The sequence below is a fragment of the Hevea brasiliensis genome, chromosome 9, assembly GCF_030052815.1.
Source record: "Hevea brasiliensis isolate MT/VB/25A 57/8 chromosome 9, ASM3005281v1, whole genome shotgun sequence".
NCBI lineage: Eukaryota > Viridiplantae > Streptophyta > Magnoliopsida > Malpighiales > Euphorbiaceae > Hevea > Hevea brasiliensis.
Genome location: NC_079501.1, coordinates 25414552 through 25556572, shown reverse-complemented (window position 1 = coordinate 25556572; position 142021 = coordinate 25414552). Strand labels below are relative to the sequence as shown.

Here is a 142021-nt window from a genome sequence, read left to right as displayed (position 1 = left end):
TGATATCGCTTTTTTCTTTTCTGGGTTAGCTAGACTTGAATCTTGGTACCACCTCACAATATCCTTGATGATTTCAGAGACATTGTGTCACACCTTGCACCAGTTTTTCAATGTACTGCAAGCCAGATATCTAATTATGAATCTGAAAAAAATGGCATGTCAAAAGTGTGGTTGTCATCATCTTCCACATGAAGTTTTCTTGTCATCGACTTTCTATGACATGACAAAGGCACTAGGCTAAAGGATGAAAAAGGAAACAATTGGCTAGCTAGGGAAAGCAGATTCTGGAGTAGAGGTTAATTTACTAATGTTTTATAGCCAATTAAACATATATCGGTAGTATTAAGCGATTGCATTTAGCAGTTGTTTAATTTAAGTAAATTAAACTTACTAAGAGAATGTTTGCCACAAGATTAAAAGAGTAACAGTTCTTTTAATAACTTTAATCTTATGTTAATATTATTTAAATATTTAAAAAGATTGAATTAATAGTTATACATTTTTAAGAGTTAAGTGTTAATCTAATAATTATCATCTTTAAAAATTAAAATTTATAATAACATTTAATCCTTAATTTTTCAACCTTCTACCAAATACATTATAAATTAAAAGCCTAAAAGCCATAAATACATTATTGATTAAAAAAATTACTTAAATACTTTATTTAAAAAAAACATTTACAGAAAAAAAAATCAATTCAAATCTCAATAATCATGTTATTTTTATAACAACATATGTTTCTTTTAAAATATATTTTTTTTTAAGTTTAAAAAGAATTGATTACTTTCATCTATTAAGTTTTCAAATATAAAAATTTAACAAAAAAATGAATCAAATTAAATTATTATTATAAAATTTTAATTTGCAAATAAAAAATAAATTAAAAGTAATTAGAAAACCCAGATAAAAACTTGTATCATCCTAAAAATTTTTAAAACTTTCAATATTGTTCTATTTTAACAGCTAAAACACTCAATTACATTTTTTTTTGCCATTTTAACAAATTAAATTATTTTTAACACGTTTTAACTAAATAAGTAGTTTCATTGAACAATTAATTATTTATTTTTAAATTAATTTATAAGTTAAAAAATACATTTTATGTAGCAAAACCAAATACCCTCTTAAATGTTACATCCCAAGAGATTGGTTCTCTTCATCATGATGAATCAAAATCAGCTTCACTGCTTTAAAGGTTCTGCAGCATTTATAAATTGACAAAAGTCTTCACAAATTGAAAAGCTACTAAGCCTTGCTGCTTCAATCATGCCGAGGTAATCTCCCATCACAGTGCATTCCTCCTAACAGGTCACCTTGGAACTGACAGACCAATCTCTGAAAAAAAAAAATTAGAATCAGAAAAAAGACAAGCGAAACGCACTAACAATACATGGATAACAGTATTCCAGTACAAATTAACAACAGGACTACTTTGTTCTTCAATCCTCTCAAGTGTGTAATCCTGAGAATACTTCTAACAATATAAGACTCACTGGACTATATTTTCCCCAATATCCACAAACTTGGCTCTAAAAAATTGTATCAACATCTAAAAGATATAATTGATGACATTTAACAAGTCACGCAACAAATGTAATCCAAGTAGTTTTCTGCATAGTTAAAAGTCATAACGGTACAGTTGATGACAGGACCCACCTCCACAAACAGCACACATGTTACGTACCATCAACTCCATCTGGGAAAAGGAGCAGTTAAGTTACGAAACTATTCTCAATTGCTAATAAAAAAAATTAATTATGTAAAGTTCATATTTGCAATTTAAGAAAAGAAATTACATGATTAGTGCCTAAATCATTGTCTTATTCTCACTCTATCTCCCTTCTTCTCTTTATGTTGTTTACGTACAAGTGTTACAATGAGAACTGAGCAAGGTTAGAATATAGAAGTGTCAGGACTTGTAGCATAACTGGCGCCGTACGCTAGCCTTCTATGTAATTTTGTGAATATTGAATAAAGATAAACAGGCATACACTAGACCTATGAAAGGTGATAATATAGGATGAAGGAATATAACTTGTCATCTTGGGGAGTAATAAAGCAAATGAATTACAATAATCCACTCTTTGGAGCATTTGTGAGCCACAAATCATGGCAGCATATGCTGTGAAGGGAAGCAATTGAATTCACAAGAAAACACATTTAAATTTCACGAAAACCATTGGGTTCACACCTATGACACAAACATTGATTCACATGCATGGCATTCATTCATTTTTACCTGCCAAAGCACTTATTCTACAGTAATTCTATGATTAAATAATTTTACTCAAGAAATTTATAACAGCTGATACCAGCAAAATAACAAACTGCTTCTTAAACAACTCAACATGATTAATTAACAATAATTTAGGAACACATTATGCTTCCATTTCCATGACAGCAAAAGAAATTCTCTTGGATTAACTTCTAAGGTTTCCTTGGAACCAATTAAGATCAGCAGAGTAACATAAAAGCACATAAATTAATGGCACATATTAAAAAAAAGTTTTGATTCTAATACAACTGGGCATTTTTAAGATTACTAAGAAAGTACTCATAGTTTCATACTTGATAAAGACGCAGTGGGCCATAATTGACAGGTCCCCAGTTTATTTCTTTTGAAATTATGTGCCTGCAGGAACCAAATATTCCAGTCAGATTGTGTTAAACCTAATTAAAGCACTCTCCTCCCACTTAAGTTCCCCAATTTGTTTTAACCACAAAACATGAGTTCACTCAACAAAGAGTGAACCAAATAAGATCTATCAAAGATAAAACTCAATAGAGAATCTGAAGTCCACTGCTGATTTCTGACACTAGGATTAACAAGTTGAACCGCAACCTTTATGCTCGCGTTACCTTTAAAGGCCAAGGAACCAAGCACATTGCCAATGAAACATCTAAACTTTCTGTCTAAAGACTTCAACTCCAAAATCACTTTCAAAACTATCCTCTCTTTCTCTATAGCTACCCTCATGATTACATCAATCATAACCTTAATAATTCCACTCTCTAAATCAAACTGCTATACAAGCAAAATATTCAAAAAACCCAACAAAAAGAGCAGAATTCAATCGAACAGAAACAGCCAAAATGAACAAATTTAAATAAAAAGGAGCAAATTCAATCACCAATAATCAAATATACAGGAATCAGAGGCACAGTTTAGGAGAAGGAAAAAAAAAAAAAAAAAAAGCTACTCACACTCCTAAACAGAGTAGTGATAAAGTATTAGAGGCCGGGAGAGGTGCAGCAGAGTGTACCCTGTGAAAGCGCTCGGCAACTCCTCGATGAAGTGCTCAAGCATGACATCATCCTCGCCGTCGCCACCGCGCTGTGCAGCGGCAGGAGCGACTGCACGCATCCCAGCTCAGAAGGAGCCCTTGCAAATAAAACTCAAATCAAATACACAAACATACTACCAAGTATGTATACGATACGAATAAGAATACGTATGTGCATGAGCGTACCTGAAAGAGAAAGCGAAGCGTCGGGGAAGGGAAGAGGAAGGGAAATGAGGAGAAGGTGACCGGGAAAGGGGAGATCTGGTGATGGGAGATTTTGAAGAGTTGGATCTGATGGCGGATTTGATTGACGCAAGGGATGATCTGGAGATTAATCTGTTACAAGACGAGGCCATGCTGATGGTGGGAGATGAAGAGAGAAAGGGAGGAGATCTGGAAGCGAGGGTTTAGGGATTTAGCTACGCAGGGGAAAATCGAGGCAAATTAAACGGAAGATGATTTGGTAGGGTTGGGCTTTCATGGGCTCGGATTGGGTTGGGTTTGGATTGGATCACTCGAAAAGCTCTGGCGTAATTCAGAATTGGTAGTGATGAATATATATTTGTCATTTTTTTTTTTATAAATTCTTTACATTTTAATAATTTTATAAAAACTTGAAAATAAATTCTTATTTTTAAAAATATAAGTTATTTTGTTTTATAGAAAGGGAAGCTTGTATCAATTAAAGGCACAAAGAAAAATAATATTAGCTCTTTTATCAATTTCTATAGCTTGCTAAAATCTTCCCTTTCTCTTGAAAGTCTAATAAATCTTGTCATTCGAGAAATCGATGGCTTGAAACCTATCTCAAGCGGGTAATTCTTTAATTTTATTAACCAATATTATAATATGAAGGAAAGGGAAATGTGTTGAGTAGTGGCAAGTGTTGGAGATAGAGTGGCAAAAGAAGAAGATAGTGGGTTTCATTGTGGGGTCTGTGTTTTGTGATCCATCAAAGAGAGGGAGAGCAAAGTTACTGTGCAAAGAAGGAAGGAGGTGGTGGATTTGAAGCTATGGCAAAGGTTTTAGTCGAGGTGAGCTGCAAAATGACGAGTGGGAGATGGTCGAGTTGAGCCAACAGAGATAATAAATAGGACCGCAGCAATGGGATTTGAGGGGAGGTAGAGGGTGCTGTTATGTGAGGTTGAGGATGGTGGCGGAGATGGCGTTTTGAGGGGGCACCGGGGTAACATTGGCATGGAGGAGATGGCGAATCGAAGAACCTTTGATTTGGGTCAACAGCTAGGTAATAGAGACTAAAAAATAATAAATTTTAATTATTAATTATTTTTACTAATTTTTTAACACTATTAATTCACACAGTTAAAATAAGATTTATTTAACTGAAATTAAAATATAATTTAAAGAAAAAAAAACAGAGGCCTAAGTGAACTTATGGTATAACTAAAATGACTTATTTGAACCTTTACCTAATATTAATAATGTACTAATAATACGTTTATATTAAATTACCAAAAAAATAATATGTTTATATTATAAGGGAATGGGACATTAAATTCACATGGTACATTAATTAATTAGTTGGCGGTTGAAGCTAAAATATATTTACCGTTGACATACACATCTCTTTGATTGGCCATCACTTAATTGACAAGTGGATCTTTGACGTTCAATTTTCTTATAGTATTAATCATTATGGTCAATCCCAATCTTAATTAAGATAATTAAGCCGTGCATGTTATTTCTAGAATAATTATTTAATAAGAAGGTGTTTGATTTATTTTATAAAAATTAATTTATAATTATTTAATTTAAATTTATAAATATTTAAAAATTTAAATATATTTAATTAAAATATTTATAAATAATTAATAAATAGTTGATATATTTAATAAAAAATAATTTAAAAATATATTTTTTATTAAAATGATTTAAAAAATATTAAATAATATTTAAAATTAAAATAAAAGCAATATTAAATAATAATATTTAAAATTAAATAATATTTAATGCCTTTTGATTTCCCTCTCAAAGCAATCTCTTTTCAACTCTCAAGAATCACACCTAACAATCGACTCTCATAAATTGAAATTGATTTGAAGCAATTGCTTGTCAATGTTTTTTTGTACGAGACGTAATAATCCACGTATGGGTCCATCCGTGATCCATGTTTTGTTTCTAATTACCCATCCCTTTTAACGTTGATACGTTACGTCTTGCTACTTTTTTAATTTTAATTAATTAAGGGATCAACTTCAACAAGATTTTGCTGTGAAGATGTTACTTTCAGAATTTGATTATATATCCTTAACGGCGTTATAGCAGACTAATTAGGGTTTCATTATATAATAAATGTGTACTTTCAAACAGAAAATTACATATCTTAGTTTTGATTATCCATTTTAATATTAATAATTAAATATTATCTCATTTAAAAAGAGTTGGCAATGACGTGTCTTAAAATTACAATTTATATATTTCTTTTATGTGCACTTTTTCAATAAATGTTTTTTTTTTTTTGTAAATATTATACTTTTTAGTAAGTAAATACTATAGTTATTTCAACATTATTTATAATTCTTAATAATTATTTATTATTCATAAAAAATTAAAAATAATTTCATCATATCAAAATTTAAATAATTATTTAATTATTAATAAATTTTAAAATAAAAATAAAGTAATAACTTTTATCAAATAATAAAAAAATTCAAAATATATTTAAATTTATTCAAAATTAATTTGAGCTTATGTTTATTTTTTTTTATCAAATATAAAGCACACACACATTGGTAATGAATATAGACTATCATTAAAATCATGATAATTTTAATAAAATCATTGTTCTTATATAATCTATACTCATACGTACACTCTATAATCGATACGAGATTTCAAAGTACCAATTCAAATGATCAATCCATTAATTGATAGGCATGTATTGATTTTTTTCACCAATGTGTTAATGAAATGCTCAACATTGCTTAAAAAAAGTTAAAATTGGAAACTAATTGCGGGGCCAACTTCGGTTATATTTTAACATTTCAATAAATTTTTTAAATAAAGAGCCTAATAAATTAATTTAATTTTTTATATAATCACTGATGAATGTAATTAAAGTATAGATGCATGCGAAGGACTTAATTGGTACACCAAATATGGAGGGACAGCAAGGGGAGAAAATGAAGGACCCACTCAGTCCTTCGTAGTTTCTACACAATGTTGATGGGTGCCACGGCCAACGCCCAACGCCCAGATACCACAACAAATTTCCAACTGAGCTGAAGAATGGTTTTCTTTTGCATAATCTCGATGTGGTGGGTTCCACATTTCTTATTCATTTCCGTCTCTCAATATGCAAATTAGGAAATTTCGCATTTAATTCTTATTAATTTAATTGACCAGCTCATCTAATTAATTAAAATAATTTTTTAAAATATAAAAAATAAAATTTAAATAATTATTAAAAATAATATATATGTACTGAATAATTTCAATGTGTATTCATAAGCCATAAATAAAAGGCAGTTAATCAAAATCACAAAATAATAATTAAAAAAAAAAGAAGAAATAGAACTTTTCACTTTCACATAGGCACCACCGTCTTGTCTTGTGCGTCTCTTTCTTCCTTTGATACTCTCTTCTTCAACAGTGATCCCACAAAACCCCCCGATTTTAGGGTTTTCAAATTTCAGCATTCTCATTATTACTCCTTTGTCCTTCTCTTCTCTCTATTTCTCACACGCACTTTTGGTTTCAGTCTCTGAATTGAGATAGTTAGAGAGGGAGAGAGAGAGAGCTCGCTGCATTTTCTGTTTTCTCGGCCATGGAGTATTGTGGTGTGGTGGTGGCATTTTGACTAAATAAGGGATGATACGAGGGGCAGGGTTGGGAATCAATGGGAGTGGCCAAGGCGTGGAGGTTTAGCGTTATTTCGGCGAACCTGGCGCTTTTACAGCAACAAAACGGTAACCACAGCCCCAGCAGAGGCGACGGCAAGCATCACCACCACCATCACAGTCATAATGACTGCTGGAGGAGGTTGAGATCCTGTGCGACGCAGCAGCGCAGGAAGATCCCGTGGTCGCTAGTTTGCGGGTTAATGCTGTTCATTTTGGGATTGATTTCGCTTTTCACTGGACACGTGGCCTCTGATCTTGAGTGGTACTCTCAGAGATTAGTCACGCACAGCTTGGGCCGACTGGTAGACTTCAGAAACTTCTTCTCATTATTGTTCCAAAATCCTTTTTTGTTGGTTTGAAATTGTAAGTTAAGATTGAAACTCTTACTTGAAATGTGATGACAAATTTTCATATAAATTTAATATTAGCAGGATGGAAATCGGCGTGAACCGATTGATATATGGAAATCCAAGTACTCAAAGCTCTTCTATGGATGCACTGAAAGAGGACGTAATTTTGCTCGTAAGTTAATTCATAAATAAGGCCTCTTTCTTTTATTGGCTATGGATTATGCGATGGGTGCTTGCTGTTTTCCAGTTTTTTTTTTTCCTGCTTAGTCGTTCTGTTTTGCTGACAACAAAGACGTAACTAGAAGAGGAAATTTTACTTGTGTTTTTATGCCAATAAGTAACTTCTAGACTGGTATAATGATGGGGCAGGTTGTGGAATAAGGAGACTAGAGGCAACCACAAAGAATAGATTGATATATGATCTTGCTTTCACTTTTTCTCTGGGACTAAAAAGTCTTGTTACTCTTGTATATGACTGAGCATGGAATCTGTTCTTTTCATTAAACAACTTCATTTCGACTTCTGTAGTCGACATTTCTCCTGATTGTACAATTAGCCACATTCGTTAATAATGTAAATTGTAAAAATCATCTTCCTAAGCACACAAATTGCAGAAGCATTATTCATTCAGTGTTTATTGTTTTTTTTTATCCTGTATTAGTTCTTCTCTAGAGGATTGAGTGTATCGTTTCTTTTCAAGTCTTATTGCAGTTGTTGCATGCCCTATTCACAACGGTTGACAGGATTTGCTCATGTTTTATTTATGTGATTATTAATTTCTTTTGTTGCAATAATTTATGGCCTGATGCTTGAAGATTTTACTGTTCTCAAGTTTAGCTCCAGTTTTTCTTGAGAATAATGGTGATAGCAATTTTGAGCTTGCGATGAAATAATTGTTCAAAGCAGAACTATGGGACATGGGTATTGGTAAACACTGATGGTGCTGATTTGATTTAGTTAAAGTGTTAAACCTATGTGATAACCATGGCTGCTGCTTCACTTTTAGGTGTTGTGGGACATTTTCCAGTTCTTGAATCAACTGAGTTCATCAGATCTTTTTTTTTCTTTAATTTTTTTAAAAAGATATTGTCCCCTGTCCTCTAGAGGCTGTAGTTAGCGGTAGAAACAAAAATGCATGTTTATATCCAACTGGGTTTTGTTTTCCTTGTTCTCATTTTTATTTATTTATTTGTTTCTTACTTTGAGCAAGATACTGAGTTTATATTCATGGATTGAACTTTCTAACTCTTGTAATTTTTACATCCAGCTGCCAAACGCGAGCGGTCATCAAATGGCTATTTGCTTATCGCAGCAAGTGGAGGGCTGAACCAACAAAGAACAGGAGTAAGTGAAACTCATATTATCCCATTGTAGTTTTTTCGGAAATTTTGTGGAAGAACTTGTGTTTGAATCAGTTTTGTTAAATGCAGTTATTTATATGTCATCTGTACTCTTGTTATGTTTGTTTGGACCAAGAAGCATCGCTAGAGTTAGTTTGATTGAAGAAGGTTTCTGTGAGATTTTGACTTCTGGTCTTCTTATTATTTGTACTGAGATAATGTATCCTTCCTGAAAAACAATCACTTTCTGCTCTCAGATTACTGATGCTGTAGTTGTTGCACGGATTCTTAATGCTACATTAGTTGTACCGGAGTTGGATCATCATTCCTATTGGAAGGATGATAGGTTAGTTGAGATTATACTAATCAATTGGCAGTAACATTTAATTTGGAATATCTTCTTTTCTTTTTCACATTTGCCTTATTTATGGTCAACTTGTTAGTTCTTCTTAAATTTTACATTCCCTGGCATGCAGTGACTTTGTCAACATTTTCGATATTGATTGGTTCATTTCCTACCTTGCAAAAGATGTGACCATTGTCAAAAGAGTTCCTGATAAAGTCATGCGATCAATGGAAAAACCACCATATACCATGCGTGTTCCAAGAAAATCACCCCCTGAATATTATCTAGATCAAGTTCTGCCTATACTATTGAGGAGACGTGTAAGACGATTTACATTAACTGTGACTTTTTTCTTTCATTTCTGACAACTTTCTGTTTGCTGTCATTCTTAATGTCCGTGCTTGGTTTTCCTTTAAGTTCTAGAAGGCCAAGTCCTTTTCTTGATTTTGTTCCTAGTTTACAGTCAGTCTATTAACTATGAATTCACAGGTTGTGCAATTGACCAAGTTCGATTATAGGCTTGCAAATAACCTTGATGATGAAAAGCTACAAAAGTTGCGTTGCCGAGTTAATTATCATGCTTTAAGATTTGCAAAACCCATACAAGATATTGGTCAAAGACTTGTTATGAAAATGAGAAAGATGGCAAAACAATTTATTGCAATTCACTTGAGGTATGTCTCTTTTTTTTTTTAATTATAATATTTATATAATGTTTTAAAAGTGTAATTTAATTGCCAAAAGATGTATGTGGTTGATTACAATTTTAGGTTTGTGTTAAATTCAAGTGAGGTTGTCAAGCAAAATTAAATTAGAAATTATTTTGATTTATTTTTTCATCTTAAAATTAGGAAATTTAGATTTCTATTATTAGGAAATTTAACTAGGAAATAGTAATGTAATTATTTAGGAATTTTATTGTTTAGAATTTCCTTTTTAGTGTTGGTTTTATGTTCCTAATTAGTGTTGGTTTAGTATTTTCTTATTTTGGGATTTCTAATCCTAGTACCACTAGTAGGACTAGTTATTATACCATTAAAATACCTATGTCATCTAGGTATTTTAGTGGAGCTTATTATTGATGCTAACAATTGAGAAATAATAGAATTTGAGTTTATTTCTTTTCCCCTTTGATTGTTCTTTGTGGTTCTACATCAGACGGTGTTGATTTATTTATGGGCAGTAGTGGGGGCTTAGGGAACAGGAGGGAAACACGAGAAAGGGAAAAAGAAAATCTTGTAGTGAGGAAGGAAAATAATTCCACGAAGAGAAGCCAAAAAAACTTATGATTATATTCTCTAGCTAGTTTTGCTCGGACATAGGCAATGCAGATCTAAAGCTAAGATACCAAATTGATGTAAAAACACAAAGAACACTCAAAGGGGAAAAGAAATGAACTCTCAAATCTATTAGTTCTCAATTGTTATTATCAATAATGATAAGCTATACTAAAATGCCTAGATGACATAGGTATTTATAATATGATAACTAGTCCTATAGTAAGAAAATACTAAATCAACACTAATAAGGAATATAAATCGACGCTAAGAAATTCTAAACAATAGAATTCCTAAATAATTAAGATGCTATTTCCTAATTAAATTTCCTAAATAATATAGACTTAAAGTTCTTAATTTTAAGATGAAAAATTATATAAAAATAATTTCTGTAGTTAGTTTTCCTTGAGTGCATTACATTCAATGTCTGCATTCTGTGGAAGGACTTTTTTTATCACCTCGGTTATGTAATGTTTTTTCTGTTTTAACTGAATGTAAATGGATTCATGCTTTCTTTGAATGTGAATTACAGGGTAGCAAAACATTTTAAGAATCTCTATTCCTTGTGTTGAATACTGATCTCTTATAATATGAAATTACTGAAGCTAGTAATGAGATTATGGGCTATGAGCTACCTTTCTTCTCTCTTATGCATGAAATATCTAAGGGATGCATACTACACATTTGCTATAGTACTCTGTTTTCTTCATTAAGTGTGCTTTAATGTGTTTGTTGTCTGGATATTATCTCTATATATTTGTAATTGATTACAAACATGCGTTTCATATACAGACATACACAAAAGTACAGTTATGAATGTTTGTTTGAATTTTCACTTGCATGTTTTGATTTCCACATTTGTATCCTAACTCTTTTGAATCACAGGTTTGAACCTGATATGCTTGCATTTTCTGGATGTTACTATGGTGGGGGAGAAAAGGAGAAATTTGAGCTAGGTGAAATAAGAAAGAGATGGGCAACATTACCAGTGAGATTGCTGTCCTTTATGACTTTGACTTTTGATTTAAATTGAAGGAGAAATTCTCAGTTCCCTGGATTTTGACTAGTACGAGAATTATATGAGAATTAAGAACTCTTGAAAAATTATGTGGTCTGTATTTGCTTTGAATGTCACATGTCACAATTCTCTTCCAGTTGCAAGGAGAAATGCTTGTTGAGATGGATTCTAATGAATTTATTCTGCCTGTAATTTGACATGAAATTTGTGCTTGTTCTTGATGTTTTAGGATTTAAGTGCAGAGGAAGAGCGAGCAAGAGGGAAATGCCCACTTACCCCTCATGAAGTGGGATTGATGCTGCGTGCTCTTGGATTTGCTAATGACACATATATCTATGTTGCATCTGGAGAAATATATGGTGGAGAAGACACTCTGCGGCCACTTAGAGAGCTGTTTCCAAACTTCTACACAAAGGAGATGCTTGCTAATGAAGAGCTGAAACCTTTTCTTCCATTTTCTTCCCGCCTGGCAGCCATTGACTACATAGTCTGTGATGAAAGTGATGTTTTTGTCACCAATAATAATGGAAACATGGCCAAGATTCTTGCAGGTCGAAGGTGAGAAATTTGGGCCATTGTGTTCTCAACTTCACTTATATTTGCTTAGGTTTAGTACTAATGGGTCGTTGTTTTCAATTTAATAATGAATATGGACTTTATACATGAACATTTGGCCTGTCAATAATGGAACTAGAGTCATAATATCATTAGTGTAAAACAAATATTGTTAGATTAATGTGTTGCTTTTGTATCAAAGGAGGTATGCAGGGCATAAGAGGACTATCAGACCAAATGCAAAGAGGCTGAGTGCATTGTTAATGGAGAGGGATAAGATGGACTGGGATACATTTGCTAAAAAAGTGAAATCATGCCAGAGAGGATTCATGGGGGAGCCGGATGAGATGAGACCTGGACGAGGTGAGTTCCATGAATATCCATCTCCTTGCATCTGTGAGAAGCCATTCAGTAATGAAGAAAGCAAGAATGATGAAGCTCACCTGTTGGAGCAAGTTACTATTAACTCCAAGGCAAAAGCACCAACTAAAGTACATGGAGTAGCATCAAAGTGAGAAAAGCCTTGGAAAGTCCAAGAAGAGAAGCATGGGAGAAGAACCAATATAATCTAGAGAGAGATATTGAGGGCGATGAAAGCTTTCCTGATAACAGAACTAAGACCAGGATATATGGTGCGCAGAATTTATTCTTATATGGATCAAATTTTCTGAGATAATTATGGCTCAGCCTTTTCATCTCTTCCGCTTGCAAACCTTCAGATGTGAAGTTTTACTCGTGGGCATCATAACTGAAGCCTGCTCAAATGTGGTGAATGAGTTGTCTTCAGTTTCTCTGGCTGGATCAATGTAGAGAAGGGATATTTGAGGAGTTGCAATTGTTCATAAAATAGTTTTTGCTAGGTACACGTTTTAGGTATGCAATTTGGATTTGTTCATTTTCTCTTGCCACGCTGTGGCTTCAGTTCTGTTATGGTGGTAGTCGTGTTAATGGGTCGCCAAAAATGAACATATTTAAAGTAATTTTCTTAGGCCACTCGCTCGTACCAAATGATCATATTCATGCGACATTCCGTAGTTCCATTTTATAAAACCATCGCTTCACGCGCATGACAGGATTTACGCGTACCATCGCTATCATCTATCATCCATTATGCTTTACATGAGATTCTACCAACACCAGAGGACTATTACCGTCAATCCTCTACAGAATTTATATTTCTGTTTACAATGGCAGTTGCATTCATCATAAAATCGACTTGTTCTCTTGGAAAACTATGAATAAATATATTATATCTTATTTAAACATATTATAGAAAATTCACTTTACAATTCCAATCATTTCATCCAATTCTATAGACAAAAATACAAAATTGTAAAAAGAACTTTGATCATAACTGAAAATTTTATGAATTTTAATTACTGTTTAACAATCTCTTTAGATCAATTTTAGCAATGGCTAAACAGGAAAAGAAAAACTAGTAAACACTAAATGACATTTTCATTGGCCTTTCGCATGTGAAGAAAGCAATTCCCTGTTCATTTCTCACAAATAAATTTATTAGGTGTCAGAACCAGTGACAATCGAAAAGAGATTATTGATTACGAAAAATGATCACCTAAGATGAAAATTTAAAAAGTCCACTTCCAATGGATGATGATCTGCAAAAGCTTCCTGCAATTTCAACCCAAACTAGAAGGAGAATTTCCATATACAACCTATTAAGGCAAAAGCCTAGAAGATTAAATCATAATTGTGAATACACTAAAATTGATATGAACATCTACCAACTATATCTCATAATTAAACCCAAGGAAGCAAGAATTTCCATTCCTAGCTATCTCCTCTATTAAAATATACACAAACTACTTGAGTGTGTTCCAGTGACCTCCGAACTTCTTTCAATATGATCCAACATTTCCAGGATGTTTCAACCATTGTTATTCCCTGCTACAATCAACCAGTCAGTTTTACGCATGCACAGAACATTAACAAGCGAACAAAAGAGGGAGGGAGGGAAGCGGTTTGTCACTTTGAGAACTGAAATCTAACCTCTAGAAACATTCCTGCTTTTATGGCTTTTGTCATGTGACACGGATGGAATTTTTGAGACCATCAATGAGCTTTGCAACCCTTCTAATAGCTGTGAACAATAAGCACACAAAGCATGTCAGGACGCTATCTGAAAGCATGCAGATGCCAATGCTGCAAGCCAGTCCATTATCCAATATAAAAATCAAGACAGGTACTCATAAAGCCTCCACTAAATTGCCCATAAGAGAAACAACAAAAAATAAAAACAAACCACAAAACTAATGAATGGTAAAAACCCAATCCTTATTCTTTTTATTTTTTTGTGTTCACTCATTTCCATCATCCTTCCAATACGTCAATAATAACCAAGAGGTATGAGTTATAGAAATAGATGCATTAAGAATATTAAAGGGAAATATGTTAAAGGAAGCAGTATTAAGTTACTCTAGCAGATGTCAATCTACAAAGGGTTAAGATGGGAAAACATACTCACCACACCAAAAAGACTAGATGCAACAAAATCTTTGCAAATGATATCACATCACAAAAGCCAAAAATTTTCTAAATTTAAACACTTACTCTTGATGTTGGCTGAATTCTGCGATTAGATCTACGTGGCTCAACAGGATCAGAGGTTAATTTTGTAGAATTACCATTCAAAGCCTTGTCCTCCTCAATTTTACTCAACTTTCCACCAGCAGGGGCAAGTTTTCCCTTACTTACCCGTTCAGGTTTAGCATTTGAAGTGTGCATTTTCTTAGAAGAAACAGTATCTGATGTAGGAGCGAGTGCAGAAAATAAGATTGGGCCCTCTGTTGGTCCATCAGAACTAGAAAATGATTGAAAGCCCATTAGGTTCTGCTTTTCCAAAGTGTTTACACCATGGTTTACCGAATCCTTGGCCTTCATAGTATTATCTGCAACAGCACCATCATCAGGAGCAGAAACTGCAGTGCTTGATAGGTTGTCCTTCTGAGGAATTGTTCTAACAGAAACGTTCTGTGGTTTTGCAGACTTAAGAACCCTGGGCTTGGGAATGGCTGCTCGCCTTTCATTTGATTCAGTCTTAGAACTTTTCCATCCCCGGGATCCTGCTCCTTGAGGCATCAAATATTTTGTTAACTTGACTGAATCATTTGGTTCATTGATTTGACTACTCCGATCTGCAACATAATGCTTACTAACTTCCATAAATTTCCTTTTCTTTCCAGGCTTGGGTACACCAAATATTACTCTAGATCCTTCCTTCTGCAACCCAGTCCTTGTCATTCTCAGTGAATCAGACCTATTCTCATATCTCGTGCTCTTGCCGATATTGAATAGTTTTTCATCAGCTGATAAATCAAATAATTTTGGATCATCAGATTTATCAGATTCCACTGCATCAATACTTTTTGAAGTCTTATCCTTCTCCTTGGCCTCCACAACAGGGCTATGCACCCTTGGTCGCTTCATTTGTGGGGTATCACCCTGAAACACATTTGCAAGTTAGTGCAACCAAACATGAAAAAGTTAAAACGAGGAAAATATCAAATGGTTAGTAAATGTAAATAATCACCCCTTGAGAAGATTGCTTATTCTCTCCTGAATTGGACCATTCAATCCATTCCTCATCTTTCCATATGAGAGAGGGCCGAAGTTCCCATGGTTTAAGTATTGTCGTTTCTCCTTGAGCTGCAAGCAAAGTGGCAGAAAGATTTATCTATGAACAAAAAGCATTATCAACTAAAACAGGAAAATTTGGGTGGTCATTGAACGAGACCATCAATCATACATACCTGGAAAATTGACAGTTACCACAGGCTCATCTTTCTTGCTCTTTTCGGTTACTACTCCCTCCCACCAGCTGAAAGAATAAACAAACAAAATGATCACAGTTATTAAAGGCACAAAGAGGTCTTGAAGCCTACATGAGAGGTGCAATGGTGAGCCTAAGTGAGGTGTGGTGCAAAAGAAAGAAAAAAGACTACTCATATTAATAACATAAAACAACCAGAATTCCAGCACTAATCTTTTTGAAATCCAAATTAACAAAAAATAAAAAATGTTAAGTCGTGTTAAACCATAACCCTAAGTTCCTCCTAGAAAGCAATAATCCATAAGACTAGTAATGTAGTTACTGTAGAACCAAAAGAAACCAAAAGAATAAGAGAAATTCTTATAAGGGGATGAGAAACATACTTTCAACTTTATTAATTCTCAAATTAATTGCCAATCATAGAAAAGGTCTCCCAAATTACCTAGAGGACATAGGTATTTATAGTAGTATTTGTGATCCTGCTAGTATCAGGATTTAGAATTCCAAATAAAAAAAATACAAAGGAAACTCTAATTATGAATCCAAACCAACTTAACTTCCTAAATAATAATAAAATATTACTCCCTAAAATAATAAAAAAATCCAAAATAATATAACTTCCCAACTAATAAAAACCTAAAGTTTCTTACAATGAAAAATAAAAACCAAAATAATTCCTAAATTGGATATTCTTGGACAGCATCAGTAGTCTTCCTCATCATGATAGAAAAAGATGTATACTTTCCCCTAATCGCAGATTGCTTATAGTCAATTAACAAGTTATCATCAATTCACGCAAGCTAGATAAAGAAAAGCAGATTCTTCTATAAAATTAAGCAACAAAAGCATCCAAGAAGGGGGGAAGGAAAAGAAATAAAACAAACAAGAGCATTCATAAAAGAGATAGGATCCAAAATGAACTAGAACATCTGCCTGTCTAGCACTTGGGGGATTGAAAAATTAGCTTTATTATTTTCACGCATTCAATGTGCAAGAACAGAAATTGAAATGTGAAGATAATGGTCCCAAAGGACACTTCCATAATTCCATCGATTTCTTAGAAAGAACTTAGGTCTTAGGCAATGGCTTTGTGCATAATTAAGCAAAGTAAAGCACAAGAACTTCAAGAATCCCTTCCTCCCTCCTATCTTTCTCCCCCAAAACAAGCCAATTAACTATCATACTAAACTTAGGAACCTTAGTAGCAGTAACTCTTTATCACAAACCATACATCAATGGCATATACATGTATACCTATCTTGTATCCATGCATCAACTCTATCACCAATAGACCAATCATAGTCCCCCATTGCAGCTCTCCTTCTCTTCCTTGTGCCTTCAAATGGCATGGCAGTATGAGGACGGGCAACGCGCATTTTGGGTGCCTCATCTCCTTCACCTTCAAGTGGAACCCACTCCTTTAGCTTTTCTGAGCCTGATGAATAAAATCAAACTGATAAAATAAATGGATTATAGATTTCAATTCATGCATATATTATAAGCAACAAATTCCAATACTACTATATTCCTTCCACTTTTTTAAAACCTCCTCACAAAAGAAGAATTATTAGGGGAAAAGTAGTCACAACTGAAATGGTGCCAAAATTAATATAACAAGAAATCTACCATCTCTCCAAAGCACAGGAGCTATACATATCTGAGCTACAAGCAGAATGGCCTAAGCCATTTTGGTTTGGTTTGCCTTGAATTTATATGCCGTTTAGTTTTCTTATATTCTGCCGATGTGGGGCTTGTTCCTACAAGCCATATTCCAACATGAAGATTTGACAATAATGCAACAATCAAACAAGTTAGATTTGTTGTTTACAGGTATACATAATCAGGATGAAAATCAACTTCTTACTAAGGGTGATGACCACATGACATTACCCTAAGAGTCCTGCATGCAAAGCAGAGTTCATCTAGATTCAGTACAAGTGTTCTCCAAGGTTTTTGCATTCACAGATGTTAACATTGCATTCATTCATTAATTATGCACCTCTGCCAGTTTTCAGTGAAGAAAATACTTTACCTTCACCTGATGTAAGCTCGGTGTAACTCACATAAGCCTTCCCGTCCTTTAAACTCAAAACTTTTGCTGGGAACCAAGCTGCCTTAAATCCACTTCCATCTTTAAAAACCTTTCAATAATAGTAACAACAAAAACAAAGGCTTAAAATGTTAATTAATGGACAGCCAAAAAAGCAACAAGGAAGAAGAGAGAAACTATATAGGATATTCAACAGGAACACAGTTTTCAAATCCACATCAGAGCAGAGTACAATTTACTGCATTCGTAAATAAAAAATGCTATTGCAGAGTTAGAAATTTCAAACCTCGACAATGGAATTCTCCTTGATGCTATTCTCTTTTAGAGTTTCCACCTTTCCATACTCGTTCTGAACAATGGAACATCTGGCTCCATTCTCAGATTCAGGGACCACCCCAATAGTTTTGGCCAAATCAGAAGCCTTGCGGCCCTTTTGCCCTTTGGCAACCTTTGCAGTGGACGCACAAGAGCCAGAGACACCATCTAAAAATCTCCCATGTTCCTCGCTAGATATGTCTCTAGAAGCAGGTGACTTCCCAAGGTCAGTTATCTGATTTTCTTTCTCATCTGATGCAATCTCCTTTAACTGCCCGGTAGAAGTATCTGAACCTCCACCACTGTCCACATTCACATTTTCTCTACCAATGTCATTTGATTTTGAAACCGGCTCAGAAGTTACTTGTCCTACTTTCCAATAACCCCCTGGACCAGCAGCTACAAGCTCACTCAACGGCAAAGGATCACCCATAGCCACTATTTTCCCAGCTTGAGACACAGCTTCAGCCGCCAACTCTGCAGCTTTTACTATGGCATCCATATTTTCAGCTCGTTTTGATGCAGCCAAAGCAGTTTCAACCCTCCTTCTAGCAGCCTCCCTTGCAGCAACGAGAACTGAATTGGAACTGTTTGTTCCATCTCCACCCTTCAAAATGGATGCAGGTGTAGCCTTACCCAAATTTTTCATGCCATCAGAAAGAGAGAGAACATTCATTTGACTAGGGTTCTGGTGACCACCACAAACCACTGCTTCTTCAGCCATTAGTTTAGCTTGCAATGCAGCATTCGATGCAACCTTGGCAGCTGCAGCTGCCGCCTTTGCAACAGCAGCGGCAGCTGCTATTGCAACGGCTGCAGAAGCTAGCTTGGTTTCATCATCTGGTAACAACCCAGAATTTCTCTGCTTAGCTAACTGGTCCCATATTTCCTCGCTCTGACTAGCAGCAGAAGCAGCAAGAGCAGCAGCATCCTCTGCCTGCAGCCTAGCCTCCTTTATCTTACCAAGGGTATCCTCTGATAAAATTGACCTTGGTTCCATATTCTGGCTCCCTTTTGTAAGATCCGAAGAAGTAGGAGTTGCAGATTTAATGAATTTCTCTGTGGGGGCTTTAGAAATAAAGCCAACAGGAGTTGTGATGGCAATGGAAGTAGACAAAGGATTAGCAACAACAGAAGTAATAATTGGTTCCACATGAGGTGGAGGTGGCAAAATATTCATCCCAGGATTCTCAGAAGCTGAAGTCTTTTTTCTTTTTCTAGGTTTTGGATCAGCAGAAGTTAGATTGCCCGATGATGTTACCATTTTCGTATCAAGCACAGAAGTTGTCCCAGTAAAAACACAAGCAGAGGCTCCACTCTGAACCATGGGACTTGTCAGCTTTGCACCAGATAAATGGGGCACAGATGATTCTTTTACAGGTGTCAATTGAACAGTTTCAGTGATAGGCGATTGCACAGAAAAACGACCACTTACGTCAAGAGTAGAAGTCTGTGGAGATGCAACCCAAGGGCCACCAAAGGGAGCCTGAGATAGCCAAGAAGGGCTATGTCCAACAAAATTCCTGATAACCGGAGCTTGATGAGGATGCAAAGGAGAAAGTGCTCGTTGATAATCCATAACTGGACTCCTTGTCATGCCACTTGTTTGCATGGTGTCACTAGGAGTAGGCATGCTCCAAAGTGGTGAAGAGAGGGGTACAATTGGATTCACGATTGTAGGAGTACCCTTGCTGCTGCCACGAACAACAGGTGGAGAGACTGCTTTACTTTGAAGTGCATTTTGTTTAATTGATTGCTCGGGAGCACTAGCACCTGTAAATCTCAATTTTGAAACACATGCACTCAACCAAGTTCAAATCAAAGCTAATAAGATTTCAACCAGATAGATACCTGAACGGGATTGCAAAGGTGTCTCAGGGGTAATGAGAGGCGACTTTTGACCGTGAAGCCTTTCTATACACAAGCGCCAGGTATTCTCCCAAATGCTCCTACCACCATCTACAGGCCCACAATAGCGGACAATTTCAACATCACTGTCAAGTGCCATCACAGAGAGAGAGAGAGAGAGAGAGAGAGAGAGAGAGAGAGAGAGGAGGGAGGAAGAAGGATGACTTACCGGGTCCTCCAAATGCAGATATCATATATGCTTCATCAGGTGGCGTTCCTTGACTGCAGCAACAATTTCAAACACAATTAGAAGTAGGATCATAATCATCAAACCAGAAATCTTTTTGGAGAATAAACAATAAGACCTTAACAAACACCAGCTAAGCCTTGTCTTTTTTTTTTTCTTTATATTTTTTCTGGGTTGGGTGGAGCTGGAGGTGCAAGTGTATCACCAAAAGACATCCAAAAGCACCTTAATCACATTCATAAAGTCAATTTGGCCAACTCCACCCTTATCTACACTATAATGTGTCATTAGCAAAAAACATCAAAGAATAGAACCCACATCAAAGCTCCATAAACAAATATCTGAGCCCGCAATTGCACTTGCTGTAAATCTGTGAAAGGTTGCTGAAACACTGCAGCTAGAGAAACTGAAGAATTCAAATCTGGCAGACCAGAAGTCGATGGTGCAAGAACAAATGGTTTTACATTACAGGAGTCCAAATGTCCATAGCGTTGCATCTCATTGGATTGCACAAGTTGAGAAACACCAGATGTGCTCAGGGAAACATTGGTTATTTTGTCTCCTCTATCTGATCTCATAGATGAAGCTACTTTAACAGGATTTCCCTTCTTAGCAGTTTCTTTTGCTGTCGACTTACCTGAAGCTCGTCTAGTTTTACGCTCAGAACTACCTTTTGAAGCACCACGTGCAATAGCTACATCAGAAACCTTTGAACTTCCCCGAGAAAGATCTTGAGCAATCTTGGGATCCAATTGGCCTAAGCCAGATGTTGAAGTAGATCCATCCACAATCTTTAGAAAAGACAGGAAGGAAAACAAATTAATAAAGGGTCATATTGAGTATTAAAAGAGTTATGTCACAGTATACATGTATATATACCTACATATTACAGTAAAAAAAACAGGACATAAATCAGGAAAACAAAAAGTAATCTAAGTACAAAAATTATAGGAACAGTACTAAAATGTGATAGAATTTACCGGGGATGCTTTGCCAGCTTCTATATTTGAAAAGGGCTGCCAGTTCTTGGCATCTTTTTGAGGCAAATCTGCCATTGGACTGACCTCAAACGTGAAACTACTCTCATCTTTAGAGGCATCATTTTGATTTGGATCCTTAGAAGCAGACTTTATTTTGATGGTGTCACCATCAGTTACCTCAGAAACTGAAACACTCTGATCTGACAATCTTCTGAGTTCCTCCTTGTTACTTTCACCACGAGAAAGTTCAGTAGTTCTAATGACAGTAGGGGAACCACCAGCTCGCTTGTCAAGGTTATCACTACTTTCGTGTTCTTCTGCACAAAGCATAGCTTAGGATTCAGAAAATGCAAAACAGAGGGAATCCTTCTGAATTTTATAGTAATCAAAACAGATACAAACTAAGATGGCAAATGGAAATAAAAGTAAATCTTAACCAATAAATAATATTAAATGATCTACCATTAGTGCTTTGAACAGTACTCTGCTGAAAACTCTTACCTCCAGATACCATAACACTGTGTTCCTCCTGACCTTTATGATTAGTATCCTGGAAAGACTCTTTTATGGCCGAGGGCACAGGCACAAGTATCTCATTGTTTACAGTTGGTTCTGTATGAATGAGAAAGCATGAAATGACAAAAATATATATCAAGTTCCAGTATGAGAAATGAAAAAACTATCTCGCAAAGAAAAAGAAAAGAATTAAGAATACACATCATTAAAAATTTCAAACATGAATTCATTAATCCAATATCTATATACAAAAATAGTTCAAGTGCACGTTGAAGTAGCAAACAAAGCCAATTTAATCCATTCCGAAACATCTGATCACCGGTTTTTCTATGAAACATGAAAGGCAATGATTGCAAAGTTTTTCTATATTTGAAATTTGAATGCTTAATTTTACAAAAGAATAGTTCAGCCATATGCATGCGTATGTACAAATCAAATTGCAAGTTGACGTACACAGTTGGCATTATTGGCACATATCCTTATGAACAAGCTACAGAGCAAGCTGGACAGCTAGAATTAGCATCCCAAGCTCCATGTGTTAAGTAATTTCATGTAATGCCAAGAATAATACAAAACAATAAATTACCAAATCCTCATGTACTAGTTCTACAAATTACAGATACTCACCTGAAATATTTTTAATTTTCTTGTCATCATTTTCTTTTACAAGTGCTACAATGCTGTCTCCCTTGTTTGCAGATGAATCACAAGGAGCTTGACACACTTCTTTATCCTTTGTGCAGTCCTGACCCATTTTTTTTGTTACTACTTCAAGAGGTTCAAGTCCGCCTTCTGTATTACAAGCATCCACTGCTGACACAGAATGATCAACTGGCTCACACATCATCTGCTCAGCAGCAGCAAAAGATTCTTTTTCAGATTCAGAAACAGGATCTACTCTAGTCGTCACTTGACAAGATGCCTTGTGATCACATAAACTTGTTTCCGTGGAAATCTTGGCAACAATTTCTTCCTCTCTATCTGAGCAAGTAAACACTACAGGTAAACCAGACACTTCAACATCCTTGTGATCAATTACTGCATCTGTACTAGTGCCATTCCCAGAGGTCACAGGAACCTCATCCACTGCATTACAGGACAAGTTAGCACTTTCAAAGGTGAAATCTGCTGCTGCAAGAGAGAGGAAAAAAAGAGTTTTACAATAACTTAATTCTGCAAATTTCAGGGCTACGAGAAAGCAAAGTAAGAATTTATCATTTACCTGATTCTCTTCCAGCAGTAGAATCTGATTGAGGTTCGGAAACTATCAACTCATTTCCTGCGCTACCTTCAACAAAAGAAGAGGTACCAACCCCTTTATCAATTATCGTATCTCTATTACTATCATCAGCAGGCAAAACAATGTTCTCTTTTTGTTCAATAACATGAATATCTTTATCACATTTGTCAACATCACATTGTCTGGGGACTTCATTTTTTTTACACATTTGCTTGGATTCAACAATTGTGGAGGATGAAACATGGCCCTCAGCATGTGTCTCATTGACAAACTCAGCTGAAGAATGGACCTCGGGCAAACAAGAACTTTCATCCAATTTATCTTCAGCACATTTATTCTCTTCTGTAGGTAACAGACATGCCCCAGACTTCTCAACTTCATGACTTTCAACTGCAGTATTTCCTTCAATCACCACCGGTGGTACTTCACGTGCATGTACTGCAGAATGAACATGTGTATCTAAGCCAGAATCCCCCTTGGGTATTATATTAGGTTCTTCTACACTGTCCATGTTATTTTCAATTGCACTTGCTTCTTCCATAGATTCCACTGAGGCCATACAAAGAGGATTGTTCAAATGAGGAGTGTCCCTTTCATCCATTTCTGCATTCAAAACCCGGCTTAACACAACCCCTTTCTCCTGGTGCTCACCTTTATCTGTTCCTGAAACATCAACATTTTCATCAGCAGTCTCATTTACATGATTTGGTGAACCTTCATTAATCAATTCATCATTGCTCGTAATGATGTTTTTGACAGTAGCAAATGCATTATTAATTTGTGTCGCTGAAGCAGAACCTTCTTGTGTCCTGTTATCTAAAGATTCATTAATAACAGTATCGCCTTCCCTTTGATTAATTTCATTACATTTATCATCAATGAACTGACTCCCCTCAGCAATGGGTAACCTGACGTCTACACTAATAGCAGTTAGGTCACCTAAACCTGGATCAACAGATGCAATGGCTTGATGAGCCTGTGAACTATCCCTAACTTGAGGCTGCTGCCCACCACCATCATCATTTAACACAGAAAAATTTTCAGGAAATTCACCTGGCTGTAATGTGGGCTGCAAATTAGTAACACCTACCACTCTAGCTGGTATATTAGTATCCTGTTTTGAGCTGGGCTCCATTTGCTTTATTATGCAACCCAGTTCATCACAGGCATCCGACTCCTTTGAACTAATTTGTGCAGGAATATGTTCTTCCTGGCCAACAGATTTTAATAACATTTCAACAGATTCTGAGGAAGTTGCCTCAGACCAGACATTGTTGCACCTAGAAATTGAGCAAGACTCTGCACCACCTGAATTGAACTGTATCCCACTGCTACCGCGGGAGAAATCTTCAATCCACTGGCTATCTTCGTTACTTTCAATGCCCAGAAAAACCTCAGTTTCAACCAAACTGTCAAACCTCAAATTTCCGTGAAGACTGTCATCAAAATCAAACTTTGGAAGAGCATATGGCCGTAGAACAGGAGGAAATTTATTGCTCCCTTCACCAGCTAAATGAAGATTCTGGCTGTGAAAATCATTGTCATCATAATCCATGGGTGTATGCCTACAACATAAAATGTTGAGAGAGAGAGAGAGAGAGAGAGAGAGAGAGAGAGAGAGAGAGAGAGAGAGAGAGATCGTCAAGATACAAACGGTACAAAGATCATTTACCCAAGTTACATAATATAAAATTTGCCAGAAAGGTCATCATATAAAAGCATATACACCATGAGCCAAGTAATTACTAACTAAACAAAACATCACAAATTGTCTGGAAAAAAGAATATAGAAGATAATTTGCTATCATTTTAGAAATATGATGGGAAAAGCAAGGATAGATGAGGAAGAAATAAAATCGTAAAATCTTATCAATCCACAATGGCTTTGTCAAGGAGGGAGAAAGTTGACTTGCATGATTAAACCATTTTTTAAGAAAAAAACTAGCAGATCACACTCAATGCATAGTCCGTATGACAATAGAATTTACACCATAAGCTCAATAAAAGATCCAAACATAATAAAAATAGAGATCACCTAGCCAATCTATGAAGATATTAGCGTCTAACTTTCCATGATATTCAGGGACATCAACCATGTCTCTCTCCATAATATCTCCAAAATCCAAGTGATCATACCTAGAAGGTTGTGATGAACACCTGTTATGTTGTCCATCTGGAACCCTAGCATGGAGTCCAACTGGCCTAGGATTACATCCTTTTTTACTGTAGAAGTTTGAATTTCTATTGGTCCTGTCTATGCTGAGTCCTAGGGATCTGCTGGCAAGCTCTAATATGACTAGCAGTAGGATAAACACATAGTGGAAACAAGTATCTATTTTACATGGCTGTGCTGTTCCAGTCAATACAATTTAATATAGAAAGTAAAAATTTTTAAAAATAATAAAAAAAAACTGAGAAAAAGGTATTAGAATTATATTCAAAATTAACTAAATCTCGATAGAAACGATTGATTACTAGATATTAAGAACAAACTGTGCAAAAGATACATATGCACTTGCACGCGCACAAGCATGCACATATGTCACATGAACATAGCTTAGATGGTGTAACCTCTTTTATGAATTTAAAGAAAAGTAAACTCCCCTCTACTTCTCTCTGTGAACTTACAAATCAATTCTGCTCAGCTAGCAATACAAACAATTCCACAAAAAACCTAGTTCAAGCTTCTTGAATATTTAATAACTTTAATAAGTAAAGAAGCCACTTCCTAGCTCTTATAACCAACTTTTTTTTTTTTTTGGGTGGGAGAGGGGGTCGACGCTTTAAACCCTTTTTCACTTGCACTTGTTATCAAAACAAGAATAAAAAGCCTAACCTTATTTGCTTTTATTAGAAAAAGTAAAGTAGGAAATGAACAGTACCAGAACAATTAAGTCTAGAGACGCTACCTCCCTCCATCCGGTGACGAAATCCAGGCCGGTTGATCCTCAACTGTTCCCCAATCGTAAGCTCATCTACTGTTCCACAAAAATCACGATGAAAAAGCTGATATTAGCCCTCCTAACTCCTAAATTTGCTCACTTTCAGCTAAAGGAAAAACCTAATCAAGTAACACAAAACAACCAAACACAAACAATTTCTGCTCACTAAAGACTGTATACTCAACGGAATCTTTAATTCTCCGGCGGATCAAGCTAGGGTTTCGGTTAATCGAAAGATGGAAAGGCCAAGCAAGGTAGGTACAAAGATAGAGAGAGAGAGTGATATTTTTTTTCTCTAGGGAAATGAAAACGGGCTCGTTCGATAAGAGAAGAGTGAACGAGTAAAAGGGATAGAATTTGAAAAAAGTGGGGTATTCCGAGTTAGACATGATCCAACGGATGTAAACTGATTGGAAAATGACACGTGGCCCGTTCGCATACGTCTGACAAAGCGTACGAAGCAATACAATGGTGGTGATGGATCTTGTAACAGCAGGATTGAAAGCCGTCCAATTAATAGGACAGGAGATGATTTGAACGGTGATAAAGGGTTCTGTGAGAGAGAGATGGTAACCGGAGAGTGGGTTGACCGTGAATTTTGGAAAATCCGAAGTGATATCTTGTGGGGGATACGTGGCAAGGGAAAGTTAGGTTGGGTTGGGTCAGCGGAGAAGGCTATGGCTCTTAATTAGGAGAAAAATAGTATACTGTGGATAAATTTTTTTAGCCGTTGGATTAGATGACTTTTGTCTGAGTCTTTTGGATAAAGCTGTGATCTACGATACCCAGATGAACAATATTCTTCACGTGGCTTTTCAGAAACATTGAAAGACGAATAAATGAGAAAGCAATTTTTTTTTATCCTGCCGTTTTACTGTAGGCATAGGTTTTTTTTAATTACAAAAAAATGAGAGTTCTTTGAACATAACAATTATTGTCTCTTTAATATTGAGATTTAAGATTATGATTAATATTATTGATTTAATTTAATTTTATGAAAAAAAAATTATTATTAAATTTGAATTGATATTTAATAAAATAAATTATTAGATAATTTATCACTCTGTCTCACTATATTTTTAAATAAATATAATATTTAATTATAATATTAATATAAAGTATCAAACTAAAGTGGACAAAGTCATTTCATTAAATTAATTACTATATTACTACGCTACTGTAAGCATAGGTTTATTTCTAAGAATTGCTAGTCTAATATACATGGTTAATAATTTTAGTTTTTATATATATTTTTTAATTTTAATATATAAAATAATATAAAATTTAAAATTTTATTAATTATTTTACATTTATTTTTATCATTTTATTTTTTTAATTTTTAATAAAAAAATTATAATAAAAATAATTAAAATCTATATATATAAATATATATAATTAATATATATTAATATATTATAACTTATCTTATAATAATATTTATTTATTATAGTATTAAGGGAGTAATTATTAAATAATTTATATTAATTTATATATAATAAAAAATATCAAATTGTAATACAATAAAAAAAAAAGTGACACATGTTAACTTTTTGATAATATTTGCATGTTGAAAACGTGTCTACTGGACTCATGCAATTTTATGTGTTCAATATATGATTTTTTTTTTCTTTTTACTTATACTGTGTTTTTTTAGATTAATTTATAATTTAATTTTTCTATTTTTTATAAAGTATAAATTAATTTATAAGATATTTTTATCATTTTATTAAAGTAATTTTTTTTTATCTTTTTTTTACAAAAGTATTTATTTTTTTTTATTTTGCTGATTTACTCTAGTCATAGGTTAGAATTACTATCTAAACTCAAAAAACCTGCCTACTGGGGACTCGTACAATTTTATATGATCAATTTATGATTTTTTCTTTTTCTATGTGCTTTTTGGTTTCACTACGTTTTTTTTTTAATTAATTTATAATTTAATCTCTGTAAAAATTATAATTTAATTTCTTTATTTTTTATAAAATATAAGTTTTTTTTTTAAATATAAGTTAGTTTATAAGATATGCTTATGTTAATAAAATAATATTTTATTAAAATTTACTATTAATGAGTTAAAAACTTTAAAAGTTTAATTTATTATACATTTTTTTAAAATATATATTATTTATCATATTTAATTTTGTAATAATTTAAATTTTATTAATTTCCATTGACTGCTTCAATTATGACTTAATAAAATAATTATTTTATTTAGGAAAAAATTTTATCATACCTCAGAAACAAATATGTAAATATCCTTTTTTTATATGAAAATAAAAAATTGGTTTTTGTCTAAAAAAATTGCCAATTATATTGTTTTCCTTTTGTTATTTTCTTTTACATAACAGTTGCTATACGTCGTCGTTTATCTTGATCTCACCTTTTATACCTATTGCCATTCAATATCTTATCTGTCGTATTGGCACTGGCAGGCATGATGAATCTTCATCCCCCACTTTATAGCTCTCTCTTCATAGTTTTCTTTCTAATTACAGACCTTTAGTCCAAATTAATTCCTTTCTATTTACAATTTTAAAACTTTGAATGAAGAGAAGCGAATAGGGATGCAAATTGACAACACTGCTACAATACTAAAAAGCTCTTAACAGAATTGAAATCAGAGCAATGGTCTCTCAGAAACTTAATAAGCAGGTCCTTAATAATATGTTCATTTAAAAACTTAACAAGTAGATCCTTATCAAAATGCTCAGTCAATTTGATATAAGGTGTATTCACTTGGAAACAATTTGCTGAGTCCCAGAAACAACTGCTAATATAAGGTTAGGACGCTGGGGCATTTCAGCAATAAAAGGTTCAGGATTTCTGCTACGAGATCTCAAATTTGAATCCTGCAAGAATTGGATTGGGGAGGGTACCAGGGAGGAAAAACTATCCCCCAGTTGTTTTAATTCTCTGAAGTATTAAAGAAAATTGAGTATGCTGTACACTAACAACTGAAACTGGGAAATATACAAATCTTCAAAGAAATTATTGCGTTAGATGTAGAGGGGATGCCACTTTTTTCAAGGACTCAACTGTAACTAGGACTTTGAACTCTGTAATGTGAACATTCCAATTTATATTACAGTGGTCGCATAGGAATATAAAAATTCATGGGCTACAAAGTGGTATCACAAATAGGCAAAGATCAGATGGACAATAAATGTAGATCAGAAGTACCCATAATTAATGTCCTTGATCCCCAAACCGAGCAATACTGAATGGCTTGTGATAGGGATACTGTCCCCTCCAAGTAAGGCATTTAGAAAGAAGCTCATATCCACCATGGCTTCTCAGTTAATTCGTTTGAGAACACATATTGAAACCTGGAGCTGTAAGGTAACCACTCTATGACATGTGATGCCTTTTTGCTTGATTTCCTATCAATGCATTTCTGAATTGAATCACGGAGTTTTTTATCTACATTTTTGTTAACCCACCTGAGAAGATCATCAGAGTTGATAGAGGCTTCCTTTGCAAATCTTTCATGCAACTTGGGTAGAAACACTTTCCTTGACTTCTTCACAACTATATTTGTTTGAAGAAACTCTCTTTTTGCAACCTCCAATTCCTCTTTAACATTTGATGCTGTATAGACTTTTAGCTACAAATATATAATTGGAAAGCTCTCACTAACTTTGCAAAATACATTGGTGTTAAAGATCAGGATGTGCCGAAAGCAAAACTAAGAGAAACTAAAAATTACATTATTGCAGTTAGAGTTGATAGGTCATGTTTGTAACTTAGAGACTTATGGTATTAAAAGTGAAAGAAGAAAAGAAAGACCTCTGATTTGTGACTTAAAAGTAGCATGTCAATGCCAATCCAAATTATCCATTGTAATCCTTGTGAAGTTCAGAGATTTATGCAAATGAACAGCAGTACTTAACTGGCTTAATTTAAGAAATGAATTTTATTGCTAATATGTGCAAAAGTTAATGATAGATTTAAAATGATTCAAATTGCATTTTATGTTAATGGTAGCAATAAATTACCACAGGATCAGAAAAAGCTCCGGTACAGAGGGCATTGCAGACTAGGGGTTGGGCATCTGAGAAACCAAACTTGGAACTAATTAGTTGCCTTTCTTTCCCAGATTTTTTCCGTAGGGTAGTGGAAAGGATCGTCTCAAGCCACTGCAATTTGTACAAAACCATAAAAAAGAATCATGTTTAGGAATATGGAATTTGATTTCTTGTAATCATGAGAAGATTATAGTAAAGATATTTCATTTCAAAACATTACTTAATAATGCCCTTACGCTTCTTTCAAATGACTAGAAAGAAATAGATGCTTCCAGGAAGAATCTGAATGCAATCTCCAAATACGCTTGTATTAACAATTTTCATTTGATTACAGGATTATAGCTGTATTTACATTGTATTCATACACCAAAAAAGCGATTGCAGAATTAATCGCATTGAATTGCTGACAATTCTCCTGACTGTTTTATGCTAATCCAAAAAAAGATGAGAATAGGATACTGTTCCAACTCGGGGTGTGCAGAAGCAAAAGAGTGACTGCTCTATAGCATTTGCTCTAATGATGTGGCCACCAATGTTATAAGCAGCCTGCACTACACAGAAAGGCCCATCAATTCTCATTCTCTGTAGAATGCATGTGAAGTGAAGGAATTTGGGTCCGGCTCACCCATGTGGGTCAGCCTAGATCCATGTCTTCTATAATGATTTATTTATTTAATAAGTAATTGAAATTAAAAATAAAAAAAAAAAAAAACAAAAGAGTGCCAATGGTTTGCAAAACTGCATGCAGTTGCATGCTAAGGATAAACATATATATATATATTGAAAGTTTTTGAGAAACTTAATAACTGTTGCATGCAAAAGAAATAAGGCACCGAACATTGAAGAGAATTGTTTTGGCAATTATAGTGGAAAATCCAAGAATAGAAACTCTCAAATCAACAAGCTTTGTGGAGCAATCATTTCAGCTATTACAAGGTATATTTAGATTGTGATAAATCTATATAATTCATTGTTTATATGTGATTATGTAGTGGACTAGTGAAACAACATGGATGATTAGAGTTGTTTACATGATTATGAGTTACAACCCATATTATTTATTTTTTCTTCATGAAGAGTTACCAAAAGAGTAAATAAGGAAATATGAATCCACTGGAACTACAGATTCAAACCCATGAAACTCTTCGTACTTTAAGTCCTGATGTCCTCAGTTATTTGGCCAAATTAGTCCTAGTTCCCCAGAGGATTTAGTTTAAAAGGATATGCAGTGATGATTTATTCCTATGGATACAATGGACAAGCAAATGTGAAATTCAAATTCCTTATCATGCCACAGGAAAATACGGACAATTTAAGTTGCCGGAGGAATTATACAGAGGGAAGGAGGGAAACAGATAAGCTATCTAATTGAAATAGCCATCTGTTTCAAATTTTCAAATCCTTCACCAAATTATATATTTCAATTAATATATAATTGGTATGAGTTATTTTCAAATTAAAGTAACTCAATAAATTATGGCTGGTATGAGTTACTTTAAAAAATTAAAAATTATGAAATTTGGTGATTATTGGTATTTTTTATTCAAAAATTATGAATCGGTCTTATTAAGAGAATATTTGGTTTAATTAATAATTTTAGTTTATAAGCATCTAAAAAAAATTTAAGTAATTACATATTTAGTTTAAATACTTATAAGTAATTAATAAGTAGTTAATGTATTTAGTAAAAAATAGTTTAGCAGCACATTTTTTTCATTAAAATGACTAAAAAGTATATTAAATGAGATTTATGGTGAAATTTTAAAAATTAAATAAGAATAATATAATAAAATATTTAGTCAAATTAATTTAAGTATTAAAATAAAAAGTTGAGTCCCTTAATTTTTTTTTTAGTGAGTTTACAAGCTCAACTTATAAATCTAAAAATTATTATAAACAAACAAGTCAAACATATTTTTATAGTTTATAAACTCAAATAAACACTTTCTAATGAGTCATCAAGTCTCGTGAGTCAACATTTCAATAACAGGGTTACTCAAATTTTTAAAATTATATCTCCTTATACAATCTAATTGTAAAATCAACTCGATTTTATGTCCTAATCATAGTCAAATTGCCAAATCAGTTTAAATTTAATAACAATGCAATTATTGATTTATATTTTATGAGTCTCAGCCTTTTTAAAAGATTTTCTATAATATTAAATGTTTAGAAGTTGAATACGTGCTAAAGATATTAATAGCTCTTTCATTTCAATAATTTTAGGTGTAAAATAATAATAATAAAATTGGTGAATACAAGGGAGAAGGGGAAGATTTACCTTGGCAGTGATTCATATTTGCTTTTATATATAGTTTTGTTCTTACTTCCAATATTGAAACACATCACACATGGGTAAGGTCATTCAGAAAAACATGAAACCTTAAATGATATGTGTATATTTAAAAGTTTTAATGTTTGATGAAGCTATTTATTGGAACTCACTTGAGTTTTGTTCTGGTTATAAAGGAAAAGAGAGTACTTTTGCCTGTAAAGATAAGTGCCCCATGACTGCATCCATCAACTTTTTCAAGTTACGTACCAAGACAATTATTTGGGTCTTCCCTAGACATGATTTTTATTTATTTATTTTTTTTAAGATATATAGTTCCATTAAAAAGGCTTTGAGAGGTTGAGATTACATCCATATAGCAAGGCCCATGGCCGAAGAACAGGAACCTACAACACACTAGACCCTAGCTCAAATCCAATCAGTGCAAGAGAGAACATGAGGGCTTCAAGCCCAAAGAAACAGAATGCCCATGGCCAGAGAATCGAGTAGGGACTCGACATCAAAAATTCGGCCGCAGCAGAAGGTAACACAGCTGCACTTACGGTCGCCCTGTCTTGAAAATCTTCTGTTGAGACAGTGGGTGTAGAATAGGCTTTGAGGCGTGATGAATCACTATCTTTAAGGTATTAATTGCCCCCACTAGATTGCTGCAAGGTTATGGCAATATACCTCCAGGATACAACAAAGCCTGAAATCTGCAGACAGCAACTCCTGAAGATTTCCCTTAAGAACTCTTTATACGAACCGAATTTAGAGAGATTAGAAGAAAAGAAGAAGAAGTAGAAGTATATATCTGGATTGAAAAAACTCATCCATATTTATAAAGAATGAAAAGTCATGGCACCTTTACTAGATAGACACATCTGTCTATCTCCAATAGATACAATTATTTGTGTAATAGACATGTCTGTTTATTAAAAGCTACCTATACAAATAGTTGTGACTATTTGTATAGAATAGACATGTCTGTTTATTAACAGACACCTATATAAACAGTTATGACCTTTTGTATAGAATAGACATGTCTGTTTATTAACAGACACCTATACAAACAGTTGCGACTGTTTATATAGAATTGATATGTCTGTCTATTAACAGACACATATATTTGTTAATAAACACATCTGTTCGTAATTTACTTACGAAAATTACAATATGATGATTACTTTATTTCACACATATACGTGCCAAGTGCCATAATAGAATAATATATATTGAATTATATATATATAATTCTATACATATTTCACTCTTGTCATTCCTTCACTTTCTTATATTTTAATAATATAGGAATTCTTTCTCTCTATACTATCTAACATACAAGCTATTTATAACAATCCCCCACTTAGCTTGTATTGTTAGATCCCATTGTTTCATGCATAATGAAAAGTATCTTTCGATTTAAACTTTTCCTTAGTGTAAGTATTTCAAAGTTCTAAAGAAATCATGGTGGCCTTAGCTTAAACCTAGATTCCTATTAAATAGAACCGAAAATACTACACACACGAATCAATTAGTTCGACTTAAAAAGTTCACCAAAATTTTAGCACGAATATGGCCTTGTGCTACCTCCTGTTTTCATGAACATTTACAAAAGTTATTCTCACTTTTGTTGAAGCGGCACCACTTCCTATGTTCATATAGGTGAAGTTTCCTTTGTGATAATTTTAAACTTCATTAAGAGTATAAATACTCATCCTCATTCCATTAACTTAGTACACTAAGTACTTAATTACAACATTTACTAATGACTTGTTGTTACCCTTTAAACTTTATTTAGTAATAATACTATAAAGTAGGGTTCCCATCATTAGTAAATTTAATGGAATATTCTAAATCCTAATCAGCACATGTACTTATGATCATAACTCTCGAGAGCCCTTTTATTAAAGGATTTGCTAGATTATTATAGGATTTAACATAAACATGGTAATAACACCATTAGAGACTAATTGTCTTACATTTTCATGTCTTAAGCTTATATATATACTTTCAATTGTATATTTTACTATAAACTTTAACCATCGTGATTTGACTATCACAATATAAAGAAATAGATAGCACAGGTTGTGGCCACAACTTAATATCCGATAATAAGTTTCTCAGCCATTCTACTTCTTTACCAACATTCGCCAAAGTTATAAATTCGGATTCCATCGTAGAATGAGTTATGCAAGTTTGTTTCTTTGATGCCCAAGAAACAAAACCTCCACCTAAAGTGGACACCCAACCAAAGGTTGACTTATTATCCGTAGTACTACTTATCCAATTGGCATTTGTATAATCCTAGGATCTCCACCATATTTGTTTTACTAGTCAACCATATAATCATATGTTTATAACATGAACTACATAAATAATTCACAGTCTAGATATATTCCTTATTTTTTCAAAAATAAATTACTCCATAACTTGTTTAAAATGAGAGTATCCAACAATAAAGAACCAAGCTAAACTTGCACACACACACAAATGCATACTCATTTGTCCTTTTGTCACTTCTTACAAACGACTTGTAAGGCTCTTATATTTACTACTCAAAATGTATCAACCTTTTGGCCAATAAATTCATTTCTTCATACATGTAACTATTAAGAAGAATTGCATCTTTTATTTAGTTACATCTTTTGGCCAAGAACACAACTCTTTGCATGGATATAACTTTTTATATGGTTTTAGCACAATTGGAAATTTATCACAGAATAATCTATAGTTTATAATTCCTTCTTTTTTTTTTTTTAATATCCAAAACCCCTTGAAATTTCTTTCTAGTATTTCATACTAATATTACTAGTATAACTTGATAATTTAAATACTACGAAAGCAATATCAGGTCTAGTGCAATACATAGCATATATTAAGCTATCAATAGCATTAGTATACTCAATTTGAGTAATTATTCTACTAAAATTTTCAGTCAATTTGCAATAAATATCATATGGAGTATTTGCTTCTCTCAATATAATGAAATTGACAAAAAGTAAAACCCCCACTATGTTACAGCTAGGTAGTTTAGGCAGATCCCTCAAGGATAATAATCAAAATATAAATCTAGACAGTAATTTTAAAATTCTCCCAAGAATAAATTAAAGAATAATAATATTGATTGTAAGTAAAAATGAAGAGAAGAGACAAAAAGAAAAGTTAATAGATTTTTGTTCCAAACTGCTATTTATAAAGCATTTGCATCTCTTAAAACATATACAATAGTTCACTTTGTATATATTAGAATAATTATATCTGTTCACTTACACCTTTTAGAATAGACACAACAGTTCACTCTGTATCTCTTATAACAATTACATCTATTCTTTTGCACCTTTTACAACAGATACAATCGTTCACTTTGTATCTCTTAGAATAATTACATCTGTTCACTTATACCTTTTACAACAGATACAACTGTTCACTTTGTATCTCTTAGTATAATTACATCTGTTCACTTATACCTCTTAGAACATATACAATCGTTCACTTATACCTCTTAGAACAGATACAACCATTCACTTATACCTTTTAGAACAGATACAACCATTCATTTATACCTCTTAGAATAGATACAACCATTCACTTTGTATCTCTTAGCATAATTATATTTATTCACTTATGAACAGACATAACTCTTTTGAAATGAGATAATTTTTTTTTTATCACTAATATTTTAACAATATCTCCACCTAGTTAGTGATAGACGCAATCAATATGAATTATGATTTATGCATATAAAAAGTATTTTTCGACTTATGTACATAAATCTTATTATCTTCTTTAACACATTCACCATGAACTTTAGCATCATAATATAACCTTATATTTCTTCTAATTATAAGCATGTCATTAATATAAAATAAATTATCACATAAAAAACTTTTAATGTGTATGTATTTCTGAATCTATTTAAGAGAAAAGTCGCATGTGGCATACAATAATTTATTCCTATAATCATTTAAACTAGAAGTGTGATGTGCTATTATTCCTCCTAATTGCAATGATTTAGGAACTACCACTTTCAAATCCTTAAACTTTGAAACAAAGATATGTAACTTATGGACTTATCCATAACAGGCATATTATCAAGTATTTAGAATTCAAAATATTTCATAATGAGAAATTTATCCATACCTTTTTTTTTCTGTATTATATTCGAATTCTAACGAATTCCAAATTTCTTTTGGAGACTTGACAGAGGTAAACAAATCTTATAACCTATCTGATGAGTTGTTGAGAATATGACCTATGCATGGCAATTCATCTTCTTTTCCTGATCTGCTTTTACCTTCTCAGTGAACATAATTTGTTCCTTAAAATGATCAAGTTTCATGAACTCTTGATTCATCACGGAAACAGCCTTAGACTCTATTGCGATTAATACCTTAAAATTGTCAAGACAGTGGGTGTAGAATAGGCTTTGAGGCGTGATGAATCATTATCTTTAAGGTATTAATTGCCCCCACTAGATTGCTGCAAGGTTATGGCAATATACCTCCAGGATACAACAAAGCACAAATCTGTGACAAAGAACTCCTGAAGATTTCCCTAAAGAACTCTTTATACGAACCGAATTTAGAGAGATTAGAAGAAAAGAAGAAGAAGTAGAAGTATATATCTGGATTGAAAAAACTCATCCATATTTATAAAGAATGAAAAGTCATGGCACCTTTACTAGATAGACACATCTGTCTATCTCCAATAGATACAACTATTTGTGTAATAGACATGTCTGTTTATTAAAAGCTACCTATACAAATAGTTGTGACTATTTGTATAGAATAGACATGTCTGTTTATTAACAGACACCTATATAAACAGTTATGACCTTTTGTATAGAATAGACATGTCTGTTTATTAACAGACACCTATACAAACAGTTGCGACTGTTTATATAGAATTGATATGTCTGTCTATTAACAGACACATATATTTGTTAATAAACACATCTGTTCGTAATTTACTTACGAAAATTACAATATGATGATTACTTTATTTCACACATATACGTGCCAAGTGCCATAATAGAATAATATATATTGAATTATATATATATAATTCTATACATATTTCACTCTTGTCATTCCTTCACTTTCTTATATTTTAATAATATAGGAATTCTTTCTCTCTATACTATCTAACATACAAGCTATTTATAACATCTTCTCCTCCAAATATTACCCAACTTTAACAGGACCAATAAAAGACCATTCACGAGCAAAATCGACATCCAGGCTTAGAGTCGTGGAAAGAGAACCTTTGTCGCTCTATGAAACTGCAATCATGGAAGCCAAGCAAAACTGAACAATCGAGACTGGCTGGGAGAGAAAAGAGAAAGAAGAGACAGGATCCATTAGCCTCTATCTCATTATTTTTTTTAATCATAGAATGTAAATGTTTGTCCTTTCTAAAGTTATATCCTGATCCATCCCTGCTTACACCCTCAAGGATATCTCTCCCTTCAGTCACAACTGCTAAGTCGCATACCCAACCGAGTCAACCACACAATCTAGCCACTCAAGGATACAATCATTTGTAGATACAAAAATTGAATTCAAATCTTTTCAATGCATGAAAAAAATGTAATATATATATATATATATATATATATATATATATATATATATATATATATAGCCACTCAAGGATACAATCATTTGTAGATACAAAAATTGAATTCAAATCTTTTCAATGCATGAAAAAAATGTAATATATATATATATATATATATATATATATATATTAGTACTAAAAGAAGGAATTGTATTTGACGGGATTCGAACCCTTTGATTATTGCATTTATTGTTGTATGCATATAAATTATGTATATCAAATTTTAAATTAATTGAATATAAATAAATGTTTTATACATCATATGATGGTTTAACTCTAAATTATATTTGAAACATATTATATTTGTTTATTAGTCTAGGTAAAATCACTTATAACCTTGCTTGCTGCAATCACATGATGTTTGATTTCACTATTAATTAAATTAATATGATTATATTAAAAAAAAATAAAAATACTCTCATCATGTAACACCCCTAATTTTTAAATTTATTATTTTATGAAAAAATATTAATATTTTATTTTATTTAAATTTTAGGAAATTATTTGAAATTTTTCGGATTTTAGAAATCGGGTTCGATTTTCTGAAATTATAAAACCTTGATGATTTTTAAAAATTAATTTAAAAACCACGTGACAAAACTAAAAATATATTTTGACTCTATGAATTTTTCTGAATTTTCTAGAATTTTTTCGAAATTTTTGGGCCTCGTTTTCGGTCCCAAGGCAAAGTAAAAATTTAAAATTTTATACCCTGAATCGGACCGACCGAATCAAACAGGACCGAATCGGACCGGCCTTCTTCTTCTTTTTCCTTTCTCCCTCTTTCTCTCTCTCTCTCGTTTTCTCTCTCCTCCCTCCTCCCCACGCCGGCCAGCCGCCACCCAGTCCTCCTCCCCTCGTCGGCGTACCACCTCAGCTCCTCCATCTCGCAGGCCGCCGCCTGAAACATCGGAAAAGGCACACGAAAATCACCCAATGTGCAGCGAGCCGTTTCAGCTTTCCAGCCACTGTTTGGGCCAGGTCTTGTATCTAAACTCATCTACACCTCGAGAGCTTTCCATAGACACCAAGAACATCAAAATCTATCTAGCGGTTTGCTCAATTTTTGTCCGAAAAGTTTTAGCCTATTTCAACTTGTGGGCTAGTTTTCTTGCAAATCGTGTACCCTATGAGAAAACCGAGAGTACCAGAGTGCTCCACTCGTCGAGAGCTTCGCGGCAATATAAATTTCAAAATTTTCCGATACCATTTTTCGGTAGATCCTACGAAACTTCGTAGTATTTTTCTGAGCACTAAATGAGCTTAGAAAATTCCATAAAAATTTTGTACTAACACCCGTATTGTGGGCTTCATGTAGGTACCTTCAATTCGCGGAAATTTGATGGTTGCCCAGGCTTGTGAATTTCCGGCCAGACAGACAGGCTACCAAAAAAAGTCTAGGAATTGAGTCGAGATTTTGGCTACCCCACCGTTGTCAGACATCCGGAGTGTATTCCCGAGGTCAGAATCGGCATAGGTAAACCCAAACTTTACTTTTTCTTAATTGTCTAGTGCTTGAATTAGATTAAAAATCTATAAAATATTCGTGGTAGCTCAGAAAATTATGATTCTTTTTGCATTAGCTTAGTAATATTACTAAGGACCGTGGGACAAAGTTTTAGAATTTTTAGAGCTCATTTGGGTAGGTTTTGAGAAAGGGTCAATTATAAGGACTAAACTGAAATTTTACATATTGTGATTGATGCCTGTTTGGATGGGCCTAGGAGGGGCTGTGTGATGTGATTGAGTTGTGAGTGTATGGTTTGTGGATTTAGAAGTACCTTTTAAGCCCTTTTGCAGGTTGGGTAGGTCTTAGGTATAGGGGAGACTCTGCAGAATTTTCGATACGACTTAGGATATCTTTGGTCTTTTTTCAGTTTGTATTGAGTAAAATGTATTAAATAATTATAATAAAATGTCAGATGAGTCGAGACAGCCTTCCTCCTTCGCCCAGCCGCCACAGTGACTGCGGTTAAATCTGTGAGTCAAATATTAATTTTAATTATAATTTCAATATTATTATATGTTCAAGTATGCTCATGCATCACTTATATGTATATATCTATGTAGTTAAACACTAGGCATATTTTATATTGCTTTCTTAATTGATGAATTGCCATGGGTGTTGTTTGTGGTAATTTGGAGCAGTGTGCGTGCGTTGGCGTGCGTGTGGTATGGTGTTGGATATGGACAGAACGGGTAGACACGGCTTGAGGGATACTCGCTGGGACCCGGTCCTTCGGGGTAGACACGGCTTGAGAGATTCGTTGGGACCCCGTATTTGATTTATTAAGCGAAAGTCCGGCTTGAGATCTTCGCTGGCAGAGGTTGGATTAAGAGGGCTGTATAGGGGATCAGCTCCCATATATGTATTGTTTGACGTTATAGGGTGTGTGAGTGCTCCAAATTGCCTTTTTGCTGTTATGATGTGAAAATATTGACGATGTTGCATTTCACTCCACAGGGTGCATTAACTTTAGATAGCTATAGAGATTATGGTTAAAATTGATATTTTACTCTCTGAGTCGAACGCTCACTCCTGTTCATTATTTTTCTAGGCTACAGGAGGATTATTGTTGTAGTTAACCTGCTTTTCTTCTTCGCAGGTCGTTTATTAATGTTTGCATAATTCTGTTAACTCCTAGAATTTTTGCATGTGTTAGAAATATTTATTTGATTTGGGTCTATAATATAATTACCATATTGGATCTGTAAACTTATTAAATGCATGTATGTTGGACTGGATGAGGAAGCTGAGCTCCCATTGGACTTTATGTTATTATGAGTATGTGGAGGGTGAGCTGAGCTCCCCAATTGATTATATATTATGTTTACAGGTCGGGCGAGTCAAAAACTCTCCGTTAAAAGGTCCATTTTATGGCCGGACTCTGTCCGGTTGAATTCTTGAAATTAGGCCCAAATGGGCCTTAGAGTTGGGTTGAGGAATAGTTAAGCTTACTACGGGCCTCGAGGGCTTTAGGTTGGCCCAGGTCCTAGTGCCTGTCTGGCCCATATGTTGGGTCGTGACATATGTGGTATGAGAGCTTAGGCGCTAGATTCATAGGGAAAAATTATCTAAAGTGTTAGAAAGAGTCTAATAGGAGTCACATGCGGAATATAGGGTCTACATTCGTCTTGCATTGTCATATTTGCTTCTAGTTTATGCTTTATATAATTGTGTGCAAATATGAGTCTATAGAGCTATGTAACATGCCGTTTTGAATTTTTGTGAGCTAATGCTGCTGAATTTCAGGAAAATGCGTAGAAGCAGAAGAGCTGCCACTGCACCAGAACTAGATGTGCCTGACGAGGTGTCAGCACAGGATGAGACGCCTGCCCCGAGGAGACGGGGTAGGAGGCCTAGAGCTACTCAAGTAGAAGAGCAGCTGCCACCAGTTCAGGATCAGTCTTTTGTGGCCCCGAGTCCCATGGACCCAATGGCAGCTACTCTAGCTAGTTTACAGAGAACCATCGCTATGATGGCACAGTATATGGTTCACCCTCCCCAACAGCAATAGTCTACCGCACCAAGAGGGGAACCTTACAAACAAATAATTAATTTCAAGAAGTTGGTGCCGGGTACTTATGATGTGTCAGATGATGCTTATCGGTTTTTGGATTCTTGCAGACAGGTAGGGACGGAGCTGCAGTTGACTAATAGGAGACTTATAGAGTGTGTGCAACATGTCATAGGCCTATGCCTAGACAATAGATGAATTACTACATATTACCTCGGATGGAAGGTTTGTCATGGACCCAGTTTGTGGAGCTGTTTATCAACAGATTTGTGCCATAAAGTTTTAGAGATCAAAAGCAGTGGGCCTTTGTGGCCTTAAGGCAGAATGGCAAGTCTGTAGATGAATATGCTACAGAATTTTTGGAACTGAGCAGATATGCCCCTACATCAGTGGCTACAGAAAGTATGAAGGTAAAAAGATTCCTAAAGGGGCTGGAAAGGAGGTATGCAAACCTAGCCATGATGTCTAATCAGTCTTTTAATATGGTAATTGATCGAGCCCGACAGATTGAGATTAGCTATATAGGAGATATCTGTGGTAGGGCAAAGAAAAATAGAGCAGAGAGTTCTTCAGGTGTTCTCCACATAGGTACTACGGATAGCGGAAGCCAAAGTAATTACAGAGGAAGAAGTAGGAACAAGAAGAGTGGTTTTAGACACAAATTTCGAGGATTCAGACCAGGGTACGGATCCAGCAGTGGTCACAATTCGGGATATAGCAGTTTTGGGTCTGGTTCAGGATCCTCCTTGGCACCTTGTACATAGTGTGGAAGAAGACATTCAGGACCTTGTATAATGGGTTTAGGAGTATGTTTCAGGTGTGGCCAGCCGGGTCCTTTGCTAGGGAATGCCCCGTGTTCAGCGAGCCACAGATGTGGTCACAGGGTTCTGTTGCAAATGTTCCTCGTCAGCTATATCCTGGTGCTTCCAGTATGGCAGGCAGTCAGTTCAGTGGCCAATAGGGCCGGGGACAAGGAGGACGTGGATTTGGAGGCAGATCAGGAGATAGAAGTCAGTATCAGGGTTCTGCAACGTAGGGTAGGGGTCAAGCTTGGGTTTTCACCCTAACCCACTAGGATGCTCAGGCTTCCAATGCAGTTGTGGCAGGTATTCTTCTAGTCTGTTCCTATGAGACTCGTGTTGTCATAGATCCGGGTGCTACGCACTCATTTGTCTCCCAAGTTTTTGCCATGAGATTGGTTAGGAACCCTACAACTTTAGAATGCCCTTTGTCTGTAGCTACCCCGCTTAGTGACAACATAAATATAGACGTGGTTTTTTTGGGTAGTCCAGTAGTAGTGGATGGAAGAATCCTCCCAGCAGACTTGGTTCCTTTACCAGTAATGGATTTGGATGTAATTTTGGGAATGGATTGGTTGGCAACTCATTATGCCACTTTAAACTGTAGGAACAAAAAGGTATATTTCCACATACCTAATGTGAAAGAATTTAGCTTTGATGGTGACAGGAGCGTGGCTCCATATAATTTGGTGTCAGCAATTAGTGCTAGAAAAATATTGAGGCGTAGATGTCAAGGGTATTTGACATTGGTGAGAGATACACCTATAGAAGGTGTTAACATAGAAAATGTTCTTGTTGTCAAAGAATTCATGGATGCCTTCCTTGAGGAGCTTCCAGGGTTGCCACCAGGATGGGAAATAGAGTTATGCATTGATGTTGTACCGGGTACAAACCCTATATCAATGCCGCCTTGCAGGATGGCACCAGCAAAATTGAAAGAGTTAAAGGAGCAACTACAAGAGCTTTTGGATAAGGGTTTCATACGTCCGAGCACTTCACCTTGGGGCGCTCCTATTCTATTCGTGGAAAGAAAGATGGGTCCTTGAGGTTGTGTATTGACTATAGACAGCTGAACAAGGTGACTGTGACGAATAAGTATCCACTTTCTCGGATCGATGATTTGTTTGATTAGCTCCAAGGGGCTAGATTCTTTTCCAAGATAGACCTACGATCAGGCTACCATCAGTTGAGAATCAGGAATGAGGATGTATCCAAAACAGCATTCAGGACAAGATATGGTCATTATGAGTTCTTGGTGATGTCTTTTAGACTCACTAATACACCAGCAGCCTTCATGGGCTTGATGAACAGGGTATTCAGGCCATTCCTAGATCGTTTTGTCATCGTATTCATATATGACATTTTGGTATACTCTCGGACCGAGGAAGAACACATGTGGCACTTGAGGATGGTGTTGCAGACTTTGAGGGAGCACCAGCTATATGCCAAATTTTCAAAATATAAATTTTGGCTAGAATGCATCTCATTCTTAGGACACGTGGTTTCTAGTGAAGGCATTCAAGTGGATCCCAAGAAAATTGAGGTTGTAACTGATTGGCTTAGGCCTACAACAGTCACTGAAGTGCGAAGTTTTCTGAGCCTAGCTGGCTAATATAGGCGTTTTGTGCAGGATTTTTCCAGGATATTAGCTCCCCTAACTAAGTTGACTCGGAAGAATGTTCCATTCATTTGGACAGATGATTGTGAGGAGAGTTTCTAGAAGCTTAAGGAGTGTTTAACCACCGCCGCTGTGTTGACACTACCGATGAGTGGTGAAGGGTATACCATATACTGTGACGCCTCCAGAGTTGGCTTAAGGTGTGTTTTGATGCAGAATGAAAAAGTAGTGGCTTATGCTTCAAGGTAGCTAAAGAGGCATGAGCAGAACTATCCCACCCATGATTTGAAAATGGCGGCTGTAGGCTTTGCACTAAAGATTTAGAGACATTACCTGTATGGTGAAGTGTGCAAGATATACACCGACCACAAGAGTTGAAAGTACATCTTCCAACAGAGGGATTTAAACTTGAGACAGAGGAGATGGATGGAGCTTCTGAAGGACTATGATTGTACCATCTAGTACCACCCTAGGAAGGCCAATGTAGTAGCAAATGCTTTGAGTAGAAAATCGTCTGGCAACTTGGCGCACATATCAGCGGAGAAGAGACCGTTGATTCAGGAATTACATGAGTTGATGGATCAAGGTCTGATCTTAGATCTTTCAGATGAGGGGGTATTGTTGGCTCATTTTTCAGTGAGACCGGACCTATGAGATAGAGTTAGAGTTTCCCAGCACAGAGACCAGCAATTGATGAAAATCATAGAAAGAGTACAGCAGGATGAAGGTAGTGAGTTTGGATTTGCCAATGATGGCACCCTTATGCAAGGTTCCAGGATATGTGTGCCCGACGTGGACAATATCAGAAATGAAATCATGCGAGAGGCACACTGTGCACTGTACAATGTCCATCCAGGCTCCACCAAAATGTACCATGATGTGAAAGATAGTTGTTGGTGGAATGGCATGAAGAGGGACATAGCAGATTTTGTGTCCAAGTGCTTGACTTATCAAAATGTGAAGTTTGAACACCAGAGGTCGTCAGGGAAGCTGCAAGAGCTCCTTATCCCAGAATGAAAGTGGAAAATGATTATTATAGATTTTGTGACTGGGTTGCCTCGTACCACGTGGGGATATGATTCGATATGGGTAATTATAGACCGTCTAACTAAATCAGTTCATTTCTTACCTGTGAAGATCACATATTTTGTTGCACAGTACACCAGGCTCTATATTCGAGAAATAGTCAGATTGCATGGAGTTTCTGCTTCCATAATATCTGACAGAGGGCCCAGTTCACTTCTCAGTTTTGGAGAAAATTGCAGGAGGCAGTTGGCACACAGTTGAACTTTAGTACTGCTTTCCACCCTCAGACAGATAGACAGTCCGAAAGGACAATCCAAATACTGGAAGACATACTTTGCATGAGAGTTTTGGATTTTGGAGGTCAATGGGATGATCAGCTACCTTTGGTGGAGTTTGCCTACAACAATAGTTATCATTCCAGTATAGGGATGGCACCCTATGAGGCACTATACGGCAGGAAGTGTAGGTCTCTTTTGTGTTGGACAAAAATGGGAGAAGCGAAGGTGCATGATATAGACCTAGTGCAGTACACTTCAAAGATAGTTCCTTTGATCAGGGAACGATTGAAAACAGCTTTCAGTAGGCAGAAGAGTTATGCAGATCCTAGACGGAGGGATGTGGAGTTTGCAGTAGGCGATTACATATTCCTGAAGGTTTCTCCGATGAAGGGAGTCGTGAGATTTGGAAAGAAGGGCAAGTTGGCACCTCGGTATATTGGACCTTTTGAGGTTACTAATAGAGTTGGAGCAATTGCCTATCGGTTGGAGTTACCACCCAACCTTTCTCATGTTCATCATGTATTTCACATCTCCATGCTCAGGAAATACATACCTGATCCTTCTCATGTGTTACAACCAAATGTAGTAGAGTTGAAGGAAGACTTGATATTTGAGGAGCAACCTGTAGCCATAGTGGACTACCAAGTGAGGCAGCTAAGATCAAAACAGATCCAGATGGTTAAGGTTTTGTGGAGGAGCCAGTCAGTGGAAGAGTGCACCTGCGAATCAGAGTGGGACATGCGTAGCAAGTACCCTTATCTATTCAATGTATAATTCTGTACTTTATTCTGCCTTGTGTAAAAATTCAAGGACAAATTTTCTGTAAGGGGGGAAGAATGTAACACCCATAATTTTTAAATTTATTATTTTGTGGAAAAATATTAATATTTTATTTTATTTAAATTTTAGGAAATTATTTGAATTTTAGAAATCGAGTTCGATTTTCTGAAATTATAAAACCTTGATGATTTTTAAAAATTAATTTAAAGACCACTTGGCAAAACTAAAAATATATTTGGACTTTACGAATTTTTCTAAGTTTTCTAGAATTTTTTCAAAATTTTTAGGCCTCATTTTCGATCCCAAGGCAGAGTAAAAATTTAAAATTTTGTATCTTGAATCGGACCGGATCGGACCGGCCTTCTTCTTCTTTTTCCTTTCTCCCTGTGCGTTCCCGTCCCTCTTTCTCTCTCTCCCATTTTCTCTCTCCTCTCTCCTCCCCACGCCAGCCAGCAGCCACCCAGCCCTCCTCCCTTTGCCGGCACACCACCTCAGCTCCTCCCCCTGGCCTGCCACCGCCTGAAACGCCGGAAAAGGCGCACGAAAACCACCCAGTGTGCAGCACGCCGTTTTGACTTTCCGGCCAAAATTCGATCGATCTTGCCACTGTTTGGGTCAAGTCTTGTGTCTAAACACATCTACACCTTAAGAACTTTCTATAGACACTAAAAACACCAAAATCCATCGAGCAGTTTGCCCAATTTTTGTCCTGAAAGTTTTAACCCATTTCAATTTTTAGGCTAGATTTATAGCAAACCGTGAACTCCACGAGCAAATCGAGAGTACCAGAGCACTCCACTCGTCGAAAGCTTCGCGGCAATATAAATTTCAAAATTTTTCGACACCGTTTTATGGTGGGTCCCATGAAATTTCGTAGTATTTTTTCGAACACTAAATGAGTTTAGAAAATTTCGTAAAAATTTTTTACTAACCCCCATGTTGTGGGCTTTGTGTAGGTACCTTCAATTCGCGAAAATTCGACAGTTCCCTAGGTCTGTGAATTTCCGGCCAGACAGACAGGCTACCAAAAAAAGTCTCGAAATTGGGTCAAAGTTTTGGCTACCCCACCATTGTCAAATGTCCCGAGCGCGTTCCTGAGGTCGGAATCGGCATAGGTAAACCCGAACCTTACTTTTTCTTAATTGTCTAGTGCTTAAATTGGATTAAAAATCAATAAAATATTCGTGATAGCTCTGAAAATTATGATTCTTTTTACATTAGCTTAGTAATATTACTAAAGACCGCGGGGCAAAATTTTAGAATTTTTAGAGCTCATTTGGGTAGTTTTTGCAAAAGAGTCAATTATAAGGACTAAACTGAAATTTTACATATTGTGATTGATGCCTGATTGGATGGGCCCAGGAAGGGCTGTGTGATGTGATTGAGTTGTGGGTGTATGGTTTGTGGATTTAAAAGTGCGTTTTAAGCCCTTTTACAGGTTGGGTAGGTCATAGGTATAAGAGAGACTCTGCCGGATTTTCGGCACGACTTAGGACATCTTTGATCTTTTCTCAATTTATATTGAGTAAAATGTATTAAATAATTATAATAAAATTGTCAGGTAAATCATGACAGCCTTCCTCCTCCGCCTAGCCACCACAGTGACTGTGGTTAAGTCTGTGAGTAAAATATTAATTTTAATTATAATTTCAATATTATTATATATTCAGGTATGCTCATGCATCACTTATATGTATATATCTATGTAGTTAAACACTAGGTACGTTTTATATTACATTCTTAATTGATGAATTGTCATGGGTGTTGTTTGTGGTAATTTGGAGTAGTGTGCGTGTGGTATGGTGTTAGATTTGGACAGGACGGGTAGACACAGCTTGAGGGATACTCGCTGGGACCCGGTCCTTCGGGGTAGACACGGCTTGAGAGATTCACTGGGACCCCGTATTTGGTTTATTAAGCAAAAGTCCGGCTTGAGATCTTCGCTGGCAGAGGTTGGATTAAGAGGGCTGTATAGGGGATCAACTCTCATATATGTATTGTTTGACGTTATCGGGTGTGTGAGTGATCCAAATTGCCTTTTTACTGTTATGATGTGAAAATATTGACGATGTTGCATTTCATTCCACAGGGTGCATTAACTTTAGATAGCTATAGAGATTATGGTTAAAATTGATATTTTACTCTCTGAGTAGAACGCTCACTGCTGTTCGTTATTTTTCCAGGTTACAGGAGGATTATTATTGTGGTTAACCTACTTTTCTTCTTCACAGGTCATTTACTAATGTTTGTATAATTCTGTTAACTCCTAGAATTTCCACATGTGTTAGAAATATTTATTTGATTTGGGTCTATAATATAATTGCCATGTTGGACCTATAAACTTATTATATGCATGTATGTTAGACTAGATGAGGGAGCTGAGCTCCCATTGGACTTTATGTTATTATGAGTATGTGGAGGGTAAGTTGAGCTTCCCAATTGATTATATTTTGTGTTTACAGGTCAGGTGAGTCAAAAACTCTCAGTTAAAAGGTCCATTTTATAGTCGGACACTGTCCGGTTGAATTCTTGAAATTGGGCCCAAATGGAGCTTAGAGTTGGGTTGAGGAATAGTTAGGCTTACTACGGCCTCGAGGGCTTTAGGCTGGCCCAGGTTCTAATGCCGGTCTGACCCATAGGTTGGGTCATGACATATCAATGTCTTTATATCAGGGCATTACAATAACTTAATCTATTTACATAGAAAAGAAACTATACAATATGCTTTTGTGGAAATGGAAAGGGACATTATTAGCTAGGTGCTTATTTAGTGATAAGAAGTGGAAATTATTTTAAGGTTCTATCAACAAAACTTCCATTAAAAACATTAAGCTTTTCCACGGGTCGGCTAAATACTAGAGAATATATATATAGTGCTTCAGAAAGTTCATATATGTGTATTTAAAGTTTCTTCGTTGAACTTTGATTCCCAACCACACATTTTAATTATTTTAAATGTTATCCTTAATTAAAAGATTGATTAATCAAACTAACCTATCTACAAAGTACAAGCAATATTAATTAGGCCTATTCATAAAAAAGAAAGCCAAAATTTTAAAAATTGTTAAAATTTTATTAATCGAATTTTGAACTCTATTTTTTTAATGTGTTTATAGCTATAATAGATTAAAAAAAAAATCTAAATCTTATTATGTTTTGACAGTTTTATTCAATATTAATAAAATTAATTAAATTTTTAAAAGTTATTAAAATTTTATTTAATTTTCATCAATATTTGAATTCTAATTTTCGACTTGTTTAGAAATTTAAAATTACTACATTTATCTGTTCTTTCATAATCTTATTATTATTTAATAGTAGTGCGAAAAGAGTACGTGACTAAAATCACTCAATTTAATCAAATAACTAAAAATTTTGATGCACAATAAATATCAAAAATGAAATTTAGACATATAAGATTTGATTAGTCAAAAAATGAAATGAAAGAATATATTAAAAAAAAATTAAACAAAATTTAAATAAATTTTCAAAATTTTTATGTATTTTAAAAATTTGACTGATTATGTTAAGATTAAAAGGAATGTAATAAAATTGTGTTAAAGTTTTATTTAATTATTTTTCAATTGGCCCATTAATTATAATGCTTGATGACTTCTGACTCATTCTTCAACTCTCCCTCCCCCAACCAAAAAAAAAAAAAAGTTTTTTAAAGGAAAAAGTAATTAAGTTATCATACTAATTTGGATCCTTCATGAAACAAAAGAGTTGAATATTGAAATGGTCTCAAAAGAAGAGAGAATTAATGAAACTCAAAGAAATCATCCTACATTAGTAGAGCTTTGGAATGGATTGCCAGCAACGTGCATCACAATCATCAATCTTTGAATAATCAATGATCATCATGATGAGATAAAACCTAAACCTATAACAGCACCAACTCTTTGATCCATACTATTAAGAATTTATATCATATTATTGTTATAACTATTTTAAGATTAATATATTTTTAAATACATTTGTTATAAAATATTAAAAATTAATTTAAAATTAAATTTAATATCTTTAAAATAATTTTAAATTTTTGTTAATCGCAACCGGAGATGGATGGAGGCTAAAGCCCCCATTTCTCTATTCAGTTTAATACAAGGAAAATGACATTAGGCCATAATCATTAATATAATGCAATATATATATACACTACATCGTCAATGTTTCATTAATTACTAATTAAGTTAACTGTCTGGCCTTCATAATGTTGATAAAAGTGATGATTAATCAAATAAATGGCGGTCGTCGCCTCCCAATGATACAGTGCCAAGAGGTAATATGGGCCCCATGGTCGGTGCCGGCAGTGATCATTCTTAGTTTCTTACAGAACCTACTCCGAGAATTCCTAATATGTATATGCCTATGTATATTTGTATATAAGCATGCTTGTGGGATATATAACATACATTCTAATCGGGTCTCGAGCTATAGCGAATAGTGCAAAAACAACTGAACTGGCTAGTGAAGATGCCGATGATAGCTGTTGGCAGTATCGGAGACTCTTTCAGTATTGGTTCCATCAAGGCCTATCTATCTGAGTTCATTGCTACTCTTCTTTTCGTTTTTGCTGGTGTTGGTTCTGCTATTGCTTACAGTAAGTAAAATAATTATGATAATAATAATTAAAAAATTATTTAGTCGTATTGTTAATGTAATTAAATTAATAAGAATTTTGTTTTTAGGTAAGCTTACAGCAGACGCAGCTCTAGACCCACCTGGCCTGGTGGCTGTGGCCGTGGCTCATGCTTTTGCACTGTTTGTTGGGGTAGCCATTGCAGCCAACATCTCAGGGGGACACTTGAATCCAGCTGTCACCTTTGGATTGGCTGTTGGAGGCAACATCACCATCTTAACTGGCATTTTCTATTGGATAGCCCAGTGCCTTGGCTCCATCGTGGCCTGTCTCCTCCTCCAATTCGTGACTAATGGCAAGGTATATTAGATTAGTTATTCTCTTATTCAAACATATTTACTCAGACAAATATTTAAAATAAAATAAAATTTTATATTTCCTTCTTTTGATTCGGTGTATATTTAAAGAACTTATTTCTAGTGACCTTTACAAAAATGATTAAATGAAGAAAATTCTTCAATTTGGCAGAGTGTCCCAACCCATGGAGTTGCATCCGGCATGAATGCTTTTGAAGGAGTAATAATGGAGATTATCATAACCTTTGCACTGGTGTACACGGTTTATGCCACAGCTGCTGACCCCAAGAAGGGCAATTTGGGAATTATAGCACCCATTGCAATTGGGTTCATAGTTGGTGCAAACATCTTAGCTGCCGGTCCATTTAGCGGCGGATCGATGAACCCAGCCCGATCATTTGGCCCAGCTGTGGTAAGCGGAGACTTCTCAGAGAACTGGATCTACTGGGTTGGTCCATTAATTGGTGGCGGGCTGGCTGGGCTTGTTTATGGTCAAATTTTCATTGGGTCATACATCCCAGCCCCATCTTCTGAAGACTATGCCTAAATTAGCTGTTGGCATTTTGCTTGCTTCTGTGTCTCATCTGGTTTCTTACTTTTGGGTGTGGGCTTGAAGAGAGTGTGCTTTGTACTTCATAATAATGAAAATGTAAATAATAAAATCCAAATTGAGTTTTCAAATCTTCTTGTTATTATATTTTTCATTTAGTTGTTTTTATTTGTGTGGTTATTGTTTTTTATTAAATGATTGGCTGGTATATATAAATGCTTTCAAGATCACTGTTATTTGATATGCCCACATCATTCTCCATGGAAAAGAAAAGAATTTCAAGAAATGATTAAGAGCACAAACAACAGGCGTCTTCTGGGATTGATTTCATTTGAAGTTCTGATTATAGTATGTGAGAGCTTTGTCTCTATGTATACATTTTTTTTTTTTTTTGGCAACTAGGACAAGCATGAATAGACAGAATGTTGTGAAAATGTGATTACACACTTTATTCGATGAAGGTCCCGCGCACATAATCGGAGGATAACAATGGCTTTTTATTGTGATCTTTTCAGTTTCTTTTCAATTTAGTTCGAAATTTGAATTCCAAATTTTGGTGGTGGGTGCAGCTCAGTTTTTCAGTTTAATTCCTGTTGGGATGGGCCTGTTGTATGGACAATGAATATAGTAGGCCAAATATATTTTCAGATACCTGTACTATTTAATTTTTGCCTAATAGACATTTATTTTTATTTTTTTTTTGTCAATCTCACACCTTAATTCAAAAAAAAAAACGTGTCACTCTAACATAAATTTGCATAAATTTGGTGTGTGTTTTACACGCACACTGACTTGCCAATGATCTGTAAAAAAAAATTAAAAGTAAGCCAATTCTTACTCATTGTGCTCTATTAAAATGTTACCCCTCATGTTATCCTTGTTTTTCTTGACTTTTGAACCTAGACTTGCTTCCCATGGAATCATAACCAGAAGGAACACCTCTCCTTGAATGTTTCCCTTCACCAAAAGCAGGTGCAATAAGTTTTTCCTTTTGTGCATCTTTTCACTTAGTTTTGAATATATGTAATTTGAAGAAGGGAAGATTCTGCTAGGCGAGTAGGTTTATTATGTGATTTGTGAATGAAATGATGAAAGATCTGTCATTTACTAATTTATTGTGAAGTTGCTTCCAAACCATGGACCTTCCTTTTAGCTTATATTCGAATATCTTAGGTGCTTCTAAGGATAGTAAAGAAGATAATTGAAGATTTGCATTGCAAAATTATTTAAAAACAAAAGAAGTAAATATGGGCTCAAGCCTTACTTTGGTATTTAGAACACGAGGGAAGGCAGCAAAAAGACTTCTACATTATGGGGGAGGCCACTCCATTCTCAAAATCAAGAAACAACCCTTGCAAGTGTTTATAGTCTCAGAACATATAAAAGGTCCCATACAACTTCATGTCTTTTCAAGAGTTGATAGATAAAAAGAATAAAAGAACTCCATTGATATTATAATAAGATGTTTCAAGAAAATCAAATTTACGATTGTGAGGCATGCATAAAATCAGTCATTATAATCGTTCAGCAAGCAATTTTTATAAATTGAAGGTTGCTCTTTTTTTTTTTTTTTTTAAATGAGCTTACTTACCATATGCCACAACTTCAAATATATATATATAAATATATAAAACACCAGACCACTCTGATAGGTATTAACAAATAGCATTCACAGAAACTACTTACTATATCTCTACAAAACTTTCTATATTTTGTCTTAATTGAGGGAACACATTCCATAAATAATGTATTGTAGAGGCCAAAGATGTTCTCATGCTACAAATTTGCTCTTAGGGGAGTCATATAAGAAAAAGTAATTTTTACCTCTTGATTTGCAGGCTAAGAAGACCAAAGCCATCCACAAGAGGCTTACCAAGAAGGAAACTAAGTGGATGCACATTATTGAAGTGGATGCAACTTCATTTAAGCAATGTCTTTTGTCAGCATTATGGCATTGACATTGGCAGGAGCAAGAAGATTGTTGCTACGAAGAGCAACCATGTCCAAAGGAAGCTTAAGAAATGCCAGAAAGATTGAAAGCTTGATCCCTATATAATAGATCAGTTTGGCACTAGTAGATTGTGGGCCTGCATATCATCTCGTCTTGGTCAATGTGCAGAGCTAATGGATACGCATTAAAGGATAAGAAACTGGAGTTCTATACGAAGAAGATACGAAAAAAGAAGGGCAAGGGTGTTGGTGCAACATAAACATTAAGTATGTTAAGTTCTTCCTATTTATTGTTTGGATTATTTTAACATATACATATATATGAACCACATTTGGAATGGATATGAGCAACACCGTCTCTGACCTTTCCCCCATCTCTCTCTCTGTATCACTACAAACTCAAATGCTTCCCTCTAGATGAAGAAGTAGTACGAAAAAGAAGAAATAATCATAAGAATTGACGTTCTTTGCTATTTCATTTGTTGGTTTCAGGTTATTGGAGAGGGACCATGAAAGTTTACATACTGTATAGGGTGTATTGCTTGCAAGTGCCATGTCTGATAACAGAAAGCCTCTTCACTCTCTTCTCCTCGTGTGAGATCACACACAATGCAGATTGTGCAAACTTGTGTCTAAATGTTAAGTTTCTTTTTCTTTTTTTTTTTTCAAGTGTCTAATAGATTCAAAATTTAGTTTAGATGTATGATAAGCAAAAATTAAATAGTACAAATGTGTGATGATGTATTTGGTCAATATACTATGATCGTTAATTATAATGAGATTTATAATTTTTAGCACAGCACAGCAAAATGACATGATTTAAAGGCTATGAACGACCTTTTCTTACTTTAGGCCTTGCTTTGGAAATATGTTCTTCGTAGTGCTTGACAAAGTGAAAGATGCTAGAAGCATCACTACAAATATTTGCTATTGCTTCTTGACCAAACACAAGTGTACACGCACAAGCGTGTGCATGCGACCCATAGCACACAAGAAACTAAAAGGGATTTGTAATTATGGTGTGATTTTAGAATAAAAAATCCCATACTCTTCCAGTAGGGAGCATTATTGATTAGAGATAAGACCCAAGCACGTACAGAATGGCTTGGTCGAATCATGTTATAGCCGGACATATATACGTGCATGGAAATTGTCTTTTTCATATGAATAATTGCAAGACTGTTAGGGCCCTATTTATTATGTTTTATTTTATCAGTTGGAGAAGATAGGAGATATTGGAATGGATGGCTTTGTTGCTTTTTATTAATGAAATAGGTTTCAATACGATCACCCACCCCAAGATTTGAAATTTGAGTTAGAGGTATCTTTGGGTGGAAGTAGTGGCCCTTGAGGAAGAAGCTATATTAGAAGAAATATGACACATTTTTGTTTGTGTCCAATCCAAACATGAAGCTTCTAACAATGGGAGAGCCTCTACGAATTGAAATGTGATACAGGCATGAAAATTGTCAAGTGCGTCGGCGCGTCAATCCCACCATCTGTGGCTAGATTTAGAGGGCAATTATAGTAGACACCTACTGAGCACGTTGCTTTCATTTATTTTGTAAAAGATATTTTTTTTTATGTTTTTTAATATATAAGATACTAAAAAAATAATTAATATAAAATTTTTTTTATTAAAAATAAAATAAATTATTTTTAAAAAAATAATATAAACACATACCATTAACTTATCATTACAACTAAATAATAAAAAATATTTTTATAGAAAATATTTTTTTTAAAAATAATTTTTATAAAAAATATTTTTCATATATAAATTATTTTTTGTGAAACAAATGGAGCTATAGAGGTAAACAATTTTCAATTACAATAAAAAATTAATTAAATAAAATTAATTTCATTTATTTAATTTTATTAATCAATTTAATCAGTTAATTATTTTTAAAAATTTTAAACTTTAATTCAATTATTTTATAGAATTGACCCAAAAAAAATCAAATTAAAAATAACTTTTGAAAGGTCTTCTCTTTTGTCCAACTCATTAATTTAGACTTAAAACATAGCATTTGAAAGTAGTAGGCTCGTTCTCAGTCTAAATCAGCAAATTTATGCTTAGAGTAAAAAAATAAAAATAAATAAAACCACATTAAAAATATAATTTAATTTAAATTAGTTTTATTTCACTAATTGATTTGATTCATAATAAGTTATTAAATTATTTAATTTTTATTGATTTAATTCAATTCAAATCAAAATGGCCTAATGCTAAACACATGGGGCATTTTTGGAGCAGAAATTAGCAGCCTAATTTGACAAAAGGGTTTTAATTTTAACTAGCTACATGGGTTTCTGATAAAGTTCTGAAAAAAGATAGATTCTATGGTTATTATGAACTTGTAAGTGACATTACACCAACTTTGAAAATGAAATATTAGCTGAACAGAAATTATTAGGTATGTTCTTACACTCTAAAATACAAAGAAAAAGGCAAGTCTTCCAATTATAGGTCCATAAGACCCATTGTTTTATGTATAAATATTAGCAGAATATGGATATATAGCCTAACTAGGAAACATTAATCCTCTTCTAAAGAGTGGCAGAAGCAAGGAATAAAGGGAAGATATTAATTGGAATCACCTTACCTTGTATGTATCAAATTTCTATGTGATCAATTGAATGCATCCATCAGGACCATTTCATTACTTAGGTGAAGGTTGTCCCAAGCTAATTAATAAAAGAAATGTTATCCTAGATGTTACTCAAGCATTGAGTTCTTGGCAGTTTGCTATTATTTAAAGCAGTATGAAATATCCTATAGATTGTCATCTCAATCATGTGTCTAAATATAATAGAAGCCCATTTTACAACTCTTTTAAGTGTACTAGAAATTTTTGAAAGTTGAATTATGATATCCACCAATGTCAAACCAGACAAAAGATATCCACCAAATACCCTTCAACATAAAGATCTGTTTAATATTATTATTAAAATTATTAGTAAAAAAATATTTTTTAAAATATATTAATTAAAATTTTTTAAAATATAATTTAAAATTAAATTTAATAAATTTTAATTATACATCACTGAAATAATAAAATAATTTCTTTTAAAACTTTTTTAAACAACATTAAAATGATTTTTTTTTCCTTTTTTTTTTGAAAACCAGATTTAATCCTTTAACCTTAATGGCAAATGGACTTTAAGTCAATGAAAAGTCTATAACTTACTTTAAATCCATCAATCAATGTCTTAAAACACAAAAATACCCTCTTAAACACAAATAAAATTATCTTCAAATTTTTTATATCTTGAAAATACAAAATGATAAATTTTTATCTAAATCTGATTAATTATAAATTTAAAATATAAATATATGAAATTCATGTATTTAATAGATAAATATTACAAAAAAATGATTAAATAAGCCTCTATATTTTTATATTTTTAATCAAGAGCTAAATAAATTTAAAATTAAGTTTTGAACTAAATAAGTTTCGGTACTTTCTAATTAAGACTAAATAAGTCAATATCTATTAAAATATTAATTTTTTGACTCATCTACATCAAGATTGAAAGTTCTCAACAATTGCACATATACATTAAGGTTCATATAATTGTCAGTGCATGAACCTTCACTCTCCAATCTGACTTTGCTATTTGCCCTGTACAATCCCTACCATGGTGCACCAACCTACCAATAATTCTTGCTAAGTTCATTTTGCATGAGCTCATAAATAATGTTAATATCAACAATCAAATTGTCATTTAGTTTTTCAACAATCCATATAACTCTGGCATTTTTATTTTGAATACCATCAGGCTTAACATTGTTGTGAGCATTAGTGTGTGTCTTCACCATGAAAGCTCTGTTGAGCATGGATTCTCCAAGGGACAGCCTTTAGACTTAATTGCATCTTTTAGTCATTGCGATGAACAGAACCATAGTGATTATCAAAAGGAAATGAAAGTATGAAACATATGAAAATTTTGTAACTTATTATAAACAAAATTATGAAAATTTTGTAACTCATTATGAAATATATTAAATAAATGTAACATGCGAAAATTTTGTAACTCGTTATAAACTAAATATGTGAGTATAAACATTTAAATCGGAATAAATACAATTTTTTCATAAAAAATAAAATATAATTTGTATAAATATATAATAATTATTAAAAATTTGCCATAGAATATTGACATTTTTATTTTGGATTCAATATAATTTTTAGAAAAAATTATGTATATTTGCATAATATAAATTTTATTGAACATATATTAATTTTAAAGTAAATATCTAATTTCAAGTTATTATTAATTAAAAAGTATTTGATTTGAATGTTTAAAGATTATTTTATTTTTAAAATTCTAATGCCACACACATGTATTTGTAATTTTGATTAATATTTTTTATTTTTATGAGAATGAAAATCTTATTTATTAAGGTTTAGCTTGACTTATTTAAGTGATTGAAAACACATTATTTATGATCGAAGTTCGAATCTCACTTTCCCAACCCCTTTCAAAAAAGAGAATCTCATGAGGGAAAATGGATGATTACCGTTTGAAGGAATCACATTCCAATTTCTCACTTATTTTATGGTAACCACTAACCACATGTTAAAGAATTGAAATCACCCATTTTGATTTCAATTCTGAGCTTTTATTTTTATTTTTTTTGGCCAAACCAAACGGCCCTTAAAGTTGGGAATCGACCTCTAGTAGTAGCGTACAAAATATGCAAAAGGTAAAGAGTCACCGTTAGTGGAAATTGGAAAGAGAGACTCACTCCTAAACCGTCCCCACCGTCCAGCGAAAGATCATTCCACGGCCAGTGGCTGGTCCTGCAAAGACTTCCAAGTTTCAAACTGCGAAGTGCCAGCCACCCAAAGCCCACAAAAATAATCCACAGAACCAATAAGTAGCCCTCCTAACACTGCATAATAATCAATAATCTACTAGTACCTACAAAAAAGGAACCATTCTTGTAATATTTTACACACTAAAAACCAATTTATAGGGCATAAATCCCAGATTTCTATGTAGAAAACCTGTGCTTAATTGCATGAGTGTCAAGGGACAATCCCTGGTTATCAAGGATAATGTTTATGTTGTTGCTTCTGCTTCTTAATTAAACTATAGTAATATTGCTTTTCGAGTTTCGTGAATTCTGTACATTTTGTCTGTGTGTCTTTTTGATTCCTTTGATGAAACCCAACCTTATTTCATGGAGGTTCAAAGCACTATATCTTGATAAGTGCTCCTGTAATCTATTTTGTCCCCTAGATAGGCTCTTGCTTGGTCTTTTTGTTTGTGTATATAAAAAGTTTGTTCTAAACGGAGGTTATGGCCTTATGGGTTTGTTAAATGGGCATGGAGCCTTTGAAGTTGAAAGGTTAGTGATTAAAGTAGCTCTCTTTATTTCTATATTCTCTTTGAGGGGTCTAAATTAAAGAAAAGAAAAGGAAAGAAGTGAGCTTTTTGAAAACTTTTCTTTTTTTTTTTCTTTGAAGTATTGAATCTGCAGTACTCAATACATTGAAGCGTTTTCTTTTGGATGTTAAGCTGCGGTCTTTATAGTTTCGCTTGACTATACGGACCTATTAGTTTATAGCCTTGAAAGTGCTTAAAAAAACGTTTTTTTTCTTGCTTTTTTCAAAGTGAAACTTTGCTTCAGACAGAAAGAGAAGTCTTTTCCAATCTATAAAGCTACTCATCTAATTCATTGCATTTTAGTTGTTTTTAGTACAAATCACATCTTCTGCATTGAGTTGCTTAGTCCATGTAGCATCCCATATGCTTGATCAAGGACTGCTCCAACGGATATCACTGTAGTCACTGAAGTTTTGATGAGATAGAGATTGTGAGAGTGTTTGATTCGATTAGAATATTTGGATACAAATTGCAGACATGGATGGTGGGTTTTATTCTGCTTGGAAGCATGGTTCCTTGCTGGATTATTTGGAAGAAGACCAAGAGTTGAAACCAGTGGCATCTCTTCCAGCAATCCCGCAACCACAAACACCAAAAGAGCCTATGGAGTTCTTATCTAGATCTTGGAGTCTTTCTGCTTCAGAGATTTCAAAAGCTCTGGCACAGAAACAGAGACAATGTTTCACTGACAAACAACCCAATATGTTCCCAGCTGATACAGTTGCTGCACCACAATTAGTAAGTTCCCTTTCCAAATTCTTTGTTTATGTGCAAATTTTCTTAAATCCTTTGTGCTATAAGCAGAATTGCAGAAAGGAATACTTTCGCCCTTTGTTGCTGATGGTTTGCTTTCTAGTTCCTTCATAAGGGAAATCCCATTCATCGTAGCATTCAAATTTTGATGATCAATTTCAATTCCTATTAGTCTAATTATGTTGCTTATTTTGCAGTCAGGGAAGATAATAAATTCGATAAATTCAAGAAAGATAGGATCAATGGGAAAGTGGTTCCACCACAAGGAGCTTAGCGGTAGCACAGTGAAGAAGAAAGATAAGGCACGCATGGAAAATGCACATATGCATTCTGCTATATCTGTTGCTGGACTAGCTGCAGCCTTAGCTGCTGTGGCAGCTGCAGGAAACTCCAGCGGTTCTGGATCGAAAATGAGTATGGCTTTGGCCTCACCCACAGAACTCCTGGCATCACATTGCATAGAATTAGCAGAATCAGCTGGAGCTGATCATGATCGTGTGGTTTCTGTTGTGAGATCAGCAGTGAACAATCAGAGTCCAGGTGAACTAATGACCCTCACTGCAGCAGCTGCAACAGGTACTTGCTTGATTGTACACTGTTCTTCATGTTTCTATAATCATTGAACACTGCTTGATAAAGGATTTTGTACTTGTTTAGCCTTGAGGGGAGAAGCAGCACTAAAAGCAAGATTGCCAAAAGAAGCAAGAAAAAATGCAGCTATAAGTCCTTATGATAGGGGAATAGCAGAAACTCACTGGGGTTCTGCTAACATTGGTGAAGTAGCAGAACAGGCTCCCTGCGTTGGAGAAGTATTGCAACACACAAGAAAAGGTCTGTAACTCGTACTTTCTTTGTTTTTGCCTTGGGACTTTGCTTGAATGGTTGGCAAAGAAATATTCAAGAATAGAATTGCTGCCGAGTAATTTTAGCTGCTAAGGCTAAATGAGTTCATTCTTGTAATTGCCAGGAGTGCTGCGATGGAAACACATTTCAGTCTACATCAACAAGCAATCACAGGTCATAATTAAGATCAAAAGCAAACACGTTGGAGGAGCCTTCTCCAAGAAGCAAAAATGTAAGTATTTACATAAGACTCACGTAAATTTCGCTACATTTTTCAGCTCTCTACAATCTCTCCTTGTGACAATCTGAAGTTTGAAAGTGATCTGCTGATTTTAGGTGTTGTTTATGGGGTCTGCGATGAGACTACAGCGTGGCCATACAGAAGAGAAAGAGGAAGCTCTGAAGAAGTATATTTTGGCCTTAAAACTGCACAGGGTCTTCTAGAGTTCAAGTGCAAGAGCAAGATCCATAAGCAGAGATGGGTTGATGGGATTCAAAATCTTCTTCGTCAAGTCAGTTGTGTTGAAGCAACTGAACGCTCCATGGAATTTCTAAGTCTGAGCAATAGGGTATAGTATGTGATACATTTTGGTTTGTCCACCAAGACCAAGAGTAGGGACACATGAAAGTTGACTAATGATCTATAGTATGTCGACATGGTATACGCGTGAAAATTTTCTTCCCCGTTACACAGATAATATAAGGAATTAAACTCAATGGTTGATCTCAAAAATCTAGCTTCCCAGGAGAATAACAATCAAATAATGATTACCAAATTCATGTGTTGATTTCAGTTTCAATCAAAGAAAACTCTTCCAATAGTCAATTTGTGTGCATATAGAAAATCTTGTCTTCTATGTAAACTAACAGTAATTTCTTTAAACAAAAGAACTCTCTCAACAAACCCTCAATTCAATTGCTGGGTTTTTGCATACTGTAAAAATGAATTTCTAGTTGCTATCCAACAGCTCTCCTCTTTTGAGTTTTCCTCTCACCATATCATATGAGAACAAAAAGAAAAGGTGAAACCTTGTAGGCCAAAGAGGCACTGTTGAAAATTCCTAGAAGGATTCTTGAAAAGTGCAAAGTAAAGATGCAAATGAAATGAAGGTGAAGTGCACAAAGTAAGAAATAGCAAGCAATATATGGTCATTTCAGTAAAGCCAATTAAAAATGAAAAGTTGAATTTTACTCGATGATTTTCACCTGTGGATTATTTATAAACATATTTCTACAAAGTGGTTCCAATACATTGACTGAAAAATTGTAATGAAAAACTGAATGCACAAGCAAAATGTAACTTCTTTCAACCGCTTGTCTCCATCTGTTCACCTCAAAATACTACAGTCTTGTTTTCCTCAAAAGGCAACACCCGCAACTCACAATATGACTTTATTGCTTTTGCAAGGCATTGCTTCTCAAGGTTCTCTAATTTCTGCACAAAACTCTGCAAATTATCTCTATGAGAAACTCTCTCAACCTGCAAAAGTGGGAGAATTTGCAGAATTGGTAATCATGACATTATCACCAACACAGTTCTAGAAATGTGCAAGATCATCAGACAAATAGAACAAAGGCCAAACAGGAAGTCAAATACATTCTGATAAGAGTGAATTTAACTTGACCCATTCGTCTCCTGGTTTTCAGACTGATTTCATTCCTAAAACGTACTGTTGATTTGAGGCCCAGAAAGGACCGTAAACCAACATCCCAAGGTTTTTAAACCCAGCCTGGTCATTGAACTGGTGAAAGTAGAGACATTCAAGGTTCAACTAGGGTCGAACTAAGGTTTATTTGGTATACTATTAAATAAATATTAACTATATATTATAAAATTAATAATCTCTTAAAAATAATAATAATAATGCATTTTACCATCATTAATTTAATATATTTATAAATAATTATTAAAATAAAGCTAGTTATGCTTTAAAATGTAATTTTTTGAAAATGATTTAATTTTTTAATTAAAGTTTTAGATTTAAATAATAATATTTTATAATAAAAAATACTTAAATAATAATTTTATAATAATAAAATTATTTATATTAATAAAAAAAATTGATATATAGAAATTTTACAACAGAAAAACTTATATACTTTTACAGCCCAATAAATAAAGAAAAATTTTATAACATAATAAATAAAAAAATTCACCCAAAAGAAATAAACAAAAATTTATGAAATATAAAAATAATTTAATATAATTAACAAAAATCTGTTTTGATCCACTAATATATATATAAAGAAGATTGTTGCCTGAAATCCCTATGCAGCATGATTGGTGAAGGCATCTTCAAGCACTTCACAGACTCGTGTTCAAGTCTTGTGGATGAAAGTTTCAATTTTTTTTTTTAAAGTACAGTAATTTACCTGTTTGAACCCGGCCAGGTTAGCCGGTTTAACGACTACCCGTCCAGCTCAGACGGGTGAATTTTGGTTCTTAAATAAGAGGTTATTGAGCTTGAAACAGACCGGCACTAATCTGGTTTCCGGTCAAACTGGCCAGACCATACCAGTTCTAAGAACAATGCAACATTCCCATACTCCAAACCAACATGCTATTAAACTCTGTCAGTTAGGATTTTATTAATGGCCTTTATTATAAAAATGCACAATAATAATCTATATTCAATTTGATTTACTAATATTTGATAAACAATTGGTTATTGATTTTAAGAAATTGCAATCATATCATAGTGAACGAAGCAGAAGCCAAGTCAATGGGAGCCCGTGTTAAGAAATTTGGGCACCTGCATGTGAGCTACTTAGGTTCCTAAACTTCCAAATATGCTGAAGAGGGCAGGTGGATGACTATTTGCTTCTTCAACCCTAATTTATGTAACTTCTTACAATAATGTCCTGTACTATTCAACTCGATGCTGTAGTAAATGCAAATAGCCAGTGCACAATGCATACAACAGTAAACAAGAATATTCACTACCAAGTACAATAGACCGAAATATCAGATGTCAGAACATGAAAACTTTAAAAGGGTCTAAAATTATTACCATCTGTTCAATAATAGGCCCCGCATCAAGTTCTTCAGTCACGAAGTGACTAGTTGCACCAATTAATTTCACACCTGCATCAAAAGCCTGCCAACATTGTCCAACAAATTAAATGTGTGGAGGAAAGCGAAAAGGTTAAAAGATTATCATTTCTGCATGACATGAATATGGTAGAAATCAACCTGCTTAGATGGATGGCCACCCCTAAATGATGGCAAAAGGCCATGGTGAATGTTAATTATATCTTTCCCATAGCCACGCAAAAAGTTACTAGAGAATATCTGAGGTAAAGAATAAACCTTGTAAGTTTCAAAAACCATAACGTTGATTAAACAATTTCACCAAAGATGTGTAGGTGTGCTTTATAACTAATATATGGTGATGGACGTCCTGATATGAAAGTCCATTGATTTGCAGGTTTAAAGTAACCCGAAGAAGCTTGTATATTCCATCAGCTTGGCCTTTTAACGATAAAACCAACAGCCACCATATCTGGCATATATTGATATTGACAAGAAGCAAACTGATTAACTTTACCTGCATATACCTGGCAAGTACTAAAAAATCAGTATCCTTAACCAAATCCAATATCTCCTTTTCTCTCTTATTTTCGTTGGTCGTGCGCAAATAATGATAAGGAATACAATTTCTATCAAGAAAGCGAATCACATGTGTGTTTGGGCCTCTTTCATGATTACTGTTACAGAACAAATGAAGAACACGTAATGAGGATTCATGAAACCAAATAGATTACTTAAGAGGGTGACTATTTTCACCTTATTACACAAGTTATCTCGATTGGAAATCTTCCATCCTGCCATCTATGTAACAAATCAGTTAGGCAATGCTCCTGCAGCAACAAGACAAAGGTAGTTGACACAAAATCTACGAAACACAACCATTGTTGTTAAAAATAATAATTTTAATAATAAGAAACAGAGAGAAAAATTTTACCTGCTTGGAAACAAGAATAGCAATCTTGAATTTGGGGTCTAGATCAGGCACCCTGACAATTGACGTCTTTGCATTGAACATTTTTGATAGCTTGAGAAAGTCCTCATCCATTTGAGCCCGTGGCCATCTAACTCTGTCAAAAACAAACTCACTGCCACATTCCCCACAAATCAAATTTGCTTAGTACACAGACAAACACAAAACACAAGCCCCCGTCGAGCAAACAATTGAAGGCAACACACGATATGATATGACATAAAACATTGCCAAAAGGGAAAATTAAGTCCAAATAAAAAGAAGTTACCTTCTAGAATAGAAGAAATTCTGGTTTTCGGGCACGAAAACATCAGCCCCTAGAATATTTCCACCTTTCGAAGAAATGCAATCCGATAGCTTGGCAACAATACCAACCGAATCCTATCATTAAAAAACCAGTTTTCTTTCAATAAAATTCATTTCCCTTAAAAGGGTATAGAAATTTCGGAGCCAGAAGGAAAGATATCGAGATCTACTAGGCATTGAAAAACATGGATGCCATGGGTGAGGCAAGGAGAGGAAGAGGAACCGAAGGACTCCCCAGGCAATCTCAGGGACGTGAAGGACCTGCTTGCAAATCCAAAAACTTGAGGAATGCTTGAAGAGACCCTTCGTAATATCAGGCTCATCCCTTTAGTCTGTTCGTGAACCGCTGAAGCACAGGCACCGAGGCACGCACCAAAACTTGGCGGCCTTTACCCCTTGCTTTTGGTGGTGGTTGAAGCTGACATCGCTATCACATCCTACTGCGATTTCCTGGGCCATGTGTATACTACGACGTCGTGTTGTCGCCAAGAGAGAGAGAGAGAGAGAGTCAAAAAAACAAAAGAAAACGATGACGTTTTGGTGATTGCAGAGTAAAATGATACCAAGGCCAACATATCTCGCGCGCATGTGACTGTGTTACTGAAAAATATTCATTAATAAATTTCCACATGGCGAGTTATAAGTGGCGAACAGAACTCACCGGACAAATCTCACGGTAGAAAATCTAGAATCCAGATCCTCACAGTAGAGTGGGAAACTAGAAATCGCCATTGAAGTGCAAGTACCAAGCAAGCGGATTCCCCAGTCCTTGCTTCCTATTCGCAGTTACTCTCGATCGCTTGAAGCTGCGCCATCCAAACAAAGAGAACATTGAAGAAAAATGCCTGTAAGCCTTCTTTTCTCTCTCTCTCTCTCTCGTTATCCAATTGTGGATTCAGATTTCGTAACAAAAAAAAAATTGAATTGATTTTTGGGTGATGATCGGTGGGGATGCAGTACCGGAGAATAATGGAGGTGGAGCCGCCGAGTCCGTTAAGATACATAATTGGGGCAGCGATAATGATGATAGGAGTGGTTTTACCCGTCGGTTACATGATGTTTCGTACCAAGCGTGTCCCTTCTTCTTCCTCTTACTCGAAACAGACGTAGGTGTGCCTTTGGCTATTTCCTTTCTTTGTTCTTCTAATGTAATACTATTTTTCTTTAATATGTTCTAATTTTCCCTGTGAAATCTGTGATGCTTGTTCTGTTTCTTTGGATTAGAGATCAAATCAAATGATAGGTATGGTTACTTAATGTGCTAATTAATTGTTAATTACTCGTTAATTAGCTAAAGATGGGTATTTTCTCCTTCAGATTTGAACTCTGGTATTAGTAGAGCTTCATCAGTGATTAATTCTTCGTAAAGGCGGAGGCTGTAAGTTCAGGGGAAAAAAAAAGCCTCAGAATGTTCATGGTTTGATGTATCCTAAGTTGGATAATTTTAGGGTTCAAATATTATGTATCAATTTTTAACATTTGGTATTGCATTCTTCATAAATCTAATGCTAACTTCAACCCAAATGTATTTTTCCCCCCTTTTAATAAAATTTGATATTTATGCAGAGCTGGTGTCTAATAGAACTGAATGGATACATTTAGCCAACCCTATTAGTTTGGGATTAAGGCTTAGTTGTTGTTGTTGTTGTCGTCCCTTTTTAATAAAATTCTGTTATTAAAATCTACTGGTTGGGATAATTCTGTAGTTCCATTATTGGAATCACATAATCATGTTTAGAAGTTTGGATGAGCTGTAGTTACCAAGAAGGAGTGGAAAAAGAGAGGAAAATATAATATGGTGTACTTATCATATAAAAGGTTCATGAGGAAACTGTAATTGCTTCTTCACTGGGTTTGAGGGAATGTGAAAGCTTTTATTGTAGTTGTTGTTGTTGTCATTATTAACTTTTTGGTAAAAGCAACCTAGGTAAACTAATGTTGGATGGTTTTGACATTCTCAGGAGCAAAGTTTTGATATAGAGAGATCAGGACAAGAGAGTCTTCTATACAATTCTCGGTCACTTGAGTTTGAAGAACATGCAAAAACAAGGTGGTCTTGACTGATGTGAAAATACAAATGTAAATGCACTGAAAACTACAATTTTGTTATATTGCTGTTGGGATTTCTAATTTGATTTTATAAATGTGGTTTGATTTAAAAATGAAATTTTGTTTTACTTCTACTTGAGAATTCTAACTCAAGTTTGTAACATGAAATGTGTGGTTTGATTCGATATTTTGATCTTTGGTTTTGATCAAATGGATACAAATGTCTATGATGAACTTGCTTTCTTTAGCTGATATAATTTTTGTTAGTCATGATTTTCCAGCCATCCTGGTTTTGATTACTTTTGACAACTCTTATCATCTGTATGAGAATCTGAGAAAACTCTATGCTTCTCTCCATGTTATTGCTTGAAACATTTTGAGTGATTGTCAACAGGGGCAATGGCTCCTTAGTATTCTGCAACATGAACCGTGGCATGTATGTCTAGTGGACTTTGATTCGGGATGCAGACAGTGTAACACTGTAATATAATTGGTGATTTTTTCTTTTACTTTTTGAGCAATGACCAGGTCAATTCATGGTAAGCCATGTGATTAAGGATAGACCCGGGATTGATTAGAGTTCTTTCTGTTGCGCTAGTACCAATAAAATTTATTGAGGTTGGCAACGCTTAGGGAATTTCTTGAGGTGTTATCAATGGCAAGGAGAGGAGGAACGACTCTGGTTTACTCGGTCTCCTTAATTTTCTCTCCATTAATTGTGCTTAAGTAATTTCCTTCTGTAGAAATCTCACTCAAATTCTTAATTTTGTTTGTTCTATTATTGTTACGTTCTTGTGATTGGGTTTATTGATTTGTGAACAGGGAAGGCGAAGGAAAAATAGAGATTGAGAAATTTGGGTTTCTTGGTTTGTGGAGAGGGAAAGAGAATTTTGCACAGAGAGAATTTGGGTATTGTTTGTGGAGAAATAGGATAGGGGGATTTTTGGCAGGGGACAGGGAAGGAGAGAGAGATTCAATAGATAAAACTACAAAGATTCAATAGACAAAACTAGTAATTTTTAGAGACCAAATAATGCATTTTGCCAAACAAGAAACACATTTAGTTTAAAATTCCATGACATGATTTGGTTGTGACAGATTATCTGTTAGCAACATATTTCAAAACTCGGGGTACTCGTTTGGCACTGAAAACTGTCGAAAATGCAAGAGTGCTTTGTGGCGTAGGTTTGTATAAGCTTCTCCATTGTTAGGTAGCAATTGCAATTTCCATTTTGTCCCCTTGTATAGATTAGGTTTGAGCGAAGAACCTCAGCCAATTCGCAAACATGCGCTACAAAACGAGAATCATTCTTATGGGTGAACTATTGTTGATCTCTGCAGCCAAAAAGATAAGAAATGAAAAGCCCATTAATCAATCTTAGGATAACCTGGCTTTGCATCATTTCACTCCATTTTCACAACACTTCCACCCCCGCTACTCGCTATTGGCACAAACCCAATGAAAAAACATGCTGAACTAATAATCATTAGACTTACAACATGACTCCGCGTGGCCAATCAAAGGAAAGAGAATAACCAATTAATTCTTAACAATATTATAATATGCCCAATAAAGGAGCTCTCGCTGCATATTAACCAATGAACGCCAAACACCATCTACAGCAACATACAAAAAAACCAAAGGTGCTCAAGAATCAAAAATCGATCTCTAATCAGTTGATGGTAGTACCAGCAGAAATCTTTCAGTGTAGCATTAGCATATAGCGCGCACGTTATCCTTGTTTCTACAAATTGTGCCACCTCCCCAGTGCTTCTCCTACACGGACTCTATCTCCACGCCTAATATTGAACCTGAACTCTGAAGAAGAGTCGTCCCTGTCTTTGAGCGGCTTTAATGTGGGAGCCTGAAAGACAAGCACTACTGTCGATCCCATATTGAAAGCAGCCACCTAAAAGAAAAGAATGAAATATTGAACCCAAGCCAAAACCATCACTTCAAATGTAACAGTAAAAAAGGTGGGGGAAATGTGGTAATATATGGTAGGAGAGGAAGAAATTTCTCTTCATTTGAAAATCCAGTAACAGTTGCATAATAATAAACTAGAAGATATCTCGGGGTTAATATTATAATTCCTTCATGTTTTTTGAATTAAATATATGAATCAATGATTAGAAGGGCCATCAGCCAGGATAAAAAACAAAAAAATAAAAAATAAAAAAAAATTTGAAACATATGTCAGGAAAAAGAAAGGAAAATAAGTAGGTAAGCAGCACTCCTGATTCAACCATGCAATACTGTATACTCTTTAAGAAATAACAACTATAAAGTTGAAACAAGATTGCTATTTCTAATCTCTCTGATGACACTGTTTATCAATCATCAATTTCAGAAATACAATCTGTATGTATTACCAACCTCATCCCCTTTCTTCAGTATTTTACCAATGCCCTCAGGTTCATATACCTGTTCTTCTGGAGGCTCAGAATTCACTAGCTTTTTCCTTGGCAGGTTTGTACGAAATTCTGGTTCAATGAAAAGCTGCCACATTCAAGTTTAGACTACCGTCAAAACAAAGGCATGTCCATGGACAGATGTTAAATAAAAAGTCACAACGCCATTTATGTAGGAATTCATTTTTCTTTTCTTTTTTTTTCGGTTATTGGGGAAAGAATTTAAGCATTGAACGTATAGTCCCAACATAACTCCATGGGCGCCAGGTAAGCCAACCTTGATTGGTAAACCTCCTGTTATTCAACCCACACACCATGGTGCCAGCTAAGCGAACCTTGATTGATATTTGATTCTGTAAATTTTTGCATATGCAAGCATGCGTGCAGAAATGTGTAATCATGGGTGGGTGGAAGGAGGGGGACTAAATATATAAATCACAATTGTGAAAAGCCACATCACCTTAATTGACCCAATATTTGTAGCACCAATGGCAGCAATAGCCATGAATCCTTCTTCCCATAAACCTTCAAGTACAACCTGGTGTCAACAGAATTGCAGAAGCTACCTATGAAACCCATACATATCCATGAAAGTGGTGAAAGAGTACTTAAGTAACGTACATTCACAAATTAAAATTTAACTTTGTGCCAATCAAGAATAGGATAAAATAGAACTTTAAGGAAATTCATGACAATTCTATAATATTTTTCAGTTTTCCATTCAAGTAGAAGGGAAGGGGAAACCACATTGATGTTTCTGATGAAAATGCAACAGATTAACAGTTTTGAGAGAAGCGTACAAACCAAGCCATCACAACTACCTAGATACCATGCAGATGATTGACTATAAAAAATATCCAAAACAAGGAACGGATTAGCTCATGGTGTACAATGCCATATTTTAAAGTAAGGAGAAATAATGGAGTTATTGTCTAGTAAAGTTTGTCTACTTCTGTTTATGAACTTAAAAATTAGGAAGTCGAATAAACAAATTATGCATGAAATGTGAATCTATTCATGCCATAAGCTGGTCTTTTGTTTTGCATTTTTGTTTGATTTCATTTGCCCCTCCATTCCTTACAAGGTAATTAGCAGATTTGATTAGCTAAATTGCATAACCACTCCAATGAGAAAAGTACCACCAACAACAGAAGATAAAGTAATAATGAAGCTTCTATGATGGCGACACTTCATGTCAAGTACCAAAAATAGACTTATTTGAAAAATCAGAATTACCCTTTCATTTTCAACATAAAGATTCCTGATTGTTCTTGTAGCACGTTCATTTAGAGGAAATAAGTGCCCTATAAAAAAAAAATTAGAGAAAAAAAGCAGTGAATATAATTAGATCGATTAAATACTAAAGGGATTTTATATTTGCAAGAATAATTCCACAAGAATAATAACAAACACAGGTATAAGCTGCTAAAGAGATTCAAACATGCTTCTCTTCATGTACTTGGTAATTGGTAATTATCACAGTAGCTTAGATAAATTCTATAAATGAACACCAATGAGTACAAAAGCAATCAGTTTGGTGTGGCATATGTATATTCAGATTCAGCATTCCATAATTAAAAAAAAAAAAAAATTCCTCCCAAGGCATATGGCATGGTCATTTTGCACAGCCCCACTCATCTCCTTCCTATTTTTCATTGCTACAACATCCTCTTAAGGACTAAATAATATTTCCTTCTATTTCTTGTTATGCCTGGCTAAATTCCATAAAATAATTTATCCAAGTGGAGCACTATGTTCTTAAAGACCAGCTGAAGTTGGTGGGCTTTGGAGGATCACAAGAAAGAAATGCAATATATTTTCTCTTATATTCTACCAGGTACCATGGACCTTTCTAGATGATTCCCTTGTGATAGACAATTTGTCCTATATTTTCTCCCCACTCCTCCCCCTTGCTCTCCTTGAATCTCTTTGCCTATTTTAATTATTATTTTGAAAGTCTTTTATTATTCATGTTCACATTCTTATTGTCATACCACATGGATAAATGAAGTCAGAAAACAAACATCTCAGCATAACCTTATTAACCAGTAGATTGTCAACTATAAACATCAAATCATGGATATAATAGAAACGGTTGTAAGCGTAATCAAAGAACCAAGAAAATAGTGAACCACATAGTATAAAAGTTAAACAATTTCTTTTTATAACCAAATACAAAGCAACTTGAGTAACCTGCAAAATGCCGGCGGACAAGGACATTCCATTCAACTGGTGAGTGTATGCGATGATAGTCACCAGGCCTCAAGTATATCACACAATAGTAAAGGCCCTTTGTTGGACTGCAATCAATTCTTTTGATATGTAAATTGCTCAACTCATCAAAACCTTAATCCCCAGTACATAGGTCAAATATGCATATAATATTCTTTGTGGAGTTCCTGATTTCACATGCAATAAAAGGTCCTTAATAACTACACAAGAATGGTAAAACACACATGTTGACAATTTGCAAACTTCAACTTTCACATCACTCATGGAGTCACTCACTTTGTGTCTGTTTGGCATTTTGGAAAGCGCTTCTTAGAAAAAAATATCATTTAAAATGCTGTTGAAAAAGCTATTTTTATTATTTTAATGATCTTATGATTAAAACTTGTCAAATTAATTTTAAATCAATTTTTAATACTTTCTAGCTATTATATTTAAGAAAGCCTTTTCTCAACAGCAACTTTAACAACAATCCCTTGAACTCATTGACTAAGGGAATCTTAAGTCTCTTCCTCTTAACTCCAATTTGCTATGACACAATTTCATGAATACTGTGCATCCATTGACTAAGATTTTCCATGAAAAATGGAACTAGAAGAACTTGACTGGCAGATGTCTAGTATAGTCCAATAATGATATTATATTAAATGCTAGAAGCATATAATGCAAAAGTCAAATACTTGGAGGTTAATCTGCAGAAACTGCTAGGCAATATATGTTTCAGGCCTCATCGGTCATCAAAGTTGAATCCACATGGTAGTGATTGAAAAATCAACAATTAGACATGGTGGTACAGAATTACCGTGCTGACACAGTGTCCCTGACTTTAGGAGAAGCCAATGAAAATCTCCACCATGACTTCTTACTGTTTTCTCGAAGATTGCTTTGTTGTTCACTACTCTTTTCTTGGACATCCCCATCAGCTATCATAGGAAGGAAGGAACTAGCACCAAGAAGAGAAGAAACAGAGTAGGAAAGACCTTTGACCTGCTCAATCATAGCTCCTGATCCTTTTAACTCTCCGAATCTTAGTATAGTGCCATCCACTGGACTAACCTGAAAATACAACAAAATATGGCCATATAAAGTTTAAAGAAGTTAGCAGGACCTCAAATAAACAACTTCAGAAAAGTAAAATGCACAAGAAGCTTGTTACCAGTTACCAGGCAACATGGATCAGGGTCTATAGGCCTGGTGCCTTCTTTCAAGGCACGGACAAAAAATTCCTTCAAAGAAGCATAATTGTCAAGAGGCAGAGCTGCTTCTTCTAGGTCTGAGAAGCAACAAAGATTATTAACTTCCCACATATTTTTCCTTTCTCGTTAATCATCCACATACTATACCATTATTACAGAATATGATCACTACTACCAATGGCTACAAATCATCAATCAAGTAATGAAAAAAAGTAAAAACAATCATACTTGAATGGAATGCCCGAGCCCATGCTCTGTAGACATATGGACGAAGCCATATGGGAAGTTCCTGAAAACATGATCCCTTAGCAAGTTATAATTTTCGCATAAAGGTAAGGCAGCAGTACAGAGAGAAAGGAACACATGCTGAAATCCTATCATTTTATCCAATAACAAAATGACAGCATATAAACTATGAAAAAATTTAGCTACAACTATGAAATGAATAAATAATGCCTAAATGAGTAAAATATACTTCTAAGACTAAAATAATGAATTAAATCCAGTAACATAGCAGAAAGATGAAAGCACCACTTAGCAGTCACAACGGCAGAGTTAAGAACATATAAACATTGAGGTTGAAAATAGTCAGTCTACATGAACTTGTAGGGTTAAATTGATAAGTACTTTAAAGCCCCTCAGTAAATGTTCCACTATAGCCAAGACAAAATCCTAAGATTAGGTGCTCACTGCTCAAACATAAGCATCCCTCCAAGGTACATGCAAAGCTACAGTAGACACTTTGTTCAAGTAGAGAATCAATCATGCCTTTGTCTCAGAAATTACAGAAAAGAATGGGGCTCTTGTTCATGAGACAAACTTTTGTAAACATTTCGAATTGCCCCATAAGGATAAAAGTATTGAAATGCCAAAAAAAAAAAAAGGAGGTCCATAGATGCAAATAAAAAGTAATCAACGCCAAAACGGACATAGTACTAAGAAGCAGGGCAATCACGTGATACTAAATATAGTGCGTGTATGTGAATATAGTGTCTGTATGTGTGTGTATCAGTTCACAGGTTCAAACAAACCTTGGCATTTTTATTCATATTTATGTTAATTAGCATAGTTTATGCACAAAGTAGAATAAATTTTAAAGAACGAACCTAACTTTTAGTACCTATAAAGTACAAACAATTAAAAAGAATTTTGTGAATTTTTCTAAGGTATGAGCAATTGTATTTGTGTTTGGCTGACTTCTTGAGGTGTAGATGAGTTCTCTAACTTTTATTGACGCAAAACAAAATCAGTTTACATTTGAAAATCATCAGCACTACACAAAATTCAAACTTTTCCAACAACTTTTTTCCTATTATATCCACCAACACAAAAAAAAAAAAAAAAAAAAGTAGAGAGAGAGAGACAGACAAATTGGCCATAGAACTATCTGTTGTATTTTAAGGAAAAGGAAGAATACTCACAATGCCTGTCAAGGAACCCCAAAATCTAGAAATGGAGCGTAAAGGAATCATCCTCAGAAATGTAGCCTAAAATTGGGAATGTCAAAGAATTTTTTAAAATATTAGAAATCAACATCATAGCATCTAAGTAGTAGAAACAGAATTGCCAGTAAATATATAGTCAATGCATGGAAACATAATCTTTGGTACATTCACATAAATAAATTACCTTTACATCTGGTTGAAACTCTAATTCAATTCCTTTTTCCTGTGCCTCTTCAGTCTGCCGTTGAGAGAGAAAACAAACTTATAACAAATTAATAATTAACAGATCTTCAAAAAGCCATGATACCAACAAATAAACTTCATATTAACAATCACAAAGCAGATACGAAGGATATGAGTTGTTGTAGACTTGTAGAAATAGTAATATATGCAACAAGGTAATAACATCTACATGTTTGCTTATTTATAATAAGTAGATACCTTTTTGTCATCATAGAGACGACGTGCATGAAGGGCACCAAGCATGAGTAGAGTAGCCACAGTTGCACCAGGCAACAGAAAAGTACTACCTGCACAGATATTGATCAATGAACTTCACATGCTTTCCAAGAAGCCATCATCACAATTATGACTCATTATTCGAAAAGTAACGGTTTATGACATTTTCCTGCCTGCTCTACCCTTGCCATAGACATCACCATGTTCCTGAATTTCCTTGTTTACTAATTCTTGGAAGAACATCAACAATTTTGCCAATTTTCATTAAAATTTTACCTAGATACAGAAACAATTCTTAAGAATTACTACAAATTTCAGTTAAAACTCCAAATTAACAACTTGGGCAGTTGGGCTAGCTCTGCTAGAAGTAAGACAAAGGGAGAGCAAAATTTGACTTATAATGCATCTATTAAACATTGCCCTTATTTTGCCTTCCTAACCACCCCCTCCCCCCCAACCAAAATATATATATATATATGAAACTGAAAATCCTAATTCTTCAAAAATTAGTCAGCCAGTTAAAAATTTTCATTTCTAAGGCTCGATTTATTTGGGGCACTCTAAAAAATTGTCAACAAAAAATATTTTCCATTGACTAAGTCATTTTTAAGGAAAATCACTCTTTTTTTTTTTTTTCCAGATGAGGAAGTTATTTTTCATTTTTTAGACTTTGATAATCTTATCAAAATGTGAAAATACTTTTATATATATATATATATAATCGCCTATTATTAATTTAACATTGTAACAAAAACATATATACAAACGAGCCAGCCTTAGGTGTAAGAATATTCAGTCGGTGCAACCCGTGAAAGATGAAAATTTTCACCTCCGGCAATGTTATATGGTCCCATCTTCTCTGCTCTCAGAGAAGCACTTTTTCTCTTGGCATTAGCAAAAATCATTGCTTTCCATAAAATAACCAGAAATACAATGCGTTTGGAACCGAACAGCAAACAAATTAAACCCTTGTAATTCCTTTTCTTACACACCAATTGTTCTAAGCATCAGAATTCAGGGCATAGTAGTGCGTTAGCAGAAATAATTGAAGTGTTTTCTCAACGTCATTGCGTTTAAAAACAATAAAATTAGTTGTATAGAACTATCCAAACAGCGCCTTATCAACTAACACAATAAAAAGCAAAGGACGCCGAAATCAAATAGCCTTTCCATCTCTTTTTTCCAAAATTTTCTCAGATTCCAAACAGAAAATTACTCCAGAGACGACGAGTTGCGTTGCTAATCTAATTAAAGTAACTGACCTTGGCCTTGGGAGCTGCTACTACCGTTGCCATTGAAGGAAGCACGAGCTTGAGACACTTTTTGGACCTTTTTAAGAAACGAGGTAAAGAATTGGCGTTGACAATGGTGCTGGTTGAATCGTAAATTATGAGGGAAAATAGGGACTTTATGGGAGAACCGGAATTTCATCTTCTGTGGAATGGTTTGATTGGCAGAGATGTTTGGTTTCGATAGGGTTTTTCTGCAGGAACGAGTCCCGGAGGGAGGGGGAAATGGATGGTTGAAGTGAAGAAATAAAACGACGAGTGTTTGCACCGTTTTTGAGTAATGACGACGTTGAAATTTTGTGCAGCAATAAAGGAAACACCAGCCCAGGCCCAGCGATGAGCCGATGGTAAAAGCATCTCAATCCGATGTTTGATCCTTTGATCTATCCCTTTCCTCCATATGCTGTTACACGTGATGTTTAAATGGGAAATCCCTTATGATGTATGTTTCGTAGGATGGGAAATCTCTTAACGGTAAGACATCCTCGGGCTTTTTTCCTAAAATTTTAGCCAACTACTCAATTAAGCCCCTCAATTTATTTTCAAAAGTTATATCAGCCTTTAAATTTAATCAATTAAATTTGAGAAATTATCGAATTTTATCAATTAAGCCATAGTTCAATAAACTTAATTTTGTACTGCACTAATTATTAGCCAAAATTTTTGTTTTTCTCTTTTGGCCATAAAATAAGGGTAAGTTCACCGAGGAATGCCATCTGAAATAGTACTCTTTTTTCCTTTCCTTCTCATTTAGGTCTCTTGAACTTACTCTAGTTTGGCTCCCCTTATCCTTTCCAGGCAAAGAAAAGCTCTTCTTCTTCGATTTGATTGTGAGTTTCCCCTCTTCATTTGAGTTAGATTGTGTACATGGCTTTTATGTTATTTCTTGCTTACACATTGATGGAAAATAGAAAGGGTTGTTTTACAGATTTTCTTTTGTTTTTTTCTGTATGCTTACTTTGGGTTTTGTGGCTTTTGTAAGTGATACCTTGGAGCTGAGGTAGGTGATCTCGGGGACACTAGCACCTTAAAAGGTTTTTAATCTCTCAACAGCTATAGGAGAGTGAGATTTTTTAAGAGCTATGCCTTCCTCTTTTAAGGTCTTTTGCATCTCCATTGTAATACCTCTTACTCGTCTATAGTGTAATCAAGTAAAGCGTGACACATTCGGTGCTGGAACACCCTATCTCATTTTGTCATGTCCATTGTTAATTTGAAAACATGTGGTCAATTTTTTTTTAATCACAAATTATTTCTGTGAAAACCCGAGTAGAGCCTCTTATATTTATTAGCATCTGGCGGGTTTTGCTATTCACATGTTAAAAATAATTTCATATCTATCTCATATTTACATATATATCATGTCATATCATATTATTTCTGCTTATACAATTTCAAGAAAATATATTTTTCATTCATTCATTTATACGGAAGTTTATATAAAAAAGTTCACAATTTTATTTACAATCCAAAATGTTATTACAATTTATTTACAATGTTCAAAAAGAGTTATACTGTATCTACTTATGTACAATAAATCAAAATACAAAACCTAATAACATGAGCCCTACTAAAATAAATACAAAAAACTGAGGTGACTAGCAGACACTATCAGATCTGATCAAATCGCTGTCAGGGCACTACTACTGCGACTGCTACTGTGGCTGTTGCTGTGTCTGGTCTCCAGTACCTATGCGATGGAAAAACCAACGCGCTAAGCGAATTGCTTACTGGTGCGTAACTTTAAAGTAAAATAACTGAATAATTAAAAATAATAATTCTAGGTGGAATTTCATAACTCTAGGTCAACTGTATTTTTATTGCACTTTAGAAATAAATTAATTATCAGTATCTTATCTATTCATTTATTTCATTCCCAGTCTTTTAAAATCATATCAATGCCCAAGTAACCTATAACAGACTATAAGGCTAGATACACGGGAGTATACTGATTAGACCTCCATATGTCTATCCTGTATACAACTGTCGTGTCAGGCACAAGGCTAGTTGGCAGGCTATCAAAGCTGAAAATGAAATTAGGCTCAATGGCCAACGGGCAGGTATATAACTTATCAGACATATTTTATCAATCAATGATTATTCATGTATGCAGTACTCCTATCTGTAGTCCTTAATTGGTATACTAATCGATCCAACTATATACATAAGCCTATGTTCACTTTGGGCAACTAAGCATTATCAATTACTTATTAGAAATTTCATGTCACTTTGTAGTGGGAAAGTGGGTCCCACATACCTCTTTCATGTAATTCAGTGCTTAGTAACATATTAGAGTTAAAACCCTACTATAAATTTATTTGTCTTATGAACCTTTCTTTAGGTTCAGTTTTAATGGCTTAACTTCACCTATCAATTTGATCACTTTGTAGCCACTGTTTGGCCATACTTTCTTCATGGAAGTTGTTCTTCTATGTCTCGTCTTTATTTTTCCTTTTTGAATTATGTCATTTGGATTTATAAAGCTCAAGTTATGGTCAAATAACCATAACTGGTTCGATTTAAATTTTTGATTCCTTAACTAGGTAGTTTTGGTATCATATTTTATCAATTTATTTGAACAGATTATAGAAATATTTAGGCTTAGTGTTCTTCATAGGATTTGTTGTCCTATGTCTTGTGGTCACTCAGAATTTTTAGTTGCAATGTTTTAAGTTTTGTAGAACCATTTATAACCTAATAACTGGCCTGGACTATTCTGGAGTCAATAGTAACTTATGAAATTTCCAGAATTGGTATATTGACTTGATTTAGCCAATTCACCTAGTTCCCTTGATTTCTGAGTTTTGGTCAAAATACCAATATTGTAGATTGATGTTTTGTGGACAGTTTTCCATTGGTTTCATTGCATTTGGATTTCTATAGACTAAGTTATGGCCTTTTTGCCAAAACTGGTCAAGTAGCCTATGTCTAGCAAAATCTGGGTAGTTTTAGTTCTGGACAGTTTTGTTATCAAAATTGGGCTAGCAATTTGGTTTGGTTAAAGGCATTTCTGGGCTTTGTGTTCTTCATAAAAGTTGTAGCCCTATGTCTAAGCTTTCCAATGGTATAAAATTCAGGTCATTTGGACCTATCTAGAGTGAGTTATGACCAAATGAATGTGTACTGTTCATTTGGTCAATTTTCTAGATTCATCATTTGGTCATTCGGATTAGGGCAACATTTAAGTCACTTTTTGGACAGAATTTAAACATGGTTTCTTCATGAAAAATGGTGCATTTTAGGTCTACTTTTACCTCCAATTAGCCTCATACCAATTGGAGCAACACAATTTCGGTTATGGCTCAAAATACACACTGAATTCAACAAATTCCCAACCTGCAAAGAAATTGCACTCCCAAATATCATTCCTTCGACTACCTTACTTCAAATTGGCATTCATGACACTTCTAAATATCATCTCAATACTATCACGTTCCAGCAATTACGTCAAGTCTCCAATATGTAGTTCAAAACCGTAATCCACATTGTCAAGGTTAATCACAATATACACATGAAATAAAATTTCTATCACAAATAATTTCATCAATCAACATATAGCCCTCATCTACTTATTCATCAATACCATTAATCAACATTTACATACATGAAATTATCAATCTCCTAAGTTCCTCAAGGCTGCCGAATTGAAATAATTGCACAAAGTCTTCAAATAATTGTTCAAACCCTAATTCAAATTATCGACCTCAAATATACACATACAATATCACTTCTAATGCATCTAAGTGTATCAATTAACATCACCAATCATCTTTATAATTAGGAATTCATCAAACTCTCAAGAAAATTTCAGCTGCCAAAATGAAACACTTCTCCTACCTTACCATTTCTTTTGATTTCAAGCATAATTCACTTCATCCTAACTTCAAATCAATTTTTAATGAAACAAGGAAGAGGATATAAGCACTAACCTCTTTGTTCACTTTCTTGAGCTTGTTAAAACTTCAAAATTTCTCCTTCCTTTTGTTGTCTATATACTTCCCAAGGTGTGAGGACTAATTCTTGTGAAGTGAACTTATGATTTTATGTTGAAAATGAAGAGGATTTAAGCTTGCATGAAGAGAAAATCCATGGGGGAATTGAGCGAACCAAATTTGGCCATGGATGAGAGTTGAATAAGAATATGAATGTGAGTGGAGAGATTTGTCACTTAATGCCTTTATATACCCCCACTAACTTTGGTTTAATTATTATAATAATCAAAGTTTTAATATTTCAAATAATACCCCTCATTTTTTTCTTAATTACATTACATGTATAGTTTCATATTTTCATGGGATTTTTAAAATTTTAATATCACTCATTTTAATGGACATTTAGGTTAAAAGTCAACTCTAGGTGCCAAATGACCAAAATGCCCCTCTTCGGGTTATAGTCACACTTTTTCAGTAATACCGATTAAATTCCTGATCCGACGGTTTCTTTAAAAACTTTCATTTGTACCGATTAACTAAATTTTCTTTGATATTTTTAATGTCATTTGTACCTCAGTAAACCTTTAATTAAGTCTCGAAAATTATTTTCTAGGGTTCTCCGCAGGTCTAGAATCGTCAACTGTCTATGCAGTAACTTCTCGATACAGTCACCCATCGCTGAAACTACGACTCATTTAACCTACTTACATTTCATTTCTTTTATTTTTCCTTAATTTTCCTTGTATTTTCTTATCATTTATTCCATCATTTTATATTTCCTCACTATCATTTAAGTGTAGTTCCAGACATCCTAGTTGTCTGGACAGACATTAATCATCGGAACAGTAGAACGTACAGACTGCCTATGGTGAGGGCGTTACATCCATGGTGTTGTGTTTTTCTAAGTTTGTTTCTAATACATAAAAAAAAAAAAAGACTTGATCACTCCAAATTAAGACGTGTACATCTAGCAGTAAGGCAGAGCAAAACTAATAGTGAAATTACAAATAACCCAAGAGACGAAGCCAGGGGGTAAAGATGACCTCCTATTTGTACAAAATACCCAAACGACCACCACTCAACCATGAGCTTCCTGTGAGGGTCACCTCTTGGATCACAGAGAAAAGGAACTCATAAATTCATTCTCCATCAGCCCTAGCACGCAAAAGAAATGTCAAGCTTAGCATGCAAATACTGTTCACTAGAGTTGGCAAATTTTGGCATGACTCGATATATAGTTAAATGGGTTTGTGTTTAGCATAAATAGGTTCAGGTCATAAAACGTGTTAGAACATACTAAAAATAAGGATTTAATCGGGTTGACCTATTTAACTCAATAAAACACGCAAAAACCCGTTTATTTAATCAGGTTAATAGTTAATTTGTGTTATTTTGATCTATTGAAACCTATTATGATCCCTTTTATTTATAATTAAAAATATAATTTTACTCTCAATATCTTATAATTTAAATTTTCTTGTTATTTTTATGAAAACTTGATATTAAAAAGAAAATCTGAATTCTTGATTAATATCATAATTATCTTATATGTATATATTAAACAAAGTTACATAGTGAACTAAAAGAAAAAATTTAGACTCAAACATTATAATTGATTTCATCATAACTACTCAATTTATATATGAATAAATTATATGAGTTTAAGAAAATAAAACTATAAAGTGATTTTAAATTTCTTTTGAAGATTGTTAATATTTAAAAATAAAATTTTATTCATGTTAAGAATAAAAATAAAGGACAAATTTAATAAAAATTTAGTATTTATTAAAAAAATAATTTCTACGAATACACTAATAACATAAATTATTGATATTATTAATTATTTATTTATTTTAATATTATTTTAATTCAATTTATATAATAATTTAATAGATGTAATTCATATATATACATATGAGGGAGATCATATATAAAGTTAAAGTGTAATGCAATTGGTTATTAATTATATGAGCATTGGATAATCCAAGTTCAAGTCCTATCCCCTCCCTTACATCTCAAACTTTTTAAGTAAACAAGTCATACGGGCCATTTAAATGGGTTATATGCCAATTTAGATGACCTATTTATTTGATAAATGAGTTACTAAATGGGTTATATGGGTGTGTTGTCTGACTTGTTGAGGTGACCTATTTATTAAACGAGTTACAAGTCGTGTCATATGACCTGTTTAATAGATAGATTATATTCGGATTGAGAGTTTATGATATAATTAATAATTTTGTCATGTTTGGATTGAACATAATTATGTTGTGTCAGAATGAGATATGAGATATGACCCATTTAGACACGACACAAATTGTCACCTCTATTGTTCATTTGAGAATCATACCCGTCATTAATGCATTGTCTAGACCCAGTATCATCCAGGACCAGGACGCTTAATCAATAAGAAGGATGAGTAATCTCCATGCGTCATCAATCAAGATTACCCCAAACATCATATCATAACAGTAGGAGTTCACTTTATCAATCAAGAGATAATATAAACAGGTTAGGAAAATACTAAATGTTCATCATTCACCTTTCCTTTTCACATAACTAACTTAATCATTGGAGTGCCAATACGTGCTGCTTCCACCCTCTTGGCCCTCTATGATACAATACAGTTTACAACTGAAAAGGATGAGTTGTAATTCTATTAAAGATGTTGTTAGATTAGTTACAAATTTGTTATAAATGTTCAAATAATTAGTGAACTAGCTGATAGTCAGTGAAGTAGCTGATAGTCAATTACTGTAATCTCCATATAAAGAGTTTACTCTATTGTAATTAGTGTGTTTTTTGAATGAAAACTCTATTCTCTCTTGGATTCTTCCCTATTCTTCTTTTTGAATTTTCTCGCTTCTTCCCTTCTCTTTCTTTTTCTATTAAATCTACATCAAAGGTATTAGTGCAAGTTGATTCTCGGCCATGTTGGAATTACAAGTTCTGATTTGCTTTTCCTTTCCCTTTTATTCTCATTTTCCATGTTCTTCCTTTCTCTTATGATTCTCCCAATTTCTTCTCAATTTTTTCATAATTCTTCTCTAATTCTTCTTTCTTTCTTGAAATCTTAAATCAAATTCTTCCTTTTTATGTGCTTTCTAGTTATTTCTTCTACTCTGTTCTTTAATTTTTCCTTTCTAGCATTTTAAAAAACCTATTTCTTGAAAGGGTTTCAATTTCTTGAAATTCTTCTCTATTCTTGATCCTTCTTCAATATTTTCTTTTTCTCTGTTCTATTTTCTTTGGTCTCTCTAAAAGTTACCAATAGCAGACCATGGAACTAGAGAAAATTATTCAAGGTATGCTTGAAATTATCGGAAAGATGGGAAAAGAAAATAGAAATTTCTAATAAGTCAGTTCAAGAAGAAATAAAAGTTCAGAGTTTTGAGAATGGGAACAATGGAGGTGAATTGGGATTACCAATTCAAGGATTAAAGACTAATGAAGGCCAGGCTAGAAAAACATATCTCTATCAATGTCACGACCCAAAATTTTGTGTAGTAATCGGCGCATGATTTAAGTATTCTTAAATCATGCAAGCCTTATCAGAGTATCTTGAATAAATATATTATCACTTACTAATCCAAAAAAATAGAGAAAATTCAAATAAACAAAATACTGAATAAACATCATAAATATCTTATAAGTAAACTGCGTAGTTTCTACAGATTTCAAATAAAAACTTAAACTATTCAATAAACTAAACTAATTATTAGTCCGAGGAAACATGAATTTGGACATACCATGAGAACAAATCAAAGATTATCCCTCTCTAGAAAATGGACTGAATATTTGGATCAGCTGTAGAATTCTACTGATCTGAAACAGATAACAGACAGAGAAAACGTGGTTTGAGCTAATACTCAGTGAATGATAATTATAGCACATAATGGAATAGGAACAGACAGACACTTGATTAATTTGACAATAAATTTTCTATTCAATATAATCATGCTTATGCTATCAAAATCATTAATAAAATAATTTCATAAAATATATATATAAAAGAAGTTCATTCAATAAAATTTTTATGGTACAGTACAACAGGGTGATGATACCCCACATCAGCAAAGGCCATATGGTAAGCGTACTACCAAATATTAGATACCTTCCTCCTCCTTCACAGATATCAATACATATGATACTAATGCAAACCATAAATTGTAATGATGTATGACTAAACAATGCAACCTAACATCATGATAGTTCATACGGTGGGGTCAGATAATAGATACAGATACTGGGCACAGGTACCAATTCAAAACAGAAAATCAATTTATACAAATTAATCAAAATCAACAAAAAAATTTTAGATAGTAAATAATAATTGATAGTGCAACTTCAACAGTTTATTTCAATAATTTCAGAGAGTCAATAAGATCAAATCTATTCACTGTAACACATCGGTAAATTTTATAGTCAGATATCAATCAATATATAGACATTAAAGGCTTGTTCCCGGAATCTTAATAGCTCTAGTGTAGAGATAATTGACAAAATTAATTATTTAATCAAAATCGAAATAAAATTCAATAATAAAATAAAACTCTAAAAAGTCACATGTAAAATAATTGTTAAAATATTGATTTAAATTTTCATTTAATAACAAATTTAATATTGAGAAATTTTAAAAGGGACTAAAACGGTGCCATGTACTATAACTACCACTCACCTAGAGCCTCCAAAATAATAGCTAGATTCAATAAAAGAGACAATTTCAGCTGACAGATTGAATAGTCGAATCTTCTTGAACACAAAATCGAAGGTGATGAACAGAGAAGTAAGAATTTAGGGATTTTCTGCGCACATTAGATTATAAATCGCAAATATACATATAACAGTAAACAAAAGATGATGAAAATGCATGTTAAGAGTATTTAGTATAAAAGAGGGTGATAAACAAGTTTTGAGAGCAAAGTTTAGCAGAAAGAGACGATTAGGGTATATATATTTCAAGAGTTCTATCAGATATAGAATGGGATAAAAGTTATTATTGAACTGAATTGTTTATATTACAAATATATATTTAATTTCAAAAATAATAATATATAAAAATAAATAAGCAAGCCATCCAATAAAATATTTCCTTTTTTTTTAGATAAATATATTAAATTATTGTTAGCTAATTAAAATAAATAAATAAATAAATAGATAAAATATTGGGTTTCTACAAATATCAAAAATTGATATTCATCTCTCAATCACAAATATCAAAAATTGATAATCATCTCTCAATCACAAAGACTCTCTCAGAATTAAATGCAAAGAGGAAACAAGGTCTTTGTCTCTGGAGTGAAGAAATATACACATTAGATCATATTTGTGACAAAGAACCAATGTGGGTCACCATTAGATGAGGAAGTCATTGGAGCTTTTGAATTCAATGAAGAAAATGAGGAAAATGTTGATGTTATTGAAGACTTCTCCTGGTCTTGGAAGAGAAATAAAAAATTCAAGAAAGTTTTGATAAAATAAAAGAAATTGATGAGGAAAAATTTATGGAAGAGCATTAGGAATTGGTGACATTTTCTTCTGGACAAATTGAAGAATATCTAGCTGAAGATGTTTGTGCATCTAACCCTTTGCCTCCATATTCAGCCTCAATCAATGATGGTTATGCAGTAGTTGCTTTAGATGGGCCTGGTGAGTATTCAATAATCACTGAATCAAGAGCTGAAAATGATAGGCTTGGTGTGAACATCTCCAGAGTATTTTTATATAATTCTGGATTGAGTGCTTGGATTATAGATGAGAGTAAATTTGAGTTTGCAATTGATTTTAATAACCAAGATTTTAATGTGATGAAGGCTAAATCTTACAAGGTATTCTTGGAGAACATCAAGTGCAAGATGACATCAATGCCAAATCAAGATTCAATTGGGTCAATTGGGTATTTGGAATTGATCAAATGCAAGATGAAGCCAAATTGTAGCAAGGGTTTTATTTTTCATTTAATTTGGTATTTGGATTTGATCAAATGCAAAATGAAGTCAAGTTGTAGTAGCAATTTTGGGAAGAGCATTTGCAATATTGATATTATTGCTAATGTCAAAGATTTAGAGCCCAATGTTGATACGGTGGTTGTAAGAGATTTGTTTTTGTAGCAGCGAGTCTTGAGAAAGAGATTGGTGATTAATTTAGATTCAATTAGCAGAAGCTTCCTCCCTTGAGGACAAGAAAGTTTTTGAGCTGGGGTGTTGAAGATGTTGTTAGATAAGTCGCAAATTTGTTGTAAATGTTCAAATAGTTGGTGAACTAGCTGATAGTCAATCTCCATATAAGGAGCTGACTCTATTGTAATTAGTGTATGTTGATTGAATAAAAACTCTCATCTCTCTTGGATTCTTCCCTATTATTCTTTCTGAAATTTTCTCCCATCTTCCCTTCTTTTTCTTTTTCTTTTTCTATTAAATTTGCATCAATCTATCCTATTTATCTTGCAGGATCCTTTAATCATCCTTACCAATCCATTAAGATCCATTCCTTAATACTTCTCCAACTTGATCTAGCAAGACATGCGGCAACACCCTATGCCACATTGAGTTTGCCATTCATCAGTCTCTTGGTTTCCAAACTCATTTTCCGCGACTCGACTTTGGGTGTACTGGCTGTTAGAGCATTCTTGGATTTTTCTAGCTTTGGCTTGTGTGTGCTCCCTGGCGCTTTCATCGTTTCTTAGCGTTGATTCGGCAACGAATTAATGGTGCACTTTTGGTGTTGCTAATGCTCTTCTCTTTTTCAGGCAGGAAGTTGCTCTTGCTACTTGCTAGGGTTCTTTTGCTATGGGGTTTGGATTTTTTGATGTCGGGCTGGGCTGGTAGCTAAGATTTTATTTAGACCATGGGCATGTTGTGGCCTGCTTATTGTATCGATGGGCTATGGGCCCTGTGATTCTAATCTATTAATGAAACCCAATATACCTTTAGGGGAAAAAAATGATTGGCTAAACTCAAATTAAGAGGATTTAATTGAATAAAATTTTTATGTTTTGTGCATTGAGTTTCCCCATTTTTCTTACTCTTTGATTTTTTTAATTAAAATTTACATTAATAAATTTCATGAGACATTAATTTATGAAAAAAAATCTAAGAACAAAAAAATTTTAAATTTCATAAATAAATAAAGCACAAAACTTGGATCAATATATATTATTTTAAATTAATAAATTATAAGATACACCTAATTCATTACTTATAAAAAATTAATTATTTTTAAAATTTAAAAATATAATTATTTGTGAATAATTAAAAATGTGAGAACTATAACTCTACGGGTGATAATATACATTCATCGCTTTTAAATTAGTCTCACATGAAAATCATATGGCATATGCACTCTTTAATTATTAATTTTTCTTAACAAAAATGCAAGAATTTTTCGAAAAAAAAAACCAAAAATAAATGTAAAGACAATAAAAATCGAATCGCATGAGAATGGTATATTCCTAGTAACGAAGATGGAGCACCATTCACCCCCACACGCGAGTCCAGTCAACTTCCGCTCACTACCAATGAAATTGGACCAGAAAGGAAACAAAATGAACCCAGACATTTGAAAGAGATCAATCAAGTAAGGCAACCAGCTCTTCTTCATCCATGGCAGCCAGCAATACTGTGAAGTATGGGATTATAGGGGTGGGGATGATGGGTAGAGAACACCTCATTAATCTCCATCATCTTCGCACAGAAAACGTGGCCGTTGTTTGCATAGCAGATCCTCATGTCTCCTCCCAAAAACTCGCTCTTGAACTTGCCCAATCCTTTGGTTGGCCTCTTACGGTATATATGCTCCATTATGATTGTCCTTCCTTATGCTCCCTTTTATCGTTACTTGATCATTTGTACAGGTTTTTTCAGGGCATCAGGACCTATTGGATAGTGGGCTCTGTGATGTAGTGGTTGTGTCGTCTCCAAACATGACTCACTATCAAATTCTTATGGATATTATTCACCACCCGAAACCCCATCATGTACTGGTGGAGAAGCCACTCTGCACCACCGTTGCTGATTGCAGGAAGGTCTGTCAGTTTCCATGGCTTTTTTTTTAATCCACTGCTTCAAGTGTTTAAAATTTAAACTATGCTTCTGCTTAAACATTAGTAGCATTTTCACTAGTTATTTTTATGTTTTGGAAGCTCAGCTGTGTCACTGTTTGGTGTGAATGGTGGGAAGAATCCGGAACTCGTTTGGGTACTCTGGAAGTTTTAAGGAACGTTTATTCTTGAACTGCAATCATAAAATTAAAGGGGTTATCTTGAATGTTTCTAGATTTAACATTTGGTGAGATTTTGAATTGTTTTCCCAGAGTCCATTTGTTACAGTTTGTGGGTTGGTGAAGGTGACTAAAGAAAAAGTAAACCAGAAAAGGAGAAAAGAAATTTATAGTTAGTCCCAGCTTAATGAACAGATATTTAGATATTGCTTTCTCTGAAATCTGAACGTGTGTGTGTCCTTGCTTCTTGGTTGTTGATCTTTCTGTTTTATTAGGTTGTATATGCTGCTAAAAAGAGGTCAGATATGCTTGTGCAAGTTGGATTAGAGTATAGATACATGCCACCAGTTGCTAAGCTGATTGAAATTGTTAAGGGTGGATCTCTGGGGCAAGTCAAAATGGTGGCAATCCGAGAACATCGATTTCCATTTTTGGTTAAGGTAAATTGTGCAATTTATTTTCCATGTTATCATTGCAGTCATCAATGTTCCTGACCAATTCATGTAATAGGTTAACAATTGGAACCGGTTCAATGCTAACACAGGGGGGACTCTGGTTGAGAAGTGCTGCCATTTCTTTGATCTGATGAGGCTGTTTGCCAGTGCAGATCCTGTTCGTGTTATGGCTTCTGGAGCTATAGATGTTAATCACAAAGATGAAGTCTATGATGGAAAGGTAAGTTCAAAATTTTGTGAATTTGATGAAGATAATTATGCACAATTTGGCCTGAGATAAAATTAGCTTTGTGTGTTTTCTCGGAGGTTGTAATACTGATTTACCAAGAAAGCCAGAACGTTAACCCAAATCTTTGAGTAATAATCAGAATCCCAATTTATCTTTAGCCTATTTGAATAGAAATCACACCATGTTTCACTACTCATAGCAAAAGCTTTTCTCTAACACTTCTTAACCTCGGTCTTAGATAGGGGATTCAGGGCCTGCAGCAAAATAGTTTTAACTACAGCCTGATCATATAATTAATTGGTAGTTTTTGTTGGGTCACTTGGGAGTTGATGGAATGAAGCTGGGTTAGCTGAGTACTTTTGCTTGGTTTGTAAAGATCAAGGGATCATGCTTGAACTAGATCCAAATTGTTTCTTATGTTTTATTCTTTGTGCTATTTTGCAGTGGTTAAAAGCATTGCACTGTTGGGCTATTCACTCCTGTGCATTGAATGATGTCTTATCATATGATAAAAGAGAGATGAATTCTGATGATGTTAAAGCCCTCTAATTCATTCTAGAAATATATTTAATTCATTCAAGTAACATATTGATTTAGTTTTCTGTGCCCTTATGGACCATAAACTATGCATTCTGTTTACATCAGTCAAATGAGATTGATCTAGTTAAATTATTAGTTAGACCAGTTGAGGATCATTGCCTATGCTTGGGAGTATGTAAATTTGACTATCCACAAGTGGTAATATTTTTGCCCTGTTTAAATGGTGCTTACTGAAGGAAAATATCACAACAAAGACTATCTTAACGACATTGAAGTGCGGTTGTCTCTCTAGCTCTTTGTTATGATTGTTCTGTTTTTTCAGCTTATTTGAGTTATATCTAACTAAATTGATTTGTAAGTCTATATGGATGTGTTTGTATAGAAATTAGGACAATTTTTGCATTAATTTATATGCATGCTTGTAATAGAATGTCAGTTCAAGATCTGAAATATTTAAAATTTCCTTTCCTGTTATTAGATCTTTTGCAACTTTCTTAGCAGTGGAAATCTTGAACTTTGTTCACAAATTTGCTTTTGATTCAGGTACCTGACATCATTGACAATGCATATGTTATTATCGAGTTTGATAATGGTTCTCGGGGAATGCTTGATCTTTGCATGTTTGCTGAAGGTAGCAAAAATGAGCAAGAAATATCTGTTGTTGGTGATATTGGAAAGGTAATCTCCCTTGCTCTCTCTCTCTCTCTCTAAGACATCCACACACATTTGCATTGTCTCTATGGGTGCAAGTAGCAGCTCAGCCTGCCATATTTCATTTGCCCTCTAGGCAATGTCCTTTGTTTGCCTCTTCATATGATTTAAATGGATCCAATTTTAGCTGAGTGACATCGCTTATTTTTATGCATTTAGATAAATTTGTGATCCTTAAAGTATAGTGCTATGTTCTTGGACATGCTATGCCTGTTTTAGTTGCTTTTGTTCATTTTATTGGCTTGTAACAGGGGGAGGCTTTTGTTCCTGAGAGTATAGTGCGCTATGGTACTCGAGTGGCAGGAAGAGATGGTGTCCAAACATTGAAGGCTGAAGATGACCGGATCAAGTGGGTTGCGTTTTCTCTTTTTTTTTTTTTTTTTTTTTTTTTTCTCTAATGTCACATTGATCTTGAGCATTGCTAAGCCTGCCTTCTAAATATGGTTGTGAATCAACTTGTTTTTCAGATATGATGGACTGCATCATGGGTCTAGCTATTTGGAACACCTTAATTTCCTGTCTGCAATTCGGGCAAAAGGTGAGAAAGCTCCTGCAGTGGATTTGCAAGATGGTTTGATTTCGGTGGCCATTGGAGTTGCAGCACAGCTTTCAATTGAGAAGGGTCGATTTGTTACAATTAAGGAAGTCATGGACGAACATCACTGGAATGATTCTGTTTGAATATTGATCTTAATGACTCCGTCTCTATTTGTGGTTGTTTCAGTCTTCTTGTTAATTTGTCTGTCATTTCCTTGTTGAATGCAAGAGGAGTCATGTTGTAAAAAGAAAAGAAAAAAGCCTGTTAATTATTCACAGAACTTGTTTATCTTATTCAGTGTTGTATTTGCTCCAGTTTCTTGATCTTCATAAACGACCAGACGTTTTGCTTTCTCTTCAACATTTAGGCTAAATACTAAGGGCCGATCGAGGTGGTCTATAAACGTGTGATAATCGAGAGACTCTCTCCTTCTCCTCTCTTTTTCCACAAAAAAATGATTTGTTATTTGGATTTTGGAAAATTCTTCCTTAAGCTTATAATGTATTAAGCCAAGGGAATGGGTCAAGATATAATAATAAATAATAAAAGTATTATTAATAATAACTCAAAATTAAAAAAAAAAAGAAGTATAATATTAACATTTTACCATTGAATTCAAGGGAATTTAATATCCAAAAACTATTAAGAATTACATTATTTTCTTTTTATATAATATAGAAATTCGAAATTTAGGCTCTCGAGGTTGCTACAAGGGTGTCATATCCACTAAACTCTATTTAATACATATAAAATTACACCATTATTAATACTATTAAATAATTTTTTTATATAAATAGCCAAATAAACATTTATTAATTAATTATATATGTGATTTCACAATTTTGAGTTGAAGAATATCAATTACTTTAAAAAGTTCATTTCAGAGTTAGCAACATGTAGAATAAATGGTAATAATCTATGCATATAAAATGTACTTTTGGTTTTAATTAATTTTAATTTTATAAAAAAAAAGACAATTGTTAGGGGGGACAGTGATATTTCTAAAAAAAAAAATTAGTATTTTTAATATTTTCTAATAGATCTTATTGGGCTAAAAAATTTTATTAAGTATTTTAAAATTTTTTAAGATTATAGACATAATTGTAATTTATAAAAAGAATAAATGATTTTGTTATTATTGTCTATTAGATTTTAATGGGGCACTTGACCCTTGTATTTTAAAAGTTGTTAGAGATTTATTAGAAGTTTTATTAATATATATATATATATATTTTTTTTTTCCATTACAATAAATCCATGATATTGAATTCTATTATTTGAAATTTGAATTTTTAGACAAGATAATCAAATGAAAGTCTAATACATTTCTCTTATCATTCTCTTTATCAATTTGAAAATTTAATGGCTTTTTTCTCATCTCTCTCTTACTAGAATTCCATCATACTCAAATTATAAAAAAAAAATATTTCTTTTGCAAATTAGAATCACATCATTTATTTTATTTAATCTATGATTTCAATTTAATTTATTTTTATGATTACTTTAAAAAATTATATTTGAATATACTGGATAAGTTTTTTAATTTTACACCATTAATATACTGTAAGTTCAGTTATTTCTAATGGGAAATTGTGAAGTATTGATTATATTTTTTAATCAATAATAATTCTATTTAATTTTGAGCAAGTAAATTTTGTTAAAAAAAATCATCTTGACAATTTATATTTATTTTATGTGTCGATTTATGAATTATATATTTTAATTTATACAACTAAAATAAATTTCTTCATCTATAACTAAAGATAAATCTAAGCTAACTCACGAGTTGAGAGTCCTTAAAAGGTATAACTGTGGACATTATATATTCAAGCGATATGAAATTTCACCACACCCCTTTACCCTCACCTAAAACCAGTTTGAGTCCGAGTCTAACTTGAAAGTTGGCTTGTGAGTTGAGAGTATTCAAAGGTATATAACTCTAGTGGGCGATAATAATGTAGGATTTCATTCCACACATTAATCACCCTCCCCCAACCAAAACTCTACCACTTTGAGCTTTGAGTCTTTGGACAATTTTGATGGTACTAGCTACCTGCTTTGCTTAAGTTTAGTTACTCCTGACTTTATGCAGGAGTGGAAAAGAGAACTTAACTTCAACAAGTTTGTCTTATTGTTATTCTGGCTCAGATCGGCTGTTATATTCCTGCCCGCTTCTCAACTATAAGGACAGCTGATCGTATATTTACAACGATGGGTTCAGTGGAAAATCTTGAATCTAACTCCAATACGGTTCAATTTCTAAACTATTGTCTTAAAAATGTTTAGCCCTTTGCTTAGTCTTACTGAAAATACATATTAAGATTGAAATATTGTTTTGAAAGTAAAACCATATCACACTCTAATTTTTATTCGGGTGCTGCAGTTTATGATTGACATATCATGCAGAATGTCTCACGACCAACATAGAAAGTAAAACAGAGTACAACTAGCTTGGAAGAAGAAAAGATCAAATTTCGAAAGCAAAACAGTATTTGCCAACAACTTCGAAGATATAAAATAAGCCATCTCTTAAAAAACCACTTATACGATGCCAAATTCATGAAACTCAACATCTCAACTCAGATTGTCAGGGTTCTAAATAATGCATGTCCAAATATTTCAATATCCAAAACTTCAAACTCATAATGATAACTACTTTTCCCTCCAGAAAAAAAATACATAAAAAGACATGTTCAAGCACAACAATGAACTCAACGGTATCTGCGGAGGGAGAGAGTGTTGTTTCTCTTCCAGGTTGCCCTGCGAGAAGGACGATTCTTGTGGTGCAAATGTCCCTTTCCCCGTAGACCCCTGTACTTCTTCCCAGCGGAAGTGAGGCCCCTGAGCTCTCTGTGCTTGTGAACAGGATTGCAGAGCCAGTTGATCCTTGGGTCATTACGAATAGCATTATGTGCAACATCAACCAATATGACCTCAAAATACTTGTAAGTAGAATCCTATACCAACAAATACATGTCATGAGGAAAACTATACATTTTAAGCAGGACAAGTGTACATCTAAAAATAGCCAACGAACCTCATTAATCCAGTATGAATTGAGAACCCTGAGACCTCCCAATTTCCTACCAGCACGCTCCTCTGCAACAGACCTCTTGCTTCGCTGAAACTTCAGTTGTGTCACACCCTGGTTGGTGGGCTTACCATAGACAATACCTTTGGGTACAGGCCTCTTCCTACCACCACGCCTAACACGGACACGATAAATCACATAGCCCTGAAAGTATTTACTGAATAATACTCAGTGCAAATAACAAGAGAACATGATTCATGCATATGTGTTCCAAGCAATACCAAGAGAAGAAATTAACAGAACGAGAAAAAGACTAACCAGAACAAATTTAAGGGTCATAATGTTGTATATCTTTGTCAGCAATGATTTTTATGACAAACAAGAGGTCAAAATACCACTATCATGTTCTATTGTATAAACATCCAATATATCTGTACTGTCATGCAAAGATACAAAGAGATCATGATTATCAAATCTTAATACAAATGTAACACAAAGCAAACAAGAAGCTCACAAGAAACACATGAAAAATGCAACGACAGTTACAAATAAAAACTAATAGCTTTTTCCCAACATAATGAGAAAATCATATTATTGATTAAAACTACCAAATAGGACTATATCGAATCGAGACAAAAGTGAATTCGACCAGAAAAAGAATCCACCTGGTCAGATGATCGACTATGTTGATATCGCTGGTCTCAGGAAGTATCTTATCATCATACATATACACTCTCCTAAGGAGAAATGAATATGAATCAAGATACCGCTTAACCAGCAAGAATCATATATTCCAAACAAAGTGCCCATTGTCCAGCAATTAGCATTTAGCAGACAAAACTTGCATGAGCTCAGGAAATCATCAAGTTCACAAGCATCTCCCTTGACACTTTATGGGGAACAAAATGAACAGTACTCCAATAACAAGTATTATATATAATATTTACAATACCAGATGAATATTATCCCAAGAGATAAACTAGTTACGTGAAGCTCCACATTTCTACGACTAAAGGACACATTTCTTATCATACCTGCTTGGCCTTGTAGCCCAAGCGGCGAGCCTTGTCAGGGCGTGTTGGATGGGTGACACGAACAATGGAAGGATGCTGGCGGTACTCCCAGCACCTCACCCTCTGCAAAAACCTCATCACATCTGATTGCTTCTTCCTCCATAGCTCAGAGACATACTTGTAAGCCCCTATTTTCATCAAATGCATAACGTTAAAACATTTACACTGCACATTTAACTTTTTACATCACAGGGGGTTAAGTCTCAAAACACATTCATAGCAAATGTACCCTTCAGAACAGAAAAGTATGCTTGTGTTCAACAAAAATATAACAATAGAGCACAAGGCTTCATGCATTTGATTAAATTCAATGGCACAAAAAAATAACAAAAAGCTTTACAGCCCATCCTTATTCGGAAATAATAATAACTCACAATTAAATCGGCATGCAACTCAGAACCCTTATTTTTATGTCAGCAACCAAATGCAAAGCTAAACAACGCAAGCATTTGCTCTTTTGAAAATCGAAGAACATCAAAACTGCAAAACTTATATTTGACAGTGGCAACCATAAGAATAATACAGTGGATCCCAAATTAGCGCAACGAAATGCTTAATGAACAGCAGTATGAAAACAAATAGATCAAACGAAATGGTAAGTTCAAGTGCCCTTTTGATGAACCCAAGATCAGAAAGACTCCAAAAAAACTAGGAAAGTAACAGATTTAACACCAAACTACGACTAGCTTTGAAATCTGTAAGAAACACACAGCCATCAAAATTGAAGCATTGTGAGATGAGAGAAAATCCAGTTTAGAGAGAGTGTACCCATTGGATCAGAGCTGGCTTGCGCTGTTTGTGACTAGGGTTTGCACTTACAAAGAGAGTGCCAAGTGCTTGCGATGAAAACCCTAGTCTGCCTTATAAATTGCAGACTCGAAATCTTCGCCGTCCATTTCGACGCAGATGTGGCATTTTGCACCCGATATAGAACGGTGACGTTTCCTACCAGCTGTTGCTGCTTGGATGCTTGGGCCATGAAATTATGGGCCAAGCCCAATGTCAGATTTGAATACCCAAAACGTAGCGTTTTTGTGTTTGGAACTTGGAAGAAAAACGCAGCACGGCAGCTTTGGCGATGGTCAACGTCTTCTAACGTGGCAGAATCTGGTCGGCTACTGATGTTACAGTGGTTCTAAGAGAAACCTTCTTTCACGATCACTCCCTTGCAGCTAAGCTTGCAACACCAAAATGGCGGCCTCTTCCTCAACTTTCACTCGAAACCCTACTTCCATTGCCACCTCCTTCAATTCCAAACTCTCCCTCTCTCTCTTCTCTCCTCGCTCTATTAAGCTGCCCTACATTCATCCACAACCCATCATCAAACCCCTTGGCTCCCACGCGCGGCCGCTCCCCGTCCTACGCGCCACCGCTACTCCCTCAGCTGAGTCCACCAACGCAACCACGTTCCATGGAATCTGTTACGTTGTTGGCGATAACATCGATACCGACCAGATCATCCCCGCCGAGTACCTCACTCTTGTGCCCTCGAACCCGGCCGAATACGAGAAGCTTGGTTCCTATGCCCTAATTGGCCTCCCGGCCTCTTACGAGACCCGGTTCATTGAACCGAACGAAATGAAAACGAAATACTCAATAGTTATTGGTGGCGATAATTTCGGGTGTGGTTCATCGCGTGAGCATGCGCCGGTTTCTCTTGGTGCTGCTGGAGTTGCGGCTGTGGTTGCAGAGTCTTATGCTCGCATCTTCTTCAGGAACTCGGTGTCCACCGGAGAGATATATCCCCTGGAATCGGAGGTTAGGATTTGTGAGGAGTGCAAAACTGGGGATGTGGTGACTATTGAGCTTGCGGAGAGTCGCTTGATTAATCACACTACTGGCAAGGAATACAAGCTGAAGCCCATTGGGGATGCCGGGCCGGTGATTGAGGCCGGGGGCATTTTCGCCTACGCAAGGAAGACGGGGATGATCCCATTACAATCCGGCTAGAATTGAGGTATATACGTTCTTGATTTTATATGATCGAATGCAGTTGTCTGGGTTAATTTAACCTTTCTGAACTTCAATTTATATCAATAAAATCAGTCAATTTTTATTTCATTTCAATAAGGTCACAAGTCTCATTTTTGTAGATGTCAATCCAAAATTTTGGTGTTGTAAAGACAGAATAGAAAAGTCTACTAAAAAATTTTACCCGATTCCATATGAAAAATCTGGCAAATTCTGTCATAATTTAGATGATCTCAAACTTGGGTGGTTTTTATGATACAATTGAAGTTAGTGATCCTTTGAAAATTTTGCAGTAAGTTGAGTGACAAATGATATTAAGCTGAGGTTTTGTACATTTGAAGGGCTCAATTGATTGAAAATAGGCTGTTAGTGTTGCATGACGACCTGCTTATGGCAACTTTGAATTTATCTAGTTTGAATTTATCTAGTTGTAACATTACAGCCTCTCAACTTCAAAATGTAACATAAAATCTCATCAACTTTTAAATTTTGTATAGTAAAATTCCTCTAACATCCAATTACTAGTTTTTCAGTTAGACGCTGTTCTGGACAGTTACAGCAGCTTAGTCATTATTTCTCTTTTTTTCTCTCAAGCCACGTGTAAATTGAATCCTTCTTCTCTCTATATAGACGAAATAATTTTTCATGCATAAAGAGAATAATGTTGACTAAGCACCATGCGGGAGCTATTCATATCAGTTTCTAACTGAAAAATCAGTAATTGAAAATTAGAGGGATTTTACTGTGTAAAATTTAAAAGTTTAGGAGATTTTATGTTATATTTTAAAGTTAAATGACTGTAGTGTTACAACTATACAAGTTCAGGAACAGTTGTTAAAATTTATCCCCAAATGAACAAATATTTGGCAGTGATTTATGCTGCTTTCTAAGTTGTCACTTGTATAAACTGTGATTGTGTGGTTCACTAGTTTGTATTAGATATATGAAGAAGCATTTTTTGCTATAGTTATTATCATTGGTGCTATAAGTTTTATAACTGGGTGATTGGAGATCTTCTTATAGGCTACTTTGCAAGTTGGTTGTGATACTTTTTTGTTATTTTTTGGGTTATTCTATTTAATACCTAGTTTTCTGGTTCATAGTGAGAACAATATTACATAAAATGTGATGAAAAGGTGCTTAGAAGAGAAAAAAGTTAGAAAAGATTTCATAAAGATTTAGTTTTTTTATTAGGATGAATGGATATAGATGGATAGAAATGACGGGTTGGGATTTTGAGAAAGTAGAAAATTTTCTTGCTGCTGCATCTCTCTCTCTCTCTCTCTCTCTCTCTCTCTCTCTCTCTCTCTGTGTGTGTGTGTGTGTGTGTGTGTGTGTGTGTGTGTGTGTGTGTGTTTCTCTTTTTAATTAACACCACCTCCCCTCTCTCCTTTTTCTCTTGTTTCTTTTTCATTCTAGTAACCCTATGTTTGGATCATGTTTGTGATGGTTTCACATTATATGGTGTGGTTACTCTATATGTTTGGGAAGATTATTCCTAAAAATAGTGATTTGAGATGGTTTAGAATTTTTATATCCTATTTTATATTGCATAATTCATTCTCTCACGGAAATGTTATATATTTATAAGGTATATTTAGTGATTAATTAAAAAAAATGTACCTTTAATTATTATTATGATAACATTACTTATAAATTAATATTTTATTTAAATAAATGTCTGAAGAATTTACTGCGAGAAAATAGGAAGAGTCTACTTCTTTTCACTCACCCAGAAAATGATCTTTATAACAATATATATGAGTAGACTACACGTGAAAAGTAAAAGAAAGAAAAGTCAACAAAGTCTTTAACAAACTAAAGAATAAATTATCTGCTACAACTAACTCTAGCATACAAAAAAACAACGCTGCAACTAGCTCACTCTACATCCCCCCCTCTAGTTGGATCAGGTGCAAGAGTCACTAGATTCAACTTGAGAAGAACTTATCAAGAACAGCAGCAGGAAGAGACTTGGTAAAAATATCTTCCAGTTGTAGAGAAGAAGAAATATGTGCTGGAGCTATGAAACCTTTTTGCAACTGATCTCGCGCAATATGACAATCAATATCAATGTGTTTAGTCCTCTCATGGAAGACTGGATTGGCAGCTATATAGAGTGCAGCTTTGTTATCACGGTACAAGGTGATGGGCTATTGAATAGGCATCTGTAAGTCACGAAGGATATAGGAAACTCAAAGCAACTCACAAACTGTAGAAGCCATTGCCCTATACTCTGCCTCTGCTGAAGACTTGGAAACTGTGGACTGCTTCTTTGTTTTCCATGAAATGAGAGAAGAGCCAATGAAAACACAAAAACCAGTGAGAGATTTTCTGGTAAAGGCGCAAGATGCCCAATCTGCATCACAATATGCAGTAATCTTGAAGTCATTGGCCATTGGAAAGTATAAACCTTTGGACGAAGAACCTCTCAAATATCTCAACACACGCATGGCTGCATCCCAATGAGGTTTCCTAGGCAAAGACATGAACTGACTCAAGTGTTGCACAGCATGACTAATGTCAGGTCTGGTGATATTAATATATAATAATCTCCCTATTAATCTTTTGTAAGAATCTGGATTAGGAAGAGGATCACCAGAATCTGTGGACAAATGTAAGCCAGCAGGTAATGGAGAAGCAACTGCTTTACAATTGAACATCCCTGTATCTTGTAAAACATCAGTAATAAACTTCTTTTGACTAATTATAGTGCCATGTGCTGACCTAGCAACTTCCAGGCCAAGAAAATACTTCATAAATCCCAGGTCTTTGATTGTCAATTTAGAATGCAAAGCAGCCTTAACTGCTGCTATAGCTTCAGAAGAAGTACCGGTAATTATAACATCATTCACATATATCAAAAGAGCCATGAAATTGGCTGCAGTATCCTGAGTGAATAAGCAATAATCATGTTGTGACTGTGTAAAACCCAATGACTTCAAGAAACTAGTAAATTCTAGATTCCATTGTCTAGAAGCTTGCTTAAGGCCATATAGAGATCTTTTCAGCAAGCATACTTGTCCAGGCTTAGCTTTATCATATCCTTGTGGAGGCTGCATGTAATCTTCCTCATCCAAGTAGCCATGAAGAAAGGCATTATTAATGTCTAATTGATAGATTGCCCACTGTTTGGTAGTTGCTAAAGCAATAAATAATCTGACAGTGACAAGTTTAGCTACTGGAGAAAATCTGTCTTTATAATCCAAGCCCTCCATTTGATTATAACCTTTAGCAACTAACCTTGCTTTAAATCTATCAACTTCACCATTAGGTTTGCATTTGACTTTATACACCCACTTACACCCAATTGCCTTTTTTCCTATTGGCAAAGAAGTCAATTCCCAAGTATTATTTCTCTCCAATGCCATCAATTCTTGCTGCATAGCTTCAATCTAGTTAGTATCTTTAGAAGCTTGGGAATATGTAGTAGGCTCATGAATGGTAGATAAATTATGAATAAAGGATTGGAGATGTGAAGTAAAAGTAAAGGATGGAAGAATACCTTATGGATGCAAAGGAGAAGCAGTTGAACTTGTGCAAGATGTGGTGTGAGGAGCAGCAGAAGCTATATTGACAAAATCTTTGAGCCAAACAGGTTGTTTAATTTGTCTAGTGGTTCTTCTAAGGGGAACAGAATCAGAACACACATGAGGAGGATTACATGAAGATGAATGCTCTTGACTTAGGGAAAATGACTCTGAAGGAGATAGAGATGGACTAAAAGATAAAGAAGATGATTGTGAAGGAGCAAAATAATCAAAGTCAAGAGCAGGTTGTGGTAAAACTACAGAATTGAGGTCAAATGTATTGGTAAATTTATTGTAAGAATTGTGTTTAGCCCGGGTGTCGTGAGAAGTATGCAAGAGTGTAGGGAGTTCACCGAAAGCGACGCGCCATGCCGGCGCCCGGGTGTGGTGTTAAGTGAGTAAGGGTTCCCACATCATGAACGGGTGTGGGTAAAGAAGTTAGTCCATAGGACAAATAATAGAACAGATAGTGAAATAGAACACAAAATAGACATAAAAAACAATATAAGATATCATAGAAGGAGACCAATTAGGAAGGAATAGGATAGAAGGAGGATCAGGGTTGGTACTTGGAATGTTGGATCACTTACAGGAAAATTGATGGCGCTGGTAGATACCTTGGAAAGGAGAATGGTGAATATTGCTTGCATTCAGGAGACTAAATGGGTAAGAGAGAAAAGCAAGGAAGTGGGTAATTCAGGGTACAAACTGTGGTTTACTGGAAAGAAGAGAAACAAGAACGGAGTGGGCATAATCATAGATAGGATATTGAAAGACGCTGTAATAGCTGTGAAAAGAGTAGGGGATAGAATTATACTAGTAAAAATAGTACTAGAAGGAGAAACAATAAATGTAGTTAGTGCTTATGCCCTACAAATAGGATTAGATAGTAAGAGTAAATAAAGGTTTTGGGAAGCTATGGATGATTTAATGCAAAACATACCGAATGAAGAGAATGTTTTCATTGGTGGAGATTTGAATGGACATTTAGGAAGTGATAGGCAAGGTTATGAGAATGTTCATGGAGTTTTTGGTTTTGGTAGTCGAAATAAGGAGGGAAAAAGTATCCTAGATTTTGCTATGGCATACGACCTAATACTAGCAAATACCTACTTTATAAAAAAAGAGTCACATTTAGTGACTTTCAAAAGTGGGCAACATAGAAGCCAAATCGACTTCCTCTTAACCAAGAAGACAAATAGAGCTCTATGCAAGGATTACAAGGTCATTCCAGGAGAGGCTTTAATAAGTCAACATCGGTTAGTGGCCTTGGATGTCAAGTTTAGGAACAATTCAAGTAAGGTCAGAAGAAATAGTGTATCTCGAACAAAGTGGTGGGAGTTCAAAATAGTAAAGCAAGTGAAGTTCAAAGATGAGTTTCTCGAGTCCGAAGCATGGAAGCTGGATATGGAGGCCAATGATATGTAGATACAGATGGCATTAAAGATTAGAGAAGTAGCTAGAAAAGTACTCGGAGAGTTTAAAAGACATGGACCACCCTCAAAAGAGAGATGGTGGTGGAATGAGGAAGTACAAAAGGCAGTGAAGAGAAAAAGGGAATGGTATAAGAAATTACCTAAAGGTGATAATAATGAGGCATATGAACAGTACAAGATAGCAAAGAAAGAGGCAAAAAAGGCAGTTAGTCAAGCAAGAGCACAAGCCTTTGAAAAGTTATATGAAAAACTTGGAACTAAAGAAGGGGAGAAAGATATTTATAGATTAGCTAGGAGGAGAGAAAGGAAATGTCAAGATCTTAATCAAGTTAGGTGCATTAAGGATAAAGAAGGAAAAGTGTTGGTGAAAGATGAGGACATTAAAGAAAGATTGAGAAATTATTTTAATGATCTCTTTAATAATAGTCAAAATGGTAATAGCGTGAATATAGACTATAGAACAATAGAAAAGAATGTGAATTATACTAGAAGGATTAGATCTTTAGAAGTAAAGGAAGCACTTAGGAGAATGAAAGTGGGTAAAGCCTATGGACCCGATGGAATACCAATTGAAGTGTGGAAGTGTTTGGGAGATATGAGAGTGGCATGGTTAACTAGATTATTTAATAAGATTCTAAACTCAAAGAAGATACCTGATGAATGGAGGAGGAGTATTTTAGTACCTATTTTTAAAAATAAGGGAGACATACTGAGTTGCTCAAACTATAGGGGAATTAAACTCATGAGCCATATTATGAAGTTGTGGAGCATCAACTACGTCGTGATACTTCTATCTCTCTCAATCAATTTGGCTTCATGCTCGGTCGTTCAACTATGGAAGCGATCTTTCCCTTTAGAAGCTTGATGGAGAAATGTAGAGATGTGAAGAAAGATCTACACATGATTTTTATTGATTTGGAGAAGGCTTATGATAGTGTTCCAAGAGATGTCTTATGGAGTGTGTTAGAACAAAAGAGGGTATCTATTAGGTACATACAAGTGTTGAAAGATATGTATGAAGGAGCAACTACTATTGTGCGCACAATGGGAGGGGACACGAGATTTTCCGATTTCAATTGGATTACACCAAGGATCAGCTATAAGCCCTTACCTTTTTACATTAGTTTTAGATGAATTGACGAAAAATATACAAGAGAGTATTACTTAGTACATGATGTTTGCAGATGATATTGTTCTGATAGATGAGACGCGAGAAGGAGTCAATAGAAAGCTAGAGCTTTGGAGGAGTACTCTAGAGTCAAAGGGCTTTAAGTTAAGTAGAATGAAGACAGAACACATGCATTGCAAGTTCTGTAAAGGCCAAACTGGTGATAGGGAAGGAGTTAGTTTGGATAGAGTGGTATTGTCCCAAAGTAATCATTTTAAATATCTCGGCTCAGTCCTTCAAGTAGATGTGGGATGTGAGGAGGATGTTGGTCATAGGATTAAAGCCGGATGGTTGAAGTGGAGACGTGCCACGGGAGTTTTATGTGATCGCAAGATTCCCAATAAGTTGAAAGGAAAATTTTATCGTACAGCCATACGACCGGCTATGTTATATGGTAGTGAGTGTTGGGCACTGAAGGAGTCGTATGCATCTAAGATAAGAGTTGCAGAGATGAGAATATTAAGGTGGATGAGTGGCTATACTAGACTAGATAAAGTCCGTAATGAGAGTATTAGAGAAAAGGTAGGAGTGGTGCCAATTGAGGATAAGTTGAAAGAAGGGAGATTAAGGTGGTTTGGTCATGTGAAGCGTAGACATACGGAGGCTCCAGTTAGACAAGTAGAGCACATTAGGTTAGAGGATAGAAAGAAAAAAAGGGGTAGACCTAAATTGACTTGGAGGAGACTAGTACAACATGACTTAGAAGCATTACATATTTCTGAAGATTTAACCCAAAATCGTTTAGAGTGGAGAAAGCGAATCCATATAGCCGATCCCAAATTTTTGGGATAAAAGCTTAGTTGAGTTGAGTTGAGTTGAGTATTGTAAGAATCGTGTTTGAAAGGAAAGACCGACTCAAAAAAAAGAACATCTCTATTGTTGAAAATTTCTACAGTTTGCATATTGTATAACCTATAAGTTTTACTTTGTCCTGAGTAACTTAGAAGAATAGAAGGGATGGACCTATTAGTAAATTTGTCTCTGTGGGGATATATGTTAGCAGCATAACACAGACAGCCTACAACCCTCAAATGAGAATAATCTGGTGGTTTCTTATACAAAAGTTCATAAGGTGTAAGCCATTGTAATTTTTGAATAGAAAGTCTGTTAATTAAGTAGGTAGCTGCTAAAACACATTCAGACCAAAATTTCTTTGGAAAATTGGCTTGTACTCTCAATGCCCTTGCTGTATCAAGAAGATACCTATGCTTCCTCTCCACTGCACCATTTTGTTGAGGTGTGCAAGGACAAGATCGTTGATGAAAAATACCTTGGTCAGAGAACAATTGGGAACATGATTGACTTAAAAACTCTGCCCCATCATCAGTTCTTATGGCTTTAATGTTGACTCCAAATTGGTTCTTAACTAGGGAAAAAAACTTCCTTATAACTCTAGTAGTTTGGGCCTTCTGTTGCATCATAAAAGTCCAGGTAGCTTTAAAATAATCATCAACTATAGTGAGAAAAAATTTAGCTTCTGTAATTGACTCTTCATGATAAGGTCCCTAAACATCTACATGAACTAGGTCAAATGCAAAATTTGTTTGTGTCTCACTGTCGGGGAAAGGTAACCTATGAAATTTAGCTAATGGACAAACATGACAATCAAATTGTGAATCATGTGGGATAGAAATGTCAAGTAAATGAACCATTTTTCCAAAAGAAACATGACCCAATCTAGCATGAATAAGAGAGACATCACAGTTAAAATTTGTACCAACAACTGAATTGGAACAAAGTGAACTCTCTTTATTGATAGCAAACTGAGAGAGAATGGTATTTACATAATGTGATGTAGGAAAAGATTGCTGAAGTTTGTGTAAACAAGATTCAAGAGTAGAAGGCAAAAAACTCAATTTGTCCATGAAATAAAGCCCTGCTGCCTCTCTTCCCACTGCTATTACTTGTTCAGTCTGCTGGTCCTGAATCAGGCAACAAAAAGAATAAAAGGTGAGTTTAAGTTTTGTGGTTTTGGTCTATTTGGTTACTGACGGTAGGTTATGAGTAAAAAATGGTAAGTAAAGAGTATTTTTAAGTTTAATATGAGGATGCAAACTAATATTTCCTATTTTGGTTACTTGGTTAATATGGCCATTAGGTTGATGTACTGAAATGGGTGTGTGGATGTCTTAGATCGATTCAAAAAGATGTAAAGCATGTGTCATGTGATCAGGGGCACCTCTATCTATTATCCATATACTATTATCATATTCCTTTGCAAATAAAGCACTAACTTGACTAAAATTACTAGCATAATTAGTTGCACTGTTGATTGGTGAACTGCCTGTGTGTGACTGAATAGATAAACCAGCAGACATTGGTGCCTTGCCTTTAGCCATCCTTTTAATCTCCTGCTGCAAAGAGCTTAACATTGTACTTAATTCTTCAATTCTCCCATTATCGTATGGAATTTCAATTGGAGTATCCAAATTGTATTTGATTAACTGCTGTAGCAGCCACTTTGGGTCCCTAGTTCTGTTGTCTAAAAGAACCCTGCTGTAAGCTTTTATTCTTAGATTGCCAGCAATCTGGATAACCTATGAGTTTGAAGCAGCCTTCTCTGGTGTGGCCATCCAGATTACAGTAAGTGCAGTGACCTTTTCGTGGGTCATACTTCTTTTGCCTTTGATCCTTCCTTAGATTCTGTGAGGATGACTATGATTTGGTAAAGAGAGCAGTTGAATCACTCGTATCAGATTGTTGTGACACAATTTGCTTCTGTGTCTCAAATTGTTGAGCCATTGAATAAGTCTTATTAATTGAAGGCAATGGATCTATCAACAAGATCTGCCTATTGTTTACGTCAGCAATTTCCTTAGCTGCTCCACAAGTGCAAGGCGGTAAAACATCTAAAGAACTCATTTCATCCCATAACTTCTTTAATTTTGTGTGAAATACACCGTAATTGAATCATTCTCGAGTAATTAATGAGATCTTCCTCTGTAACTGAAAAATCAGAGGCCCGTTTCTCTCACCATATCTCTCAGATATTTCTCCCCACAGCTCCTTAGAAGATGTTGTGTAGACAAATGCATCAACCAACTCCTTGGATAAAGAGTTCAATAACCACGAAGTTACCATGTAATCAACCATAGCCCTCAGAACCTTCGTCTGGAACTGGAATTGTTCCATCGATAAAACCTAGCTTCTGTTTAGCCCCTAGCGCAATCCTTATGGCCCTTTGCCACGATCGGAAATTCTTTCCCACTAAAGGTGCTGAGACAAGAACCATATCTGGATGATCAGATCCCATCAAATTCATTGGATCTCCACTGTTATGATTCTTGATAACTTCTTGTATTTGTGCTCTAGTACGATCCTCCTCCATTTTTCACTGAAATTTTCTCAGCTGCAACGAAGATTCTTAGAAAATTTGCAGAACAGAAATAACCTTCGCCTAGATCTCCCGCTCTGATACCATGAAGAGTTTACTGAGAGAAAATTGGAAGAGTCTACTTCTTTTCACTCACCTAGAAAATGATCTTTATAACAATATATATGAGTAGATTATATGTGAAAAGTAAAAGAAAGAAAAGTCAACAAAGTCTTTAACAAGCTAAATAATAAATTATCTGCTACAACTAACTCTAGCATACAAAAATACAACACTGCAACTAGCTCACTCTACAATGTCTTTAAACTATTTATATATTAAAAACAGTAATAAAAGGTATTTTAGTAATTTTTATATTTATTTTGGCATATCATACTATCTAACTAGATAAGAAACTATCATGTATTATACTATCTTTCCAAATATGTTAATAATAAAAATCATATCATACAATACAATATATTAATAAATCAAGCTGCACTTAATCTAAACAGAGGGTAAAGGGTTTAAAGATAAAATAAACAATATATTCACACTATGGATGGTATACTATCAACTCCTAGGTTTCTATGTGCCAATTTGTATCTCAAGAGAATCTAGCAAGATTCATTTGGTAATATTTGAATATTTTAAGTTATAGTTGGTAAAAATACCTCACTATATTTCAATTGACATTTTCATGTAGTCTTCAACTTCAGTTGGATGCGTGATATCTGTATGCTTTTTACATATGCTGTTCAATGTTTGACGTCTTTCCTGTTGGGATTTTCACTTTGTTTTGCAGGCTCTATCTCTGCCCGCTTTTATTATATACCCTTGCATATTGGCTTCTTTTTGGTAGATTTTTCACTCAATATTTATATTGTTTGTTGTTGCAGGCACTTTGTGCTATGATCAGTGCTGGCTAGATTCACAGACTAGCGGTCGCGTAGTTTAGTTGCTGAGTTCTCCTAGTTCTACTTGTGTATTCAAATGCAAAGCTTGTCATGTAGGAACATTTCATGTTTGGAAGCAGTTGAATGTATCAGGGCCTAAGTGAGTGATGCCAGAGTGATCATTTTGTTGTTCTAGTGATTTCAGGTTGTTGAAGCTCAAGTTGGTGACTTGTTTCTTCTATTTTGCTAGTTATGTTGCCGCAGCCATGTCAAAATAAACAATGATATTTTAATAATTTAATATTGTTTAAGTTACATATGTAATTTAACATGGAATTTGCTTTCAATTTTTATTGTCTATTCCGCAAAAATATTAAAAAAAAATGAAAATTGTCGTGGGTTTAAGACAGGCGGGACAACACTCGGATACGGGCTTTTTATTTCAAATTGGCCGGCAAAATGATTAGGCCTTTTTAAGATTTTATAGGTGACACTGAGCATTTTTTTTTTTTTTTTTTAAATTGCATAGTATGAATGTATTTCGAAATAAAAGTAAAAACTTACTTTATTAATAACTATCCTAGCAAACAACCTTTGATTTAACTAGAAAAAATAATAATATTATCCAAGATAATAGAAGTGCTATATTTCTCTTAAAAAAGTGTTACATTTATATTTAAAAATTAATATAATACTCATGCTATGTATAGATAATTTATAATTTTTTAATTTTATTTTAATTAAATTTTAAATAAGATAAATTATTATAATTAAATTAATTTAAAATTAAAATTTTCTTTTATTTAATTTAATTTTAATAAATTTTTACTTGTTATTATAATAAAATTTTAATTAATTTATGATATAATTAATTAAAATATTTATTTAATTCTTTTTATAGTACTTTATGTGATTATTTCATTTAAAATGTAATAAAAATAATTTATTCAAAAAATAATTTAAATTTTATGCAATTTTTATATTTTATCTCAAAATTTATGTAAATCAATATTTATTTTTTATAAATTAGAAAAAATTTATTCAATTAATGAAAAAATAATATTATTTTAAAAACATATAAATATAATATTTTTTGTTATTAATATAAAAAAAATTAAATTACAAATGATGCATTGAATTATTTAATTTTAATAATAATGAAAATATATAACATTATTATTAATTAAAAATAATATTTTATTATATTATTTTTTAAAAATTATAAATTTTTTTATTAATTTAATATATCTTTTTATAAAATAATTCTTTAATAAAAATGGTTATTACTTTACATAAATTTATAATATAAAATAAATATATTTTATAAAAATTAAAATTTTAAAATATCATCATTTTTTATTAAAATAATAAATATAAAAAGTATATATTATTTTTCAAAAATAAATTTCATAATTTTAATATTGTAACTTTAATTATTTTTAATCATCTTTATTTATAATTAAATTTTCAACGTAATTATATTTTCAATTTATATTTGAAATTTTACTTTTATATAAAAATATAGTTGAGAGATAATTTGTCACGACCCAACCTATGGGCCGGACCGGCACTAGGACCTGGGCCAGCCTAAAGCCCCCGAGGCCCGTAGTAAGCCTAACTGTTCATTTACCCAACTCTAAGGCCCATTTGGGCCCAATTTCAAGAAACCAACCGGACAGAGTCCGGCCATAAAATGGACCTACCAACGGGGAGTTTTTGACTCACCCGACACAGAACACAGTCAATACTCAATTGGGGAGCTCAGCTCACCCTCCACATACTCATCAACATAAAAATAAATGGGAGCTCAGCTCCCTCATCCAATCCATCAAACATGCATAGAATATTAAGTTTACAGGTCCAAAATAATAATTTAGTTTACAGGCCCAAATCAAATAAACATTCTAACACATGCGGAAATTCTAAGATTTAACCAGTTTATACAAACATTAGTAATCGACCTGCGAGGGAGAAAGCAGGTTAACCTCAAAAATATCCTCCTGTGGCTTGGAAAAATATTGAACAGGAGTGAGCGTTCGACTCAGAGAGTAAAATATCAATTTTAACCATAATCTCTATAACTATCTAAAACTAATGCACCCTGTAGAGTGAAATGCAACATCAACAACATTTTCAAATCATAATATCAAAAAGGCAATTTGGAGCACTCACGCACCCTGTAGCATCAATCATAACATATGGGAGCTGATCCCCTATACAGCTCTCTTAAATCCAACCTGGTGCCAGCGAAGAACTCAAGCCGGACTTTCGCTTAATAAACCAAATCGAGGGTCCCAGCGAAGAACTCAAGCCGTGACTACCCCTCGAAGGATCGGGTCCCAGCGAAGAACTCAAGCCGTGACTACCCGTCCTATCCATAGTCCACACCACATCACACGCACGCCAACGCACGCACACTGCTCCAAATTACCACAACAACATCCATGGCACTTTAACAGTTATCAATGCAACATAAATCGTGCCTAGAGTTTAACTACATAAATATATGCATATAAGTGATGCATGGGCATGCTGAACATATAATAATATCGAAATTACAATTAAAATTAATATTTTACTCACAGACTTGATGACAATCACTGTGGCGGCTGGGCGGAGGAAGAAGGCTGTCCCGGCTCACCTGACAATTTTATTACAATCATTTAATAAATTTGACTCAATACAAACAAAGAAAAAGACCAATAAGTCCTAAGTCGTGCCGAAAATCCGGCAGAGTCTCCCCTATACCTAGGACTTACCCAACCTACAAAAGGGTTCAAAACACACTTCTATATCCACAATCCATATATCCACAACTCAATCACATCAAACAGCCCCTCTTGGGCCCATCAAATCAATCATTCATCACAATATGTAAAATTTCAATTTAGTCCTTATAATTGATCATTTTTGCAAAAACTGCTCAAATAAGCTCTAAAAATTATAAAACTCTGCCCCGCGGTCCTTAGAAATATTACTAAGCTATTGCAAAAAGAATCGTAATTTTCTAAGCTACCACGAATATTTTATGGATTTTTAATCCTATTTAAGCACTAGAAAATTACGAAAAAGCAAGGTTCGGGTTTACCTTTGCCGATTTTGACTTCGGGAACGCACTCGGGATGCCTGACAATGGTGGGGTAGCCAAAACCTCGATCCAATTCGGAGACTTTTCCGGTAGTGCATGCGTAGGAAATTCACAGATCCGGACAACTGTCGAATTTCCTCGAATTGAGGATACCTACACGAAGCCCAATAATAATATATAAAAAAATCAGGGGTGTTACATAATTTATGCATAAAAATATAATTATTTAATTAAAATTTAAAAATAATTTTATTGAAAATTAATTATAATAAAATATAGATAATCAAAATATTAGTTATCATTGCATTGGATATATAATTATAATGAAATAAAATATTTAAAAAATTAAAAAATATTAAATAAGAAATTTATAAAAAATTAATAATTAAATAAATATTAATTAAATATATTTAAATAAATAAATTTTGAAAATGATAAGTAATAACTTTGAAAGAAATAATAAAAAAATAGTGTAAATAAAAAAAAATTTAAGTTTATTTAGGTGAAATGAAAATATTTGGTGAGAAGAAAGTATTTGATGTGTATTAAATATCTCATATGACATACTATACATATATAAATAAATGAAAATTATTTAAATAAAAAATTAATTTATAATTAAATATTCTTTAATTAAAAAATAAAAAGAAACATTCGAATTGAATTTTTATGACAGTAAAATATTTCCTATTTATTTATCAGTTTCAATTAAGTAGTTATAATAATAATAATAATAATAATAATAATAATAATAATAATTAATCTTAGAAAAATAAAATAAAAAGAATATTAAATTATTAAAATAATACATACTGATTATAAATAAGTCAAATCCTTATATTTTATTTTTATAACTTTTTATATACACTTCAATTTTTGTCTCTCAAATTTTTTAATAAAGATTTTATAATAAAAATAATAGAGAATATAATAATGTAATAAAAATATTTATTAAAGATATAAAATAATTTAAGATTAATTAAATTATATAATAATTGATTATAAGATTACAAATTAATAGTCAATTTTCTTTAAACTAATGACCATCAATAATATTTTTATTATTATTATTATTATTATTATTATTATTATAATAGAGGGTAACATGTGACAAATAATATTTTTGTATAAATAAATTTGTAAAAAGAAAATATAAATAATTTTTAAATATTACATATAACATAAAAGGTTTAATTTTTTAAAAATCAAATTTTAAAGAAAATAAATTTTAATCATAAATGTTAAGTTAATATTATAAATAATAATAATAATTAAAAGAGAAATAAAAAAATTAGATAATAATTAGTATAAAAGAAAATATTTATATAATGCGACACATGATAAAATTTTCGAAAAAAAATGTCACGTATCATTATAATTTTGCTTTATATATATATATATTAGAAAACTTTTAGACTAAAATTTATTAATACAAATTTATTAAAATAAATACCGTAAGATAAAGTTATAGGAACGAAAATATATACGCACATCCACTCACTCACACACTTCAAAGCATATAATTCTCTTTATTTTTTGCATGAAGTAAACATATTTATAGTAAAAATATTCATCTAAATATATATTTAGTCCAACAAATTTAAGAGTGAGACAATATAATTTTGATAAAAAAATCAACTCAACAATACCTGTCAACATACAACATGTTCAAATACATATAATATCACAAGAAAATACACATGAATTACTAATACTAAATTAAATAAGAGATGCAAATCTGTGAATCACAGTTGTAGCGAGCCAAATGGAGCATCAATAAGCAACAAAGCGCACCTTAATAACTTAATATTACATGGAAATAAATCTATAAATAAATAAAATTTAACACTAATTTCAATCTTAAAATTTTTTGCTAAATTTTTTTCTCTATCAAAAATCTATGTATATGACCAAATATGTACCAAACAGAAATTTTAAGCCAAATTCCTTCAAAGATGACCTACCAAGTAAACTGTAGAAGTGGTACAAGATTAACACAACCAAAACTTTCAGACAGAAAATATCTGACGCTAGCTCAATATGAATTACTCAAATTATAAAGGAGAAGGAAAATGTCTAATTATATTATATATCATCACATATATATATATATATATATATATATATATATATATATATATATATATATATATATTCAAATGGGAACGTACTCCATTTTTGAAATTGAAACGTTATTCTAAGGCATAGGGTTTAGGAATCATCTGGCGCATTTCAATTACAACAATTACTCGCCACCTATACCCTTTCACAAAGTGGCACCAGCAATAGCCTCTCACTTGGAGTTGGAGACACCTTGCTCTATCCATCAAGTAGCACCACACTGCGCGCAGCTTCCACAAAATGCCTACCTATGCTTGCGTTCCCGGTCCCTTTCTCTTGACCCTCTTGAATGCTTGGCATCCTCTTCCCACTCTGCTGGTGGTGGGGGCGAGGCCTCGTACCTCGATGGCTTCCTCTTGAAATGCCTTTCATCATCACTCGACTCGTAATCCATGGCAGCACTGCTATTGCTCTTCTTGCCTCCACCGCTAGCTGACACAGATGTGGCCTTTACAGACGAAGAGTTATAGTCATCATAATATCCATTAGCTGTGGATGAAGATTTGTGATGACCAGAAGATGCAGAGGAACCACCAGCTACGGCCACAGGAGCTTCCCTTGAGGAAGAGAGCTTGCGCTTCTTTTTGGCGAGCTCTTCTTCCGGAAAGCTAATGCGAGAGAAAACGCTTACTTTCTGTTTACGGTCTGCTATTGCGGATGAAGCTGGTTTAGCAGTCGTTTCAGATGAAGCTTTTGCAGGGAGTTCAGAACGGTGGTGGCGATGCTGATGATCGCGTTCACCTCTGTCTCGTTCTCGGTCATGATCGTAGTCGTGGTAATCGTGATCGCGATCTCTATCACGTTCGCTTCTCTCGTGGTCGGATTTTCTTTTGGAAGGGCGCGGAGGCAGTGGTGGTGGAGGTTCAAGATCGCGGGCTGAGCGTTCAGGCGAGGACCTCTCAGGTAGACGGCGGTGGTGAGGATGAGGATCACCGCTTGATGACTGCGGAATAGACTTCTGCGCAAACGAACATTTAAAAAGGAAAGATGTTAGAATTAGAACGACCGCATTCAAGATACAGCCTAATATAGCACATTACTTTTACTGTTATAAGCCCCAATCATAAGCCCATCACTTAGCCCAGGCTCCATTTTTTTCTCAAATCACCTACCGTCAACTGGAAATAGAGCAGTCTATAATTACCTACTTCAGTCTTAATGATTACGGCTCTTCACTATAATCATTTTTCACCTTTGTTGTTCTTATTTCCAAAAGACTACTTACATTTACTTCACAATAAGAACAGTTTCACACGCAATTTTCTTTCGTTAGGCCGTTTGGCTCACCTTTTTATTTTTATTTGCAAAATTTTAAATAAAAATCACACCATTTTAAAACCATATCGCAAATCTTTCCCTTAGAAAAACCATGAATCAAGTAAAATTTAAAACTCTGGAAATCAGTAACCGCGCATTCAAATTATTTACAATTATTTGCTTCAAAATCTTTACAATTCTTTTCTTTTCTTTTTTTTTTTTTTTGGAAAAAGAGATAAATCAGGCCCGAACAAATGGGACGGGCAGAGAAGTCTTTCAAAATCAGAAATCATTTAAGAAAGAGGAAAAGAGTGAACAAAAATTAATTTTTTTTAAAAGCAATTTCATTGAATAAACAGGCTAAAATGCCCCCCCAAAACAAATTACATTACCACCAGTAAACCAACAAGAATCACTGTTCAATAAGTAATCACGATTTTCTCCGGTGCAGTGCAAGGTTTTACTTTACGGGGCATTTACTCCAATGCCACATCATTTAGAAGCGCATGTGGGACCCGCATATACAAAATGGTGCTTAGAAAAAAAATTTTTAAGAGCAAAGAAAAAAAAGGCCGCGGGAGAAAAGCTCAGGGAGACCTAAGGCAGTTATCTCCAGCAGACTGCTCTTGCCAACAGTTGCAGACGCTTCCATGCGCTTCTCTCCCCCTCACTGCCTAAAGCTCTTTTGGGAAGATGAGAATGGGTGAGAGATGGAGACCATTCGGTTAGAGAGGCAGCAAATACAACTACGAAAGTTTCCAATTTAATTCCATGCAAAATGCATATGAAAATAAGGATGAGAAATTTGATTGGGACATTTTCTACTGTCTTCCCACTAATTCTGCATACTTTTAACTGGCGATTCAAATTTGGATAAAACTATTCTAAAATGCATTAAAAAAAAAGTTAAAAAAAAAATTGTATCAGAAATCCTATAAAATAAGGGAAAAAGATTTCTGGCCCTAACTTCAGGAGGAACCAATTTTATATTTCCCTTTTTTCTTTCAAAAAAAAAAGGGTCTTATCCTGCTATGTTTTGCTTGAAACCACAGAAGATACCTGCTGCAGTACTTGGGAATACGAGAGAAATGGAAATTTAAACAATAAAATAGACATACAGATTTCATTGAAGAAACATCACCACCGCTGCTCACTTCCCTACCAAATTCTCGATCTCTAGGAAACTCCCTGATGCAGATCGAAATTAAACTATTCAAACATGTAAAAAATTAAATTATTGTTAAAATCTCCATAACAACAACCAGAAACATAAAGCTTTATTACCTTTCAGCTCGCCTCTCATTTTCACGCCGCCTCCTCAAATCAGCTTTTCGAGCCTCAAATTCCTCCCTGCTCATTGCTGGAGGTCCAGCATTCATACCCATTCCAAATTCTGCAAGATCCCTATGAAAGATACAAAGATAGAAACATAGAAGAAACTTATCTGATCAGGTTTCAGAGTGAGCATAGAGAACAAATTGAAATTCACAATAAATAAATACATTACACATACCTCTGTGGAGGTATAACAGGCATCATATAACCTTGTGCAGCAAAAGGGTCTGGCGATACCATGCCCCCAAATGGCATATCCAAAGGGCCCAGTCCATAACCCATGACAGGCATGGGACTGGCATAAGGATTCATATAGCCTTCCATACCAGGCTGCATGCCACCCCAATAAGGATTATAGGGAGAGGGTCCAAAAGGCAACATATAACTTTCAGCTGTTAGATCTTGAGATGCTTTCCACAAATCTATGAAGCATTCCCATTATTAGTTAATAAATCTTAACACCACCATTTCGTTAAATACTCAAATGCACAGTAGATGAACATGCCTAACATTAAAAGAGGTAAAAGCCAAAGAAAAGCAAGAGACCCACCATTTGGAGGTATGCGAACCTTCTTCTTTTTCTTTTTCTTCCCTGACAAATCACAACAGATCAAAGTTAGACCACTAACATGTTATATTCCCCTGAACAAGGAAAGGCAGAGTGAATAGATCAAATCATGCTTTTTTACAAGATAGTGTAGCAGATTACATGGCACCTCCCTTCTCAAATCTCAAATACCAACAAATAGACATAGGATAAATCATTACCTGCCTCACCAGGAACCAGCTTCTGCTGCACTTCCTCCTCGACCAGTGGAGCACTACATTGTGATGCTGGCTCCTTCACACTCATCGACTCAAGGGTAGCCTCAGATACATCAGGTGCTTTAGCAGTCGGTTTCTCAGGGACTTGTTGTAGGATAACAACAGGCTTCTCCTCATTCACTTGTTCCTTCATATTTGGATTTGGGGTTTCTGCGTTACCAGGAGGGGGCTTCTGCTCTTCCTTAGATGCAGCAGACTGTGTGGGTGATGGAATCTTAGGCTGTGGATTGCGAGCAGACTCCATATCTGAAGTTGGAAAGTAAGAATGCTATAGATAATATTAAGCATAATGTAAATTTGTATAAACATGTACACAAACCAACCTTGAAAGGTACTTCCTGCATTTTCAGCACTACTGTTTCCAGATTCTAAAATCCGGTTGATTGTATCCCTAAGTGTCTTGTTTGGAAGAAGATCATCAGCAAGAATATTTGTCGCCCCACATACACACTTCACCTTTGAGATGATATAATTTCTTATACCTGGGTTGAATATCATGAAGGTAGATGGAGATTGGAAAAACATGTTAAGCTGCTGAGATGAAGAAACCATATGATGTTCCAAAGCAAAGCAAGCAAAGTTCACGTCTCTTAAATTTATTAAGCAAGAAAAAAGGATATATAAATACGTATGCCCAATTGCAGAAATGAGGTGTTGTTATGAAAAGTTTAAATTACCATTGGCATCTTGATTTGCATTAGAAGAACAATTTGAAAACAGAAGACAAGTTATAGGGTGAAAAACTTACACTTATCACAAAAGCTCTTGAAACAACATTTGCTTGTTAGTACAGCATCTTTCATGACTTCCGTGCATAAAGGGCAGTGAAGCTCCGGTGGAAGATCTCCAACAGACCGTGTAGAAGGTAAGCCCTCAATTTCTTTCTCAAAAGCGGCCCTGTTTAAGAGTTAATGGTTACTCACTTTTGCAACTATATGGATGACATGCAGGATCACAAATCATAGTCAACCTACTCATTAGGCTTCAAAACAGCAACTGCACCACTAGGTAATGCATATGAACCATCAGGCGTTGCCATTAGCATTGACTTTGGAATGCCAGTAGGAGGTTTTACTCTCTTGATATCATAGTTTGGATCACCATTTGTAGGACAATGCTGAATGAAGTGCCCTGAAAAAATGCGAATTAAATTTTGCACAAGTCTACACCAAGAAACATTTGCTTTTATAAGTGGGGAAATACCCATCTTTTAAATATATATGTACAATACATACCTGGTACCTTGCACCTGTGACATACATAGCCCTGTGGAGGTGTTTTCCTCTCTAGCCCTAATCGACCTCAACAAAAGAATCATTTATTTTAATTTAACATACAAACATTGGAAATAAATGTTGACAAGCATAAACTGCTTGTGATGAATATTAAAAGTAGCAGAGAATGCACATAGCAACACACACACACAAAAGTGGTTCTTAGTTTTATGTACATTCACCAAGCAAAGGCACTAGAATAATAAGAGATGAGGCATAAGAGAATCACCAAAGCCACGCCCACCCATTCTTCCACCCATACCCCTTCCAAAACCTCTACCAGGGCCAAATGCATCAGCACCTTGACTACAAATCCAGATGGAAATTTAAAAGGAATACAAAATTAATTTCCAAACACAGAAATAATCAAAATATTATCAGAATACAACAGAACCAAATCTAACCGTTGCCAATCTAAGGCTGGAGTATCAATCAAAGCTTTAATCTTGCTGTCTTCATCAGCCTTATTTGTAGGGGGAGCATCAAGAACTGCATTGCTAGACTGAACTAGTGGTGCTTCAGGAATTGCATATAAATCATTCCCAAACTCATCCCATTCATTGTCTTCAGTCTGTATGGTCAAATTATTACACAGCCTTGATAAATTGCTATAGTGGAAACTAGTTATATTGCAACATAACTCAATTGCAACACAAGGAAAAGTTAATGGCATTGAAGCTTACATATTTCATGGCAGATGAATCAGCAGCAGTAAAACTACTCTTCTCCACTGGGGTATCCTTCACATTGGTTTCCATCTTTGGCCTGAAAAATGTAACATGACCGTACTCATGGAAAGTTTTAGGATTGTTTCACCAGTACAATACGACCGACAAGATTAAACTAAAGACAGACATTATTATCAGAGAAATAACATCCCACAATAGAATTTTTTTTTCCTAATGAAAAAAGAGTAGATCACTAATCAAATATTTCATGCTCCATTTAAACTTTGTCTACATTAAAGAAACTACGTTGAGTGAATTCAAAATTAAGGTTTGAGATAGTACTCTTGCTCAGTAACAATGGGCATGCGAGGTCTTCCTGGAACCCGACGAATTAACACAGAAGTGTTTTTTGGGATTAACATTGCTTCATCAAGATATTCTGAAATTGCAAAAAGAGAACAACAAAACCTATAAACACTGCAATGATAATGAATAACCAAACCAAAATTTATCAAAACGCAATCCTGATGGTGGTGCCAGATAATTATTCCTAGTAGTGAAATGTCAGACTAAACAAATGAACCACAATACCATAAGTGAAGCAATTTGGTTCCACCATATGAAGTCATGCAAGCTCTCTAATGCAGTCATTCCCACTGACTAGGCTGGAAAAAAGAAGACTAGCCTAGACACCATATATGAATATATATTATTTCTTGTTTTTTCTAAAAAAAATTTAAAAAGCCCACCACTGCTCAACACCAAATATTAAAAAATGAGCAATTAGTTGAGCGAGCCAGAGGCAAAGCCCTGAATCCGGTGCTTTAACCATTAACTTGAGGCAAAGAACCGAATTTTTACGGCTACAGATGAATTAAATTAAAATCAAGTAAAGCAACTATCAGCAGTTAACCATCAAACTCAGAAAACATTAATAAGTTTCAACTGTGGATCCATTACACCTAGATAGAAGGACACCAACCTTCATTAGTTTGGGCGTTAGTGACCAGAAGGTCGAAGTCTGTACCCCTGCCCAAGTGCTTTGATTCAAAAATTTTTTCTTTCAAAGTACCAACCGATACAAATGGACCGTCCATTGGGATTGAATCATAATCTCTTGCACTCTTAAACTTGTAATATACAGCCATTGGTTTTTGTCACTAAAATTTTATAAAAATTGCAAAAAAAAAAAAAAAAAGAAACAGCAAACAAAGCCCTAGATGAAATTATAAGCAATCAAAGGCCAACTGAAAAAAATTGGCCTGATATTTAACTAAACTCAAAACAAAAATATAACAGTACAAAGTTGAACATTTTTTTCCCTCTATCTTCTTCAAGAACTCAGGAAGGATCGATCAAACCAACTAATGAAGAGCTCTTCGATGCCTCCTTCTTATTCCAAAGTCTTCGAGTCCAACAAATCAACAATTGTTTTGCTCTATGCAGAATGAAGGCCAAAAAGGTCCTTTTGCCAGCTATAGCTGCTTGAAATTCATCGCATCCAAGAAATATTGCTTCGACTCGAGGCAAATCTGAGGTTTTCAATGAGAATTCGCAGATCGCATCAACAGGAGGAAAAAACCCCAACCTTCAGTTTAGAGGGGCCAAAATAAGGAAATCAGATAAAACTCCACCGATCCAAATCTTCAACAACCAATCCGACAATCCAACACCTGCCAGCGAAAATCCTCGATCGCCGATTGAATAAATCTCGATAGACATATAGATATATCGCGAACTTGTAGACCCTGCTTTCAGCGAAAAATAAAATGAACGTGAAATCTCCGTCAAGCAAACCGAAAAATCTAGAGATTCGAAGATGTTGTTGGAAGAATTTCAAATGTCGGAGCGAGAACAGCAAGTAGCAATCATCGTGGGTTAGGGTTCGTAGAGTTGAAAGGGAGAGAGAGAATGGGGGTTTTCAGACGGCTAAGAAATTGGTTGGAAGATGGAGAACAGTTAGAAAAAAATTGGAGCCGTTTTATCTAGAAAAGATAATGGTGTGTTGACGGTGCACGGGTATATGGTTTTGTTCACCAATCGCTGCTCTCGCTGTTGATTGACGTGTTTATTTGGGATAGCGCACCACGTGGTCGATGGTGTTTGGGAATAAAGATTAATTTGCCGTTTATTTTAACTTATTTTTAATTTTTAGCCTAATTTAATCAATAAATTTTAATTTATACTTAAATTAATCCTATTAATTTTTATGCGTTATTTTTTAATATTTAATTATTTTTTAATATTAAAATATTAATAAAAATATTATTTTAATTATTTAATATTATTAATTAAATTAAAAATATAAAAAAATCTTTATATTTTCATATAATTAATTAAAATTAAAAATTCTTACTATAATTAATTTTACTTATTTAAATAAAAAATATGATTTTTATATTTCATGTTTTTAATTTAAAATTTAAAAATTATTTAAATAAAAAATATGATTTTTATATTTTATGTTTTTAATTTAAAATTAAAAAATTATAATGAAATAATTTTTAAATTTAAATTAAAAATATGGAATATAAAAATTATATTTTTTATTTAAATAAGTAAAATTAATTATAGTAATAATTTTTAATTTTAATTATTATATGAAAATATAAAGATTTTTTTTATATTTTCAATTTAATTAATAATATTAATAATAAAAATAATATTTTTATTTTTTTAAATAATTATATAATATAAAAAAATATTTTAATATTAAAAAATAATTAAATATTAAAAAATAAAAATATATTACTTAATTGGACTAATTTAATATTAAATCAAAATTTATAAATTAAATTAAATTAAAAAGTTAAAATAAATTAAATTAAATCTTTTAATAAGTACAGGGACAAATTAACCCTTATTTCATGATGTTTATGGATATATATCATCGAACTTACGCTGTCCATCGGTTTTATAGAAATGAACTTACTTTTATTTATTTTTTTTTTTAATTTATTTTTTTTAAGTAGTTTAAAAAATATAATTAAAATAATAAATTTTATTTAATTTTCTTTTGACATTATTTTATTAAGTCTAAACACGTAAAAATACTAATTTTTTTAATTTTGATAAAATATTTTAATTTTACCAACTTAATCCTAAGTTTTTATATTAATTTTAAATTTAAAAATTAGTTTAATTAAATGATTTAATTGATAAAAATAATTTAAATATTTACTAACATTATTAATATTAGTGAATCACTTTATTTTTATATTATTTTAATAATTATTTTTAAAAAAATTAAATAAAAATATTAATGATGAATCTAATATTATTGTTTTGAAAATTATAATTAAATTTATTTTGATTATATTATTTATTAATATTTTATATTTATTTTTTTTTTTCATTTATCTAATGTTAAATTTAAGTTAAAACAACTATATAAATTAAAAATATAATAAAAAGAGAGAAAAAATTTTAAAATTAAGATGGTAATATTATATATATTATTCAATTATTAGATTCCTTATCAATAGAAAGAAGTTTGTTATATTAATAAAAATTAAAATTATTGAGCAAATTAATAAAATTGAATAAATTGACTAATACTGAAAATATATAAATGAAAAAAATTTAAATAATTTTTCAATCAATGAGTTTAATTTTTTTTATTAAAATTATTGTTAAAATTGAAAATAATATGAAACATTTATGATTAAGTTGAATTAATAAGTTTTGTTCGAATCGATAATTGAGATAAAAGGTTTTGATTTTTTCTTTTAAATTTTTATTAAAAATTAAATAATTAATACTATTAAATTATTTTTAAAATTATAAATTTATATTTTAATATATATTAAATAAGACATTAATAAACTAAGAAATAAAATCTATAATTTCCAATAAATAAAAATAATAATTTTATTTTTATGAAATGAAGGGTGTAAGGGACAAAAGAAAAAAAAAAATTGGATGAACAAGAAGTAGAATTATATGATTAACTCATAATTTAGGTTTTTTTTTAAATAAATTATGTAAAAGAATTAAATTAAACTCTCACATAATTATATCATTTTTATTTTTTTAAAATAATTTTATTTTTTAATTAAAAGAATTATGATTTAAACAAACTGAATTGGAGTTTTTAAATAGGTTGTTAGTGTTAAGGAAAGAAAGGAAAATAAAAAAATGAATGCCATGCAACTTACCCTATCAATGAAAAAGGTAAGTTATTTATAGGACTTGGCTCATTAAAAGTGTTTTTTATGTTCAGATTTGTAATGTATATGACAATATAACATCTATGAATATAATTATAATTGTAAGAATAGAATTTATGATTAATTATTTATAATATTAAAAAATTATGAATTGTTAATAATTATGCTTTTATTATAATGAATAAATTACTTGGGAAAAAAAAAAGGGTTTTTGTGAGTTTAATAGCATCACGAGATAAAAGATTGTTCCATGATAACAATCAATCTAAGGACTCGCTTCACTTAGATCAGGAAATGTGAAGATAAAGCAATGCAAATCCAAGAAACCAATTCAAATTCCTTCGTTTCTATTGATTTGGCTATATCATGTGGGTTTTCTAAAGAGAAATCAAGAGGAAAAAGAACACTAAAATTCACACATCCGTCAATATTAATGAAGATAAGATCACAACATATGCCAGAAAAAGGAAAATGGCAATCTGAACAAAGAACTTTGGATTTTCTTTCATGTTTGGAGATGTCACCGCCCTGAAAATCACAAACCATTGACACTGTTAATCCTTGGAATATAAACAATTTCTTTCTTAAACATTCAAATGAAGGAAATGTGGGGAAAAAACTATATATACATCACAATTAGAAAAGACAAAAGGACTCCGTATCTCATCCTGGAAATAGATGTTACCTAGCAATACGTTGAGAAAATCGTTGAAATGGTAAACTCTGGATAAAAACAATGCCTGGTCCTGTTAGAGTTGCTGTTACCAAATTGTCACCCTGCAATTTCATAGCATCACTAAGAACAGCTATTTCTTACACTGTAAAAGATCAATCAAGCTCTTAGGTATTAATTACGACTAAGAATCACGGTGATAGTTGGACTCAAATTCTAGTTTATAAAGTCATAGACTATGTTTATGATATGCAACAATCTTTGATCATTAAGAGAGGGAAAATAAAAGTAAGAATTAACAACTTACCCCAAAGACTGCTCTTCTCATGGGACCATTGTGTTTGATTTGCACATTAACTGTGGTATTAAGGGCGACAATGCAAGACGCATCAACAGATAGTACCTCACCCACATCAAGATTTTTCTGTATAACTAGCAAAATAAACAAGTAGAGATCAACACTGAGCTTGCCAAGTCATAATCAAATAAAACCCATCTATACAGATCTAAAAGGAAAACCCATTCTCTTTCAATTGCAATCTCACAGAAAAAGGGGCAGAACCAATTAGCTAAATTAGAAGGCCCAAATATTAGTTATCTAATGATGTCAGAAGTTGCATACCAGATCCTCCAGCAAGAATAAATGCAAGCCCTTGTCCGGATAGCTTCTGTCTCAGAAATCCCTATAATGGGATTAAAATGCCCAACAAATGGATGAATAAAGACACATCAGAAGACTTAAGAATAGAAAACAATGAGACAAGGTTTATAACAGAAAAATAACAACTGCTTGAAGGTCTAAATTCAGGCAGCCAATAAAGAAAAATAGGAAAAAAAATTAATGAAAAACAGGCACACAGGGTGGGGGACACAGATCGTTTAACAACCAGCACTCTCACCTCTGCACTAGCCATGACATTACGTGCCCTCTGATCAACTGTATTGCTGACTTTTACGTCATTGACAGAGCACAGGAACGCATCTGGCTACATAAAAGTTTAACAATGTTACATAAAATTGAAGCTAGTAAAAGTAAGGAAAAGCCCTAACCATGAAAATACTTTCTCTGCAAAATCATACAACAGCAGAAGAAAACCAAAGAGTATTCAAAGCTCCCCGCTGCAAAATGTGGATAAATGGGTATAAATTACTTTCTCTGCAAAATGATCTACCTGGCATAAGATCTCTCCACCAAACATTGCCAAATCAATCTACAAAATAAAAGAAAGCCAGATACACATCCAATAAATAATTTAGCCATATTTGGCATCATGAGCTTGACCACAACACAATGCTCAAAGGATACATTATTTAAAGAATCTGCAAGGTTTTGAAGCACTAACTGGGAGAATTCTTGCAAGAGAAGGTGCAGCAATTCCAACAAATCCATCACTTGGACCAGCATTATGAAGGACTATACTCGTGACAGTCTTCCCGAAAAGCCACTGCCACATACCCACTTCATTTTCAGGGATGAAGATGTTCTCCATTTTTATTGAGCCAGACATGAAGCACATAGAACCTACAATCTCATCACATTAGTTCCATGCATAATAACAGTGTAATAGAAGAAATGTTTATAATTTAAACTCAAAAGATAAACCAAACAAAATAACAGTCAGCTACGTAACTAACACAGAATTGCACAAGCCATAAGAAAATCCTAGTATTGGTTCAATTTACCTGGCTTTGCAATAACCTTTTCTTGTGGTTTCAACATTATCTGACCAAGGGAGAACCAATACCAAAAAAGAAAATTTTGAGCAGAGAATCTAAAAAGAAAAATATAGCCTGGGATGGTTATTGCACAAACCTGAACCACCTGTGCTTCACCACCCAAAATCTGGAAAGGTATCACGGCATCTTGCTGAGTCTACATTAATTAATCACTCATGAGATATGTAAGCATGCAATATCATAAAATCTACATACTTTCAAGCATTTATACAACACAGAAAGCAACAGACATGGGTAAGCCTTAGATCAAACCAGACTCCACTAATAAATAAATGAAGCCAAACCAGAAGGCAAAAATACACAACACAATCACAGTGTGACCTAGAAGCCCCTGCTGAAAAATAGTTTAATTAACTAAAAAATACAATTCATGTTATTTATTTTCCTTTGCTTACTTGCAAATAAGGGAAATTGTAAAAAACATTCAAATTTAGGAGATCAAAACACATAAAAGTGCCACATACCTATGGACCACAAACATACCCTGATAAGCTTATAACTGTTCCTGAGTAAAACATAATGTTTGACATCAAAATTAACTTATTAATGAATCCCAATTAACCAATGGTGTTCAACTCCAAAATATTTATTTTCTACGCCTGTTAATTGAGCTAATAAACCAGGTTAATTTGGCTTTACCTTACAGTTCAAGATTGCAAGAGGAAGAATTATTAGGCACAGTTATGGGCCTTATGGATACCTCAAGTTTGTCAGTAAAAAACAAAAGGTGTGAGTTTGCATGCCCTTCATGGAGGAAGTGGGTGGGAATCTGTAAACATATGCTCAGGTCCATAATGAGGTGACGTGCACCCTAAGGACCAATGGTTTTCAAGATGGGAAAGTGCCAGATGACAATCAAGAACACCAGGTGACATCAGTGCACCAAGATTACCCTCCTAGAATGCAGATTCCAGCACCAAGGTGGATGCTATATAAATTCAGAATCTGAACAGAGTACAACAAATCATGAGAGCTATGCTGACATTTTGCAGACCAATATCTGTCTTAAGAGGTTTGTCCCTAACCAAATGAGTGCCTGGGTCCAAGGTACCAGGATGACTGGGAGCTTTGTTGTTTTAGCCACATGCTAGACAATATCCCAGTAATACGAGAGGATCCTGCTGATGAAATCATGGGTAGGCATGAGTGGTTGGTTGTCCCACTAAACTGCCATCTGTCAACTGTGCAAGAGGGAGGCACAAGTGCGCATAGTGTTTTATGCTCCATAAGCATTCTCCTAAGAATGCAGCACAACATGATGAAAATGTTAACACCCCATTCAGGATTCTCTTTCTCAAACTTCATTATCACTACACATTCTCATGTTTGTATTTCCCAGCTAATCTACCATATTTTGGCATTTCCTTTTTTTTCCTTTGCACCAGTTTTACCATTTTAGATTTTACTCCCAATCACAAATGTCAAACTCCAACCTCATATATATTAAGTGCATATTAATGCAACTTCAACTTACATTACATATCATTTCCCAACTAAATTAAATCACAGTATCATTGAATTATTTGTTTCCCTAAAATTGAACACAATTTTAATTCTTACTCGCTTTGTCATCTAGATTTTCAAACAGCTAGAAACCACAAATTCTAGACATTCCATCCTCAGCATTTATTTAAACTCCCAGTGGACCATTAACACAAAAATCATGTTCAATTAATGAATATACTACACTTACCAAATTAAGTAACAAACTCACTTCCACTAAATTGAACCCCAACCAGTGACTACCAAACTAAATAAGAACATGATCTCCAACAATGCACACAAAGCAACACGGATCAAACAGCAATGCTACACCAAAACCCTAAATCCACCGAAACAGACATCAACTGAGCACTTTCAATACAGAAGTAAAGGAAACCACGAAATTGAAATTTCTTTTCCACATCTCAACTTTCCAAGGAACCAAACACAGCGAACCTATAAAAACAAACACACTTGCAAATAAATAGATATATAATTGTGAAGAGTGAGAGAGTAAGGAGGAGAGTACTTGATAAACGTAAGGTTGAAATGGAGTGGAGAAAAACGGTGCCGCCATGGGAGCAATCGCGGAGGATTATAGCCGTGAAGGAACAAAGATCGAGAAAGAAATTAAAAGGGTTTAATTTGGAAGATTTTTATGTGCAGGATAGTTCCATCTTGTTGATCGGATTGAGAATTCGGAAATTCACTATAAAATTATGTGCCGACAAGCTGGATTCTGATTTACTATTTTCTCTTGTTTATTTTATTTTATTTTATTTTAGGCATTTGGTAAAAGATTAACGATAGGGGTTAAATGTTAATTTTAAAAGCCTAAGTTAATAAGGTTTAATGGATATTAATAATATATTTTTAATTTTTTATTAAATATTGTTCTTTACCTTTCTCATTTTTTTAATATATATAGTTTCTATATTAGGCAAACATGGTTTCATTTTCATCAATCAGGAATTCATTTTAGGTTTTTAAAGTGTCTTGGGCCATTTCAGTTGGTGGAATGGAGGCATTTTGATGAGATAATAATGAAAATTCTGCCTTGTCAAGCACTGCCGATGTGCTTTTATTCTTTGTTAGCCTTCTCAGGCTACCAAAGGGTTGAAATTTTAGAAATTTTCAAGCCTCATCTTATAGGCAAACTTATGGGTATGGTGGGAGGAGACTCTTCTTGGAGCTATTAATATTTTGTTCATTGGCCAAAGTTTTAATGGTTCTAGCATGATGAGATGATACAAATATACTGGTACATAGCTGCTGACTGCTTTTGGCTAGTGCCATAACAACAACAGCGGTTGAAATTTTGGTTCCTAGTTTTGTAGTTCCTTATCCAATGAACGTGTGGCTCCTAACAGTTTCATCACCCATATCCTTGAATGGTCGCATTCTGTTAAGGGAGACTGTAACTGAGGCAAAAGTTGAACAATTTCATCCTTTTCCAACTGCGCCTATTCTTTCAGTGAATTCCACAGTTCCATCTAAGGCAGCCAGAGTTAAAGTCTCTCGAAAGAGAAATTCTGTAGCCAGAAGGAGAAGAAAGAAAATAAGACAAATGATTATGCAAAGGTTCTACCTCGTGCCCCACTTCAGTTGCAGGCAGAGTTGTTGAGAATTCAACCTTGCAGTTTGGTTTATTTTGAGTTATAGCAATGAGTTTCCTGTGCTGTTACAAATTCAGAGATATCTGGTCGTTGTCACCATATAATTCCCTCTTGTATGCTATAAAAGAGATTGAGTATGCTTCTTTGACCTTCAAATTTAGGATATTGTGTTAGATGACTGCTCATAGTGATAAAAGGGAAAAATTAAGAGGAAATGAGATATGCATTTGTAAAACGATAATTTAGCAAAAATATCCAAAAATCGAGTGGGAAAAAAAAATCAATGTAGCCATTTCCACGTAGTTTGGTTGTTTATTTTTTGAGAGGATAAAATGTTTGAGCAATTTTTTGTGATTGTAGGTGTATTATTGAGATGAATATTGCTTCAATTTCAGCATGATATATCCTCTAGGTCAACCTGAGCTCTTCTGAATTAGTTTGTTGTTTTTCCTTTCTCTGCAAATTTTTCTGAGATAGATCTTTGCCCTTTAAACTAGCGGTTACCCAGGTGTGTTCATTACCTCATCATCAAACCACTTTGGCACTGTTGAGACATAACACTGTAGTTTTTTTCTCATAGTCGCAACTCACAGGCATATTTTGAGTCTGCAAATATCGATCACCTGATCAAATGACTTGCGAACTCCTCATACCAAATCATACAAAGGAACATTTGTCAGTTGCTCCTGGAGACTAGGACCAGCTCGGCAGTCCGCATTTGGACTCAGGAATCCACTTGATAACATGTCTATATCTTTGCCAAATTTAGAAACTTCAAGTACCAACTTGCTGCACCTATTGCCTTTGCGGTAAGTATGAGGGATGTAGAGCATACGTTCTTAAAAGTAGCTTCCCTTGAAATAGCAGACTTGAAAATGATGCCTTTTTATACCTCTCTATTACACTTGAAATGGCACCCAATTGAGGAACCACAACTAAGTACATTCCTACACCAAAGAATTTGTCATACTGAAGACTTTGATTTGCTTCTGAAGTTCGCAGGGAGCTTTGATTCATTAGTTTTTTTTTTATTTTTTTTTCTTAATTATTTTCAAGTTTTGACATATATAAAACTGGTAGAGTTGGGGGAATATTCATCTCTGATAATTTCGTACTCATGGAGTCATTTAACTTGGTGTTTATCCTGTGAAGAGAACAGCATTATCACAAACCTTACCTTAAATTACATCATCACATGTAGCTAAGTGAATTTGATGCTTGAACTGTCACGGTAGTTAATTGTATAGCCTGATATCTTTCCCTGGAAAAACCCGCTTGTTCAAGTTATGCATAAGAATTGCTTGGGCTAGAGGTTTCTCTATGCATAGTGTCACTCCACAAAAGTAGTCTCCAGAAGAAGTCCAATTTTTTTTCCGCGAGGTTGCCTACCGAGGGAGGTTCAGTAGGTGTATATCCTTGTGGAGTGAAGGGAAGGTGCATTGTTGGGAGGCAATGTATGCGAGAGTCGATTTTCGGGGCAAACAGGCCAACCGGGCAAGCAGGAGAGTTGCCGAGAGGAGCAGGCCAAAATGAGATTAAGTCTACCTACTGCACGCCAAAATGAGGTTCAGATGGGCTGGAGGCGTGCTGGGCGCCTGCTGGGCATGCCGGGCTTATGGGAGGCCCAAAACGAGGTTCACAGGCCAAGTCTGGCGCACAATGGGCCTGCTGGGCGTGCGGGCAGCGTGGGAGCAGCACGCGGGCAGACGAGGCACGAAACGAGGTTCATCGTGCGGGAGTGGGCGCGAGGGAGTGCTGGGCGTGCGTGGGAGAGGAGTGCGCGGGCGAGGTTCAAACGTGCGAGGGAAAGGCTAGGTGCGCGCGGGAACTCCAGGCGCGCGCAGGAAGCCAGGTGCACGGAAACGAGGTTCAAACTGGCGCGCGGGAAAGCCAGGCCCGCGAGCAAACGAGGTTCACCTGCCGAAGGTTCTAGAAGCGCCTGGAGAGCGCGGGGCACACGCGGGAGGAACGCGGGGCGCGCGCGGGCTGCCAGCCCGCCGAAACGAGGTTCGCCCGCGCTAGCAGACCGCCAAAACGAAGTTCCCCGCCAGTTTTCTACCAGCCCCCCCAAATTCAAATTTTGGCCGCCCAAACCACTCCAACTCGGCATGAAGGCTATAAATAGGGAATTTTGGCCTTCGTTTGGGCATCCAATGGTCTCAATAAGCACCCAAGCCATACCAAAGCTTCTTAGTGTGTTCTTGTACACTTAGCCCACTTTATTACTCTCTTGTAAATCTTAGGCTTGTAAAGCTATTTTCATTGAGTAGTAAAGTTATTTTCCCTTTGCCAAACTTTTTCCAAGTGTGTTCCTTATTCCTTACTCACCCTCTCATCATTTTTACCCATTGTCACCCTTATTAGTCTATCTATATAGACTTGTAGTATTGGAAGACTGACTTAGTCTTGGAGGAAGACTAAGGCCGCACGGTTTGAAGTAAGTTTGAGGTGAGCAAACTTCTTACTCCGTGACAATAGGCATTAACAATAAGCACTTAATAGTGGGAAAAGACAGACTTAATGCAGTACCTTGTTGAATTTGTTAGGTGACTTCATAAGATTCGTGTTTGTCTGCAACTTCAACTATTAGTAAATACATACGTAGTGTGTTAGTGTTGCCTTATTATCGTTGCCCTTGATGCCATTGTCTCGACAGTGCCAGGATTTAGATGTTTTGAATGTCTTATTTCTTTGGGCTCAACAGTTTTTGAGTTCACATTTTTATCAAATTACAAAAAATGATACATTTCAGGAGCTATGAGTTGGAGTTGATACCTAAAGTTTACATATACCCTGATGAGAAAAAGCGCATCTTTTATCAACCCCATCTCTATGGAATTTATGCTCCTGAACGATGGTTTATGAAGTTCATGGAGAAAATAAGAGAATGCGTCACAAGGGATCCAGAAAAGGCTCATTTATTTTGTCTTCCGTACAGTGCACGACAGCTAGAAATGGTACTTTATGTGCCTAGCTCGCATAATCTGAGACCACAGTCAATCTTCATGAGAGATTATCATTTTTGGAACCCCCACCCATGGGACGGATCATTTTCTTGTTGACTGCCATGACAGGGTGCGCACGCTAATCTTTTATCCTATTATTAATGGTTACCTAGGATATTAAACCTAACATGTAAAATTTGAGTATTGAAAGAAAATGCTTGCAAACTCTTATGATTAGATACCCCACCTAACTCAGCTGATCATGTGATAATGACTGACTTATCTGAGATTATTCTGCTGATGCCTACCTGAGGTTGATTGCACATGTATACGTGGGCACAAAGAGGGACAGATTTTGTGAACTTTTGTTATTGAAATTTTGTTTATGCAATTCACTTTGGAAATTCTGGAATCTGATTTTATTTTCTCACTATGTGCTGTTTTAACATTTTGCAGGGTCCATACACATTGACTATGCACACGGAACTAACAAGACATACCATGAAAGCTCAATGCAATGCTGATGTATCTGAAGCTATTTTTGTTGCTAACAAGGACGTTTCGCAACCTGAAACAGCAACAAAGACTCCTAGGAGACCTCTTAAAAATGTTGGTGGCGGGATAAGAGTATCACAGCGCCCAATCCTTGCCTTCTTTGCTGGAAACATGCATGGTTGGTAGGGTCCGCCCAGTGCTTCTCGAGCACTGGCAAAACAAAGATAAGACATGAAAATTGATGGGCCTCAACACATTAGAATATCTCGAAGGATGAGTTATGTTCAACACATGAAACCGATTTAGGGGTTGTTTTATTCTCTCCGTACTTCAATTTGTTACAATCAAATTATTTAATTTTAATTTTATAATTACAAGTTTTCAAATTAAAAAACATAAAATCTTTTCTATCCCTTTCCTTGAAAAAAAATAAAATTATATTTTTAATAACTAATTATCAAATATTATATATAAATGTACGAAGAGGGAATATTAATTTTATCTAAATTGATTTTTATTCTTAAAATTAATTATAATTATATTTTTATTATTTAAATTTATTTTAAAATTAGTATAAGTTTAAAATTCTTAATTTTAGAGTTAATATAAATTTAAATTTTTTAGTCCTACTTATACTTAATTTCAATTAAATATAAAATTTTATAAAAATAATTAACTAAAATAAAAAATTAATAAATAAAAAATAAAAAAAATATAACTACCGTATTGCAATATTAAGTAAAGTATTTTATTAGTATCTATTTTTTCAAATTTATATTTACAATTAATTATTTGTTATGTATATTTAAAAATATTTTACTCATTGCATATTATTTTTTAAGTTAATTTTTATTTAAGTTTTTTTTTATTTCAATGAAATAATATATTAATATTTATAAAGTTAAAAATATTAATTAAAATTAAATATTTAAATGAATTATGACAACGAAAATAAAAATAATATAAACCACCTAAAGATTATTATTAATTTTAAAATTTGTTAAGTCAACAACTTAAAAGGAATTTTATTTAATTTTAATTAAAAATCAATACTAACAAAAAAAATCATTAAAGAAAATTAAATTTAAATCTAATTAATTTATTCCTATGTATATATATTTTATTATAAGTATGATTTCTTAAAATTATTATTATAAAGGTAACATTATATCACTTATAAAATATTACTCTTGCATTAATAATAATAATAACAATAATAATAATAATATATTAATTAATTAGATTTATATTTATATTATTACGTTATTAATGTTTTTCTATTTTTATTCTTTTTACCATTGAAAATAGTAGTTATTCTTTTGAAATAAAAAAAATTGATAAAAATTGAAATAAAAAAGATATTGTAAGAATCAAATCATATTGGACTAAATTTATTTTATTGTGTTGATATAATTCTAATTTTCTATTAATAACTGAATCGAGAATCATATTATACGCAATTATACTGAATATCAAATAAATAAATAATTAAAATTGAAGTCAATTTTATAAAAATACTTTTTTATATTTTTTTTAGAAACATAATGTAATTTTAATATAATTAAAATTCATGTAATACATATAGTGTATTTATAATGATAGATTATATATATTATAATATATATACAAATACGAATGAATAAGGACTAACTTTTTAAACTAATAAAAATATTCTGGTAAATATTAATAATATAAATTATATTTTTTCTTTTATGAATTTTATTTTTTAAAAATTATTTTACTGAAATTTTATTATAACTTTTAATTTAGAATTAGAAACCTAATTAGAACTTGTATAATTAAATTTATATTTATATTTTAATCAACAATGTATTCATAACATATGTAATATAATTTATAATTAAAAAATACTTATTAAATATATTAAATAATTAATATTTCAAATACGTTTTAAAATTTTTTGTATTAAATAATATGAAAATATAAAAATTCAAGATATCAATATAATAAAAATGAAAATTTTATAATGATAATGTGCAAAACTAACAAAAATTTATTTTAAAAATTATTAAATTTTTTAATTTTATAAATAATTTTCTTTCACAATAATCTAGATATATAATTTCATTATGCAAATTAACATTATTTTAAATTATAAAAAATTAAAATAAAATATATGTAAATTAAATTAAAAAAATAAAATAATAGAGTTTAAGTGAATTAAAGTTAATTTATATTTATTATTAATTTATTGTAATTTAAAAAAAATTTCACTTATTTATATTTTAAAACTTATTGTCATATTTTTATTATATTACATTTAAATTTATAATTAAGTTAATATTATATGTTAATAATAGAACACATAACTTTTATAAAAATATGATCGAATAAAAAATAATTTTTAAATTGATAAATATTTTTATTTATATAATTAACTAAAATGACATTAAAATTAATATTTTAATTTAGATAATGAAATATAATATTTATAATGCTATAATAATATATAATATATAAAAAAATTATATAAAAAATTAAATTACAAATTTTTATAATGAGTATAATAACGAGTGAGACATGTTTTGCAAAAACTAGTTTAATTCAAATATCAATGAATTTACTTCTCCTCTTTAAATTCAAAAGACCATTTTTAAAATTATAATTTTTATTAAAAAATTAAATCTAAGTCACAATTCATTGAGTTCAATCTATTATTATTATTATTATTATTATTATTATTAAAAAAAATATTTTATTAAAATATCTCATCTATCCATCATCAAATAAAATAATTCTATATATTTTAGTTGATAAAATAAAATAAATTTATCAATAAATAATTATAATTTTGATTATAAATGAGAGAGAAAGAGAATGAGAAAGATAAAATGATAATTTTATTTTTGAGAGGATGGAAAAAAGGATAATTTTATTTTTTAAAAAATTTAAAATTATATAATTTTATTATAATAAATTAAAGTTTAAAACGGTTAGTGTAATTTACAAGTAAATATTGTGGCTGTGAAATGAACAGCCCTCCGGACGCGTTACGGTCATCGTAGTATATAATTTTGTTCTCCTTTTTGGTGACTGGGGCAGAACTACATGGAGCTGTGAGGGGGCCACGGCCCCCACAAGTTTCTAAAATTAAAAGATTATTCATGATTTTAAATTTTTTTAAAGAAAATTACTGTTTGCCTCCCTTAAAATTTTTTAAATTAAAATTTTAATTAATGTATTTTCCAAAAAAATTATTGTTTGTTTGTTTGATATTTTTATTTTTGTTTAAATTTCATTTACATTTTTCATATATTTTATTTTATTTTTTAATATTTTATATTTTTATTTTTATTTTTATATTTTTATTAAAATTTTATTTTTTTATTAATATTTATTTTTAGCCCTAAAAATAAATTTCTAATGCCGTCCTGTACAGTGACATTAGATTGGAGTGGTTTCTCTATCTCTGTGGCTGAGAAGGATATTCCCAAACTGAAGAAGATTATTGTTGAGATAGTGGGTATAGAATAGGCTTTGAGGGGTGATTAATCATTATCTTTAAGGTATTAATTGCCCTCACTAGATTGCTGCAAGGTTATGGCAATATACTTCCAGGATACAACAAAGCCCAAAATCAAAATCCAGAGACTTTATAGTAACTCCTTAGAATTAAAATTAGAAGAAAAGAAGAAGAAGTAGAAGTAGTATATCTGGATTGAAAAAACTCATCCATATTTATAAAGAATGAAAAGTCATGGCACCTTTACTAGATAGATATATCTGTCTATCTCTAATAGATACAACTATTTATGTAATAGACATGTCTGTTTATTAAAAGCTACCTATATAAATAGTTGTGACTATTTGTATAGACATATCTGTTTATTAACAGAAACCTATACAAATAGTTATGACTTTGGTATAGAATAGATATTTCTGTTTATTAACAGACACCTATACAAATAGTTGTGACTGTTTGTATAGAATTGACATGTCTGTCTATTAACAGACACATCTACTTGTTAATAAACACATCTGTTCGTAATTTATTTACGAAAATTACAATATGATAATTATTTTATTTCACATATATACGTGCCAAGTGCCATAATAAAATAATATATATAGAATTATATATATATATATATATATATATATATATATATATATATATATATATATATATATAATTCTATACATATTTTACTCTTGTCATTCCCTTATATTTTAACAATATAGGAATTCTTTCTCTCTATACTGTCTAACATATAAGCTATTTATAACAATCCCCCACTTAGCTTGTATTGTTAGATCCCATTGTTTCATGCATAATGAAAAGTATCTTTCGATTTAAACTTTTCCTTAGTGTAAGTATTTCAAAGTTCTAAAGAAATCATGGTGGCCTTAACTTAAACCTAGATTCCTATTAAATAGAACCGGAAATACTACACACACGAATCAATTAGTTCGACTTAAAAAGTTCACCAAAATTTTAGCACGAATATGGCATTGTGCTACCTCCTGTTTTCATGAACATTTACAAAAGTTATTCTCACTTTTGTTGAAGCAGCACCACTTCCTATGTTCATATAGGTGAAGTTTCCTTTGTAATAATTTTAAACTTCATTAAGAGTATAAATACTCATCCTAATTTCATTAACTTAATATACTAAGTACTTAATTAAAACATTTACTAATGACTTGTTGTTACCCTTTAAACTTTATTTAGTAATAATACTACAAAGTAGGGTTCCCACCATTAGTAAATTTAATGGAATATTTTTAATCCTAATCCAGTACATGCATTTTTTATCATATATCTCGAGAGCCCTTTTGTAAACAGATCTACCAGATTATCACAAGACTTGACATAAGTAATAGTAATAATTCCATCAGAGATTAATTGTCTCACATACTCATGTCTTAAGCTAATATGTATAGACTTTCCATTATAAATTTTATTATAAGCTCTAGAAATTGTTGCTTGACTATCACAATGTAAGGAAACAGCAGGCATCGGTTGGCCACAACTTGATATCTAATAAAAAATTTCTCAGCCATTCTGCCTCCTTACCAGCTGCTGCTAGAGCTATAAATTCTTATTTCATTGTAGAATGGGTTGTACAAGTTTGTTTCTTTGATGCCCAAGAAATAGCACATCCTCCTAAGGTAAAAACCCAACCGGAAATTGATTGATTATCATTAATACTAGTTATCCAGCTAGCATCTGTATAACCTTCTAACACAATTGGAAATTTATTATAAAATAAACCAAAGTTTATAGTTCTTTTTAAATAACCAAGAACTCTTGAAATTGCTTTCCAATGTTCAATACTAGGCTTACTAGTATGTCTTGATAATTTACATACTGCAAAAGCAATATCAGGTCTAGTGCAATGCATAGAAGCTACCAATTGCACTAGCATACTCAATTTGAGCAACTGCCCTACTAGAATTTTCAGTTAATTTGGAAGAAATATCATATGGAGTTTTTGCTTCTTTGACTTTTAAATGATTAAATTTATTTAATATTTTCTCAATATAATGAGATTGGCAAAAAGCAAAACCCCCACTATGTTTTTTTACTTTAATACCTAAGATTGTATCTACCTCTTTTAAATCTTTCATTTTAAATTTTGAGGTCAGATACTTCTTTGTATCATTCACACCTTCCATATTTGTTCCAATTATAAGTATGTCATCAACATAAAGACAAATTATCACACCAAAATGATCTGTAAATTTGGAATAAATATATTTATCAGCACTATTATGTTTAAAGCCATATTCCAAAATTGCAGAATCAAATTTCTCATGCCATTGTTTCGGTGCTTGTTTTAAACCATATAAAGATTTAATTAATTTACAAACTTTTCTTTCATTCCCTGGTAAAACAAATCCTTCTGGTTGCTCCATATAAACTTCTTCTTCTAAGCACCATTTAAAAAGGCTGTCTTAACATCCATTTGATGTACATATAAATTATATATTGATGCTAAAGATAAAAGTACTCTAATAGATGTTATTCTAGCCACTGGTGCATATGTATCAAAGTAGTCAATTCCCTCTTTTTGTTTAAAACCCTTTGTAACCAATCTAGCTTTAAAAGTTTGAATCGATCCATCTGTGTTATATTTTCTTCTGAAAACCTATTTATATCCTATTGGTTTAGAACCAGGTGGCAAATCAACTAGAACCCATTTATTATTCAATAATAATGAATCCATTTCATCATTGATTGCCTCTTTCCAAAAGGCCACATCCCTTGTAGTCATTGCCTCTTGAAACGTTTTAGGATCATTGTCACGACCCAACCTATGGGCCGGACCGGTACTAGGACCTGGGCTAGCCTAAAGCCCCCGAGGCCCATAGTAAGCCTAACTATTCATTAACCCAACTCTAAGGCCCATTTGGGCCCAATTTCAAGAAAACAACCGGACAGAGTCCGGCCATAAAATGGACCTTTCAACAGGGAGTTTTTGACTCATCCGACCTGTAAACACAATAATAATCAATTGGGGAGCTCAGCTCTCCCTCCACATACTCATATCATCATAAAAATAAATGGGAGCTCAGCTCCGTCATCCAGTCCATCAAACATACATGTGATAATAATTTTACAGGTCCAAAATAAGAATTCACATTACAGACCCAATTTAAATAAATATTTCTAACACATGCGGAAATTCTAGGAGTAAATAAAATTACACAAATATTGATAAACAACCTGCGAAGGAGAAAAACAGGTTAATCACAATAAAATCCTACTGTAGCCTGAAAAAATATTGAACAGGAGTGAACGTTCGACTCAGAGAGTAAAATATCAATTTTAACCATAATTTCTATAACTATCTAAAGCTAATGAATCTTGTAGAGTGAAATGCAACATCAGCAACAAATTCACAGCATAACAGCAAAAAGGTAATTTGGAGCACTCACACACCCAGTAATATCAATCATAATATATGGGAGCTGATCCCCTATACAACTCTCTTAGATCCAACCTGGTGCCAGCGAAGAACTCAAGCCGGACTTTCGCTTAATAAACCAAATCGGGGTCCCAGTGAAGAACTCAAGCCGTGACTACCCCCGAAGGATCGGGTCCCAGCGAAGAACTCAAGCCGTGACTACCCGTCCTATCCACAGTCCACACCACATCACACGCACGCCAACGCACGCACACTACTCCAAATTACCACAACAACATACATGGCACTTTCACAGCTATGAATGCAACATAAATCGTGCCTAGGATTTATCTACATAGATATATGCATATAAGTGATGCATGGGCATGCTTAAACATATAATAATATCGAAATTACAATTAAAATTAATATTTTACTCACAGACTTGACCACGGTCACTGTGGCGGCTGGGCGGAGGAAGAAGGCTGTCTCGGCTCACCTGACAATTACATTGCAATTATTTAATACAAATGACTCAATACAAATCAAGAAAAGACCAAATACGTCCTAAGTCGTGCCGAAAATCCGGCAGAGTCTCCCCTATACCTAGGACCTACCCAACCTGTAAAAGGGCTCAAAACACACTTCTATATTCGCAACTCATATATCCACAATTCAATCACATCACACAGTCCCTCCTGGGCCCATCAAACCAGTCATCCATCACAATATGTAAAATTTCAATTTAGTCCTTATAATTGATCATTTTTGCAAAAACTACCCAAACAAGCTCTAAAAATTCTAAAACTTTGCCCCGTGGTCCTTAGCAATATTACTAGGCTATTGCAAAAAGAATCATAATTTTTTGAGCTACCACGAATATTTTATGAATTTTTAATCCTATTTAAGCACTAGAAAATTAAGAAAAAACAAGGTTCGGGTTTACCTTTGCCGATTCCGACCTTGGGAACGCGCTCGAGATGTCTGACAATGGGGGGGTAGCCAAAACCTCGGTCCAATTCGGAGACTTTTCCGGTAACGGGTCTGTTTGGCCGGAAATTCACAGACCCGGACAACTGTCGAATTTCCACGAATTGAGGATACCTACACGAAGCCCACAACACGGGGGTTAGTACATAATTTTACGAAATTTTCTAAGCTCATTTAATGCTCGAAAAAATACTACGAAGTTCCGTAGGACCTACCGAAAAACGGTGTCAGAAAAATCGAGTGGAGCTCTCTGGTACTCTCGGTTTTCTCGTGGGGTTCACGGTTTGTGAGAAATCTAGCCCAAAAGTCAAAATAGGCTAAAACTTCCCGGGCAAAAATTGGACAAACCGCTCGATGGATTTCGGTGTTCTTGGTGTCTATGGAAAGCTCTCGACGAGTAGATGAGTTTAGACACAAAACCCGGTCCGATTGGTGGCCAGATCGGCTGGGAAGACGAACGGTCGCGTGCGCATGCGTGTCGCTTCAGGAGCTGTTTTCCGGCTGCCCAGAGGCCGCCGCCGTGGGGAGGGTGAGGCGCGCCACGGTGAGCCGGGTGGCGGGAGGTGGTGGGCAGCGAGGAGGAGAGAGAAAACGGGAGAAAGAGAGAAGGAGGAGGAGACGCGTGCGGGAGAAAAAGAAGAAGGAGAGGGAGCCGGTCCGATTCGATCAGTCCGATCCAGTCCGGTTCGATTCGGTCGGTTTGATTCGAAAATACAAAATTTTGAATTTTTACTCTGCCTCGGGACCAAAATGAAGTCCAAAAATTCCAAAAAAATTCCAGAAAACTCAGAAAAATTTGCAGACTCCAAATATATTTTTAGTTTTGCCACGTGGTCTTTAAATAAATTTTTAAAAATCATCAAAGTTTATATTTTCGGAAAATCAAACCCGATTTTTAAAATCCGAAAAATCTCAAATAATTTCTTAAAATTTAATAAAATTAAAATATCAATAATACTAATAAAATAATAAAATTTAAAATTTTGGGGTGTTACATTCTTCCCCCCTTACAGAAAATTCATCCTCGAATTTTACACAAGGCAGAATAAAGTATAAGATTACACATTGAACAGATAAGGGTACTTGCTACGCATGTCCCGTTCTGACTCCCAGGTGCACTCTTCCACTGACTGACTCCTCCACAAAACCTTAACCATAGGGATCTGTTTTAATCTTAGCTGTCTCACTTGATAGTCCACTATGGCTACAGGTTGCTCCTCAAATGTCAAATTCTCTTTCAGCTCTATTACATCTGGTTGTAGTACATGAGAAGGATCTGGAATGTATTTCCTGAGCATGGAGATGTGAAATACGGGATGAACGTGAGAAAGGTTGGGTGGTAGCTCCAACCGGTAGGCAACTGCTCCAACTCTATCAGTAACCTCAAAAGGTCCAATATATCGAAGTGCCAACTTGCCCTTCTTTCCAAATCTCACGACTCCCTTCATCGGAGAAACCTTCAGGAATACGTAGTCGCCTACTGCAAACTCCACATCCCTTCGTCTGGGATCTGCATAACTCTTCTGCCTACTGAAAGCTGTTTTCAATCGTTCCCTGATTAAAGAGACTATCTCTGAAGTGTACTGTACTAGGTCTACATCATGTACCTTTGCTTCTCCCATTTCCGTCCAACATAGAGGAGACCTACACTTTCTTCCATAGAGTGCCTCATAGGGTGCCATCCCGATGCTGGAATGGTAACTGTTATTGTAGGCAAACTCCACCAAAGCTAGCTGATCATCCCATTGACCTCCAAAATCCAAAACACTCATGCAAAGCATGTCTTCCAGTGTTTGGATTGTCCTTTCGGACTATCCGTCTGTCTGAGGGTGGAAAGCAGTACTAAAGTTCAACTGTGTGCCCAGTGCTTCCTGCAACTTTCTCCAAAACCGAGAAGTGAACTGGGGCCCTCTGTCAGATATTATGGAAGTCGGAACTCCATGCAATCTGACTATTTCTCGAATGTAGAGTCAGGCGTACTGTGCCACATAATATGTAGTCTTCACAGGCAAGAAGTGAGCTGATTTGGTTAGACAGTCTACAATTACCCATATCGAATCATATCCTCACGTGGTACGAGGCAACCCAGTCACAAAATCTATAGTAATCATTTCCCACTTCCATTCTGGGATTGGGAGCTCTTGCAGCTTCCCTGACGGTCTCTGATGTTCAAACTTCACCTTCTGACAAGTCAAGCACTTGGACACGAAGTCTGCTATGTCTCTCTTCATGCCATTCCACCAATAACTATCTTTCACATTATGGTACATCTTGGTGGAGCCTAGGTGGACATTGTACAGTGTATAGATTGCCTCTTGCATGATTTCATTTCGGAGATTGTCCACATCGGGCACACATATCCTAGAACCCTGCACTAGGGCGCCATCATTGGCAAATCCAAACTCAACACCTTCACCTTGCTTTACTCTTTCTATGATTTTCATCAGTTGTTGGTCTCTGTGCTGGGAAACTCTAACTCTGTCTCGCAAGTCTGGCCTCACTGAAAAGTGAGCGAATAATACCCCCTCATCTGAAAGATCTAGGATTAAACCTTGATCCATCAACTCATGTACTGCCTGAATCAACGGTCTCTTCTCTATTGAAATGTGCGCCAAACTGTCAGAAGATTTTCTGCTCAAAGCATCTGCTACCACATTGGCCTTCCTAGGGTGATAATGGATAGTGCAATCATAGTCTTTCAGAAGCTCCATCCATCTCCTCTGTCTCAAGTTTAAATCCCTCTGTTGGAAGATGTACTTCAAACTCTTGTGGTCGGTGTATATCTCGCACACTTCACCATACAGGTAGTGTCTCCAGATTTTTAGTGCAAAGACTACAGCCGCCATTTCCAAATCATGGGTGGGGTAGTTCTGCTCATGCCTCTTCAGCTGCCTTGAAGCATAAGCCACTACTTTTCCATTCTACATCAAAACACACCCTAGGCTAACTCTGGAGGCGTCACAGTACACGGTGTATCTTTCACCACTCATAGGTAGTGTCAACACAGGGGCGGTGGTTAGACACTCCTTAAGCTTCTGGAAGCTCTTCTCACAGTCATCTGTCCAAATGAATGGAACATTCTTCCGAGTTAACTTAGTCAGGGGAGCCGCTGATGCATACATTTTGCATAATCATTTAGGTTTAATTTCATAGCCATTTTATTTTATTATTAGTCATTTTTAGCTAATTTCATTAGTTATTTAGTTAGTTTTTTATAATTGTCAATTTTGGATTAATTTGTAATTTTTACTTTGTTTTGTAGGAAAAATGATGGTTTTGAAGGATTGAAGAGAAATTTTGCCATTGAGGAGTAACTTCTACAGTCAAAGATGTCAAAAACAAGTTTTCAAGTTGAAATATGCATTGACCAAATTGCGCATAACTTGCCGCATAAGCTATGCAGATCTGCATAAGGAGAAGAAACACTGTTCCAACACCTGCCGAATTGTGCATAAGGGGAGTGCATAGCTTATGCAGATTCACGCCTCCCTTATGCAAGTCTCACGGAATTGTGCATAACCTATACGCCAAGTCATGCAGTTTCGCATAAGTGAATCGAAGCAGTAAGCGCATAAGGGACTGCATAACTTATGCAGTCCACTTATGCAGTCCCACAAAGGTTTCATTAATGAGCTGGCAGAAGATTCCCTCAGAAAATTCCTCCTAAAACACACCATTTTAGGGCTCCATGTCAGAAAATGCTATAAATAGCTCCAT

The 142021-nt window shown here is 34.0% G+C and overlaps 13 protein-coding genes across 40 annotated transcripts; 6 read left to right on the top strand and 7 right to left on the bottom strand.

Annotated features, from left to right (window-relative positions):
* Positions 1-1041: 1041 nt before the first annotated feature.
* LOC110666044 (protein NONRESPONDING TO OXYLIPINS 2, mitochondrial) lies at positions 1042-3720 on the bottom strand. Of its 8 annotated transcripts, none has more exons than XR_002497089.2 (5): positions 3471-3720; positions 3205-3382; positions 2569-2632; positions 1657-1696; positions 1042-1335 (listed from the first exon to the last, which is right to left on the bottom strand). XR_002497089.2 is itself a non-coding variant. In XM_021826389.2 (4 exons), exons 1-3 carry the CDS (start codon positions 3638-3640, stop codon positions 1677-1679), a joined length of 309 nt encoding a protein of 102 aa, XP_021682081.2. In that variant the 5' UTR covers positions 3641-3720; the 3' UTR covers positions 1042-1335; positions 1657-1676. The 8 variants fall into 8 exon arrangements, 3 of the variants coding, with proteins under 3 accessions (XP_021682081.2, XP_021682079.2, XP_021682080.2); XR_002497091.2 differs by having other exon boundaries at positions 3264-3382; positions 3471-3719; XR_002497088.2 differs by lacking the exon at positions 1657-1696.
* A 3097-nt stretch (positions 3721-6817) lies between these two features.
* LOC110666045 (O-fucosyltransferase 29) lies at positions 6818-13026 on the top strand. 2 transcript variants are annotated; one of them, XM_021826391.2, is made up of 9 exons: positions 6818-7449; positions 7576-7669; positions 8765-8841; positions 9095-9183; positions 9314-9503; positions 9673-9857; positions 11346-11448; positions 11708-12036; positions 12236-13026. In XM_021826391.2, exons 1-9 carry the CDS (start codon positions 7144-7146, stop codon positions 12546-12548), a joined length of 1686 nt encoding a protein of 561 aa, XP_021682083.2. In that variant the 5' UTR covers positions 6818-7143; the 3' UTR covers positions 12549-13026. The 2 variants fall into 2 exon arrangements, with proteins under 2 accessions (XP_021682083.2, XP_021682084.2); XM_021826392.2 differs by having other exon boundaries at positions 6819-7449; positions 7579-7669.
* Positions 13027-13648: 622 nt separating this feature from the next.
* LOC110666046 (uncharacterized) lies at positions 13649-26304 on the bottom strand. Of its 10 annotated transcripts, none has more exons than XM_021826393.2 (17): positions 26147-26304; positions 25902-25997; positions 23002-24584; positions 22407-22910; positions 21765-21875; positions 21264-21580; positions 20602-21074; positions 20266-20318; positions 20040-20147; positions 18160-19961; positions 17856-17964; positions 17078-17258; positions 15804-15871; positions 15584-15699; positions 14605-15495; positions 14044-14134; positions 13649-13941 (listed from the first exon to the last, which is right to left on the bottom strand). In XM_021826393.2, exons 3-17 carry the CDS (start codon positions 24572-24574, stop codon positions 13922-13924), a joined length of 6417 nt encoding a protein of 2138 aa, XP_021682085.2. In that variant the 5' UTR covers positions 24575-24584; positions 25902-25997; positions 26147-26304; the 3' UTR covers positions 13649-13921. The 10 variants fall into 10 exon arrangements, with proteins under 10 accessions (XP_021682085.2, XP_058009524.1, XP_021682088.2 ...); XM_058153541.1 differs by having other exon boundaries at positions 13649-13938; XM_021826396.2 differs by having other exon boundaries at positions 25929-25997.
* Positions 26305-50305: 24001 nt separating this feature from the next.
* LOC110666047 (probable aquaporin TIP2-2) lies at positions 50306-51613 on the top strand. Its single transcript, XM_021826403.2, has 3 exons — positions 50306-50503; positions 50592-50842; positions 51011-51613. Exons 1-3 carry the CDS (start codon positions 50377-50379, stop codon positions 51383-51385), a joined length of 753 nt encoding a protein of 250 aa, XP_021682095.2. The 5' UTR covers positions 50306-50376; the 3' UTR covers positions 51386-51613.
* Positions 51614-57769: 6156 nt separating this feature from the next.
* LOC110666048 (VAN3-binding protein) lies at positions 57770-61048 on the top strand. Its single transcript, XM_058153538.1, has 6 exons — positions 57770-58697; positions 59211-59473; positions 59686-60064; positions 60146-60319; positions 60456-60563; positions 60668-61048. Exons 1-6 carry the CDS (start codon positions 58670-58672, stop codon positions 60904-60906), a joined length of 1191 nt encoding a protein of 396 aa, XP_058009521.1. The 5' UTR covers positions 57770-58669; the 3' UTR covers positions 60907-61048.
* Positions 61049-61498: 450 nt separating this feature from the next.
* LOC110666049 (formyltetrahydrofolate deformylase 1, mitochondrial) lies at positions 61499-65076 on the bottom strand. The gene is made up of 8 exons (XM_058153539.1): positions 64809-65076; positions 64601-64713; positions 64297-64447; positions 64119-64192; positions 63880-64039; positions 63525-63623; positions 63343-63429; positions 61499-61811 (listed from the first exon to the last, which is right to left on the bottom strand). Exons 1-8 carry the CDS (start codon positions 64959-64961, stop codon positions 61665-61667), a joined length of 984 nt encoding a protein of 327 aa, XP_058009522.1. The 5' UTR covers positions 64962-65076; the 3' UTR covers positions 61499-61664.
* Positions 65077-65589: 513 nt separating this feature from the next.
* Positions 65590-66921, top strand: LOC110666051 (uncharacterized). 2 transcript variants are annotated; one of them, XM_021826411.2, is made up of 2 exons: positions 65590-65744; positions 66600-66921. In XM_021826411.2, exons 1-2 carry the CDS (start codon positions 65590-65592, stop codon positions 66616-66618), a joined length of 174 nt encoding a protein of 57 aa, XP_021682103.2. In that variant the 3' UTR covers positions 66619-66921. The 2 variants fall into 2 exon arrangements, with proteins under 2 accessions (XP_021682103.2, XP_021682107.2); XM_021826415.2 differs by having other exon boundaries at positions 65590-65748.
* A 761-nt stretch (positions 66922-67682) lies between these two features.
* LOC110666053 (phosphatidylserine decarboxylase proenzyme 1, mitochondrial) lies at positions 67683-76104 on the bottom strand. 4 transcript variants are annotated; one of them, XR_009151343.1, is made up of 13 exons: positions 75691-76094; positions 74411-74499; positions 74154-74207; positions 73946-74011; positions 72753-72813; positions 72492-72601; positions 72131-72384; positions 71293-71399; positions 70336-70403; positions 69560-69637; positions 69065-69187; positions 68378-68597; positions 67683-68022 (listed from the first exon to the last, which is right to left on the bottom strand). XR_009151343.1 is itself a non-coding variant. In XM_021826418.2 (12 exons), exons 1-12 carry the CDS (start codon positions 75857-75859, stop codon positions 68433-68435), a joined length of 1344 nt encoding a protein of 447 aa, XP_021682110.2. In that variant the 5' UTR covers positions 75860-76093; the 3' UTR covers positions 68148-68432. The 4 variants fall into 4 exon arrangements, 1 of the variants encoding a protein (XP_021682110.2); XR_009151344.1 differs by having other exon boundaries at positions 67683-67978; XM_021826418.2 differs by lacking the exon at positions 67683-68022 and having other exon boundaries at positions 68148-68597; positions 75691-76093.
* Positions 76105-87105: 11001 nt separating this feature from the next.
* On the top strand, positions 87106-90653 carry LOC110666056 (uncharacterized). The gene is made up of 7 exons (XM_021826424.2): positions 87106-87433; positions 87502-87672; positions 88142-88306; positions 88377-88541; positions 89634-89768; positions 90053-90150; positions 90269-90653. Exons 1-7 carry the CDS (start codon positions 87251-87253, stop codon positions 90480-90482), a joined length of 1131 nt encoding a protein of 376 aa, XP_021682116.2. The 5' UTR covers positions 87106-87250; the 3' UTR covers positions 90483-90653.
* Positions 90654-92850: 2197 nt separating this feature from the next.
* On the bottom strand, positions 92851-95368 carry LOC110666059 (60S ribosomal protein L15-1). 2 transcript variants are annotated; one of them, XM_021826429.2, is made up of 4 exons: positions 95212-95368; positions 94405-94571; positions 93377-93574; positions 92851-93296 (listed from the first exon to the last, which is right to left on the bottom strand). In XM_021826429.2, the coding sequence occupies exons 1-4, from the start codon at positions 95213-95215 to the stop codon at positions 93051-93053; spliced, it is 615 nt and encodes a 204-aa protein (XP_021682121.2). In that variant the 5' UTR covers positions 95216-95368; the 3' UTR covers positions 92851-93050. The 2 variants fall into 2 exon arrangements, with proteins under 2 accessions (XP_021682121.2, XP_021682120.2); XM_021826428.2 differs by lacking the exon at positions 95212-95368 and having other exon boundaries at positions 94405-94605.
* A 166-nt stretch (positions 95369-95534) lies between these two features.
* LOC110666061 (3-isopropylmalate dehydratase small subunit 1) lies at positions 95535-107081 on the top strand. Of its 3 annotated transcripts, none has more exons than XM_021826434.2 (2): positions 95535-96400; positions 106667-107081. In XM_021826434.2, exon 1 carries the CDS (start codon positions 95635-95637, stop codon positions 96391-96393), a length of 759 nt encoding a protein of 252 aa, XP_021682126.2. In that variant the 5' UTR covers positions 95535-95634; the 3' UTR covers positions 96394-96400; positions 106667-107081. The 3 variants fall into 3 exon arrangements, with proteins under 3 accessions (XP_021682126.2, XP_058009519.1, XP_021682124.2); XM_058153536.1 differs by lacking the exon at positions 106667-107081 and adding an exon at positions 104347-104364; XM_021826432.2 differs by having other exon boundaries at positions 95536-96400; positions 106761-107081.
* A 4916-nt stretch (positions 107082-111997) lies between these two features.
* On the bottom strand, positions 111998-119317 carry LOC110666063 (E3 ubiquitin ligase PQT3-like). 4 transcript variants are annotated; one of them, XM_021826437.2, is made up of 15 exons: positions 118308-119317; positions 117668-117764; positions 117341-117422; positions 117062-117228; positions 116887-116963; positions 116619-116684; positions 116358-116514; positions 116132-116280; positions 115707-115865; positions 115327-115629; positions 115109-115150; positions 114737-114980; positions 114508-114627; positions 114342-114432; positions 111998-112924 (listed from the first exon to the last, which is right to left on the bottom strand). In XM_021826437.2, the coding sequence occupies exons 1-15, from the start codon at positions 118471-118473 to the stop codon at positions 112211-112213; spliced, it is 2634 nt and encodes an 877-aa protein (XP_021682129.2). In that variant the 5' UTR covers positions 118474-119317; the 3' UTR covers positions 111998-112210. The 4 variants fall into 4 exon arrangements, with proteins under 4 accessions (XP_021682129.2, XP_021682131.2, XP_021682130.2 ...); XM_021826439.2 differs by having other exon boundaries at positions 114342-114411; XM_021826438.2 differs by having other exon boundaries at positions 116619-116675.
* Positions 119318-121748: 2431 nt separating this feature from the next.
* On the bottom strand, positions 121749-126175 carry LOC110666064 (uncharacterized). Its single transcript, XM_021826441.2, has 10 exons — positions 125916-126175; positions 123981-124040; positions 123851-123890; positions 123511-123689; positions 123340-123378; positions 123067-123153; positions 122790-122850; positions 122475-122599; positions 122180-122271; positions 121749-122022 (listed from the first exon to the last, which is right to left on the bottom strand). The coding sequence occupies exons 1-10, from the start codon at positions 125961-125963 to the stop codon at positions 121908-121910; spliced, it is 846 nt and encodes a 281-aa protein (XP_021682133.2). The 5' UTR covers positions 125964-126175; the 3' UTR covers positions 121749-121907.
* Between the last annotated feature and the right edge of the window lie 15846 nt (positions 126176-142021).

What these genes read in the sequence shown, in the direction of transcription:
- LOC110666064 (XM_021826441.2), bottom strand. Translation starts at nt 125,963, where the DNA reads ATGGCGGCACCGTTTTTCTCCACTCCATTTCAACCTTACGTTTATCAA. An exon ending in TATTCTTGCTGGAGGATCTG is followed by an intron (nt 122,600 to 122,789) that starts GTATGCAACTTC and finishes TTATTTTGCTAG; the next exon opens with TTATACAGAAAAATCTTGAT. An exon ending in TTTTCTCAACGTATTGCTAG is followed by an intron (nt 122,023 to 122,179) that starts GTAACATCTATT and finishes TGTGATTTTCAG; the next exon opens with GGCGGTGACATCTCCAAACA.
- LOC110666063 (XM_021826437.2), bottom strand. Translation starts at nt 118,473, where the DNA reads ATGGCTGTATATTACAAGTTTAAGAGTGCAAGAGATTATGATTCAATC. An exon ending in TCACAGGTGCAAGGTACCAG is followed by an intron (nt 116,515 to 116,618) that starts GTATGTATTGTA and finishes GCATTTTTTCAG; the next exon opens with GGCACTTCATTCAGCATTGT. An exon ending in GCTGTTTTGAAGCCTAATGA is followed by an intron (nt 116,281 to 116,357) that starts GTAGGTTGACTA and finishes ACTCTTAAACAG; the next exon opens with GGCCGCTTTTGAGAAAGAAA.
- LOC110666046 (XM_021826393.2), bottom strand. Translation starts at nt 24,574, where the DNA reads ATGGATTATGATGACAATGATTTTCACAGCCAGAATCTTCATTTAGCT. An exon ending in AAGCTGGCAAAGCATCCCCG is followed by an intron (nt 21,075 to 21,263) that starts GTAAATTCTATC and finishes TCTTTTCTAAAG; the next exon opens with ATTGTGGATGGATCTACTTC. An exon ending in GGTAACTGTCAATTTTCCAG is followed by an intron (nt 15,700 to 15,803) that starts GTATGTATGATT and finishes CTTTGCTTGCAG; the next exon opens with CTCAAGGAGAAACGACAATA.
- LOC110666061 (XM_021826434.2), top strand. Translation starts at nt 95,635, where the DNA reads ATGGCGGCCTCTTCCTCAACTTTCACTCGAAACCCTACTTCCATTGCC.
- LOC110666051 (XM_021826411.2), top strand. Translation starts at nt 65,590, where the DNA reads ATGCAGTACCGGAGAATAATGGAGGTGGAGCCGCCGAGTCCGTTAAGA.
- LOC110666047 (XM_021826403.2), top strand. Translation starts at nt 50,377, where the DNA reads ATGCCGATGATAGCTGTTGGCAGTATCGGAGACTCTTTCAGTATTGGT. An exon ending in TGGTTCTGCTATTGCTTACA is followed by an intron (nt 50,504 to 50,591) that starts GTAAGTAAAATA and finishes TTTTGTTTTTAG; the next exon opens with GTAAGCTTACAGCAGACGCA. An exon ending in AATTCGTGACTAATGGCAAG is followed by an intron (nt 50,843 to 51,010) that starts GTATATTAGATT and finishes TCAATTTGGCAG; the next exon opens with AGTGTCCCAACCCATGGAGT.
- LOC110666053 (XM_021826418.2), bottom strand. Translation starts at nt 75,859, where the DNA reads ATGAAATTCCGGTTCTCCCATAAAGTCCCTATTTTCCCTCATAATTTA. An exon ending in ACCCTGATCCATGTTGCCTG is followed by an intron (nt 72,385 to 72,491) that starts GTAACTGGTAAC and finishes TTGTATTTTCAG; the next exon opens with GTTAGTCCAGTGGATGGCAC. An exon ending in TTTATGTTGAAAATGAAAGG is followed by an intron (nt 69,638 to 70,335) that starts GTAATTCTGATT and finishes TGTTGACACCAG; the next exon opens with GTTGTACTTGAAGGTTTATG.
- LOC110666044 (XM_021826387.2), bottom strand. Translation starts at nt 3,640, where the DNA reads ATGGCCTCGTCTTGTAACAGATTAATCTCCAGATCATCCCTTGCGTCA. An exon ending in CGCTTCGCTTTCTCTTTCAG is followed by an intron (nt 3,383 to 3,470) that starts GTACGCTCATGC and finishes TTTATTTGCAAG; the next exon opens with GGCTCCTTCTGAGCTGGGAT.
- LOC110666048 (XM_058153538.1), top strand. Translation starts at nt 58,670, where the DNA reads ATGGGCATGGAGCCTTTGAAGTTGAAAG. An exon ending in CAGTTGCTGCACCACAATTA is followed by an intron (nt 59,474 to 59,685) that starts GTAAGTTCCCTT and finishes CTTATTTTGCAG; the next exon opens with TCAGGGAAGATAATAAATTC. An exon ending in CACTGCAGCAGCTGCAACAG is followed by an intron (nt 60,065 to 60,145) that starts GTACTTGCTTGA and finishes GTACTTGTTTAG; the next exon opens with CCTTGAGGGGAGAAGCAGCA.
- LOC110666049 (XM_058153539.1), bottom strand. Translation starts at nt 64,961, where the DNA reads ATGAGCCTGATATTACGAAGGGTCTCTTCAAGCATTCCTCAAGTTTTT. An exon ending in TCCATGTTTTTCAATGCCTA is followed by an intron (nt 64,714 to 64,808) that starts GTAGATCTCGAT and finishes TTTTAATGATAG; the next exon opens with GATTCGGTTGGTATTGTTGC. An exon ending in GAGATAACTTGTGTAATAAG is followed by an intron (nt 64,040 to 64,118) that starts GTGAAAATAGTC and finishes GTTCTGTAACAG; the next exon opens with TAATCATGAAAGAGGCCCAA.
- LOC110666059 (XM_021826428.2), bottom strand. Translation starts at nt 94,590, where the DNA reads ATGCATTTGATGAAAATAGGGGCTTACAAGTATGTCTCTGAGCTATGG. An exon ending in TGGGCTACAAGGCCAAGCAG is followed by an intron (nt 93,575 to 94,404) that starts GTATGATAAGAA and finishes AAATACTTTCAG; the next exon opens with GGCTATGTGATTTATCGTGT. An exon ending in ATTCATACTGGATTAATGAG is followed by an intron (nt 93,297 to 93,376) that starts GTTCGTTGGCTA and finishes TTGTTGGTATAG; the next exon opens with GATTCTACTTACAAGTATTT.
- LOC110666056 (XM_021826424.2), top strand. Translation starts at nt 87,251, where the DNA reads ATGGCAGCCAGCAATACTGTGAAGTATGGGATTATAGGGGTGGGGATG. An exon ending in CCGTTGCTGATTGCAGGAAG is followed by an intron (nt 87,673 to 88,141) that starts GTCTGTCAGTTT and finishes CTGTTTTATTAG; the next exon opens with GTTGTATATGCTGCTAAAAA. An exon ending in GATTTCCATTTTTGGTTAAG is followed by an intron (nt 88,307 to 88,376) that starts GTAAATTGTGCA and finishes TTCATGTAATAG; the next exon opens with GTTAACAATTGGAACCGGTT.
- LOC110666045 (XM_021826391.2), top strand. Translation starts at nt 7,144, where the DNA reads ATGGGAGTGGCCAAGGCGTGGAGGTTTAGCGTTATTTCGGCGAACCTG. An exon ending in TGAACCAACAAAGAACAGGA is followed by an intron (nt 8,842 to 9,094) that starts GTAAGTGAAACT and finishes TTCTGCTCTCAG; the next exon opens with ATTACTGATGCTGTAGTTGT. An exon ending in AGAGATGGGCAACATTACCA is followed by an intron (nt 11,449 to 11,707) that starts GTGAGATTGCTG and finishes TTGATGTTTTAG; the next exon opens with GATTTAAGTGCAGAGGAAGA.